This window comes from Rhipicephalus sanguineus, chromosome 8 (genome assembly GCF_013339695.2).
Source record: "Rhipicephalus sanguineus isolate Rsan-2018 chromosome 8, BIME_Rsan_1.4, whole genome shotgun sequence".
Taxonomy (NCBI): domain Eukaryota; kingdom Metazoa; phylum Arthropoda; class Arachnida; order Ixodida; family Ixodidae; genus Rhipicephalus; species Rhipicephalus sanguineus.
The window spans coordinates 24,587,677-24,731,855 of record NC_051183.1 but is presented as its reverse complement, the minus strand read 5'-3'; the positions used below and the strand labels follow the sequence as shown (position 1 = coordinate 24,731,855).

The window sequence follows — 144,179 nt, the reverse complement described above, 5'->3', positions numbered from 1 at the left end:
GCTTCTCTTATCTACAATAGAGACAAACCTACCCGATACAGTGGAAGGCACTTTCAAGGTGGGCCTACACGTTTGAGCCAAAAAAGAATCCCAACCAGGAATCTCTTCGCAGCTTTGACATTCCTATCAAGCCAGAAGATTCCAGGATTTAATACGCAGCTGATATTTTGCATCATGAAGTACAAAAAAAAAGCTCCGGTTTTGAAGACCCTCGAGCGGAGCTGTAATCATTCTATTCGACATGGGTCATTTTCCGTTGGGCTTTCAGAGGAAGAAGACTACTGCTTGAAAAGCAGTAGATATTAAGGGAAAAAGCAGATTTCGCTAGGCTTTATCTGGCTGAAGACTGGTGTTTTTCAGTCATTGCTACGAGCGAAAAACTACTAATCAAAATTCCTGTGCGCATAAACCCCATCGTTCTCTTAAGGGAACCTCCTGGAAAGAAAGGCTTAAGATTTCCTTTGGAACGCCTGCACATCTTCGTGGCAACAGAAGGAGCTCCACTCACAACTGAAGAAATTTTCATATGCTGAGTGAACGAAAGAAGGGGGAATTAAAGGGTTCGTTTTTCTCTGATGTGTCTTGTGACCCGTTGTTGAGCAAGTCAAATGCATTTTGTATTCTACATCAGGAGTGATACAGAATAAAGAAGTGATTTTGAGAGATTGTAGGCATAGTTACTATATTATGTTGCATTAACAATCGTTGTTGCCAGCGCAAAAACGCCAAACTTCGCTCTTCTGAATTTCTTCGTGCTGATCAAAGTGGACGATTGGGCCAGTAGGTGATTCATGATTGACTTTGTGCTTGCTGTAGTGCAAAGTTGAAAGAGACTGCGCCTACAGAACATGAAAGGTGAGCTTCAGGAGAACTTCCAGCCCATTAGAGTAACCTATTGGTGTATCTGCGCCAAGAGGATTCAAGACAATCACCTCCAGCATACGAGTCAGTCGACCGTGAGAAAAAAAGGAAAAAAAGAAAGAAAGAAAAAGAAGAAATGCAAATAGGATAGATAAGTGCCTTTTTTAGCGGGATAGACGGCATATCTAGAGATTATTACACAACACGTCAGTCGCATATGTTCTACTATACGTTCATTCCTAACAAAAAAACTAACAAAGTTCACATTTTGCGGTGTACAAGATCATCTTTCAACGACTGTATCATTTTTTCACACCCGCTTAGACGGCGCCAAGCTTGCGGTGGCAGCCACATTTCAATAAGAACTAAATGAAAACAAATAAAAACTATCTTTAACTTCCTTTTTTTACTATTATTCCTAGCGTTCTCAAACTTATCCAGCTCTAATTTGAGGTAACGCAATGAGCAAACGAGCATCACCCAAGTGGTACACCAATGGAAATTCGGTTTATTATGCAACCACAATATCCTGTTCGTACCCAAACATAATGGTTCCCCCTAGCTGAAAAAAGGAACTCGGAAAGCAGCATGCTGCTCCAATATCCCACCGGTACGGCCAGCGCAAGAAACTAAACAAACAAACAAACAAACAAACAAACAAACAAACAAACAAACAAACAAATAAAAGCACGATTCTCTTCATGCATCGAGGGCGCGTCTATAACCGCCAGACATTTGGCATGGCACGTCTAGAAAAACTGCCAATTCATTGCCAGCCGTCGCCGTCGAGATAACGCCGACAAACAGCGCTCTCTTTTCTGCGCACCGAGGTGAAGCGACAGTCTCGGGGCGTGTGTACTGTTTCTTTTTATTCTCTTTTATTTAGTGCCGCGTCACTGCATACGTCATGGCGGCACTTTTGAATTCTTCAAGGTCAATACGCCACGTGGTGGCGTTCACGTGAACTAGGCCGCTGGTGTCCAGAAAAGCTGCATATGTTCGCTAGCTTGATCTACCACGAAATTGGTATTGCGCGACGTGACTGTGTGACAAACATAAAAACCAGAGTTAACATGACAATCATGACACGCATGTCATGTACATCATGACTTACGTGCCACACTCATGGGGCGCTGGCGGCGGTTTCGCTAGATTTATATACACCAAAGTTGGTATCTTGTGACGTGACTGTGTAACGAACATAAATAACACGAGTTAACATGAAAATCATGACACGCATGTCATGTACAGCATGACTTACGTGTCACGCTCATGGGGCGCTGGCGGCAGTTTCGCTAGCTTGACCTACCCCTATATTGGTACTGCGTGACGTGACGTGTAAAGGACACAAATAACACGAGTTAACATGAAAATCATGACACGCATGTCATGTACAGCATGACTTACGTGCCACGCTCATGGGGCGCTGGCGGCGGTTTCGCTAGATTTATATACACCAAAATTGGTATCTTGTGACGTGACTGTGTGACGAACATAAAAACACGAGTTAACATGACAATCATGACTCGCATGTCATGCACAGCATGACTTACGTTCCACGCTCATGGGGCGCTGGCGGCCGTTTCGCTAGCTTGATATACACCAAAATTGGTATCTTGCGACGTGACCGTGTGAGGAACATAAATAACACGAGTTAACATGAAAGTCATGACACGTATGTCACGTACAGCATGGCTTGCGTGCCACGCTCATGGGGCGCTGGTGGCCGTTTCTCTAGCTTGATCGACCCAACGCCACCTAGACAAACTTCGTCAAGGCCTGGAAGCTGTTCGAGTGACGTGTCACTAGTGGGCTGACGCTCGACCTGCGTGAGCTACGGTATGCGTGCTTTAGCGGCCGTTTAGTTCATTTAATGTACACCGAAATCGGTATCGCGGAACAGGAGTGTATGACAAACAGGACTCATAGGCTGTAACATGTAAATTATGACATGCATGTCATGTAAGGCTTGATTTACATGACACACTCTTGGAGCGCTCGCTGCCGTTTCATTAAATGTATGTATACTAAAATTGGCATAGCGTTACATGGTTGTATGGCGAACATAAAAGACAGGTTGTAACGTAAAAATCATGACATTCATGCCACGTGCGGCATGACTTGCATGCCGCGCTAATGGTGGGCTCGCAACCGTTTGGCTAGCAAGATGTGTATCAAAACTGGCATGCCGTGACGTGGCTGTATGAGGAGCATAAGTGACAGGTCTTAGCATGCAAATCATGACATGTTTGTCAATTAAGGCGTGAATTATATGACATTGTCAAAGTAAACTTCCGGCTGTTTCGCTAACCGGATTTATACCAAAAGCGGTAGGACGTGAAATAAGTGCGTGACGAATATAAATGAGCAGCCATGTATTGCATACACGAGAATGTAAGTTCTATAGCATGGTATTTAACGAACTGTACATGCATGAATGCACAACAAACATTCAATAGTGAACCCATTCTTATGACCTGAAGGCCTTCATTTGCCTCACAGACAAATAATTCGATATATGCAGATCCTTGCCGACTGCTACGCATTACATCAACTCCCACAGTGCGTGACATGTGGCGACTTTTATATTCGATTGGAACCCCCGTTATTTGCGTGCCAAATGTTCTAATAATGAAAAACAACGCATGCTTCAAAGTACATAAATAAGCATACACATCTCGTTCCGCTTTTGTGCCTTGTTTATTGCAAACTTCTCGTAGAATATCGTCCGGACTGAAGTGTTTTTCGTACACCTGCAAGTGACAAGAGAGTGACAACTTTACCATTCGCGTTTCTGCAGTTCACCCTAACATACTGCGAAACGCACGCACGTGACAAAAACGAAACGTAATACCATCATACTACATGAAAGGGAATACACGAAAATCAAAAGAGAAGGTGTGTATTTACCTTTGAATGCTTTGTCGGGCTGAAATTATCCTTTGGGTTAACACGTATCCATGCCTTCCGCGTGTCTTCATCGGTTGGAAATCCAAATACGTGTGCCTTGGGCCTCGAGTCGTAGTTGCCACAACAATGTAGAACACAACACTTCCCTGGCATCACAGCCTAGTCACTCAACGACCAACACGCGCACAAACACAAGCAGCACACATCACAGCTTCGAAGGAACCGACGGCACTCAAAGCAACGCAGCATTAGCGTTTATCGCACTGCTTTCAACTTAACTCGGCATCGGATGGCAGCCAGCGCGTGAGAGATTCGATACACGTCCAGCTTCGAAAACTAGTAATGCTGAAGTGACCAAAACGCCGATGCGAACGCGCCGCCGAACGCGGGCGTAGGCGATGATCCGCCACCAAGCACAGCGCACAACGCAACCAGCGTCGCATGATGCATGGGTGCTAGCGTCCGCCGAGCAAGAGCGGCCCACTGAAAAAAGTCAGCCCACTACCTCTGACGTCACGCGACAAATGGAGTTTAGCTTCCCGGCCTTGACGAAGTTTGTCTAGGTGGCGTTGATCGACCCCGAAGTTGGTATTGCGCGACGTTACTGTGTGACGAACATAAATAATAGGAGTTAACATGAAAACCATGACACGCATTTTCCTCAATGACATACAAGACGATGTATGCAGCTCTTTGCTGGCTGCTTCGCATTACATCGATTCCCACAGTGCGTGGGATCTGCCGGCTTTTTTCTTCTCCCGAGTTTTTTTTCTTTTTTCGATTAATTCTTTGTTCTCTTGAAACAGATAACGTAAAACATTGTTTCATATAATCCAGCAGGTATCGTCTCTTTCAAGCCAAGATAGTCAAGCGACGTGGTACAGTAAGTGGGCTTGGTTAAATTAACATATTTCTTTTAACTTTTCAACCCAAACGCCTCGACGTCTTTGCAGCAATGTGAACTGGGATGCCTAAATGCAGTAGAAACTTTAATCTGGGAAACTATTTACCGGGAATACGATACGATAGATGCTCACTTGCCTTCTTATATGCGCCAGAAGATTACTTTAGATATTTAGCCGTGAAGTAGGGTAATCAGAATCCGCGCTTGCCGCATTACCAAAAATAGCTCGCTGACGAAACGGCCTTCCGAAAACGTCCAATTTAGCCTTATCTATTTGGGTATTTTTGCTTTCTTTGTTTTTACGTCGAATCTCTATTCCAGAGAACCCGTGCCCTTTTGCGAAGACAAAATTTTGAAGCTTACACGATATAGATATATATTCACTCCGCGTTGAGTAGGCAGGGGACGTAGGGGGTAAAGTGTAACATACTTCGATCGTGTCTAGCCTGAAGTGGCAAAGACAAGCTCTATGCGCGTCCCCCTGGTGGTAGCTTGCTGTCTGCGTCGGCGTTGCCTTATGTATTTTAGTGCATACGTCTGTATGTGTACGTGTATATATGCAGATGCAGAATGAAAAAAAAAATTCGGGGAGGGGAAGGGTTGAACCCCTCAAGTCCTGGCAAGGCCCCTGCACAGAATTTCTCGCGAAGACGCGCTCTTTGAGATCATGCTCACTCTCTTGACGCAATGCAATGAGATTGCTCAGGGAACTCGTAATTCACTTATGAGATAGTCAAATGCTATGTCTTTATTGTTATATTAATTTCTAATCTATGCATACCAGTAAAGACCTTTACGAGCCGTTACGGAACATTTTTTTAAACATCGAAACTGTTTAGCAAATCGTTCCTTGCGAGTCGATCGCAGAAAACTATCATCATCTCGACGGGTATATGCAACTGTGCGGCTACGTGAGAGAAAGAAAAAAAAAAGAAAGAAAGAGAGAGAGAGAGAAACAACAGACAAATGGAAAGAAAGATGTAAAGAAAGATGTAAAGAAAGAGGATGGGAAAAAATTATTGCTGAAAGAAATGCCGCACAACGCGGGATTCGTAGCCGCGTACCCCCTATCAGAAGGCGAGCGTCCTAACCACTCGGCTATCCAGGCACGCTAACAGAGCCTAGCATAGCCTTTTATAGTTTAGTGTAGCAAGGGGGTGGGAAAGGAAAGTTAGCGTGAGGAGGAGAGATGTGATGGTGAGGAGGAGGGAGAGCAGGAGAGAGAGAGTAAAGCGGAGCACAGAAAGAACGAGAAAGAGAGAAACAGAGAGAAAGAAATGCAGAAAGAGAAAGAGAGTGAAAAAAAATAGAGTGAAAGATGAAGATAAAAACGATAGAAAGATGGAAGAAGCAAGCGCGAAATAGAGAGAAAGAAAGAAAAAGAAGGATGAAAGATAGAAAGAACAGGAAAGAGAAAGAAATTGAGAGAGAGAGAGAGAAATAAGTAAATATAAATAAACAGATAAAAACGACGTCGAAAAAAACACAGAGATGAAGAAAGAAATAGAGGAGGAAAGAAAGAAAAATTTGCACAACTTAGCAGAACGGCCAAAGCCCGTGCTACATATGCACCCATCAGTTCCGCTGCCTCTTTAGCATTTCGCTGTCTCCAGTGCAGGCTATGCTATATTTTTATTTCCTGAACAGAAACGGAACGGAACGATTTTCGGTGGAACCAAACTAAAAGCGAAACGAAGAACATTTCGTTCCGACGCCCTGGTTCAAGTACAACTTCATATGTGGAAAATTTTGAACATTTTTGCCTATTCCGCAAAATATCCGCGAAATATTTTGCCCATTCGTTTTCGTTCCAAACACGCGATGTTCACCTCAACTGCGACCTTCATGGCGGTACGGACGCCTTCCCAAATACAAAAAAAAAGCCTGTCAACTTCCGCAGCAAGGGAGCTGTGATTTGAGAGGAAGCCACAAGATGCGGCGTCGCTACTGGCTTCACTTTGGCGACATTTTCGTCATTCCTAGAGTGCAATGTTTTACACGCTAGATGAAAGCTCGTGCCGACGGAATGTCTTCTTCTTTTTTTTTTGTTTTTGCAGCTTGTTTATCAAGATGAACATCCCTCCACCCCCACCCCCCCCCCCGCCTGAGAAACATGTCACGTCCATTACAGGTTTCCCACAAGCACACGAAACTTTCCCAACTGTCTCCTTCTTTATGCGCAGTTTTTCTTTCTGCCTACAGATATGACGCAATCCTTGCCGTACTCTTAGCGACCAAATGCGCACCCAGTTGGATCTTATTGCAGAGTCGTTCCGGACTCATGTTACACTAAATCTTGTGCGGCTCGCGCTGGCAATCCCCGCGTCATACGCGCTGTGCAAACGCTGCAGTCTAGTTTGTTTTTTTTTTTCTTTATTCTGGCTCAACTCAGCTTGCTCGCTGTAAACAGCTCCCATACAGCACGTCCGCCTGTATTCTGAGCGAATGTCTCAACGGGAAATGGCGATCCTAGAAGACAAAATGCGATAATATATACTGCCCCAAATTGGGAAGGCTGGAATGAAAATGCGACCTGCTCGGGCTCTTTTTTTTATTTTTTTAAAGTTCGAGTACTTAAGATTTTTCTGTTTTACTTTTTCTCGTACGTTTTCGCTGGGGTTCGCATGATTTGTAGGATTCATGCTTATGGTCACCGTTTCCGGTAGCATCCATTTTTCGTGCACCGAGGCGTGGTTTGAATTTCTAACGGCCAGCGCAATCGCGACACCCAGAAGCAGAGGTAGCATAGAGCAAGCACAGACTACCACCAACTGTTTATCGCGTGAAAGAAAGAAAAAAAAAACTAAGAAAACGCCAATAGAACGGGCGTTCGCAGTTATACCCGTGTCACACGAGAGTTTGGAAGGCCTTCCAACCGATAGTCTGTTGATTCAACGGTGAGGCACGATCGGCTACACGGGGTGTTTCGAAGGCCATCGAGTGCATAGTCTATCGAGTCAGCGGAGCACTCCACAGCTTTACCGAATCTTCGATCACCATTGAGCGATGGAAGCGGACACAGCTGTGCCCTGTAGTTCACAGTGCGCTCGTACACATGAAAACAAAAAGAAAGAGAAATTGGACCAGCACGCTTTAAAAGCAGTATGTGTGAGCGTTATGGATTCTTTGATAAAATGGTTTTGCCACTTGAAATGTGCGAACTTCACATATCATCGAGTCGATGGAGTTGTGGCGTTTCGATGGCTATTGACTGGATGGTCTTTCAACAGCGCCTGTGTGATGCATTAGGCTTCGTGATTTTCGTAAAATTCAGCACTTGGAGGTGTGTGAACACCGTCTTTGCAGATATATTATGTATCCATCGTAATAATAATAATAATAATAATAATAATAATAATAATAATAATAATAATAATAATAATAATAATAATAATAATAATAATAATAATAATAATTCTCAGCCCGTTTAAGTTAATCGCAGGACGAAAGCGTCTTCCAATGATCAGCAGTTTAGCCTATCCTATGCGAGCTCATTCCGTTTTATCCCTGCGAACTTCTTAATTTCGTCGCTCCATCTAACTATCTGCCCTCCTCGACTGCGTTTCCCATCCCTTGGTGAGCATTCCGTTGCTCTTACTGCCCACCGGTTGTCTGTCCGACGCAATACGTGGCCAGCCCAGGTCGAGCCTCTTGAGTATCGCCGATTAACAACTCGAGGGCCGGTGTGTCACGTAGTTTTCAGTGTGAACGTCCCGCAGCACGTGATTTAAAAGGGCCACCTATCGTTTGAACTGAAGACAACTGAATGCACAAAGGAGAACTACTTACATTTGAGGAATACAGAACTAAACTTGCTTTAAGTTTGTCGATGTATATGGGATAGCTGAAAATCCGTTTCGTCAGGATATGCTAGGTCGACATATTCTTAAGTGTGGTTTTAGCCAATGCTAGTATTCAGTACTCTGCAAGACGGCAGCAATGTGGTGGAATCGACGCCTTTTATTCAGCAGGGACGCCTGACCAACCCTTCGAACGAAGAAGACGCTCACAGTGATGATGATTACATACAGGTGAAGAAGATCAAGGACGGAGGCTGTGAATATTGTGCTCACAATATAAATATTATTCGCATACATCCTACATAGTTTCCAACTCATCATACCCTTATGTCGAGATACCACGAATGCTAGACACAATAGAACCCGAGAAAATTTGGACATGGTGCCGTGGTTGCTAAAGTATTCACGCTCGTGATACATTACGTCAAGCATAAAATTAGTATGAATCTCGCATCTACAAAGAATCGCTCGTACTTCAGAATACTTCAGCTGGTCCAGAGAACGCAGTATTAAGCAGTGATTCAGAGACTTAGGTAAACGAAAACTAGTGTTAGTTTGCAGGAATTCATCATGAAAGACGGCGAGTCATGCAAACGCGGACAGAATAGGACGGAACCGAGCAACACAAACACAGTGTGTTTTTTGGCAAGCTTTTTATGTTTTGCTTGAAATTCGGCAACGTTCACTGTTCTATGTCACCTCTGAGTTAGTAGTACATGTATTAGTTTCGAACTATGTACAACCTGATTGTGACAATGTTCTCCAATACCCAGCCCTCCGCTATCCAACTACATAAAGAAATGAAAAATAGGAACGCATGAGTAAAATTGATTTTGATGTTTTATTTTGCGTGGTAGGTTATCTTACCTACAATGGTATAAAAAAGGAAATTGTTCAAGGGGCTCGTTTCTTCGTTAGACACAACCAATGAAATCAAGAGACTATTCAGCCAATGAAAGCATAGGGTGTATTATTTGCTCTTTTTTTAAATGTAGGGTAACGATTATCACCTAAATTGAAAGGAATTAAAGTGGACGAAAAAGCACCCTTTACGTTGGTAGGATCCAAACCCACAACCTTTTTAATTAGGCGTCCCAGTTCAGCTATGACGGAGGGCGCTCCCTCGTCCACATTGTTGGGTTTTTATCGAGGATGCGTATTTCGAAGGTTGTGCGTTCGAATCTCACCGACGGAAAGAGTGATTCCTTGTCCACTTTAATTCCTTTCAATTTGTGTCATAATCATTACTCTACAGTTAAAAAACAACAAATAATGTTGCCTATGATTTCTTTGGATTAACTGTCTGTTGGTCTCACTCCAACAGTGGCACAAAAAAACAAAAACATGTGGAAATAAAAAGAATCAAGTGAATCATTATTCAGCGTTACTAATACAAAATATTATGAATAAGTCATTACATGAGAATGGATAATATAAGGAACGTATAATTAAGGATTGCGCTGGCTGGAACAAGAAGTTCCATAACAGGGTTTAGTACTAAAACTGCACCGGCACAGATGGTCTTTTTTTTTTTTTTTGCGACATAGACTTGCCCTTAAGGCATAATATTTGTTTTGTATATTTGTGTTAAATGTGCGCCGTTAGGCCGGTGTTGTCTATGAAGTGAAGAAGTGTCTTGTGGAATGTGTTGTCATGTATCCATCGGTCATAACTGTTTGTGTCACTGTAGCGAAGACCAGCTTGCAGGAGATGACGGTAGCGTCCGTTTCCCTCAATAATGGAACCTCCTAATCAAAGCACTAACTTCGCGTACGTTAACTTGATTGAATCCGTAATAAACTGCGCTAACTTGGACCTCATTTCGCACGGAATTAGATTGCGGAAAAGTTTTGTGTCTTTTATGTTCCGCTCGAAGCGGAATAAGAATTGTTTAGTGTTCAAGATCCCTGAACTTTGCGTAAATATCACCCGGTTTTATTTTTCTTTTACGTGAACGTAGTGCAATTTCCTGAGCACGCGGAAATCTTACATATTAATCGGGCTTAAATAGGCGTAACTTCCGGGGTAAAGTTTACCTTAACGAAGAGAAGTAATTACTTTCCATTTCGAATGAAGGCACTTTAGGATTGGCAAAGGCCGCCGGGCTCTTTTTTAACCTCATGACAGTAGTAGAAGATCTGTTGAAATTCTGAAGTCATAAATATTATGTCTTATTTAAAGAGTATGCGAAAAGGGCGAACTCACAATAGCCTGAGGAACTTACGTTCACACCGCGCTGATAGAACTCCACTAGTAGTCTACCATGCACTTCCAAATGTCGTTCAATCTCGATAATTTTTAGACGTAAGGGAAGATACAAGAAATCGTGTTCAATAACAAATGAAAAAAGGGGAATTTCAGGCCAAGGAAAGTATAGGGGACCTTATTTGTAGAAATTGTGATATAAATGCGAAGAAAATAAAGTGGGCGTAAAGACGACTCGCCGAGGGCATGGACGGGACCTGCAACCTTCGAATAACACGTCCGATGCTCTACCAACTGAGCTAAGGAGGCTTCGTGTTCAATAATAGTGATTAACCAAAGAAATCAAGCTCCCATTAGCAATTTTGGACTTGTCTGGACAAAATTTTGTTCAGAACCTGCAGACTGGCGGCCTAGCCTAGACCACTCCGGCGCTCGCGGCAAGTTTTAGCTTTTCCACCATCACCCTGGCCTACTGGATGGACCAAATTTGGTCTTCTCATTCTGAGCTAGCCAGAGCGTCGCGCCCACGCGCCTCAAGGAGTTCCGTGTTTCTGTGCTCGAAGAGCTTTGTAGTGTGTGTGCATTTCCGTGGGATGTGTTCTACGTCTGCGTATACTTGTTTACATAGTCTATAGCCAGCGTCGGGGTATTGCCTGGGGTAGATGCGGGTGAAGTGCATGGGGGTTTGAAGATTTCTCGCTAGTAGACTGAAAATAAAAGCAGAGCGCAAACAAGACGCGAAACAATTTCAGACAATGCACCTACTCTCCCACCAACGCATTCTTTTCGCTTGTAGACATCTCCAGGGGTAGACCAGTCTACTCCTTCTGAACTATCTACCTCATCGCACTGTGCAAATTGTATTTCTTAACGTCCAACACCACCCGCAACTGCTTCTGAGGAGGCACGTTTCACTCTCGTGTTACGAACAATTCCTATGAAAGAGGAATCAACCATGTATAATTTTAGTGGCACGGGCAGGGAGCGACATTTTTGTTTCTCTTGTAACCCTTAGAAAAATGAATTTAGAGAGTCTATAGACTGTCTATATAAAATTTTCTAAGGGATGTACTTCCATGAATGTAGCGTGTATTAGCGCGGTACATAAAAGAAAGGGACACTACACATATGTAGAGATAGGTAGGCGCTAACTCCAACTCGCCCGGTTCTGCAGCCCTTCTGAAGTACTTCCCTTCTCACACTTCCGGTTTCCCGAATATGCAGAAAATGTCATGTAAAAAATAAAATTGCTACAAAGTCGATGGTTCTGGTTCCGGTTAAAGGGCCCCTAACCAGCCTCTAAAAATACAAAAAAAACAAGCGCGTTATTCTCTACTGGCGCTTCTCGTATTTCTGGCGCACTTCGTGACGCAAGAACAGTAATTCATGTGACGTCATTAAGGTACATACTCTCGACCGGCCCATATACGCGAAATATCTGTTGTGAATTGTCTCCTGCAATGCTTTCCCATGCAGCCGCCCACCCGCTCTTCCTTGCCTCGCACGACTATCGCGCGTGATCAACTGATTTCGATGCATTTTGTGCATTTTCGACTGCGCAGCGGAGATAACAGCATGTGGCCGATAAGCGCGAAATCCCGATAGGCTCCATGCTTAATGCTGCCATTGTACACATGCTTTTAAGAGATAAGTGGCGAGGAGAAGATGTCACCTGTAGGAAGGGTAGTGAAGGCGAGGAACAAACCACTTCCACGTCTTTGAACTCAAGGTGGTGAGGGCCCTTTAAAGGCCCCTTAAGGGCCCTCAGCCTTTGAGGGTCCTCTCCGCCTTGAACTAAAGGGCCCTTTAACGGCCCTCACCACTTTAAGGGCCCTCACATACACATGATATCGGAGCATAAGTTTACTGAAGATAAGGATAAATTAACTGTCAGGATAATTAATGAAAATTAACTGAATGAGTTCATTGAAAGAGCATAAGGTTTTCTTGTAAGCTCTGGGATCGTCGCGGTGCCTGGCGGAGCAGATCTCAACCATGTGCCTCTTTCTACGCGGCCTCTGGGATCCGCTTTGGCAGTGCGAAGAAACGCAAGGCTAAACCAACGGACACACCGAACGACACGAACGCCGAAATGTGATCGCCACTACATGACAACAAAGTCGAGGATTGGAGATGCCTCCAATTTTGTCTTACTTAAAACTTACCGCACTTCACGTTGCTGTCCTGGCTGAGGCTAGACCGCGAACGAAGGACGTACAGCGCCGGCGTTGCGGGCCTCTCGGGAACCAACCCACAGGGCGGCCTCCGAGAAGACGGCGCCGTCGCGGTCGTTGTCCCGTCGGCGGGAGCCGGCGATCGCATCGACAGCGACGCCTTGGTCGGCACGCTAGATTGCTGAGGCGACTGCGTCGCTGGCCCCGGCGTCGCTGGCCCGGGCGTCGCATCAGGCCTGGTCGTCTCGGCATACACGTGAAATATGGGACTCCTCTGAGCAATCTCAGAAAACACCGTCTTGCCGGGCGGCAGCTGTATGCATCGGTAGCTCGAAGTCGACAACGGTTCGCCCAGCATTTCGGGGCAAATGAGCGGCTGACGACTGCTGCGGCGATGACGTCGTTGACGACTTCGTCTTCGACGGCGACCGCTGCCTAGACGCGGGCGCAGCGTTCGCTTCGTTGTCTCGGCTTCGTTGACTTTGGTCGCACGGTTTGGGCGGGAGCCTGGGGACGTGCGCGTCTTGCTGGAGCCCCGACTGCTCGCGGGACTCGTGGTCATAGGGCCAACCCTGGCGGCTCTTCTTTCGGCTTCGCCTTGGCTACCAGTGTCTGTAGGCGGCGACGAAGTCGTTTCTGTGGTCCTGTCGCCGGTGCTACTTGTTGAAGCCTTGCCTTCGTCGGCACGTTCAGATGGTGCTGGAGTGTTTGGTCGGCTCTGCGCAAAACATTATAAGCCGCTTTTTTTATTTTATCGGTTAGGCCTAGGCATACGGCTAATAAGATAGGGTGCCGGTTAAGAGAACAACCACAGGTGGTGGAAGCTCCGAACAGCAATCCATGCCGAGACACAAGACAGCGAGTCTGTGTAAAGAACGAAACAGTATAATTGATAGAAGAAATGATAGAGAAAAGGCGTTCGAGCCCTTGTAACACTCCAAGGAAAATAAAAGAGTCCTTTGACTCTTTTTTAGGGTTCTGGCTTGCGACGTACATAACTCTCTTTGAGGAGACACGTCAACTCTCTTTGGAGATCGTTGTACTCTCTTTGGAGAGTAATGTGACCCACAAGAGAGTTAACGTGCCTCTTTAAAGAGAATCATATTCGTGGCAAGTCAGGACTCTCAAAAAAGGAGTCCCACATACTCTTTTTATCTTAGAGTGAAGAATATCATGTGTTTGTATAGCGGGGACGTAGCCAGAAATTCTTCTCTGGGGGGTGGAGAAGGTGGGGGAAGGGTTAACCTAACTTTAAGCTACCGGTCGTGCGTGCACGTGTATGCAGGGTGCCCCAGCTATCTCTAGCCAGAGTTTTCAAATATGCCGACAAACTCAATGATGACGCAACCGAATGGAGGTGGCTGAGCGATGCCAGCAGTACGTCGCACTATTTTTTGTGTTCTTCTTAATTGCCTAATTAGCATGTTTAATGAACTAACTTCTGAAGCAAAGAAACTGGGCGAAACATTCCAATGAGAATGTTGTAGATCAGTTCGCGAAACGTCCGATTAGACAGTTTGTAACTTTCTATCTATTAAGTATTAGTGTTTTTTTTTTCTTTTTACCACAGATTCTCGCAAAATACAAAAAAAATACCACGTGACATGCCCGCTTGCGCGCCTATGCGCGCCGCGATTGCAGTGCTCCATAACGTTCCGCGTACAAACGATATAATTCCCTCGCGGCGGTTCATGACAAGGATAAGCAGACGCAACGGTTATCGCTTGTGTTGCCGATGCTAGAGTGTACTAGAACAGGGAAGTGCTCAGAACGAGCTTCGAAAAGTGAAGCTCAGAAAGAGTCAAGCCGCTTGTGGCGCTGCGATCGGTAGTCTGCAATGTTTCGTCGTTTAAGAGTTGCGCGCCGGTCAACCAAAGCGGTGCAGAGGCAGAATGCCCGCTTTCCACTCAAAAGGCCGCGGTTCCAATTGCAGCTGTAGATGGTGGGTATTGATTTTCAGTGGCACTTTTTAGAGCTGTTTCATTCTTTGTTTCTTTCTTTCTTGAAGCTAGTTACAATTGCTACGTATTGCTACAAAAAGCGACGTGAAGTGTGAAGTAAAACAGAAAAAAAATTGACAGTGAGTGCCACCGCACGGCAATAAAAGAAAACGTGAAGTATGGCCTCCGAGATTTTCTTGAACACGGTGCGGTGGCGCTGTAAATAATTACGCTTACTGTCAAAATTCTGTTATTTTAATTCAGATTTCACGTTACCTTTTGTAGCAATACGTAGCAACTGAAGCTACTCTTAAGAAACAAAGGAAAACCAATACAGCTATAATAAGTGACACTAAAAATAAAAACCCACCATTTACAGCTGCGATAAGAACCCGGGCCTTTCAAGTGGTAAGCTCGCATTCTACCCCCTCACTACTTTGGCAGAGTTGCGCGCAACAATCAAACGAGCACACATTGCAGACTACCGATCGCAGCGCCCCAAGCGGATTGACCCTGTCTGGGCTTCACTTTCTGTATATTAATGCGGTAGCGTTAAAGTGTTCGTTCCGCAGAAATTCCGGTGTCGGTGTCGGTGTCGGTGTCGTTGGTTGTGAGGGAAAAATCATCATCTTGTCCGTGACCGAAAAATCGAGAAAGTTGCAAATAAAATAAATAATAAAGAAATCTTCGGTTCGAGAGAGAATAGAACCCAGGCCGCTCGCGGGGCAAGCAGGTGTTCCACCACAGAGCCACTCCATTGCTTGGCACTGCACTGAAATTGACTTTAATGCTTCACAAACATACGCGTCCTGTGTACAGGTGTGACAGTACGAGATGTTATATCGCAGTAAAACGGGATACAAGCGTATATTGCCATCGGGCGTCACACAATGTGAACTGCATAACGAGTTGGTGGTTTAAAGCCGGCCACCCATTACAAAATGCACACGCATTACTGCGCGTGTTCCCTTAAGAACACGTAGTGGGTGCATCGCAACTTCGAAAAAGTATCACGTGCGTAATTGCTGCTGGTTTAAAGCATGCCACCCATTAAACAGGGCATACACATTAGTGCGCGCATTCTCTTGCACAAACGTAGTGGGTACACTGATGTCATAAAAGTGCTGTTGAAGAGGGCGGAAACCTTTACTTTTACTATAGGTGTGTCGAGTGTGCATGTGTGTGTGTGTGTGCGTGTGTGTGAGTGAGAGAGAGAGAGACCGGGCGACTGAACATAATGACAAGCGAAATAGAGCGCGATGAGCATGGGGCCGGATATCGCTAACGCGTTCAACTCTTAAAGGCGAAGCTTAAGCGTCCCACAATTTTTGGTGCTGCGGCCGTTCCGAGCACTCCCCCGATCTAGTACACTCTACCGATGGCAACACGTGCGTAATCGCACAGCCACCACCGTCGTCGCTGCCCTGTCGATGCAGCACACCCGGCCAAATGCTATGGTAGTTTCCACGCGGGACGTTATGGAGATCTCTAATCCAGGCGCGCATAGGCGCGTAAGCGGGCATGTCACGTGGTATTTTTTTTGTATTTCGCGGGCATCAACATCAAGCCGGAAAACACTAATACTTCAAAGAGAGCTAGAAACTCTCTAATCAGACGTTTCGTAAACGGATCTACAACCTTTTCATTGGAATTTCTTGTCCAGCTTCGTTGCCTCCAAAGTTCAGTAATTAGGCATGCCTAATTAGCGGCTAAGAAGATTAAAAAAATTGTTTGATGTACATCAGGCCATAGTCAGAAAAATGCATTTGGCCGCGTCGTCATAGAATGCGTCGGCACATTTTAAACGCTGGCTGAAGATGGCTGTGGCGCCCTGTGTATACACATGCAAAACAAATTTTCGGAGTGGTGGGAGGGTGAAACTCCCTCCCCCCCCCTTCCCCCTACGTAAGTGATGTAGAGAGAAACGATGCCGTAAAGAGGCACTTGTGTTAATGGTTTTCGAAAACAGCCTATTGATCGCTCAGAAGTACAGCAGAACTCTCAATTATTATGCTAATTCACGCGAGTTCTATTAAGCAAGGATACATACGTGATAGATATAAAGAAAAAGACAAAAAAATACGCTACCGGCTATCGTAGCCCAACGCTCAACATTCATACTGACATTCAAGTAGAGCCAGTCTTGCGTGTTCTGCGCCAGCAGTGATTGCACCTCTCTGTATTTTTCTTGTTTCCAGCTACAGCAGTTCTCTTATTTTTCCTAGCTCGAATTGGTACGCAGTATGAGTCAGCAGGTAAAGGCGAATTTTTCCGATACTGCGCGTTCAGTAATGACTGGTGTTCAGTGAGGGAAAAATTGCTGTTCGAAGCAGCACTTTCTGCTGTATTTATAGCTCAAGAAAAATGCAATGTATCAGCAAAAGGCACCATGTAAACGTATGAAGGAAGAGAATTTGGACGGTTCGTTTCTTTGTCTGATAGAAACTTAATGAAAACCAGCTGAAAATGAAAGCAAAAGAATGTATGGGTGATGTTAATTGTAGTGCTTTAAGTGTATTGTAGTAATTGATACGCATGTGAAGAAAGTAAAGTGGACAAAAACACAACGTGCCGCCGGCAGGGAGCGAACCTGCAACCTTCGCATTAGCCGCCCGATTCTCTTACCAATTGAGTTACAACGGCGGTCATCTCTTCTTCCACTTCTCGGAATTAAGGTTGCAGGTTCGGTGGCTGCCGGCGGCCCGTTGTGTTTTCGTCCACTTTACTTCCTTCACATCGATATCGCAATTACTACAATACACTTAGAACAGTACAATTAACGCCCCCTTATCTGCTGGTTTTCATTAAGGTTGTATCAAACAAAGAAACGATCTCTCCAAGTTCCCTTCCTTCATTCATTCATAGCGAGGGTCTTGTTCCGGCAGACTTGATGCCTTTAGGTAGTAGGTCGCTGTACGCGAGGGCTTATTGGTCAGCTCTCCACTCGTTAAAGATTCACGTCCTACATGACGCCATCTGGCAAAAAGAGTGTTCCACACTCACCGTCATGGCTACGAACGGCGCTGACTAACACACCCTGGTTTGCATGCACATAAATGCCCAATAAGTGTAGGAGGGGCGACCGCTGCCGTAGCTCAGTTGGTATAAGAGCATCGGGCGCGTAATACGAAGGGTGCAAGTTCGGTTCCTACCGGCGGCACGTTCTCTTTTCATCCACATTACTTTCATCACCTCTATATGCCAATTACTACAACACACTTAAAGCAGTACAATTAACGCCCGCCACTCTTTCCTTGGCTTCATTATCTGCTAGTTTCCATTAATTACGTGGGCGTGTTTCTGAGCGCTTGCCTAAATTCCGCGTGCGGTACCACGCCGCGTAGTTTTGGTTTTCAAACAAAGCTTCTTATGAGTTCCAGACTTCGGCTGCGGCGGCGGCATTGTACGCGAGAAACCCAGAGCCGGCGAGTGTACAGAAGTGAAGGCGTACAGAAAGGTAGTACTCGAAGGTGCGCCGTTCACATGCGTACATGTACGCGCCGTTCTCCAATAACTGATGCGCTCTCGATCGTGAGCTTGCCGGCAATCAGCCGTTTCTGATATGGCAATTTTATCGAGGTCAGTTGCCATTTCGCGCCGCCACATATCATTGTTGCCTGGGTACGAACGCATGACCGTGGTTCTTGCCTGTGGCAACAGAAGGCTGCTCAGCATGTGGGCGAAGGCCCAATTCCCGGCATGGAGGAAGGAAAGATTAGGATGGAGCATTGGGCAATGCGATAGAAAAGAAAGAAACAAAGAAAGAAAGAAAGAAAGAAAGAAAGAAAGAAAGAAAGAAAGAAAAGAAAGAAAGAAAGAAAGAAAGAAAGAAAGAAAGAAAGAAAGAAAGAAAGAAAGAAAGAAAGAAAGAAAGAAAGAAAGAAAGAAAGAAAGAAAGAAAGAAAGAAGAAAGAAAGAAGAAAGAAAGAAAGAAAGAAAGTTAGTATGTCAGGCACGCACACGCGAAGCTTCGCTTGCCCCCATTTTCCGGACAGGGGAAAGGCTCCTAAATGTTCATTTTAGGGGCGAAGCTCCTTAAGGCGGCACCCGTTCGTCGCTCGTAGTCTTAGTAGGGCGTAACCAGTCGTAACGCTACTACCAGATCTTGACCTCCAAGGTGGTGCCGGTGGGAGATTTTTCCTGTGCGTTGTTGAACAATAAAAAATTCGCAGCCTGCGCCTTAACTAAAAGCCGAATTCTTCTGTCTCTCATTCCCCATTAGCAGCCATTGGCATGTTCCAGTAGGAAACGTTAGTAGAAGTAGAAGTGTAAGTGTTAGCTAAAAGCCGACTTCTTCTGTCTCTCATTGCCATTAGCAGCCATTGTTTACCTCCAAGGTAGTGCCTGGTGAGATTTCTCCTGTGCGTGATTAAACAATAAAAATTTTGTTCAAAACGCCGTTGATTGATGAAATAAACCAACGGAAGACGCCAGATGTTTTGTAAAAGCAAAACGAAAGAACGCCAGATGTTTCTAAAGCAAAACGAAAAGACGCCAGCTGCTTAACGAAAGACGCCAGATGTTTTCTAAAGCAATGTTTTTCTAAACAATGGAAATTCACAGCGTACATGTAAAATTAAAGTGAGCTGCAAGTCGTCATAACTCATCGAACCTTTAGTATAAACGCGCCCGATCTCACGCCGGTGATGATGTACTGGGCAGAATTCACGGAAGATTCACGGTTTACCGATGAACCTCCGCAGCTTCGCCCACTCATCATCATTCACTCCGTGGATATGCTGTGATTTTTTTTATCTGATTTAGCGTTGCACAGCGACTTCTTGTATCACATGCACAGCGGCTTCTCGTATTTTTATGGTGTTGCTGCAGTTTGCCAAGTTGTATCTCCTAACCAATTGTTCTCAGGGGCTGGAGGCGTCAGCAAGTTACGGTCGGGGTGTCGTTTCATTCTTGGTGTTAATCAGTTTTCTTACGCCGAGCGAATTTCTTTTTTCACTCATCCGGCGGCTGCTTTTCTAGGAAACTGTAGTGCGACGAGTTTCACTATTCGAAACTTTGCAGCGGAATTGGCGTATGAAATATCCGAAGGCTTAAAGCGTAAAAGGATGCGGACAAGTAAGAAGGCACGACAAGGAATCTCGCAAGACATTCCTTTCTTTTTTTGCGCTCCTTTTCTCACGATGAGAGCCACGAATGCATTCGAATCGTCCACGTTTTCTCACCTACTGATGAAATGCATCCTTCACTCTGAGAAAAAAAAGGTGTCTTCTTTGCTGCACATGTGACTTTTCCATGTATAACTCTCTTTAGAGAGGCACGCCGACTCTGTTTAGGAGAGTCGTAGGATGTACGTCTCTCTTTAAAAAGGCACGCTAACTCTCTTTTCAAGAGTCGTGCGTCCCACGACTCTCCGAAAGAGAGTTATGGTTACTCTCTTAAGAGAGTTATACATAGGAAAGTCACAAGTGCAGCAAAGAAGAGTCAAAAGACACCTTTTTTTTTATTAGGGTGTTCGGTAATCCTAGCAATGACAATTCAGACCGGTAGGCATGAAACGTCACAATGAAGGTTAACGGGGCACGCATGTGATGGTGCTCGGAAACGAACAGTACAAATGTCTTGAAAGAAAGGAGAAGCCAAAATGGCTTCAAGAAAATGTCTTCTGTTCTTTTCCTAAGTGACGCGAGACAAAATGCAGACACGAGACATTCTGTAGCAACGTTTGAGTGAAAGATTTCTAAAAAAAGAGTGTGAGCCCTTTCACACAGAAATTATACCACGCAGTTCGAAGCAGTGAAAAGCTCAGTGTAAAAGGAAACTAGCCATCGCATGGTTTTCAGCCTTTAAGCGCATTTAATCATTTCAATAAAAAAACCAAGCGAAGTTGTGTCTTTTCCTTATTTCGAACCGCAACCCCATCGCCATTATGCATGGTGGCTGTTAGGTTCCTAAACGAGTGAACTGCTATCCTTACTTAGTGTGACGTTTCAATTTGTTGAGATCGTACTCATCCCTTCACCCTTGCGGTGAAACTGCCATTTTTTATACGCGTATTTTCTACCTGTAGATGTGTTCATTCATTTTCTCCATGTGCCAATAACAACTGCGGATGGGTGCCGTATCTATTGTATAAGGTATACCCGAATTGGAGACTTCCCAAAACTGCACAACAAAGATTTACTGTACAAATCTGCAGGTGCGTTAAAACACATTACAGTTACAAGGTACACTAGGTTATGAAAGACGCACGGCACGAGCAGGACACGACAAGTGCAAGCTATCAACTGGGGTGCTATGCAGGATGGCCCGAGCTTCTCGGGCACACGAGTTTGCTCCGAGCCCGCCCTACGACGGTCATGATAGGAAGACAGTGCGGAGCGCGCTAGAAGCGTTCATAAAAACGGCTACAAGAACGAGAATGGCGTCACAAACGCATGCGCGGCATTTGCGGCGGTTTTCAAAGGAACACCGCGTGCGAACGCGTCAGCCGCCACTCAGTCAACATTTTGACAGTGCCGCGACGTCAGCGTGATTGTCGCGCTATCCTTTTGCCAACTGATGATCGCGCCTCCCACGGGCGTGTTCGTGGGCGTTTGTCCTCTTTCGGAAAATTCTTTCGTTCCACCTAGTGCATGGAAATTTCCACTCTCGAAGGCAACAAGGGCGACTACGCAGCACTCTGGTGCAGCTCGTTTCGCTTGTCTGGAATATTACAGATAAATAAATGGACAGGTTACTGCTATACTTACATTACACGTATGAACATTTTTTTATTAGCGAATCGGTAGAAACAGCGTCTCCGCAAACAAGTAATAGTAACATTTCTCGCCGCAAATCCCACCAGGGGCACTTGCTTCAGAGCTGTGAGTGGTACGTCGTGAGAAGCGGTGAAATTGAATGCGAGGCACCGTAGCCACGTGATGATATAACCTTTAGTTCTTCGTGCGTGTGTGCATAGTCTGTGCGATTAAGCTCATAGATGAATCGTGCCGCTCGCTGGCGTTGTTGCGTGAGCACTGCTGCTCGGCAAGAGGAAACGCGGTGGGCGGACCCGCTTTTCGCCGCGGGCGTCTGTCAGTCAAATTGATTGACGCGCGAACTCTGGCACAAACTCGTTGATTCTGAAAAGGCCCCAGTTCAACTCGTGACTGTCAAGTGTTTCATGCGGTAGACGCTACTCAGCAGCTTATTTGCATATAAAATAATTTGTTAAGCTTGCACTACTTGCGCAAGGCTGGGGCCATCGGAGGAGCTTGTGATCACCTAGCTACTTCAAGCTTTTTACGTAGCTCGTCTACTCAGTCTGCTTGGTCTGCTTTGGTGTAATCACCGTGTCAGTTCGGTCTCAGTATTGATGCTGTTGCTTAGGAAGGTCTTAACTAACATGATAATGAGTGGTGTTTTTAATTGTTAATGTTTTATTGACCAAGGCACTAATTAGGTACATGTGTAATTAGCATTATATAAATTAGCACGATCCGAATTAACACGTCCTCGGTGAGTAAGGTCTTGATTATCTTTGTTTTAATTACACGTTCCAAATTATCGTCGTGTTAATTAGCATTAATTGATAATATTTTAAATACCGCGCCATTAATTACGCAGGTTTTTTTCGCAAGGTCCTGAATAGTACAGATGTAATTAGCGTAATCCTAATGAACACGATTCTAATTAGCACGTTCATAATTAGCGTCGTGTTAATTAACACTACTTAATAATGACTTAATTACAACGACATTAATTACACCGGTTTAATTTGCAAGGTTCTGAATAGTACAGAGGTAATTAGCATAATCGTAATTAGCACGATCCGAATTAACACGATCTCGGCGAGTAAGGTCCTGATTATCTTGGTTTTAATTACACGCTCCTAATTAGCGTCACGTTATTTATCATGATCTCAATTACCTTGTTCTTAGCTTTACACGACTTCATTAGCATGGTCTTAGTAAGACGTGGCTTAGTTATCTCGACCTTAGCAAGATTTGGCCTAATCAGCTTTGTCATAGCATGTCCTGACTTAGCTAGGTATACCGCCCAGCCAATTAGCTAATCAGGCGGGCGCACGTGCTCTGGGACCGAGCAGACGATGAAGAAGAGAACGACGAGGGCACGCGCCGGCCGAGCAACGCGCTAGAATATACAGGCCGACCATGGTGATTATACGCGTGGCCTCGGCGATTAGCTCTAGCGGTGGTGCTGTAAGGCGCTCGGTCGGAACTGATCTCGGAGGCCACGGTGCTGATTATTCTAAAGGATACTTGCTGCAGATATAAACGCTTGAAAATGAATTCAAACGGCCCGCGCACATAAAAAATATAGTTAGTAGAGCTTTGTGCCACTTTTCCTGCATGGGTGCACGTCTGCATTCAGTGGAACGACAAACAAATGAAAGAAGGTGCCTCTAGTTTTACGACACCACCCAACCTTCTCGACCGCCCTTGACGTGACGCCGCGTTCCATCGTAACCAATGGAACGGAGCGCGCGCTGAGGGATGGATTTCACCTTATCGTACTATTAGCTTGTTCAAAAGGGGGTGTCGCCAGAGCTCGGAAAGATACCGAGTTTCGCCTAACTCGGGCCATCCTGCATAGCACCCCTGGACTTATTAACTATTAATAAAAGCAACTAGCCCAATACCTCAACCTGCTGACAAATATGCACTTAATGCACGAGTACAGCGGACATATCAGACTGTCCTCGTTATATTAGAGACATCGGAAAGTTGCTTTGTTGTTGAGATCAAAAGAGCGACAATTGTTGACTTAGTTAAGATTGGTCTAAAATTTATTGTCGGCTACGCGCATTCCTTAGGTCTCGTTAGCTTGTGTACGACCACGAAGTACTGTACTAGCTTGTTCGAGCGTTACTCTGCAAACGCCGACGTGCAGTCGCGTGGCAACAGTACCTAATACGCTTTCTGCCGTCCTGTACATCGAAAAGCTCTAAACAGTGATTGATCGGTAGAAACGACGAAGCTTTTCGCCAAAGTTCGTGTTCGCGGATTAGGTGTCATCTCGGTTAGGATGGCGTTTATCTGAACTATTATTTGAGGCATAGCGTTCTTAAGCACAGTTCGAACGAATGATCCATGGGATGCTAGCAATGTACGCGCAACGATTAGTCCCATTTGTTCGGTGCCCTCCATCCTCGTAGTTCTCTGTCGCGCTGCTGGGAGTTGTCGAGCACGGTAACATTTTCCAGTGAAACGGTGGGCCTCAAGTAGTTCACGTCGCTGTCGTCGCCAGCCGTCTGCGTCTGCGTGGACGTCCCTTGGCTCCCGTCGGTCTCCGTGGTCGTCATCGTCGAATCGCTGCACGTCGAGGTCGTGTTAGACCACACGCTGGCGTACTCGTACGTGGAAACTGAAGGCAGGTCGTAGATGATCTTGTTCTGCTCGTGGTTCGACTCCAACGGGGCGTCCCACTGGGACTTGGCGCGCCTTACTGCCAGGGAGTTGGGCGCGATGCAGTCCTTGCCCGAAGGAGCGCTTATGGGCCGCCCGAACAGTCCCATCTTCTGCAAAGCAGCCGCCGCAGTCGAAAACGTCTCGATGCGGTCGAGGCGCATGACAGTTTTCTCGTTGTCCTTGGCGGCGGCCTCCTTGTCCGCGTCTTTGTTTTCCGGCTTCGCTGGTGGTCCGGGTTGTGCGATGGCACCCGTAGATGGAGGAACCCTCGGTGAAGCCTTGCCTGCATGACGATGCTGCCTATTCGATTCGTTCTTGTCATCCTTATTTTCCTGAAGAGCATCGTGGAACTCATTGTCAGCAGTGGGAGTAGGAAGACTTGCGGTGCCCCCTGTTCCGCGACGGTGCTTAGGACGCCGCCTAGCGGCCCTCTGTTCTTCCTCTTCAGCCCGCTGCTGCTGCTGCTGCTGCATTTGCTGCTGTCTTCGTTGAAGCAGGAGCGTCGGGAACACCGCGTCCTGGTTCGAGGAACTAGTGGTGGACGGTAAGAGACCGCCATGAAGGTCAGGCATAAACAGCGGATCCTGCGACTGCGAGTCGTCGTCTCCAGTCTCAATGATGATGAGCGTCGGCATCCTAGGAGGAAAGGGCCCCACGGGTCCGCCGAACGGCATCCCCATTGGGCCGCCGAGGTTGATGGGACCTCCGCCGAAGGGGCTTGGCCCGAAAGGTCCGCCGCCCATGCCGAAGAACTGGAAGGGACGCAACGGGTCCGGCTGGTCGTAAAGGCTCAACGGCGGGTGACTGTGCTGGAACAGGGGCATCCTCTGCCTCGGTGGCATCTGCGCGTTAGCGGTGCGGAACGGCTGTTGGAGGCCAGCATATCCCGGTGGCGGATCCTGTTGCTGGTTAGGTACGGCGCTGGTGAAGTTCGGCTGTGCCTCGCCGAACGCATCCGGCAGCGAAGGCGCTGAGGTGTCCGGCATGCTCATGACGATCGGGTTGACGGTAGAGCTCCGCGGATAGTCAACGTTGGCGAGCTCGGCCGGCGGCGCTTGATAGCGCATCTGGCGTCCCGTCTCCAGGTTGACGGGTATCCCCGTGGCGCCCGGGAAGTCTCTCATCGTTTGAGGCTGCGGCTGCGAGCCGTCGGGTGCGGGACCCACGCCGGGATAAGGAGATGGAGGCATGGCGTTCATGTTTGCCGTCTGATACGTGCCGTCTGGTTGCTGAACGACGCAGGTCGGCTGAAAGGCAAGTGATGGAAACTGCCGCTTCAGCAAGCGTAGAAGGAAAAAAAAAACGATGCAAAAATAAGTGGCATGAAAGAAGCTGTACTGTAGAGCGAATGCAGGTGCCACTTGTGGAAGCGACACTAAGCGAGCTCCTGGGTACGGCTACCTAACGGCTCAGAAAGGCTTCAGCGCTCCGTTTGGTTCAATAACCATGTCCGATAAATGCAATAGTATAAGACTTTCTTACTCTGACCAGTGTTTGCTTTCTTTAAAGCTCGTACACCGTGACCGACCAAGACTATTCCGGCAAGGTGCTTGGGATGAAGAATTCTGTGTATTGCAAAGCATGCAACCGTATAGTAATTCAAGATTTTTGCTTCGTCACGATTACTAAGTAAAACATCACAACGCTTACTTATTAGCGTCCAAATACTTTTATGTGTTCGGGCACTACCTCCTGTACTTTGCATCGTTTTTCTTTTATTTATGAAGCGGCAGTTTCCTGAAGGATTCAAACGCTACACGTTGCGGTAAACTCAAAACAGGCGTTTTATTTGACATTTTCTGGAAATATACGAGGACATTTTTTTTTGTCCCACAGAGAGACTGACAAGACGAAATCATCAGACACTATAAGCCAGACGGAGCTAGCTATAGCCTTTCTGCTGCCGACACCGAAGCTAGGGGGCCGTACACAGAAAGAGCATAACACCTTTGACATCTTAAACACCAGCACTTCAACAACCGTTATCTTTTCTGCGTTATCTGTGGAAACACATGCACTGACTGCAGGGTCTTATATAACAGTGATAGGAGCACACTCCAAAGAACGAAAAGAGTACCTGTGGGTGTTCTTGCTGAGTCCCGGCTAGCAATTTACATAACTCTCTTTAAAGAGACACGTGAACTCTCTTAGGCGAACATTACACTCTTTTGGAGAGGCGCGACTTTCTAAAGGAAAGTTAACATGTTCCTTTAAAGACTAGTTCTGTGAATGGCGAGTCATTTCTAACAAAGATGAGTAGGAGGTACTCTTTTTCCTGCACTGCAGTATGAGTATAGAAATGGTGTCATAGAGACAGATATAGCGCCCCTGTGAGCCTCGTATAAGTGTCATACGGTGCCAAATGAAATCATATTGCTCATATATGAGAACATATGACATCTGTATGAAATCATGTGAATTTTGTACACCTCGTAAGCTTTCGTTTTTCTTTCTCAGAAGGCCTTTTTATAAATCTTCATTCCGAAATCTACAGACCAACGAAGCCGCTGATTTAAAAGTACACACAGAGTTATGTTCGTAGCAAGGACGAAGAGAACACACACACACACACACACACACACACACACACACACACACACACACACACACACACACACACACACACACACACACACACACACACACACACACACACACACACACACACACACACACACACACACACACACACACACACACACACACACACACACACACACACACACACACACGCACGCACGCACGCACGCACGCACGCACACACACACACACACACACACACACACACACACACACACACACACACACACACACACACACAGAGGAAGGAGCATCACAGGCATTCGCGCTGAGCAATACAGCCTCTCATGTCGTTTTTTTTTTTGCTTGCCTTTACTTGGGAATCATGCGAAACGCGGCTACCGTGACAGCCATATCAAGAAGGAAGCACTATTTTCGCACCCACATTCTATACGACGGTTGTATGTCCACATTCTGCTTCAGAAGTACACTTAAAGGCAGTCATTCGAGCAGCCATAATCACAGCATGTTGCATGTGTGGTATACTACACATTCGTGTAGTGTAGTATATCACATGTCTATTTCTTCCATCTATTTCTTCTTCCTCCTCCTACGTATTTCTAACTGGCCACACAACCGTTTCAATGGAGCTCTCATTTTCAGCAGGTGTCGTCACACAATCTTGGACGTCACAGAACGTTGGACGTGTGGTATACTGCCCATTAGTCTAAGTTACCGCACGTGTATTTCTTACTCCTCCCCCTACATAATTCTAGCATGTCCAACAACCGCTTCAATAGCGCTCTCATTTCCAGCAGGAGATAACTGAAATTTCTGAAGAGATTTCGATCGTCTCCTGCCGTTTTCGTTTTGTCTTTGTTAATTTCCTTTTTCAGTAGCCTAGCTGTCGAAGTAAATATCAGCTCTTATAAGCTGCTTTCGAATGTCACTTCAAGATCCCGCGGCTAGTGTGCTCTCCTTCAACGCGGCGAGCAGAACATGTTACAACGCTAAGGTTCCTGTACTCTTTCTCGTATATCTCGTCTCGTTACCGGGCGCCGTAAAAAGATGACAGCGCAGATGGCGGCTCGGGATCGTCGTGTCGATTCTGTTCGCGTAAATCTCGTTTTTCACGGGTTGTCCCATCTGTCCCATTCCCCCCTCTCCGACAGTGACGACGATGGAATGCCGAAAAAGCTTAGCGAATGTATTTTCATGTGTTACTCTTTTACCCCTCCCTGTTCTGTGCTGTCACTTACGCTGTTGGCCTTGACGAACCCAAAATAAGCCGTCATGCGTAGAAATCGCACTGAGCCAACGCGCAGCCGCAAAACAGCAAATTAAATCACCTTCATCAGTGTAGATGTCGTTAGACCTTTGAAAAAATCGCACAACCATGTAGAGCTCGCTCATGGCCTGGCGTATCAAAGATATTTTGAACTATTGGTAGCGCAAATAATTTGACACACTCACAACTTTGGGTACGCATACGACAAGCGCAAACTCACGCTAAGAGACAGGGCGTGCAAAGACGGACACAAGAGAGAAGTCAAGACAAATCAAACGCCGACCAACAACAGAAGAGGCGCACAACGGCGGAAAAGATAGGTTTGCCTATTGCTTGGGCAAGCGCAGATAGGTTTTCGTGCCTTCTTTCTTTTCCACCGTTGTGCGCCTCTTCAGTTGTTAGTCAGCGTTTGTGGTGTCTCGACACCTCTCGTGCGTCCGTCTTTACACGCCCTGTCTCTTTAGTAGTACGTTCCGGCAGGCTAGTTGGTTCATTGCGATAAACTTTCTTAAACTGCGCGAGAAGACGAGGACACAAGTAAAGAAACTGGTGTTCTGGTGGTGTTCTGGCGCTCGTGGTGTTCTGGTGTTCACTCTTTGCTGTGATGCGCCCCATATGCTTCTCTCCTTTGGTATTGTCGCTTTCGGCTGCCCGTAATTTTGTTATTTATGCGAAAGCCTTAGATGCCTCATCAAACACGAAATTTGACCGTCGGCGTCCCGAGGCGTCGGGGACGAGTGATGCCAAAAATCATCACATGATGACGCCACCATATGACGTCAGGATGACGTCACAGATCATCAGAACTTGTGACGACATTGTGGCGTCATCATGGCGTCGCTGTGACGTCGCGTGACGTAACGTCATCACACTGCACTGTCGCTTGGTCAAATGTGGTCCGATCACGAAGGCAATGCAAAACCAAGTGAGGTGCCTCCTATCTTGGAAGCAGTGTTAAACAATGCTGGGTGCAGAAAGCTTTCGAAGGGTGGCGGGCAGGATCAATACATCGACTGTGAGGAAAAAGAAGACGGCTTTCGCCTACCAGTAGTCTTAAGTAAATGTACAAGGGACCCTGTGAGTTCCTTTGTTCTTGTTATCCGGGTGAAGGGGCCAGTCAAGCTGCGAAAGACAGTTTTTGTTCCTTCACACCTAACCACATCTATGTGTACCCTTATGTTCCCGTCATGTGGTTCAATATACTAAACTCAACCCTACTCAACGATGACAGAGGCGAAGACACAACACAGGCGCTGACTTCTGAAGTCGGCGCTTTTGCTGTGTACTCTCCTCTGTCCTCGCTCCATTCGCGATGTGCCAACATGTGTCGGTGTCATGGGTCAATGATACACATTTACCGACGGCTAATTCGACTTCAATTTACGCATTCTGCAGTTAATCGCGTGCGACTATCACTCACCGGCTGCTGCAGCTGAGAGTCCGACGAATTGGCCGCAGCCCTGCGGACCAGCATTGGTACAATCAAACAAAGGTTTATGGCCACGATTCCGGCTCCTAGGAACAGAAGGTAGCCCCAATCGTGCCACACGGTCCTTGCGAAGGCTGCGAAGCAGATGCACGTGACATTTATCTTTTAGATACAGCCTAAGAAGAAAATAGCCGTTTGATTCTCTTTAACAGCGAAGCACTTAAAGGGACACTAAAGGCAAACATTAAGTCGACGTTGATTGTTGCAATAACGTTGCAGAAACCTCGTAGCGCTTGTTTCGTGCCAAGGAAATGCCTATTTTGAAAGAAAATCACGTTTTAGTGGTATGCACGGCGTTAGCGCACTTCAAATCACCCGCCTGAACGGGTCTTCTGGCGTAGCAGTTGCCATGCCCAACGTTGCCCGCCTTTACTGCCTGGCTGCCGAAGCTACGGTTTCTTGCGCAACAGTGGCCATCAACCTTGCCAAGACGCAGCCACGGGCCACTCCGAAACTGTATATTTCACTGTAACGGAGCTTAGCTTGGCCAGCAGCAGCAGAAGTAGAGTATCGACAGGGCGAAAATAGCGAGATCCAAGCACACACAGCAGTACGCGATACCGAAACTACCACTGAGACGCGCAGCTCGGCGAAAACAGAACTTTTGAACCATTCGCGCCGTTCACCATGGTAGCGTCAAGAGGTTCTTTTTTCCATGAATCAAACAAAAACGAACAAGCAGCATTTATTACGTCTTGTGATGCATGGAAGGTTCTTTTTTTATTGAAACTAGTTTGATTAGTAGTGGTTAATTGTATTCGGGACACTTTGACGTCATCGGGATCATTTCCAAAATGTCCCACTCGTGGCGCACATCGTGTCCTACATTTACCTTAATTTCTCGATTACTAGAGCACTGCTGTTCATACTAGTGACGTTTTAGACGTTCTCACACATTGACCTTTCGCTCTGACATAAATTGTTATTTGCCTTTAGTGTCCCTTTCAAGGGACACTAAAGAGCAAAACGATTTTTCTCGCATTAGTAAAGTAGTCTTCCACGATACCAAAAACACCACGCTTGCTGCGAGAAGACGCTTAATAAGCGAGAAAACGCGCAAAAAGAAAATACAGGTGGCGACGCCACCTTGGAATTCCCGCACCATTTGCCGTGACGTCACATATTTTTGACGGCGCCTGCTTGGCCCTACGTAGTTCCTAATCGGTTAAATCGAAGTACATTGTCCTCTGATGGGGCCAGAGAAAAAAACCAACGTGGTTTCATCCAGTCTGTTTAATTTGTGTCCTCGTTGCTTTGCTATCTTGTTTACGTTCCACAATTAGCTTTTCTAGGGCGAGTTGGCACTTACTGAAGGACATGGTGTTGTAAAGGGGCAAAACTCGAATATAAAGAGTAAGAGGCCGACTCCCCTACTTCTTTTTGCCTCTTGGTGTTTCTTTTTCGAGTTTATCGCAACACTGTCATGTCCTGCTTTCGCTCCAAGATAATATATTTGAAATAAAAGACATATGAAATAGATATATTGGGCACGGATGTATTCTTTGCCGAAGAATAGGTTATCCGAACCGGCATGATATAAAACGAGCTCAGAAGAAGAAGAAGAGCTGGAGCACTTTTCAAGGCCTCCGATAGATGCCAAGAACAAAAAAACGCTGCCGACACCGCAGAATAGTGCGCCTTTTGCCAGGAAGGACCACTCGCTCTCCAAGTCTAGTCATCGCCATTACGCCCATGCGACGAAGGATGGCACCGACGGAAGCAAAATGATGATGTTAATTTTATCGCAAAATATTGCTATACCGTAGATTTGAATTTTTTTAGACTTCTTTTACGAGCTAATTCAAGCCGAAATAAACTGTTTCAATATATAATAGACAAACACAAAGTTTACTTCTGAATACCGACGATAGCGGGCTGTATAGGTTTTAGCCGCAGTATAGATTTGAGGTATTTAGGGGACGAGAACACACTGGCAAAAAATTGTTGGAGCAGGCCCGCCCATATTGTCAGTAGCAAAAAAGTGCGTTTTTCTCAGTTTCAGTTAAAGTGCGCTTGGCTCTTTTTCAAAAAAAAAAAAAGAACGCCAAATACCGAAATATTTCAATATCATACAGAACGGTTCCGTAGGTATACCCAATTTCTGTGGCACACAACCTTTTCAGGCAAAAACTTGCGCCATTTAGTGATTTTTAATAATTTTATAATCATTCCTCTCAATTACGTTACTCAATTTTTAACTGAACTTATGCTGTGATGTCATATCTATCATCAACATTGATTAGAACTGTTGACTTTGTACACATTCCATTGCGAATCATTTATTTTTAATTTCGAAAGATTTCTTTTTAATTTCGCGCAGACCGGAAGTAGGTGGCAGACCGCAAGTCACTGCTTAAAGGGGTCATGAACCACTTTTCCAAGTAATGATCTAATGGCCTCAATATCGGAGTGTACTGCCTCCCGAATCGATTGCCGCAAAAATTTCTCGAATCCATCAAGAATAAGCGGAGTTACGGGGGTTTGGCGCACGCTCCCAGCGCTTTCTCTCTTTTCTCGTGCCGACGAGCGCACTGGAAGCTAGACAGGGAGGGATGGCATGGGGGAAAGAAGCTACGCCAGCGCGCGTCATGAAACGCGATCGCTCTCGCGCTGTGATTCGCTTGCGCGAGTGCGGCTACCGTGTACTGAGGAGTGCGGCGCCGGCAAGTGGCGGCACCCCGCGGCAAGAAGCGCATCTGATCCGAACGCCGCTCTCGATTTACGTCGGCTATCGGCCAATAAGCATGCTATGTCTCTTGCGACGTACAGCGGACAGACGCCCCGCCCACCGACGAGAGTGAGAACCGGCCTCTGTTTGAAAAGAGGGTGCCTGGGGAAACGGCAACTTCGCGCTCCGCTTGTGGCCATTACGCGGCGCGCACGACTGTAATATTTGGCAGAGCAGTTCATAGCCGTGTCCGCTTTCCGCAGGATGTGTTTTTTCAATCAGCCCAAGGGGTGCTTCATGACCCCTTTAAGAAAAAAGAGTGCCAAAACTGATTCACACATGCGACTAACACCGGTAGCACGATCGTTTGCGACTGGCGACCAAAAAGCGACTCAAGGCGACTGATGTTCACACCTGCGTTGCGACCTATACCCGTCGCCACAAGGATTCCACGTCTGCTTGCGGATGGCTCACATTGCTATTGCCCCTTTAGGTAAGCTGACGTCCTGTTCCTGCGCATGTGATTTGTTCAGAGGTTTGCGACTGAAGTCGAGCGACTGAAAAATCGAACAACGAGTGACTGAGCCAAAGAAATCGCTTTGCGACCACATGCGGCACTTTGCGACTAATTCCGTCGCGAGACCGGTGCTAGTCGAAGATGTGAACGAGCCTTGACTCGCTGATCGTCAGAGTAAAATCTTTGCACTTACTGCATTTTTCGTCGCTGTTATCGCCGCAGTTGTTGTGGCCGTCGCATGCGAAGTTATCGGCGACGCAACGCTGATTGGCGCACCTGAACTCGCTGAAACCGCAGAACTTATTTCCGGCTGGGCAAAAAAAGAAAAAAAAATTAAGTTCAAAAGTCGTTCTGCCATAGGGCGCTATGGAACTGCAACATTGCAAGCAGCATAAAACGTAAACCCTACAAGCCGACTAGGGCATTCGGCACTACGGGTCTACGCGATTCGATATGCAACGGCATGTCCCGAATATTTCATCAGTTCCGGACTATTCTGTTATGCGTTATCTTGCGTTCACTTTCTCAAGGACGCGAGTTAGTCGTCACGCGTACGAGTTTCAACTTGCCTGCATCGTACCTCAGGAAGCACGTTATAGAGAAAAAGAAACTGATGTACCGAAAATTATATTCAGTGAATCTGTACCGCGAGTCCTAAACTAATTCGGAATCATAAAGGTTTGTTTGTCTAAGATGGGGTTCTCAAACACGCGGCCCGCGGGCCGCATGCGACTTGCGGACCTGTCGCTAGCCGCCCGGCCCGCACATGACTGTCTTCGCCCTACATTTGTTTTTTTCTTCTTGAGTATATTCATGAGCTGCAGAGACGTGAAAGATCTCAAGCATTTTTTTTTTCGTGATGCGCCCCGTGTGGTCACCACATTAAAGTGTGCCCGTGGAACAAAAACTATATTTCAGAATGAGTGCCCAGACTTCAGTCACCCTGGAAATCACTATTGCTATTTTCCTCGAAACATGACGTCAAATTCTCTTCAGAAAATACCCGTATATGAGATACGGGAAAGGCCTTCTTTCAAGTAGCAACGTTAGCTGATATTTTGTTCAAACTTCACGCTACGCCCCCCCTCCCCCTCATCCCCCGCCTCCCACTCAAGCCTTCTTCGCTGTCCCGGCCCCTGCGGGAGACAATTTCGGGAATGCGGCCCGCCAGCTGAAGTGAGATTGAGACCCCTGGTCTAACAGTAAAAAAGACACGAAAAAGCGAGATATGGATCGTATGTACATAAATTCAAGAAAACCAAAGAGGGCAAAACGTTGGGGAAAGGTGGCGGCTCGAAGTGATGAAAACTCACTGGATGCAATAATAATAATAATAATAATAATAATAATAATAATAATAATAATAATAATAATAATAATAATAATAATAATAATAATAATAATAATAATAATAATAATAATAATAATAATAATAATAATACTTTATTGTACACATCCATAATAAGTACAAAGAAACGGTCCTGTCGAAGTCTCCGAAGGCTTGTGTAACTAGGCCCGGCAGAGCCGGTTACAGCGATGTGGTTAAAAGGTCATAAAATAACTTTTTTGTTTTTGTTTTTTGCCAACGAAGAAACGGATAATAGACACCAGTGCTTGTTTACTGGCAGTAGTAAAAAATAGAACAAAGAGGAGACAAGAGCACGTATTACATAGAAGTAGACCATACCCAATGTAATTTCACATCTCAGAGAATAATTTCTTCGACTGCTTTTTTGAAACTCCATAACAATTTATGGAGTTTAACGCCCCAAAACCACGATATGATTACGAGGGACGCCGTAGTAGAGGGCTCCGGAAATCTCGACCACCTGGGGTTGTTTAACGTGCACCATATAAATGTACACGCTCCTCAAGCGTTTTCGCCTCCACCGAAAACGCGGCCGCCGCGGCCGGGATTCGATCGCGTGACCATCGGGTCAGCAATAAATCGCCGCACAGAAAGTGCAGATGGAGCAAACGCCCCCACAAGATGACTTGTCCTGGTCAAAGCTCTCGAGAAGTCGAGTCTTCACTCGTCGAAACGCTGCATCCAATTCCTGTACACTCTGAGAAAAACAAAAAGGGAGTACGTGTGATTCCTTTCATTGACCCTTATATGACTCTTTCTAAAGAGGCACGTTAACTCTTTTGTGGGTCACACGACTCGCCGAAGAGAGTATAATGATTTCCAAAGAGAGTTCACGTGTCTCCTTAAAGAGTCATATGCGTGGCAAGCCAGAACTCTCAAAAAGGAGTCAAAGGACTCTTTTGTTTTGTTCTTCTTAGAGTGTTGGAGTGCACCTAACTCGGCTCGTTGGTACATGTTTAAAACGGTAACAAACACCGTTATACACGGGACGGTAAAAAAAAAACGATAGACTTATGTGTCTTGCGCTGCTTGTTCCTGCATCAATCAGTTTCCTATCCAACGTTTCCTGTCCAACGATTTCTCCTCCCCTATGAGTAATAAAAGGCACACAGCACCGCAAATAAGCCAGTGCGCGCCAGATTCTTCCTAACCCTATTGATACCACGTCACTTTTTTCTTTCTTATTTAAGGTCAAAGCCTTATATGGCTCACGATTAAAGAAAATCCGGCGCCCAGCGTTGAGAACACTAATGGTACGTCAAGTGCGGCGCATAGCCTTCGTCGGCTCACAGTTAAATTTAGTTAAAGATAACTCCCGGGCCGTACTCGGCTTCGTCGGTTCACAATTAGAGTTAGTTAAAGATAAATCAAATACGAATTAAAGTGAATCAAAGTAGCAGGTATGTGGCAAGTGATTAGAAACGATTATTAAGTGCGCAAGGTGTAAAGCTACTTAGTTAGTTAGCCAGTTAGTTGGTTAGTTTGTCCGTCTGTCTGTCTGTATATATGTTTTATTGCGATAGCAATTATATGGACACTCACGGCTGATTTTTGCCGTCGCCGTCTGTCGACGCCGTCATGTCCCGGATATGTATATATATAAAAAAGGCACAAAGAAAAATAAAGCAGAAGAAAAAACTACTGAAGTACCCAACCGCGGATTTGAACGAGCAACCCCACGCTCCCCAACGCGCTGCGTTAGACAACTCAGCTACACGCCATGTATGCGTCGGCGAAATAACGGCGAGCTATTTATATACACCATGTACCGCTGGTGGTAAGCAAATCTCGGAGGAGCGTGAGCGCGTTTTCTATAACGCAATGCTCCCAATTTTCTTTCAATTTGAAAACTGCCCTTGAGTCGCGCACGACAAAGTGGCCCTTTTCTGTATCCACTCGTGATGTGGAAGAAAAAAAAAGAAAGAACACCGCGGACACCTTGCATGAGACGCCCCCGTGTGGCTGGAGACGCATGGGGTAACTCCACGCGCCACAGTTTAAAAGAAATAAAAATATCTAAGAGCGTCTGATTCTCTATTGTCAACACTTGCAGACGCAGCGCTCCTAATTTTCTTTCATTTCGAATACTGCCCTTGAGACGCGCACGACAAAGTGGCCATTTTCTGTACCCACTCGGGATGTGGAAGGAAAAAAAAAGACAAAGAACACCGGGCACACCTCGCATCAGACGCCTCCTGTGGTAGGAGACGCAAAGGGTCACTACACGCGCCGCAGTTTAAAAGAAGAAGAAATATCTAAGAGCGTCTAAATTGTAAATTTCCCCACTTGTATTAACCGCCGGTTTCATGGCCAATTCCCCGTAGTGGGTAAGAGCCAAGAATTAAGGGCCAAGCAAGCAAGCAGGCGTCTGATTCTCCATTGTCGACACTTGCAGCGTGTTGCTCAAGCACATAGGCGTAACAACTGGGACAGTTGTTAGTTCACGCTTGCCCTGTGCATGCCTGTGCGTTCATTTAGGGCGTCCTTCTTTGTGCTTCAGCGGCACGCTGCAAGTATCGGGCTGCTTCTGGTTCTTCGTGTGACATTTCGATTTCTTGCTATCGCATTCATTTCTTCGCCCTTGGGGCGAAGCTGTGACTTTTTTTGTTTGTTTGTTAGAGTTTATTGGCGCAAAAGCGACTTGGTTTATGCTGCATGCGCTAAAAGCAATGTGCAGAAAAGAAATCAAAGTTGAATTAATACACGCGAAATAAAAATAACACGTGACTACGCTCACACGCGCTACCTCCCAGTGATCCTCTTTGAGGGCGCTGCTTCCTGATGCGTGTTGCAGTCTGATCACGTGTCATTTTTCAAATTTCGCAGGCCTTCTTTATTAGGCAAAAAAAAAAGCGAGCACGCAATTAGTATGCTGTTAAAAATAGCGCAATTATATGTCATTTGCACACGCCTACATATGCCTCATTGGCATTTTAATGATTAGGTGAGTACTTGTCGAGTTAGAAGCATAATTTGGATCAATTAACTAAATCTCATTCTAGAAAAAAAGAATAGTGGCTACTACAGTATACTGGGGGCAATAAGAACTAGGTGTGCTTCGCGTAACGACGTCCCTCTTTTTTTTTTTTATTCTTGCAGCGCGATATTAGGGACACCCTGTATATTTGCTCAAATGACTCAGCAAGCTGTAGTTCGACCCCGCAAGCATACAACAACGAATTCTGCCTATGATGCGCATATCAGCACAGCATAGGGTGAACTTCGTTTCGATAAAACTGACGTCTGTACTTTAGCGTTTGTGCCGACGCTACGTCGGAGCATAAGCGATCCCTTCAGGCGCCAATGCAATCGACATGCGTGGTAAGCCCACGACATACACACATATCAGTATACACAGACTCGTTCATCCCCCTCGTAACGCTTGGCTCCGAGCCAAAAAAAAATAATACTGCATAGACAGCACCTCGCTGACTGCTTTGCATGCAATCGATCCCCGCAATGCGTGGGATCTGCCGGAATATTTTTCGTCGCTTTGGCTTTGCCAGTGCAAGATGAACCGATTCGACTCCCGCGGATCTAAACGGCTGCCGCGAAACCGGAGTTGATTTAATAATAACATCTGCCGTTTATCGTCCCAAAACCACGATATGATTATGAGAGACGCAGTAGTGGAGGGCTCCAGAAATTTCGACCACCTGGGGTTCTTTAACCTGCCCCTAAATCTAAGCACACGGACCTCAAACATTTTCACCTCCATCGAAAATGCAGCCGCCGCGGCCGGGATTCGATCCCGCGGCCTTCGGCGGAATTGATTTCGCCTGGCTTGAATGGCAGCTGAGCGAGCGAGAAAACACGGAACAGCGTGTGCAGTATAAAAGAATGAACGCGCGCAGAGCGTGTGCTTATGCTTAGGCCGGGCGTGGGAAAAGACAGCCGGCATATTAAAGATCTGCCCAAAACTCGGCGGCATATTCATGGCCTTCCTGTGGCTCGGCCACCGTGCCTCCAGGCACGAGTCGGGGCTAGCGAGGAAAACGTAAGGCTAAACACGGTGTGGGTGAAAGGAAGAGCCCGCGGTATTGCTTTGAGGTCCTATTATAATCATTGTACGGCCTTTGAAAAGAAGCCTGGGGGGTAAAAGTGGAGGCGCGAAAGCGAACGCAAGCCCATGTTAGTGATGGGCAAATTCGAAGCTGCTGTTGAGCTGCGGGAAAACGTTCCACAGCTCGCACGAAGTTGATCGCGCGGTGCTTGCTTTGCTTCAGGTGGAGGTTCACGAGCTCAGAACGCCACAGCAAACTCTGCGGACTACGGGATGAATAGTACAAAGTTTATAAGGTCTTCTTGGTGTTCGTGTTTTTTACTGTTGTTCTGCCTGTGTATCTGTACAACGTGTTTATTATTCGTGCGTTTGTATTGCGATAGCAATTATATGGACAGTCTCGGCTGATTTTTGCTGTCGCCGCCGTCATGCACCGTATATATATATATATATATATATATATATATATATATATATATATATATATAGCGCCAATCGCAGCCATGGCGGTGAGTGTGGAACACTTTTTTTTGCCTGGTGGCGTCACGTAGCACGTGATCTTTTTACGAGCTGGCAGCTGACCAATAATCCCTCGCATACTACCTGAAGGCATTAAGTCTGCCAGGACGAGACCCTCGCTATGCTACGTGACGCCACCAGGCAAAAAAAGAGTGTTCCACACTCACCGCCATGGCTGCGATTGGCGCTGACCAACACTCCTACGTTTAAATCAACATATATACCCCAAAAAGTGGACGGGAGGATGACCGCCGCCGTAGCTCAGTGGTAGAGCATCGGACGCGTTATTCGAAGGTCGCAGGTTCGGTCCCTGCCGGCGGCAAGTCATCTTTTCGTCCACTTTACTTTCTTCACATTTATGTTCAAAATACTACAGATAACACCCCCTATACTTTCCTTGGCGTTATTGTCTGTTAGTTCTCATTAATATTGTGTCTAATATATATATATATATATATATATATATATATATATAAATGCCACAAAGAAAAATAATTCAGAAAAAATTACAGCATATTCACGGGTGAATGATGAAGAGCTTGGGCGAAGCTCCTGAAGCAATCATGGTCTCGGGATCGGCTTCTCGTTGAGCCCGTTTCGCAGCGGCGTCCTTGGCGCGCACCGTCACGGGATGCGCCTGGCTGCCGCCAAGCGAGCGCCCGCCGCTGCGCATCGTTCATGCTCCACCAACAATCCGACACGTACGGCGACGATCCAGGAGAAATGAGAGAGGCGCTCGCTCCCCGCGCGTCCCCGCGCAGCCCGCGCAGCAGCCAATCGGAGAGCAGCGCACTTCTAGCGCCATCTAGTGTCGATTCACACAAGCGCCATATTGCACACAATTCTATTGGACCAACGCCATCTAGGAAATGAGACGAGAAATGGTGACGACGACACAGATTGTGTACAGCGCCATCTAGAATATCGTCCCTGAACTGCAGTTTGTATGTACTTCTATGAGACAGCGCCATCTGCCGTTTACGCCACCCAGAGATACTGCCGTTTACGCCGGACAACGGAGATGTGACAAGGTTAGATAGACTAAGAAGAGCTACGCCCCTAAATCTTTCCGACGCTCGGAATCGAACGAGCGACTTCTCGCTTTCCAACACGCGGCGTTAGATGGTTACGCCACCAACAGTACGTCACGCTTTTTTTTTTCGACGCATTGACGCATGCTCCGGTGCTCGAGGCAGCAGCGTCTTTGTACTGTGTTAACACGTATACGTGCCTGCCGCGTCGATGCAAGATATGCCCCCGCAATCAGACATTCTACGAAACAAGACTGAAACTTGGGCTGCGGGTCCGTCATAAAGTCCCATGAAACGTGGACGAAGACCCCAAGAGACGAAGCGGATGGTCTTGGCGAAGGAGCTTGGCCTCTATCTATCGTGTGCAAAGCGCTTCTCAAGTCACTTTTGCCGCAGTACTCTGTTGTCATGCAGAAAAGCGCCATAAGATTAGGAAGGGGCCACTAGCGGTCACGGGGCACAATACACCTGGTTCATAATTACACACACGCGCATGAACCCTATATTTACGAGTACACGTATGATCGTTGACGTCTAAAAACTTTACTGGCAATCATTCAGAGCTGTTCATGACGTCGCTGCGACCCTGAGAAACACTAAATCAAAACGTATGGCAACTTTCTTTTGTCGCATACTAAATTTCCATGTTTTCTGGTGATACGAATTTCGGATGATACGAATATTTTTCGTAACCCCGCGAGATTCGTATCACCGAGTTTTTACTGTAGATGGCGCGATGTGCGCGCGCTGCACGCTTTAAAGATCGTCGCCCCGCTCCTGCGAACGCCGTTGCCTTCGCCTACAGGGCGTGGTCGCCTTCGTGCGCTTATCTCGAGGAAAGAAGGGGGCGGCTGGGGGGGGGGGGTGGTGTGGAGCGGGCGGTTGTATGTCTTGTGCTTTCCCCGCGATGTCCGCGCTGAAGTCACAGAGCGTGCGAAGGTCACTTCACTCGCTCCAGCGGCCGCGTTGGCGAAAGGAGCGCGCTGTTCAAAAAGAAATAAGTAACAACTGTGACAGTTAGTTCGCGCTCGTCCTGTGTGTACCTGCTCGTTCGTTTCGTGCGTCCTGCTTTATGTTTGAGCAGTGCACTTCAAGTGTCGAGCTGTGACGCATAAAAAATACACCATCTCCCGCTAAAGGGAACCATGAGGCGATGCGAAGCCGGAGCACTTGCACGACCGCGTTCCGTTGGCGTTCGTTGGGCATGCTACCGACCTCGCGTCGTGGAACGCGAAGAGGGACGCTACACGCGTCGTATCTTCCATCTAGCCTGGCCGTTAATTCTCACAGGGCGAGCGGGGAACGCGGTCGACAGGCGGGCGAGAGGGGGGCAGCGTGGGAGAGGAGAGAGAAGCGGAGGGGACGCGCATGCGCTCGAGCTCATCGCGGCGTTGCGCAGGAGAGAATTTCGGCATGTTTAGCCCGCGTTTCAAAGGAAGAGTGGAAAGGGGGAGGGGAGAGGGGAAGGGGAGAGGGAAAGTGGAGAGGGGAAGCGGAGAGGGGAAGGGGAGAGGGGAAGTGGAAAGGAGGTGTGTGGAGAGGGTATGCGCATGCGCAGTAAGGGTGGTCACGCCGCACACCACCACCACCACCACCGGATTGAGCTCCGCCTTTAAGATACTTCGCATCTAATAGTTCGCGCTCGTCCTGTGTGCGTTCTTTTCGTGCGTCCTTTGGCCTCGAGCGACGCGCTGGCAATTTCGAGCTGCTTTCCGTTCTTCGTGTTACATTCCAATTTATTGCTGTCGCATTCATTGCTCCTCCGCTGCGGCGAAGCTGTGACTTTTTTTTTCTGGCTCTCTTAGTTGAGTGATGATTTATTCACAGCAAGTAAAGCCTGTATTGTACAGGGTAATAAGCTACGAGGAAGGAGCCACTACATTTTTGTACGTTTAGACACTTCTTTGTATAATCTACATGCTGCAGCGTTACCGTACAGCTTAATAAGATGACACTTTCACACACACACACACACACACACACACACACACACACACACACACACACACACACACACATATATATATATATATATATATATATATATTCCCACGTGCGTTTCTTATTATCACTTTTCCTGTATTCGGTTTTCGCCCACAAAGACTGTCAGCAATGCTCAGCGCAAAGCGCGCCTCATTGTTCGAGATGCTTCGCGATTATTGTAGATCGTTTTGTTAAGATTGCGCGCAATACGCGAACACTCGAGCATATTCTAGAACTTGCGCGTCAACCACCGATAACGCTGGAATATTCGACGGCAGATGTATAAATGCCGACGTGCTTCACCGCTTGTCAGTTGATAGACGGTCGACGCTCTGTTTGCCGCTATCAGTGTATTGCTTTTCAGTTTCCCGGCCACAAGTTCGGCCAAATAAAGAGTTTCTTCTCTGACGTGCTGACTGCTGCCTTCGTCGACGTCATGACCACGTGACATCTGGTGGAGGTGCTGCTTCACGATCCGGACGCCACCGCGGGGAGCTGACCCAAGCCCAAGCCGCGACGAGGACGACCGCAAGAAAACCCGGATCGTCGAACAAGCCGCGGGCAGAAGGCACTGCAGCCAGAGCACGGGCTCCTTCCCGAAAAAGCCAGGCAGCCGCAGATCCGAACATCGACCACCACGACGATGACCGACCCCGTGGAGCCTGCGCCGATCCTTCTTCGGCAGCCCATGGAGCCGCCAACCTTCCGCGGATCGTCGTTCGAAGATCCGGAAAGCTGGCTCGAAGCCTACGACCGAGTCGCCCTTTTCAATGTCTGGACCAGTGAAGACAAGCTACGGCATGTCTACTTCGCCTTGGAGGACGCAGCTAGAACATGGTTCGAGAACCACGAGCGAACCCTGAAAACATGGGACGTTTTCTGCACCAGGTTCCTGGCAACATTCAACGCCGTCGTCCACAAGGATATGGCCTAGGCTCTGCTTGAAACCCGCGTGCAGCTGCCAAACGAAAACATGGAACTCTTCACAGAAGAAATGAGACTGTTCCGCCACGCAGACGCTGACATGCCCGAGGAGAAGAAAGTTCGCTTCCTCATGCGAGGAATCAAGCAGCAGCTGTTCGCAGGACCCACTCAGAAACCGAAGACCATCCAAGAATTCCTCGCGGAGGCAACAACCATCGAGAAGACGCTCGAGATGCGCACCCGGCAGTACAATCACCGCGCATTTCAAGACGGCGCAGCCGTTCATGCCCTCGGCTCCAAGGACTTGCGCGAAACGATCCGAGCCATCGTGCGAGAGGAGCTGCGAAAGCTCGCACCTTTTGCACAGCCCGAAGTGACGTCGATTGCTGAGCCATGGTCTTCTACGCGAGGAAATCCAACAGTCACTGGGTGTTCCTCAGCCGACACCACCGCAGCTGCAAGCAATGAGCTATGCTACTGCATCCCGACGCAACGCCCCCCCCCCCTCCTCGTCCACGTCAAGACGCTGCGCTGCCCCAGCAGTTCGGCCGCCAGAAGCCGCCGCCACCACCACCACCGACGCCCTGCCGTCCCCCTGTCGCCCAGCGCTATGCACCGCACTACGCGCTAAGGAAGACCGACGTTTGGCGCGCCCCTCACTACCACCCGCTCTGCTACCACTGCGGGGAGGCCGGCCACGCGTACCGCCGCTGCCAGTACCGACAGATGGGGCTACGCGGATTCGCCGTCAACGCGCCGCGCCCGCAGCAAGGCGAACGGCCTCGCGACATCGACGACTACCTCACCGGAACACAGTGGCAAGAACGACGACCTTCCCGATCGCCGTCGCCAGGCCGCCACGTCTCTCCCCAACGCCGACCATACACTGGCCCAACCCGGGGATGTTCACCTAGCCCGTATCCGGAAAACTAAGGGCAGCAACGGATGGAAGTGTGGTTGTTGTACGACGAACTACCGAAGATCCTCCGCCGACGACGTCGACGCCGCGACAAAACCTTCTGAACACGACGCGAACCAGACAGACTCCTGAGGACGAAACCTCGCGTACCGAAGATCTGACGACGCGACATGGAAGCAGCGGAACAAACCGACGCAGCCGTGGTCCGACGCCACGACCTAACCGCAACGCTAAGCGACGAACTAGTGACCTCGACGTTATGATCGACGGCCACAACGTGACCGCTCTCGTCGATACTGGAGCTGACTATTCCGTCATCAGTGGGCCGTACGCCGCAAAGTTGAAGAAAGTTAGGACTGATTGGGAAGACCCCGAAATCCTGACCGCTGGAGGCCGGTTAATAACGCCATCTGGAGTCTGCACAGCAAGAGTCACCATCAATAATCGCACTTATCCTGCGAGCTTCGTAATCTTGCAACATTGCTCCAGGGATGTCATACTTGGCATGGACTTCTTAAACCATCACGACCTAAGAACGACCTGAGTCGTTCTTAGGTCGTGATGCTTCGAACGACCTCAAACCATCACGGCCTAAGTCATCGACCTAAGAACCAAGTCGATAACTCTATCGTCTGAGAAAGCGACACCGCCGGATACGAACCAATGTCAACTTGCCCTGAACGGGCTCGAGGATCAAGTCACCATTCCGGCTAGATCCAGCGTCTTAATTCCCGTCTGCACCGTAAAGGCTGAAGACATCGAAGGTGTCATCGAGAGCGATCAGCGTTTGTTGCTGGACCGTCACATTTGCGTCGCGAGACGCATTGCACGGCTGCATGAAGGAAAAGGAAGCGTGATGGTAACGAACTGCAGCCAGGAATAGACACCTGAGCAAGGGCACGACGATTGCGTACATCGAAGAAATCTTGGCTATAAGCGATGCGTTTGCCTTTTTAGATTCTCACGAAGCTACAACGACGACCCCAATGCCTGAGCCATCCTTCGACGTAAACGCAAGCCTTCCCGCTCGCCAACAGCAACAGCTCCGATGCCTTCTGAAGGAATACAAGGATTGTTTCTCATCGTCATGGCGGGTACGGCAAACGCCCCTTGCTAAACACCGTATCATAACGGGCGAAAATGCACGACCACTCCAACAGAGTCCTTACCGGGTTTCGACGCAAGAGCAGGAGGCCGTTAAGAAACAAGTCGACGAAATGCTACACAACTACATCATCCAGCCTTCAAAGAGTCCGTGGGCGTCACCCGTTGTGTTAGTGAAGAAGGAGGATGGGACCCTACGTTTCTGCGTCGATTATCGTCGCCTGAACTAAATCACGAAAAAGGACGTGTACCCTCTCCCACGTATAGACGACGCCCTAGATCGACTCCACAACGCGAAGTACTTTTCGTAAATGGACCTCAAGACCGGCTACTGGCAAATCGAAGTCGACGACAGAGACCGAGAAAAGACTGCCTTTATAACACCGGACGGCCTGTTCGAGTTCAAGGTCATGCGCTTCGGTCTTTGCTCGGCACCTGCGACTTTCCAACGTGTTATGGACACAGGGCTGGCTGGCTTGAAGTGGCAGACGTGCCTCGTGTACTTGGACGACGTCGTTGTGTTTGGCTCAAGCTTCGACGAACACCTCCGGCGCCTTGAAGCGGTACTTCAAGCGATCAAGACCTCCGGGCTCACCTTGAAGCCCGAAAAGTGCCGCTTCGCGTACGAGGAGCTCTTGTTTTTGGGTCACGTGATCAGCAGGGATGGTGTCCGCCCAGACCCGCGGAAAACAGCTGCCATCACTGCCATCCCGCCGCCCACCGACAAGAAGGCCGTACGCCGATTTCTCGTCTTGTGCGCCTATTACAGACGCATCGTAAAGGAATTTTCACGGATCGCCGAGCCACTAACTCACCTGAAGAAGACAGACGTGGAATTCAAATGGGGAAGGGCGCAAGTAGAGGCATTTCAAGAACTGAAACGACGCCTGCAGACGCCTCCAATACTCGCGCATTTCGACGAATACGCCGATACGGAAATCCACACCAACGCAAGCAGCGTAGGACTCGGCGCCGTCCTTGTGCAGAGGACTGACGGACTGGAAAGGGTTATCAGCTATGCTAGCCGGTCCCTGTCCAAGGCGGAAGCCAACTATTCCACAACAGAAAAGGAGTGCCTTGCCATCATCTGGGCTGCATCCAAGTTTCGCCCCTACATCTACGGCAGACCCTTCAAAGTTGTAAGCGACCACCACGCCTTGTGTTGGCTAGCTAACTTGAGAGACCCTTCAGGTCGCCTCGCACGGTGGAGCCTAAGACTCCAAGAATTCGACATAACCGTCGTTTAGAAGTCCGGAAGAAAACACTCCGACGCTGACTGCCTGTCTCGCGCCCCCGTCGACCCACCGCCGCAGGACGACCTGGAGGGTGACTGTTTCTTGGGAACCATAAGTGCCGACGACATTGCCGAACGACAGCGAGCGGACCCAGACCTCAGGGGTCTTGTGGAATACTTCGAGGGCTGGACCGCCGTTGTTCCGAAGGTATTCAAGAACAGGACTGGCACCGTTTCTCTTGCGAGATGGCGTTCTTCTGAAGAACTTCTCGCCACTTCGAGCCAACTATCTTCTCGTGGTGCCCTCAGCATTACGACCAAAGTCCTCCAGGATGATCCTGGATGATCCGACGGCTGGACACCTCGGTGTTTCCCGCACGCTCGCAAGAATACAAGAAAGGTATTATTGGCTGCACCTTGCCGCCGACGTCGCTCGCTACGTAAGGACATGCCGAGGCTGTCAGCGACGCAAGACAACGCCGACAAGACTAGCAGGCTTTCATCAGCTAATCGAACCTCCTCGCCGACCATTATCACAGATGCAGATGAAGATACGCAGGTTTAACAAACAAAAACGACTGATAACTTATCAGTTGTAACTAGCGTTAGTTCACAAATTATCATATATATATATATATATATATATATATATATATATATATATATATATATATATATATATATATATATATATATATATATATATATATATATATATATATATAGTTGAAAAAAATCAAGCACGTAGGAAATCACTCCGACGAAGGCCGGTCCCGCGGCCGAAACGTCAGTCCTTTACTGAACAATTTTTCCTACGTGCTTGATTTTTTTCAACTTTTACTTCCGGGTCCTTTGTTAGCACTTTATTGTTTATATATATATATATATATATACATACATACACTGGGTGCAAGCCTTCGCAATTATAGGCACCTTACACTGGCCATATTATGAATATGGTACGCCGCTTTCGATTGCCCCGCCGACTCACCGCACTCTAGGCATCAGTAATGATAGTAATAAACAGCGCGAGAAACTACTGACAATAGGGAAGAACAACACGCAGTCAGCGTTTGTCCCGTGTTATTCTTCCCTTTTGTCTACAGTTTTTCGCGCTGTTTATTACTATGGATACATACCAACTAGCTCAGCTTACCACTCTCTTGATCAATAATCATTGCTTCAAGCTTCATGCGTTGTGTTTGACGTTCATGTTTGCCATCTGCGAGATTCCTGTTACGAATGCACGCCAGCCTCCAAGTCCCAATCCAATCAACGTTGCCTCTGACGTGGAGTTTCGTCACTGCGCTGCGTACTGTATGTCAGGGTTTGTCTATTGATCATTATTGAGAATGAAGCCGCTGACACCGTCTGGTCTCGGTCGCAAGGATTCCCAGACATGCGGGCCGTGCGTAATTAGATACACGCTTGCCTAGTAACAAGCCGCTGCACGCGTCACAATGGAGGTGAGTATGCCGTACATCTTCGCCGTACATTTCCGCCCGGGCACCCTTTCGCAACCGCTCAAATGGCCGGCGGATTGGGATCGACTCCAGGAAACGATTCTTCCGAGCTGTCGTTTGTATTTTTAACGCAACGTGATGCATTTCAGCGAATGCGGAAGTCCGCATGATAGCTAAGGGCAACTCATCCTTTTGTAGCGTTAGCTACACTTGCCTAGCCGGAGCCGGTTTCTCGTGGTACCTCATGAGCCGTGCTGCGCATGCGCGGGGATCAGTGCGGAGCGGGCATCTCACGCGTTCTCCGCCACCGCCGCGCGCGGCTCGCCGCTGCTGGTGGCGGAGAGCGGGAGGAGTGGCCTCGTAGCCGGGCAGACAGACTGGCGCCGACGCGCGCGACTCGCCGCTGCTGCTCTGCCCATTCGAGAGGGGTGACGTCGTAGCCATGGCGCGCGCAGCTATTCGCCTTCGCTGTGCAGTCGCCGTCTGACAATGCGCTGATGCCGCTTGATAGCGCCTCTGACTGGCGTTTGCAAGTGGGTAACGCCATGGAAAAGGAGAGCGCAAATGCTGCTCAACGGCACAGAAGAGCCGAGAAGCTTATGTCATTGGATCCCGAAGTAGTTGCCTGGCAATTAGCGGTTCAGCGTGCGAAGAATGAAGAAGCAACCTGACGTTAAGAAAAAATAAATATGCAGTACCACATAATACGCATAACGTGTGTGTGTTATTGGAGCGGCAGTAAGCATGACAATCAAGCTAATCCTAGACAATCTGGAAAGCTCAGAATAATCAGCTGAACCTTTGCTAACGCAACGTATATCCTGGCATAGCCGAGCTACAGTGCAATTTTTTTCTTACCCTCAATACACCCTTTTCCAAATCCACAAGTGCGCTTCCCTGCGCGGCACATTCGCCCAAATAATGGCAACACCAGCTGTGCTTAAAGTGGATACGAGGTCTTAGTTGCACTGGCTGGGGCTCGTCTATTGTACGTCTTTATGCAAAAGAGACCTGAGTCTACATTTTCCGCGTCATTGCGCAAGGAACTGCGCTTGAACACGCTATTTGCAGAAGAGACTAGCCGCCATTATTTGGGCCAACTGCATTGCAGGAAAGCTAGCTTGACGCTTACAAGAGGGCCTATTGGGGCGTACCGGGCATTACTGTCGTCTATACCATTGTACGGACATATACACCCACAACCCCGTCTTCCTAGTTCCTTTTCTTAGTTCTATTTTCTAGTTCTATTTGCAGCGAAGCTATAGACATTGTACGGTATAATGATACCCTCTATGAACCATAATTTAGTATTACAAGTGGGAAGTGCGCTCCTTCCTAGCTCAACACTTGGCGTACCCACGAATCGTCACTCTCATGTGTTAAGTTACGGCAGCCCTATGACAGTTTCCTGTGCTTTCAGAGTGTAAGTGGCCCTTTTTTTAGTTTTTTAATAAAGCGAGCGACAACCAATTTCTACGGTACCTGTTTTCTTTAGCGCAACAAAAAGCTGATCGGTCCGAATTTCTAATCATGGAATAGTATACCGCGTACGACGCTGTCAAACATTTAGAATCAAAATTTTTCGAAGCACAACACATGCTGCAAACAGTGGGAGGTGAGTGCAAGAGCGGCTTCAGTTTGTGCGCAGTGGCCTTGTGCGCATGCGCGCACTGCGAGCCCATGCGAAGTGGCTCGACATGTTCCACTAGTTGTCGCGAAGGCAGCTCCGCTTCTCAGCGTGCAACTTCTTTTGCCCGTAAGCAGCACAGGATAGAGCGGGGATGGATACTAATATACATACCCTAATTTTGAGCACTAACAGTGGTGCGCGTGACAGACTGCGTACAGCGAAGTGAAGGACACCATAATCAACCTCCAAGGCTCTTCCGCCAGGCTGCGCGATAGCTTTTTATTACTTTTAAACGCGGTCTAAAAACATAAACCTGTAGTCAGATCGCTAAAAGGGTGCTTGAATGTGTCACTATAATTTACTGGTCTTTTCATTTCCATCAGCGTTTAGTCACACGTTCTGGCCCGTCGTCGGCGCCTTTAAACGAAGCTCTTATAACTCGCAGATATATCGGCGTTGTACGCCAAAAAAGAAAGAAAGAAAAGCCGGCGCCGGCGAGCGCGAAGAAATGCGATGCTTGAAAGTGAGTCGGTCCCATCCGTAATTGTATCGCCGTTTACCGATAACTCACGGCGATCAGCCGTTTCTGATATGGCAATCCGATCTGTTATTGAGGTGACTTGTCACTTCACGTTGCCGCAATTCATTATTGCCTGGATATGACTGTCGTTGTTGCCCGTAGCAAGTGAAGTGTTGTGCTGGTACGCACGTGGTGAAGGTCCGATTTTCGGCATAGAGAAAGAGTTGATAGTTGTTGGGGTTTTATGTCCCGAAGCCGCGATATGATTATGAGGGACGCCGTAGTGGAAGGCTCTGGAAATTCGACCACGTCGGGTGTTTTAACGCGCACCTAAATTTAGGTACACTGGCATCCAGCCTTTCGCCTCATCCAAACGTGGCCGCCGCGGCCGAGATTCGATTCCCACGACCTTCGTTCGGGTCAGCAGTCGAGCACCACAACCGCTAGGCCACCGTGGTGGGTCGCAAGAAATAGGTTGGAGCATTGCGCAATGCGATAGAAAGAAAGAAAGAAAGAAGAAAGAAAGAAAGAAAGAAAGAAAGAAAGAAAGAAAGAAAGAAAGAAAGAAAGAAAGAAAGAAAGAAAGAAAGAAAGAAAGCTTCGTACTAGCCGAGCCAAGCCTAAAGGAAGTACGGAGCTGGGCGGCCTTTGCTTCTCTTCGGTTTTCGCTTTCTTTCCTACTCTCTTTCTTTTTTCTCTTTTTCCATTTTTTCGCTCTTTATTTCTATTTACTTATTCATCTCTCTTTTTATACTTCTGGCTTGCTTCCTCTTTTTTTCTATTTATACGTGGTTTTGCCTACGTTACGCCAAGCTACGACAGCATACGATGCCAGCATACGACAGCATACGACAGGCAGGGCCTCTAAAAAGTGCTCCGCACTTAAAAGGTGGTATGTCGGGCACGCATACGCCAGGCTTTTCTTACTCCACTTTCTCGATAGGGCAAGGCTCTTCACTTTGCTTCACTCAACTTCATCCTCGTTAACATATCTGTCCTATACCACCATTAAATAGAACAATTGCTATCTTTTATAAGCTTTTTTTTTCTTATTTATCACACTTTCGTTACCCCTCTTAAGGCACTGTCTTGGTATCACGAGGGGTCAACCTCATCACTGAAGCCTTATGTGGCGTATCGCTCGCGCCTTAAAAGTGAAGAAGGGAAACACAGGGACGCGCTTCGTCACAAGCCAAGAATGATCGTCACAGACGGGAGTCCGGCCCAGTTATTGTTAAGATACCCAGCCTATAGTGAGCCTAGGCCCTATAGTTGATGCACGGCCACTCGGAATCAAGAAATAATTAAACACACATGTCCGGGGGGAGATTAATTTCCGGAACCTTGCTTACCAGCACACGTGGCGATGGCCAACGGAGTAACAACATTTCGAGCAGAACTCGAAGGTTGCTCGCCGTCCCAGTTGACGGCTTAATACCGACGCATTTTATTCTCGTTTCACTGCTGTCGGGACGGAGACAGGTCGTAGCGCCGACTAAGGTATCTGTCGATTAATGTTGCGTAGCCCAAAGAAAAAGCTCACTTCGTTTGATCTATAGAAGCCGCTGGCGCATATAGGGTACCGACAATCCCCTTGGCAACGAAGCGATCCAATATCTCAGTCACGCAAGAAGATTAATCCCGAGATGAGAAACGTAATGGCGCCGAAGCAACACAAAGGACAAGAAGGGGCGCATACAAGAGCTAACTTTTAACTAAGCCTTATTGTGAAACGAAAGGTATATATATGTGCAGGCAGTGGATCAAATGACAAACAGAAAGAGTAAGGGCAGTCACATGTCAAGCAAGCATCAGCAGAATGAATAGCGCGTGTACGAATATGACAAGTGCAGAAAAGCAAAAGGTCAATAACCCCCCAAAAACCCGAAAATACCAGACACCACCAGAGTTATTTTCGGGTTTTGGGGGGTTTCTTGGTCTTTTCCTTTTCAGTACTTGTCATGTTCGTACACGCGCTATTCATTCTGCTGATGCTTGGTTGACATGTGACTGCCTTTACTCTTTCTGTTTTGTCATTTGACCCACTGCCTGCATATATATATATATATATATATATATATATATATATATATATATATATATATATATATATATATATATATATACCTTTCGTTTCACAATAAAGCTCAGTTGAAAGTTAGCGCTTGTATGCGTCCCTTCTTGTCCTTTGTGTTGCTCCCGCGCTATTAAGTTTCTGATCTTCGAGCACCAACTAGCCAAATCTCCCACCCTTCTCATTTAATCCCAAGTCTAGACTTTCTGCGCAAGCAGAAAGAAGGAAAAAGGAAGAAGGGACAGAGCGCTCTATCCTGTCTCCCGTATGCCTTCTTTGTGCTTGCGCAGCAAGTCTAGACTTCAGTATGAATCAATTTGTCCGCAAAAAACTATTGCTGTAGTCCCAAATGTCCGTTCGGAGTAGTGGTGCTATAGCTTTCTTAACTTGGTCGTGTCGTCAGGCACCGCTAGTTCAATGAGGCGATAATTAATGGTATTAGAGAAGCGAGTTCGGCTAGTTATCGCGCACTGACTACAGACAACTAATTAGCGCACAAAAGCAACGGACGAGATGAAGAAAACAGACAGGAAGCGCGGCGCTAAACTTCAACTCGCGAAAAAAAAAATTCACAAGCTCCGCAGGAGGCTGCGAAACACAGAAAAGTTTACTAAAAAAACGTCCCCCCCCCCCTTGTAAGCAACACTAACCTTTTTTTCTTTCTTGCAAGTCTTCACATGCCTACGCAACCAACACGGGCCACACCTAAACAAACGGTTCCATGCACAGATTTTTTTCAAAGTATGCGCATTCTTTACTGCTGAGAGCCAGCGACGAAGCACTCACACACCCATCACCCGCAAAAAATTCCCGGTCTGATTGCCTCCGTACCCGCCTGAGCACACGAGTGCAGCGGAACAGCGCTGTGCACGTCCACCTTCGGCAATGGTCAGCGGGATGGTCAGCAGTCGCAACAGCACTGGCAGCTGCCCCGTGTATATCAAACGATCGTTTGAACAACGACCCGTTTGATCAATGTAGCACTTTCCTCACGACAATAGAATAAAGTAGCCTACTGCAACATAGCATTCCACGAAACGCCTGACACGCTTTTTGTCACAGGCTCGTGCACGATGGGGCACATCCCGGAGGGTTTTTTCGGCGCAGTGAAAACTACTGAAACATCGCACGGCCTTCATGAGGCGATGCGTCACCATGTGCATGTAAAGATTTGCAAGAAAGGACAAAAAAAGAAAAAGAATTGTTACTGTTCTTCACTGTGTGTGTGTGTGAGGGGGGGGGGGGTCTTAAAATTTTTTTTTAGTAGCCTTGTGTTGCGAAGCCTCCTGCGCAGCTTGTGAATTTGCCTTTTTTTTTTCCTGCGAGTAAATGCTAATCTGAAGTTTAGCGATATTTCCTGTCTGGTGTTTTCACCTTGTTCGTTGTTTTTTGCGCTAATTGGCTATGTCTGTAGTCTATACACACCAACTAGCCCAACTCACTTCTCTCATACTGCTACATTATAGTACATTGGACCATGTTTTTCCATCTGCTAATTGTGTTGATCGGTCGGTAACCCCTAGTAAGCCTCACTGCCATTAATACGTGTTGTGCGCGGGTTCTCTCTTTCGCGCTCCACAACCGTCTCGTGCCATAGGAAGTTCGTGCTCTCTTCAGCCCACGTGCCTCTTCAACTAGCCATGCCAGAATAATTACGAAGATTTTGCGATCAGAACTTTGGGGTCAAGTCCGCCACTTACAGCTTTGCCTCCGTGTGTTCAATGAGTCTCATTCGAATGAACACAATAACTGGGAAGCCGTGTTCCGGAGGAGAATCTGTGAGGCTACGAACGTTTGCCAATTTTCTTAGGGAGAAGTGCCTTCCGTCACTGAATGTTGGGAAAAAGTTCAACAGGAAAGCTGCTGCAGCTTCTACGCCTGTGACGACTTTTGAGTGCTCGGTTCCTACAATAATTCATGATGTGTTAAAATGTAGGCCAATATATAGCCATGAGCCTAATGTCCCACCTGCAGCTTTGATTTTGATTGGCATTGTAAGGAACATTGCTTGTCATGCAGTGGACGATCAACAGAATAGATGTTTATCTGAGGGTGTGAATTGCTTGCCTCGAAAATGCCGCTATGATGGGGCCCCTGAAAGAGCGTTGAATTCGGTTCAATACCTAAGAGCAGATGACCTTGCCCTGATCGTTTCGGATAGGGAAGGCAGGATTGTAGCGTAACCCAATTTAGTGTATCGTGAAAAAGCAAGAGTAGGAGCAGATCAAAACTTCGTCCACTCCAAGTGCCCTTCAGCACAGCTGAAGAAGAAAGCCTTAGCGTTTTGCAAGGTCATGAACAAGAGAGTTGGGAAGCGCCTAGTTAAGCTTGTTGTTCTCTGCCAAGACTTGCAAAGAAGGGATGCCACTGAGATCGATTGTAACGGAAAAGGACTGTTGGCAGGGTGAGCTTTCGAAGTTCCTTCAAAAGCAGCTCAATGTTTTGACTACTGATGAGCCCTTTATCTTGGTTGAAGCAGCGCTCACGAAACGACGACGAAGTATACGAAAACACAGGACAGGCGCTCTCGCGAATAGAGTTGATTAGGAGAAACACGCATATATATAGGTGATGAGGAACATAAACAAAACAACAACTAAAAACACCAAGAGTGAAAAAACCAGACATGTCTCAGGCAAGTAAAATTTAAAAGCAAAAAAAGAACAAAAAAGAAAAAAGCAGGTATCATACTCTGCAGGTGCTGCAAAGGTTCTTTTTGTAAAGGTACGTTCTGCTTTTACTTGCCTGGGACTTGTTTGGTTTTTTTCCCTTTTGGTGTTTTTAATTGTTGTTTTGTTTATGTTGCTCATCACCTATATATATATATATATATATATATATATATATATATATATATATATATATATATATATATGTGTGTGTGTGTGTGTATACGTGTTTTTTCTAATAAACTTTAGTTGCGACTCAGCTCCTGTCCTGTGTTTTCTTATACTTCGTCGCCGTTTCGTGAGCGCTGTTTCAACCAAAATGAACGCATACCAACTCGCTCAAGCTTCCATTCTTATGACCCCTTTCTTGCACCTAACTCGAATTCGGTCATTCAGTACATATCAGAGCATCAAAAGACTGGAGAGTGTTTTTTTTTTTTTTCACTTTTTCGGCAGACGTATTGATCTCTTATACTCTATTCCGCAGGATCAACCATTGAATGCGGTTAGGGATCCCATATAGCAGGGGTCACCAACCTGCGGCCCGCGAGGCAGTACTAAGCGGTCTCCGGCACAACGTCAGAACACCCATCCCCTTGTATCTTCCTATCTGAAGGCCGACACAGCATCTTTGACCTCAAATAGGGTTAGACAGGAACGAAGAAAGATTGCCTGTGCCCCATCGTAACACTTAGCCAGAATCTAGGCAAAATTTAGGGGTTATTGTGTGGTATTGTCAGTTCGCGGAATGTTTTCTCTTAGTCTGCAATGTCCCCCCCTCCCCCTCCCTCCCCCCGGTTTCATGAAACTTGGCCCTCCGCCTCAAAAAAGGGTGCCGAACCCTGGCATAGAGAATATCGGTCCTGTTGCCTTTCAGAAATATGGGGATCTCTATTGACAATTTTCTGGAAATGCTTAGATTTTACATTTCATCTACTCTCGTTAATTTTAACTGCGATGCCTCTGTTCATAGAGATCGTGTTTGTATTGGCCCATGCACCGCGCCAGTTTTAAATGATTTGTTTTTATCCAACTTTGACAAGAAATTGGAGCCGTGTGTTGACAAAACTTTCGTTGCAAAAGTTTTTAGATACGTCGGTGATTTTCTCATTTTAATGAAAGGCGTGACCAATGATTGTAAAGGATGTTGTCGTGAATAGTGTTCTGGAAGCTTTCAAAGCTGGTACCTGCGGGCTAAGCTTCACCCATGAAATGCCAGTAGATGGGTGTTTACAATTGTCTGATCTACGCATTAGCTTTAATGAATGTAAATATGCTGGACATATTGCCCCCGAAGTAATAAACCCATCCTCAACAATAATTCGGCTCACTCAAAGACAGTCAAAAGGGGAATTCCCGTGAATAGCCTGCGAGCCGCCTTGCAGAAATCCTGTTAGCACCCGGTGGCCTGTAGTGTTAAGCACCAGGTCAATAAACAGCGAAGCGCCGGGTTCCCTGATGGCACTCTAGTGTTTGCAGCATAGAGCCTCATTTCGGAGGTGAAGCATGCACGGCCAATCACTGGGATCAGTGATTGGCCGTGCATTTGTGTGTTTGTTTCAACGATTGGTCGGGGCTTGGCATTCCCATCATGGGATAAGTGAGCAGCGCATTCAGGTGCGCTCTGTACTGGCGCCGTACATGCACAAAGTGTCGCACCGACTCAAGAAGGCAGCACTAAAGTGCGGCGTTTCAGTAGTGTTTACTGCGCCGAAAAACTTCGCCAGGATGTGCCGCACGGTGAATGCCGCGGAGGGTGCTCGAGCTTGTGACAATAAGCATGTCACGCGTTTCGTAGAATGCTGTGTTGCAGTGCTATACTTTGTTCCATTGCCGTGCGGAAAGTTCTACATTGGTCAAACGGGTCGTTGATTATACGACCGTTTGAGGGAACATAGGGCAGCTGTCAGTGCTGCTGCGGCAGCTGGCCATCTCGGTGACCATTGCCGAAGGTGCACAGCGCAGTTTCACTGCACTCGTTTGCTCAGGCGGTTACGGGGGCAATCAGACCAGGAAATTTTTTAGGCCTTTGTATAAGAAAAGCGGGTGATCGGTGTGTGTGAGTGCTCCGTCGCTGGCTCTCAGCAATAAAGAATGCGCATACCCTGAAAGAAATCTGCGCATGGAACCGTTTGGTTAGGTGTGGCACGAATAGGTTGCGTAGACATGTAAAGAGCTGCAAGAAAGAAAAAAAAATAGTGTTGTTCATAGGGGGGCATTTTTCTAGTTTTTTTAGTAATCTTTTCCGTGTTGCGTAGCCTCCTGCGCAGCTTGTAAATTTCTTTTTTTTCTGCAAGTAAATCTTCAGTTGAAGTTTAGCGCCGCTTCCTGTCTGTTGTCTTCATCTTCTCCGTTGTTTTTTTCTGCGCTAATTAGTTATATTCGTAGTCGATAATTAATGCTAACCACCAAGCACTTCTGCCTAGGATGCCGGGTCTTCCCCCCTCCGCACAGTAAACTAAATAGAGCTTATCCGGTGTTCTCTACTCCTACAACATGCGATAAGTGCAATGACACCATAGATCTCAGCCAGCTCCTCTTGAGTTGAGCCACGTTACACAGCGAGAAGGACAACACTGAAGAGCGGTGGGACGCTGCTCTACGCAGTCCGACATTAGAGGGACAGTTATGGCCCGGTCCAACGGGCCCACGAAGCGGCCGAAAGGCTAGGTTTTTCGGTCCCAACGTGGGAGTGACCCGATTCGGGCTAGGAAACTAGCGCGACCTATTAGACCTTAATAAAGTTTTTTTTCATCCATCAACGATTGCGTAAGGCCATAGGAATGGAGGTCACCCCTTCACTAGATTGTTAGATAGTATCTATGGGGTCCCAGGAAAACGTCCACGTGAGCTTAATGGACTGCCATTTCAATAGATCTATCACACGGGTGTTCATTCAATCATGGTATCAGCAAGGGTCGCCAGCGACTCGATGGCGCCTACCACCACGAAGAGCAACTGGAACTAGACTCCTAAATATATATATTGACGTGGTGACCCAGTGACGCCTTGCTTTCAGTGCGCCGTCTTGCGACACTTCAATGCTTTTTTCGCTGGCGCCTTTGAAAGGTGCTGAAAAGGGTTTGGATGCGAGCTGGCTGGTATAAACCCATCATGAAGAAAGACAGCGCTGCTTGAAAACACGGGCAAGAAAACCCGTCCTCGTGCGCACTTTTTCTCCGTGTTTTCAGGCAGCGCTGTTTTTATTTTTTTATTTTTTTCGTGGAGGGCGCTGTTCTGCCTGAGCGGCTGATGCACCGTGGCCATAGGAAGTCAAGAAAAAAAGCTGCCAGTGTCGAGGCACGTTGCCAGCCTTGATCTGTGGCGTAGCTCAACACTGACGCACCAAGGCCACGCACTCGAGTTCACGAAGTGAATGCGCTATCGACACGGAAAGAATAAAGAAAAACGGGTGCTCGCACGTGGTGTCTAAAAGAGTGATTTGATGTAACTTTTAGAATAGACGCAGCAACCTTCAAAATCGAAATTTATTCGAAACACAATCAATACCATTCACGCCCTTGAGTGTATCGGCAATTCTAGACTAAAAAAAATTAAGGAAGAAAAGTTGCAGTGTGTTACACTCTTTCAACACAAAAAGGCGAAAGCATGGCTGCATTTTATTAAGACAAATGAGCCGCATCGAGCAAGTGCGTATGTTCTGCATTAAATCCACGCTTTGAACGCCTCACGCGAGCAGTTTTGTCTTTTTATGTATTTTTCAAAGGCGTGCAGGCTTTTGCGAAGCACCCACTACGTGCCTGTCCAAACGAGCACCTACGTAGCTGCACAATTTATTGGTGCTGTGGATAAAAAATCACACCATCTCCCGCTAAAGGGGACCATGAGGCCTTTCAGAACATTTCGGGGATCTCTATTGACAATTTTCTGGAAATGCTTAGATTTTACCTTTCATCTACTCTCGTTGATATTAACGGCGATGCCTCTGTTCATAGAGATCGTGTTTGTATTGGCCCATGCACCGCGCCAGTTTTAAATGATTTGTTTTTATCCAACTTTGACAAGAAATTGGAGCCGTGTGTTGACAAAACTTTCGTTGCAAAAGTTTTTAGATACGTCGGTGATTTTCTCATTTTAATGAAAGGCGTGACCAATGATTGTAAAGGATGTTGTCGTGAATAGTGTTCTCGAAGCTTTCAAAGCTGGTACCTGCGGGCTAAGCTTCACCCATGAAATGCCAGTAGATGGGTGTTTACAATTGTCTGATCTATGCATTAGCTTTAATGAATGTAAATATGCTGGACATATTGCCCCCGAAGTAATAAACCCATCCTCAACATTTTTTTATTTTTTTCGTGGAGGGCGCTGTTCTGCCTGAGCGGCTGATGCACCGTGGCCATAGGAAGTCAAGAAAAAAAAGCTGCCAGTGTCGAGGCACGTTGCCAGCCTTGATCTGTGGCGTAGCTCAACACTGACGCACCAAGGCCACGCACTCGAGTTCACGAAGTGAATGCGCTATCGACACGGAAAGAATAAAGAAAAACGGGTGCTCGCACGTGGTGTCTAAAAGAGTGATTTGATGTAACTTTTAGAATAGACGCAGCAACCTTCAAAATCGAAATTTATTCGAAACACAATCAATACCATTCACGCCCTTGAGTGTATCGGCAATTCTAGACTAAAAAAAATTAAGGAAGAAAAGTTGCAGTGTGTTACACTCTTTCAACACAAAAAGGCGAAAGCATGGCTGCATTTTATTAAGACAAATGAGCCGCATCGAGCAAGTGCGTATGTTCTGCATTAAATCCACGCTTTGAACGCCTCACGCGAGCAGTTTTGTCTTTTTATGTATTTTTCAAAGGCGTGCAGGCTTTTGCGAAGCACCCACTACGTGCCTGTCCAAACGAGCACCTACGTAGCTGCACAATTTATTGGTGCTGTGGATAAAAAATCACACCATCTCCCGCTAAAGGGGACCATGAGGCCTTTCAGAACATTTCGGGGATCTCTATTGACAATTTTCTGGAAATGCTTAGATTTTACCTTTCATCTACTCTCGTTGATATTAACGGCGATGCCTCTGTTCATAGAGATCGTGTTTGTATTGGCCCATGCACCGCGCCAGTTTTAAATGATTTGTTTTTATCCAACTTTGACAAGAAATTGGAGCCGTGTGTTGACAAAACTTTCGTTGCAAAAGTTTTTAGATACGTCGGTGATTTTCTCATTTTAATGAAAGGCGTGACCAATGATTGTAAAGGATGTTGTCGTGAATAGTGTTCTCGAAGCTTTCAAAGCTGGTACCTGCGGGCTAAGCTTCACCCATGAAATGCCAGTAGATGGGTGTTTACAATTGTCTGATCTATGCATTAGCTTTAATGAATGTAAATATGCTGGACATATTGCCCCCGAAGTAATAAACCCATCCTCAACATTTTTTTATTTTTTTCGTGGAGGGCGCTGTTCTGCCTGAGCGGCTGATGCACCGTGGCCATAGGAAGTCAAGAAAAAAAAGCTGCCAGTGTCGAGGCACGTTGCCAGCCTTGATCTGTGGCGTAGCTCAACACTGACGCACCAAGGCCACGCACTCGAGTTCACGAAGTGAATGCGCTATCGACACGGAAAGAATAAAGAAAAACGGGTGCTCGCACGTGGTGTCTAAAAGAGTGATTTGATGTAACTTTTAGAATAGACGCAGCAACCTTCAAAATCGAAATTTATGCGAAACACAATCAATACCATTCACGCCCTTGAGTGTATCGGCAATTCTAGACTAAAAAAAATTAAGGAAGAAAAGTTGCAGTGTGTTACACTCTTTCAACACAAAAAGGCGAAAGCATGGCTGCATTTTATTAAGACAAATGAGCCGCATCGAGCAAGTACGTATGTTCTGCATTAAATCCACGCTTTGAACGCCTCACGCGAGCAGTTTTGTCTTTTTATGTATTTTTCAAAGGCGTGCAGGCTTTTGCGAAGCACCCACTACGTGCCTGTCCAAACGAGCACCTACGTAGCTGCACAATTTATTGGCGCTGTGGATAAAAAATCACACCATCTCCCGCTAAAGGGGACCATGAGGCGATGCGAAGCAGTCTTTCGGCATGTACAGCCCGCGTTTCAGAGGTGGAGTGGTGAGGGGGAAAGGGGAGAGGGGAAGTGGACAGGGGAAAAAGGGAGGGGAAGGGGAGAGGTTATGTGGAGAGGGAGAAAGGGGGGAGAGGGAGGGGAGAGGGGGACGGGGAGAGGGAGAGATGGAGGGGAGAGGCGGAGTGGATAGGGGAAGTGGGGAGGGGGAAGGGAAAGGGAAATTAGAGGGGTAAAGGGAAGGGGAGAGATGATGTGGAGAGGGAAAGGAGATAGAGGAGTGGAGAGGGGAAGTGGAGGAGGTTTGCGCATGCGCAGTAAGGGTGGTCACGCCACACACCACCACCACCACCACCACCACCGGATTAAACTCCGCTATAAGATGCTTCACATCTAATAATGATTATCATGATGACCGCGAAGTGTGGGTAAGTCCAACTTAATGACTCGGCAGCTTTCAGCCACCCCATGCGCTGCGCAATTCACACGGTGTGACACCTGGATAGTTATGCTGGGACTGTGTATTTATAGTACATACGGGTGGCTTTTCCAGAGCACTCAGCAACTTCTGATAAATTGACGTAAATGGGCAACTAAGCATAGCTACTAAAGTAAGCGGGCCCGTGCACGATACAGAAGAAGGAACATGACTTGCATATTTTTCCTCGTTGTAGAGCTGTTGAATTCACCGCCTAAAATCCGAGTCAGAGCGCTTTCAAACAACCACCCGAATACGCCATTACTGAACCGCCCATTTCGGCCGCCGTTGATTGGCTGCAGCCTGACGAGCAGCGCGCCCCCTGCTTACGGTTCTTCTTTAGCATCGTCATTTTGACGTGGAGGAGCTTCGACAACTCTCGACATAGGGTGCCTTGATGCGCGTTTTGTTGCGCGTTTTGTCCAGGGGGGCGCGTAAGGGGGGCGCACACATCGAGGCACACTATCTCGACACAAATTAGAGTAAGGGAATGCGGCTTCACTACGGTGAACGCAGCCTCCTGATCTCAGCTCTTGGCCGGACGAATCTCGGAGGCCGTACATTAACTCTGATTCCGTGACCGCGCCAACTCTCGAATTAGGTTTAACGCGGCCTCCCGTTTGACACACCGGCGCGATTACGTCATGGCTTGCTGCTTTTTGCAGAAACGGAACGCGCTTTCATGACGCAGACCGAGGCCGACATGTTCGTTACAAGGAATCTTCCAAAATAGCTTCCAAGGCGCGACTACACGCTTCTGTCACGCAATATTACGCCTGCTAACGAGACTCCTCGCCCGACATGGCGCCTGCGTAGGGTGTTCTTTCAGAGAAGTTTGAGGAACTGGCGTGGCTCTGTGGTACAACACTTGAGTGCCACGCAGAATGCCTCGGTTTGATTCCTGTTCTTAGGGAAATTACGGACGACAACCAGGCGCTAACTTTATCTGACCAATCATTACCACCGGACTTGTTCGGCAATAAAGAAAGTTAGGTGCATGCTACGCTTCAGCGTTAAATGTGTTAGATGTGCGCTCCAAGATCAGCGACGCATTTCCAACTGCCATCTGTTAAGTCTCGCATAGAGCCGACCAATCGGATTCCGTGCCCAAGACGAAGGGAATCATGACGTCATTTAACGAAACTCAATCGTGAACTCCGGCTGACTAAACATCGAGAGAAGTTAATACACACCCCAGCCTGCGCAGACCCGAGGTTTGGGCCCGTATTCACAAAGCAACCTTATCATCATATCTAGTCTTCCTTATCGCCTTCGATCCCTTAATGCACATTAATTGTATAAAAGCAGTAAGCAGTTCAAGAGATAACTGAAGATGGTTTATGAATACTGACTTCACATTTGCTTATGAAGCACGTTAAGGGCACCAAAACGATGAGCAAAATGAGAGATAAGGATAAGGCTTATAGCGCATGGAAAGATGAGGACCAAGAAGGACATGACACACACAGGCGCTATGTTCTTGGTCGTCTATAGTCTGTCCATGCGCTATAAGCCTCGTGATGTCCTACCAACAAACTCAAAACACTACATAACGATAAGCTTTGCGAATACGGACTTTAGATAAAGCAGTTTATCCGGGATTTTATGAAACAGATCCCAGATTTGAAATGCAAGAAATGACAACAACGAGACCGACAGGGCAAACGCCGTGCTTTGATGTCTTCTGCACGCCCATACACAAATGACAGATGCTTAGTGAGGCTGCATGTCTTAGAAAGCATACAATCTAGCTGCGTCAGCTGCACCTACACACTCTTCGTAGAGAAACACTGTGCGTCATTTTGTACATTCCTAGCACATTCACAGGGCTAGTACTCCCCACTCCACCCCAAAAGTAAAAATCCTCTTGCATATTTAGCACGTAAACTTTCTACGTACATGAAAACCAGGCATCCCCCTGCACATCTATACAAATGGTTATTGAGTTATGCACGTATGAAGGGAATCATTGTGATACGTAGTGTGAGCAGCGGCAACGTATTTCACCTCCCCTACCTCCCCCCTCCAATCCACTTGACAGAGACCCCCCCCCCCCCCCTGCCTGCGCTTCTGCAGCAAAGCTCCAGAGCCGCATTCATGACACTTTTCTATTCGTAAGTCTTACGCCATTGGTCCTGCGCCTTCGCTGATGTTGTTCAGCATTCAAATTGTCGAGAATTTCCAGTTACGAACAATCCTGGCGGAACAAGTCGCGTATCACATTGCTTTGTTCTATCTAAACTGACGGTGTAAAACCGTCAGTTGATATAGATACCCGTGACGAAATATTCCACGTGCATGAATTCTCTCATCTCTTGGGACGTCTTCACATTTCAAGAATATTTTTTGACGCGTTTCATAACACACGTACCCTAGTAGCCTATACCTCAGTGTCTTGCATTCTTGGTATAGCTCAAAAAAAAAATCCAACGTTTGATGTCGTACTAATGCTTACGTTTGTAAGCCGTTACGACTGCTTCGAAGCCATCAGTGCCAGACGCCGGAGCTCCGCCCCCGGTGCTCCAGGTGACGTTCATGACATTGCCCTTGCTGATCACTTCCTTGACTGCCGAAGAGCATATTGGCCCAGCGGGGTCTTCAACGTTCGACAGCTGTGGTGACACAAGCATAAATATGCATATTTAAAAATCTGATCGTTTATTTCTCACTCTCTTATTCTATCTCAACCTCTCGTTTCTTCTTTTTCGGAACGAGCATGTTTTATTATTATTATATGATACCATGGCTAGCAAGCTAGTTCATGGTATCATATCATGCCCTGTACTTCTCAATTGTGTTAATTTTCGAATTCCGCGTAAGTTAACCAGAGAGGATAGACCCTTTCATGTACCCGCCTGCTTGTTCCAACACTCTACCGTTCACAGAATACAAAGTCTCTATAATGTTAATTTTCTTGATCTTCACGTTTTTCATAGTCCACAGTCATTGTCTATATCGGAGCTTTTCACTGACTTGACGTAGTATGGCAAAATGTAGTCTTCCCTTCTCCGTCTTTCCGCAGAGTTGTATATAAATGCAATATTACTTTTCATTCCCCTTCAATATTTCTCGTGTTCTCTTATTTTACTCCTCCCCTTTTGTGTTCAGACCTCTTTGTCTACGCGTTTTTGCTCTTGTCATTTCTGAAGACTCTTATTGTATTGTTTATTTTTATTGTTTTATTTTTGCGTGCGCCTGCACAAGGACCTTGCGGTTTTTCCTGGGCACGTTAAATAACTTATTATTATTATTATTATTATTATTATTATTATTATTATTATTATTATTATTATTATTATTATTATTATTATTATTATTATTATTATTATTGTGGTTGTTGTTGTACGCCCACACAACCATTTCGTACTATATCTTCACAAAATCATTGGCTGAACGTGTCGGATACGTTGCAAAGGAAACGCTGCCGAATACCGAATCTTTTCTTCTGCAAAACATACTTAAGAGAAATCAGTTAAAGTTCCAAACTTTTATTAAGTGGCGTTCCAGTTAACTGTATTTAACCTATTTGATTATGGTTAGACAGATCGTATATTTGAATCACCCAGTAATCTCACACAATTTTTTTTTCAGTAGACGCAGAGTACAGATGATTTAACACCTTATCGCCTTGAGTGCCGCACATTCTTACATCAATACTGTCGCTGTAGCTCCTTTAATGACGTCCAAAATTTTTTTTCTTTATTTGAAAGACTCTTCTCTGGATCAGATATGCGAAGCCGAGAGCAAAATTTCTGAAACAGTTGGCGCCACGGCAATTCTTTCCTAGCGCCTTCCCGTCGCAATAGAAATCTTCGCGATGTTCTCAGACCATATTAAGTTCTCAGCTAAGAGTATCAGACTCACATCAGCTAGCGGGCAGCAGTCACGAATGTTAGTCCAACAAGGGCCACGACAGTGAAAAAGGTGAGAGCGGAGGCAAGGGCGGGTGGGGGCTGCGGAGGTTGAAGAAGATGTCAGCTAACGTTGTCATTTCAAAGAAGGCCTTTCCCATACCTCATGTATGGGTTACGTTTAAAGGAGGAGATTTCGCGTCACGATTAGAGAAACGTATTAATACCGATCTCCTGAACAACTAAATATCTGGACGCCAATTCGAAACGCAGAGCTTTTCTTCCACGGTTGGATTTTAACACATGGTGACAGCATAGGGTGACTCATGAAAGAAACGCTTGAGAGCAGTCACTTCTTTTAGGGATGTGCGAACGTTACAGCGCAATCAGCGAGTCTAACAAGAACACCTACCTCGTTTTAACCACACCCCTTACATCATCCACCATTAAGGTGAACAGCCTTCCATCATAACGGCGGGTTATGGCGATGGATAATGGAAAAGTTTTCAACGGGGACTCTTCGATTCATATCCGACTCATTCTCGAAAATCCCTATTCGCACGTCTTCACGAAAACCGTGCAACGATTTGAACGAAGACGAGCGTTGACGTCACCAGCAAAGAGTCGGAGCAGTTCCCATCGGTCCCCGGGAACTGGAGCGTCTCGAAGACGACCGCTATGCGGTAGTCGTTTGACGTCTTGACGATGAAGTTGCACGTGAGGCCCGACTTGTAGTGCGCCCCCTGGTGGGAACGCATGATGATGGCCGATCCGGGACCGGTAGGCGGAAGCTGGATCGTGCGTGGCAGGCCGTCGCAGGCATCTTCCATGATATCTGTCGAACAGAAGTACTTAGTATTTTTAGCAAAATATTTACCATATAAAGATTTGGTGTGGATGGTTTCGCGACTGCGATAGTAGCAGCAAGCGTTCTACCCCAAGAAACGTCCGGTCACTTCATTTATCATTCCCTATCCCCGACGTGGAAACCGCGTTTTTAAGTCGTCTCAGAGTAAGCAGAGTTTTTTGTACATTTTAGGATAAAAGGAAAGCGCATACAATTCAAGAGTACCCCTTACAATCTTGTGTATAGCTCAGACGAATATCTATTCGAGATATTTTGCTAAACACATAGAGAAAAATGTTGGAAGTCTGGGGGCTACTCGCCAAGGCTTTTTCTTCCCAGCCAACACTGGTATGCTACGTCGGTGGACAAAACCGGCATGTGTTTGTAAACACCAACAATTTTTTTTTGTAGAGTTAGCTATGCTGGCCGAGCTGGAGCAGTTTCGCGTGGCAGTCCATGAGCCGTGCTGCGCATGCGCGAGAAGCAATGACGTCGCATGGCGCACAGCTCGCGCACAGGAGCCGCGCCGCCGCACGCGCCTCGTCGATCTGCGCATTCCAGAGGAGTGACGTCATAGACGTGGCAGACATACTGGCGCCGGCGCGCGCCCAGCTGTGCGCCTCCGTTGCGCAGTGGCCATCTGACGCTGCGCCGGGCGTTGAGGCCATAGAGACCGCAGCGTGTTACTACACTGACCACCGAGCCGTCTTTGTGGCAATAGAGAAATGGCGTTGAGCAAAAAATATACATGTGTCACATAATGCGTATACCATGTGTGTGTGTGTCATTGAAGCAGCAGTAAGTACGATAATCAAGCTAATCCTAAACAACCAGGAGAGCCAAGAATAATCAGCTGAACCTTAGCTCACGCTACGTATATCCTGGCATAGCCGAGCTAAGCCACTACAATTTTTCTAACCTCCTTGGTAAACACTGAAACCGCCTATGCAACTCTAGCGCTCGACAGCCAACCATTATCATTGTTCGTATGGGCTCCGGGTGAAAGGTAATTTATTATCCTATGAAAATATGGGAAGCAAGAAGGCATTGCAACCTTGCACATTTCTATGAAGCCGTAAATGATGAAAAGAAAACGCGAAACGACGAGAAAGAACACACATATGCGACGCGTGTACGTACGTATTTACAAAATACCTGATACAATGATAAAAAAGAGGCCATACAATATTTAAAGCAATTAGATTATTTGTCCTCGTCAGGGCAGCAACCTGACGAGGACAAGATTTTCGTCTTCGACATTTCCTGTTCAATGAATGCTTACCACTACTTGGGAGTTGTCATGTAGAGGGGGGGGGGGGGCATCCTTAGTAGTCAATAATAGGGATTATACGTATTTGTTTGCACCCAACGATGTAAACTCCGATACGAGAGAGCAAACCCGGCTTTTTTTTTTCATTTCTCCATGCCGGGAATAGGACCTTCACCCACGTGCTTAGCCGTGGAACACTTCAGTTGATACATGGAACAACGACGGTCATGCGCTCATATCCAGGCAACAATGAAATGTAGCAACGTGAAATGACAACTCACCTCGATAAACGACCGTACTGCAATATCAAAAACGGCTGATCACCGGCAAGCCCACGATCGAGAGAGCATCAGTCATTGGAAAACGGCGCCTACACATACGCAAGTGACCGGCGCATTTTCGAGGGCCACATTTCTTTTCTGTACGATCGCCGGCGCCGGAGCTTTCGGGTTTTTGGCGCCGGGTTTTCCCCTGCAGGTACAAAAAATTGAACGACACTTTTTGCAAATTCCGAAGTGTGTTCGGCGGAAGCCTATGGCCATTCCACTGACTAGGCCATGGTATCGGGGGAATCCACATTCCTGGGGCGCTTCTCCGACCCGCTTGCCGTGGAATCGTCACCGGGCCGCTTGTGAGCCATCCGACTAACTCGACTGCTGCAACAAGACGTCTGACGATGGAGCTTTGCACAACAGATGAGCAACGCGCGTTGCAAGGAGCAACGCGCAGCTGTTGCTATGCGTCGCTGTGCGATCACGTGATTGCTGAGAGAGTGTGAGGGGGAGAGGCCAGAGCTGGCACCATGCCAGGGAACGGACTACCGCCGCGAGTATGAGACATTAAAGGTTCTCGCCTTAAAATCGGTACTAGTGGGGTCCATCTGTAGTTAGAGAAATTGAAACGCGTCGAGCGCCTCGGCGTTCTTTGGTCGCCCCAGTTCTGGAGTGGACGCTCTCACATTGCCTTTCCGGCATACGTGATGATGAATTTTCAATTTGAGGTGACCAAAATGCTGAAAATGAAAGTGTCCGCGTATTCGGTGCGCTTCAGACCAAAAACTATCAGTGTCCCTTTTGCATTAGCGGAAGGTGACAACCATCTTCTTTTTCTTCTAAGTCGATGCAGTGATCCTCCCGAACGGCTGTGCGCGTAACATTGACCTTTCAAAGTATGCTAGAATGCCTAGGGCAAGTACAGCTCTTAAGTGCCCATTACGCCATAATGATTCCGTTTTCGAATCAGCGAACGGCCCACTACGCGTCCCTAAGGCAACACGCGATCCTACGCAGCTGTTCACTTTGTTGATGCGTTTGATAATGATGATAGTTAAATATGTTTTAGCGCTTTGTAATGGGTGTGGCTTTAAAAAACACCACTCGTTCCGCAATTCACATGTTCTGACGCATGGCGCGATTCTTCGCTTCTGTTACGCAGTGTTACATGCGTTAAGGAAACTCCTTACACTACATGACATTCATATAGCGTTTTTTTTTTCGAAGCAGTTTCAAGAAATAGCATGGCTCCGTTGTCAACACCTGCTTGCCACAAACGCAGCCTGATACGCCAAGTGTTTCTCACTCGATGCAGTGTTTTTATTTCCATAAATAGATTATGCGTGCTTTATAGGGAAAAACACGTCTGTGTTTTCAAGTGTTGTTAAAAATAATTCTTTATCTGGTGACGCCCAATCTGGAACAGCATTGCAGAGCAATGCATACCCAGGGGGTCGAATTTGTCCATGCATCAATCTCAGGGTAACCGCAAACTGTCTGCAGTAAGTGTTACATACGGAAGAATAACGGAAATTTAAATTCAGAATAACTTCATATAATCTTGTTTAAAGCGCGAACCTCAAGAACGAAATATATCGGAAGCAAATCCGAAGCCTGTACAGTCGCGCCAATACGACTTGCAACACTGGAGCGCGTGGCCTCACAAACCTTAGCATCGCCTATAGCTTCCACTATCCCTTATTTCCAAACTAAAGGTTGTTTATCTAACTTGGGGATGATCCCAATGAAGAATATGTACCTTATTTTTAGAAACTGAGGCAAAATGTAGCCGTGCGCCTTCTTTGAACTCGTGAGTCCACGCGCTCCCGTGTTGCAAGTCATATTAAGCGCGATTGTACTTCCCGTCTATCCAATGGTGGTTGAAGCGCCTGTACAGCGCCACTATAGCGCCACTCTATATGCTGTGTTCCTTGAGCCCCGCGCAGACACTAGCGCCAGATAGCCAGCCCCCTAGGTTTCATAGTATGAAACTCTGAGGCCTTAATAAATCATAATGTACTTTTACCAAATAGCCCAACTCGCCATCCTGTGGCAGAGTTGATGCCAGCGCTTGCCTTTACTTTATCTCGGAAACATGGTCTTTTCCAGGGTGATGCCCACCTGCGAGTCACTTTTTTTCTGTTTAAACGCTAGGTTAATTACAAAACAAGGCATCGTTGTTCCCGACAGAAGTATCGTATGTGCGCAGAACGCGGACGCGAGATTTCGCTGCGAAACCGTCACGCGTAGGCCCACAACAGAGAGAATCCCTCCTTACGTTCCTGGACCCAGCAGGTGGACGAAACTAGAAGCTAGAAAAAGCGAGGCACATCCTTTATTGAAGGAAATGAACATTGTGTTGCGCGTATTTTTAAAAGTGAGGATATTCAGGCGCTCCTTGTAGATTTACTATGCAGTTAAGCAGAGCAGAGAGTCAGCAACTAGCGCCCCTGCAGAGGTAGTTATATCCTAAAAGAACAACCGGGTTTCTTCAATTGTGAAAAGCGTTACAGTGCGTAACATCAAGAACAAGATGTAACACTGAGTGTGCTTTGAATCGTCCAACAGTTCTTTTAAACACGATCCCGTAGTCTGATTCGTTCACCAGTTCTGAACGAGGGAGTTATTCTGGAGCTGTTCATCTAATGGACATGTCCATTTCGGCGGAGCGCATTCAGTTATTCGACAAAGGGGCAACACATGGACGCGGCACAGGCAGTAGCGTAGGCAGAAATGTTTTTCGAGGGGGGGAGGGGGTTCGACTATAGTTTATGCGTGTTCGTGCATGTGTTTGTATGTGTGATAATATATATATATATATATATATATATATATATATATATATATATATATATATATATATATATATATATATATGTGTGTGTGTGTGTGTGTGTGTGTGTGTGTGTGTGTGTGTGTGTAAAATTGAAAAAATTCGGGGAAGGGGGGGAGGGAGGGCTACATCCCCACCCCCTGGCTAAGCCAGTGTGCACATAGTACAGAGCTGGTTCTGTTATGCCGATTGGCTTCCCTGAAGAGGTAAAGCAGGGGCAGAGTTACTGAACACGAGTCTAAAAGGGAACCATATGCAGTTACTAATGCGTGGGTGGCCACCGCCACCCACGCATTACACGCAGGACAACGTACTGCCACCAGGAACATTTGTGCCACGTGACGCTAAACGCATTTTAAGACTGCAACTGAATCTGGTTATTCATTACTTTCTTGACCCTTTGCGACACGGCGTCCTCCTATAGAGACGCGACTGTTGCCATTTCTGTGCACTATTGAGACCGCACTGAGCTAATGGTAAATTAGGCATTCTTGTTGCCTAAAAGTATTTCGTATCACTTGTAAATGCAATATATTGCTAAGCACTATCGCTTTGGTGAAGGCAGCACCGTGTTTTACGGGACGTTGGAGGTGGAAATTTTGGCAGAAATGCAAAATACATTTTTTTACCTTCTTATGAATGCTCGCTGCCAGCAGATAGCTATCGCATCTATATTCAGAGGGCCGTTGAATTTGGTCTATGAGGAAATATAACATGACTGACTGTACAATAATGAGGTATTTACGTTTTAATAAGTAGAAATGCTAACACTTCCACTTGCTTTATGCTTGGTCTCCAGAACGTTGGCATCAGATCACTTAAATTTCACGCATCTATAGACAGTCAGTCATAATGTGTGCAGCAACGGGCTCAAGCACTACGGACGTGAAGTCCATGCGACGTGGGCCATCACGGTGTATAAACAATTAATGTATTCTGAGGATATTGTTTACGATAAGCAATTCCGGTCGTATGCATGGTGGTATGTACGCTTGTCGTACTATTGTTTCCCGTGGAGGTATGAAGGTAAACGGACTCACAGGGGACGTATATCACCGATGACACCAGGGGCACGCATGCCGTGACCACTGCCGCCACCAACAGGAATCCCAATGCCATGGAGATTGCATCGGTCCTGTAAGAAGAGTGAGATCCACGTGCATTGCGTGTGGCTATCCCCATATCGGATAATAGAAAAATTAGACCAGAAGCTTTTGACTTGGAAATTTTGCCAAACAATGCGCCATTCTTATTTCCAACTCGGCCATTTCACCCACATAAGACAAAACCGTCAGACGTTATCGAACGATTGTGAACTCTGAACGACTTTAACAATTTAGACAAAACTAGACTACAACAGCCTACAGTTGGCTAACACTAGCTGACATTAGCTGGCAGTGTTCGAGTAAATGTGGCAAGCCAGGTGCTAGTGGTGCGCGAGGTAGTGTGGTAGTCCAGGGTGCCAGTCTTGTGGCAAGCGCGTTCTTTCTGCGCCGACTGTGCCTTGTTTCTGTTGCATCCCAACACTCGCTTCTTGCCGGAGACGTAGCGAAAGAGCGCTACCGCATTAGAAGACTGTTCCTAATCCCGCCAGACCTTGTCCTCGCCAGGCGCTGAGCGAGTGCATCTCCTGCTACAACTCTCTGGTGAGCCATGAACTCAGGCTTCATGGTTCCAAAACGGGAACAAGGTATTAAACTTCGCTAGACATCGACCCTAATCTAATCCTGCCACATGACCCCTGCGCCCCTTAGTAGTGCGTAGTCTTCTGATGCACTCCTATTGAAAACAGTGGAGCAAAATGTTTAATGCACCAGCGCCGAGCAATGCTTCAATGAGTGAATATTAATAACGGGCTGGATTGAAAGCTTCCTGCAGTACGTTCAAGCAAACACGCCAAACCAGCGACTTCCAGTAGGCCACCTGCCCAAAGCATCTCCCAGGTTGCTGATATTTCGTTATCTATTTCTATTTCTGTTACTTATGACACACAGAGGCTTCCAGACTGTTGGAAGAACTTTCACCGGAACTGATATTCATGGGAACCATAAGGCCCTGCGGAGCTTCATCTTGATTTTCTAGCGAACACGCCGTTAAAACGCAAAGCGTAGTTGAGGGCTTTTTGAAAGCATTTTTTGACCTCGATACAAAGGGTACATGTAGAAGAAGGATGACTGCACATGACTTCACATAGCTGTCGGGCAGATTTCATGTTGAAATGCACATTCCGGTATTCCAGAACGTTACTCATCACACTGTCAAGTTGCCGCATTCTTGAATCAAAGGTGCAAGAATGCGAACGACAGGAATGTTAAACTTCAGCTACGCTAGTCTGAGCTCGACCCGAGCGCGTCGAGTCAGAAGATCAAGAAACCAAACTCGACCCGACTGAATTTTCGCACATCTTGTCAAGCGAATTGCGTTGTTAATTCCGCCTTCTGCTACCCGTGTCGATACAACTTTTCTCAGGCAACACGCTCACGTGGACCCCGCCAGCAATTTTTTTTCTCGAGATACTGCAGCGCAAGAAATAGACAAGGGCGAAACAAGACGACAAGGACGAGCACTGAACAAGGACTAGCGCTGGGACCAGGACGAGCGCCTTGTCTGTTTACTGCGCTGCAGTATTTTGAAAAGATGTACCCAGACGTCCAACTCGCCGTTTTAACCCGCCAGCCATTACTTGAACACGATGGTAGGATCTTGCTCGGACAAAAGCGAATCAACCAGTCCTTATCGCGCCTGCGTAAACATAGCGACACAGCGACTGCTCCTCTGGACTAGGATTCCATAGGAGCAGTCGAGGAGCCTCTCGGTGACTTACACTTATCCTAGTAGCTCACTGAGCGGCAGCACGTATAAAAACAAATCAATCCTACCTAGCTTTCCGCTGAGCACGGCCGCTTGGACTTGAGCATTGGCCCCCTTGAAGGATGCCCCGCGTCGACGGACTAACGCGCCTTTACCCACGTTTTCCTCGTCGTCTTCGCCTCTACACCACGACTCCCCGCTAGCGGAGATTCGTGCCCTACGGAAGTGATTGAGCATACAAGTGAGAGTGATTTCGACATGCCGCCTGTGCCTCAATATTCGAAAGCCCTACAAACATTTCGCGTTTGTTAACACTAATGTGTGCACTTTAGGACATGGGTGTCCGCATACAGTTTCTCACAATAATACAACTGTAAGAAACTCTATGGGTATCCTGTCATTGCCCCAAAACAAGGCACATACCCACAAGATGGACTGATATGTAGAGGGGGGGGGGACGGAGCGGGGAGTCGCACCGCGAATTTTCGTAGGTCTGTTTGCCTGAAAATGCTTTTTTCGGGACTCTATGTCAGTATTGGTATGTGTTTCCCGTATGAAAATGGTGATGTCCGGGAAATGTCCTTTCTGTTTCCCATTGACGTCCTACATGACCTTTATGGTTCCTCTTCCTTTTTGTGACCTGCAGGACGCTACTTTATGTTTACGAAACCCTCTCTCGTCCTATCGAAGGATTCCTTCTTGTCTCCTGTAGGATGTGTCCTTTATGTTTACGGCAGGATGTTACCTGACAGCGAACTATATGTTACCTGCAGGAGCACCCGAGTTCATGAGTGGGTAGCATGTGGTAGTACAAAAACATTTTTTGTCAGTGCCGTAGCCAGAGGGGGGTTTGGGGGTTCTGAAGCCCACCCCGAAAATTTTTGCATTATATAACACACACACGCACACACACACACACACACACACACACACACACACACACACACACATAAGTATATATATATATATATATATATTTCAGGGGGGGGCGAAATTTTGATGGTTGGAGGGGGTATATATATATAAACACCCCCTGCAACAAAATTTCAGGGGGGGGCCTAGACCCCCCGAAAATATTCCTGGCTATGGAAAAAACTTACACACACACACATACATATATATGTATATATATATCAGGCCCGTAGCCAGGAATTTGTTTCGCGGGGGGGGGGGGGGGGCACTTGATGAAAACCTTGCCGTTTTCAGAAAAACACCTACTTCACCAAAATTACGGGGGCGGGGACCCCCCATGGCTATGGACCTGATTATATATATATATATATATATATATATATATATATATATATATATATATATATATATATATATATATATATATATATATATATATATATATATATTTGTTTATTTACTTTGTCGTCGCACTGGATAAAAGTTAGTTGTATTTGATACTTTTTTAGTTTAACATAAGGGCAATCAATCATTGCATGAAAATCTCGCGTGTAGACATCTGCACTAATTGTATAACATTAATTCACGACACACGAACGTTTTGGGGCGATTAATAGCATCGTTGTTCATGTATTCAAAATTTTTTTCAAATTTCGCGCCCGTAGGTTTCGACTTATTTTTTTTTCCGAGGTCAAGACATTGTACGCCTCAACTATTTATGTATATTATATTTACATAATTTTTCTTAAATATTTCCAAGCGTAAATTCAGGTTTTTAGTTAGAAAGCGCGATGCGCAAATGCGATTTACGTCTGCGGGGCTGATACCACGTGGTACCACTTTTTCTTGTTTTGCGTTTGTCGCCTCGCCGCGTCGCGAAGGCGCGAAGGGCCGCGTTTGAGTGAATTTTTCTCTTGTGTGAAGTGTGCTTGCGCGTTGTGCTCGTCCTGTGTGTTCTGCCGGTGCTGCTTATTACGAGGATGCGCTATATTCAAGCGAAGACTGGCTGCTTCATATCGGGGAGCACTCACCAGGTATGTACCACGTTGCTGCTGTCAGCGCTTGGTTAACACCGAGAGCGCGATAATAACGCCGTTAACTAAGTTTTTCTTAACCAGTAGACGATAAATGAGCTTTTATTAACGTAGCGAGCCTGTTTGTGTCTACCATTTCACCAGGATCAAGGCAAGTTTGTGTGATTTTAAGCGCGGGCGAGCTTTTTCTTTTGTTTGACGCGTAAAGGAGAGTGCGCATGCGCGGCTGTGATACGGCGGGGGATTTGAACAGAGTTGTGGCTGTGCGCTCCTCTGTCGGCAGTAGTGTTGAAGGGTGGTCCCGCTCACGGTAAACTACTATTTTGGCTTAGTAGATGGGCGAAGACGGCGTTTGTTAGCTGTAAGCGTCGATCGTGCCTAAGGCGCGTATGCTTGGACCTGTTAGTAATTCATGTTCACTTTTTTAGTGCACTGAACACTTTCACGGCAGTTCCATATGCTGCGCGTACTCTTTTCAATAGCTTCAGGATCGTTATAATAGCAATGTTTTGACTACTATCAGAGAGATGTGTTTTCTTCCTTGCGGGTGGTCAAACGTGTGCATGTGTATGCATCCGCGCTGGCACGTATCTTTAAACTGCCGTGATACTCGGGTTGATGCGTGTGCGTGATCTTGAAATGGCATGTTGCTTCGTCTTAGGTACGGCTCGCGAAGCTTGAACTTACGCTTAGGTGTTCATACAGCCCGTTTCGTCAAATTCGGCCGATGTTTTCACCCGCAACATAGGTTGCCTGATGCGGCTGGCACCCGCGCCTGTTAAGCCGTACGTTAAACTGGGGCAGAATTGTTGCACCTAAACAGTGCAAGCGCTAATTCGAGCATCAGTCCACGCATTCGAGCACAACTTTTTTATTCTGCTTGTTTCTGTCGTGTTTGGCTTTTGTTATTTGTATGCGCCTCGCCCCACCTTGGCGTTTTTTAAAACTTCGCTAAACACTTACTTGTACGGGTACGAACATTATAAACAGCTTGTACCACCACCTCCAGTGACATTTTCTGATAGATGAAAAGCTTAACGGCCTATCGGATAAAGTAAATTCTCTAGTCATGCGCTACAGATGTTAAAAGGATCCGTGGTATGTGCAACATATGAATATCTTATTTATTGCTCATAACTCGCAATAATGTTATACATACTTCACAGTATGCATGCATAAGTCATGCATGTGTTGCTGTTAAAATGTAAAATTAGACAGTGTATTGTATCTGAGAACACAACAAATCTAGACTGTGTTTTTTCACGCTGTTGGCATTGAAACAATTATACAACTTCAGAAATAAGTTTCATCTAATGTTTATTGTGTATTTGCTAAATTGTGGTCAATAGCTTCCAAGATTCTGGTTGCCAGAGATTGTTGCAGAAGCCTGCATGCTTTATTGGGATGGCATGTGGTTCAAGATTGGTGCCTTGTAAGTCTTAGATTTCCACCTTTTTCGCCACATGGCCATTAGACAGCCTGTGATGCATTAGTGAGGAGTATCGTTTTTTTAGCCAACCAGAATCATTGAAACTAATGACCGCAATTTAGCAGCACACAATAGTACAGTGAAACCAATTTCTGACATTATATAATCATCCCAATGTGAGCAGCCTGAAGAAAGCTACGTTAGTTGTGTTTGCAAGCAGACATAATTTAATTTTACATGTTACCTGCAATGGATACATGATGAATGTGCATACTGTCATGTATGTGCAGTGCTATTGTGCTTTTGTGCAATAAATAAAATATTCATATGATGCATATTGCATTGCATTCCCTTTAAGGAACACGTCGTATAAGTATCATAATATAGCTACAGGAATACAAATGTGCCTGTGTGAATGCATACTCACACAGGTTTGGCTAGCTGCAAGAACAGAATTTACCGATAGCAGCCAGTGACATTACTCGCACACAGAACTTTCAATTACACGTGGTTGACACATACAGCAAACAGGGGGCATCTTTTCCTAAGAGCTGTACCTTTGCGTTAGTATGTGAGCAAGCTAAAATGGTAAGGTTAGATCCTCGACATAAAAAGTTCATCCACAACACGCTTTTTATTGCATTTATTTCGCAGCATTCCCTTTATGTATTTCTCACTGAGTGGAGTCAGGTGCCACTGAATATGGTGGCCGTGCACTGCATCTATACCCACACAGAACTGAGAACACCATTCCAGCATGATGGGAACATACTGTACGTTACGCTCTTGTGAAACATTTCGTGACTACTCCTTCTGTCTTTATTTTAGGCTTCAGGGTACGAATGTACTGTAGCGAAAGCACACCCTAGCGCACCCTGCATTATGCAGGAACAATATTCAAGCATATCTTTTACGCATCTGCGATGTGGAAATTCCATATTCTTTCATAAGGTTGCGACTGTGTTCACCAAGAATGCATCAAACAAGTTTTTCTTGTAACTTCTCTAGTTTGTGTACGTCCTGCTTGTTTTAAACTTATCTAAAACATATTGTTCCAGATAAGTTAAAAAAGAACGTATGAGGAATTCAGCTTTGCTAACAGACACATGTGTCACTAAATTGTTATTTTGTTGTTTCCATTGCAGCCTATACGTGCTCCTTGTACAAAGCGAGTGTGAAAGCCGGACAAGCCTGTCATCAATGCTGGCTCATGGACAAGTTCGTTGCTGATGTACAGCAGCTGCGCATGGCTTCTGTTTCCTGTACAAGGGGAACTGCACTGAGAACAATGGAGTGGGCACTTCAGCCACCTGTTTGCTGTGTTCAAGTAGCTCACATGTAGAGGGTGTTCAAAATTAAGCTTTTTGTTTTTCTTATAAAAAAGTCCGCCCTGTAAAACACGTCAAAGCCACCTTTGCAGATAAGTTATTATCCAGGGGGACACAAAGTGGGACAATAATTATCGCTGTCAGCCGTGCAATTAACTAAGATTTAATAATGAACTTTTTTAGTGACTGCAGCAAGTGGGCATGTATGTATTAAGAAGTTTGAGCCAGGTGCATTTCTACATGATTCCACTTGGAAGAATTCTTCTAGCATGTCTGGGCTCAGATATCTTGCTGCAAAGTTTAATTCCGGCTTGCATCATTACACATGCAGGACCTTGAGCACTGGCACAAAGCTCCTTCCTGATGTGCCACGTTTAATGTTACAGCGGGTCGAAGGCATAGGCAAACATGATAATGGTTACCCTTTTCCTGCCGGCTGGTGATAGCAAGCAGTGATTGCTCGTCACACCAGGGAGTAATATTTTGCTGATCCTCACCGCCTTGCATCATGCAAACCACAATTAAACTTTGCCGCGGGATATCTCGCAGCACAGACATGCTAGAAGAATTCTTCCAAGTGGAACTGTATAGAAACACGACTGCCTCCAACTTTTCAATACAAAGATGCCCGCTTGCTGTAGTCACTAAAAATTTCATTATTTAATCTTAGTTAATTGGGCGGCTGACAGCAGTAATGTCTTACTTTGTGTCCCCATGGACACTTAACTTACCTGCAAAGTTGGTTTTCATGTTTTTCCCAGGGCTGAATTTTAATGCAACCATAAAGCACAATCCTGAATGTGTCAATGCTGCTTCCTTAGCTTTGTATTTTGTCTTTTCAAAATCTATTGAGTGAGCGGCTCTCTTGACTCATGTGTAATGTTTTAATTCACATCTTATGTGCAGTTATCATTTTTAAAATTGAACTTTCAATTTTGTGATAAGGCAGTGGTGCATCAATTCACTATTTTATTTTCACTTTAATATTCACCGTACATTTTGTTGTAATATGCTTTTCTAATCATACATATTTCATTGTCTTCCAGAAATTTATTTCCTTAGTGCAATCATGTGATGTCCTGCTGTGATGCCTAATCATATTTAACTTTGTTAATGGTGACTTACAGAAGGCATTCTGAACTATTGAAATGTAAGTCTCGGCATTGGGAGATGAATGGTGGCGACATTTTTTAAACTACACAGTTTTATCTGCTTGCTTTAGTTGTGTGAAGTATAATAATAATAAGTGTTTGGATTTAACCACAATATGATTATGAGGGACGTCGTAGTGGAGGGCTCCTGAAATTTCGACCACCTGGGTTCTATAAGGTGCACCTAAATCTAAGTAGATGGGCCTCAAGCATTTCTTCCTCTATCGAAATTGTGGCCACCACGGCCGGGATTTGATTGCGTGACCTTCGGTTCAGCAGTCAATGGTGACTTACAGTGTACTGCTTTTGTGTGGGCTATAGTTTCTTGCTTCAATTTATGCATGCTAAGTATGGCATTTTGGTGCCAACCACGCATCTCTGGTAGTGCACTGATGTGTTTGCCACATTCCTAATTTATTGCAGCATTTAATTATTTTAGCACGCATTTATTGTGAGCAGCTCTGGGTAGCGCACTGACGTTTGTCACATTCCTCATTTATTGCAGTATTTCTTTTGTGTATTTATTCTGAGTTTGTTGTAAAGTTATGATTGTTCCACTTCTTCCACTCTAGAAGGTTTCATACATTTGTAATTAACCCATGAAGCCCAACACTTAGGTGTGCAAAGCTTATCTAAGTAAGTGTTTATAATGCCTTGGAAAGTGCCTCTTGGTCATAAATTGCTGTCATGATGAGTGTCTTAAAACATTTGTTTTTGCGTTTTCGAGAAATGAATGTACTCTTCATTATCAAAAAAGATGCAGAACAAGTTAAAACTTTTAATGATGTGTTAATGATGAGTTAATGATGTGTTCAGGAGTTATGGGGCTGATCTGTTAATCTTATTTTTCTTCAACCGCCGACATATGTACATTGCCAGTTTGAATATTGCCTATGAAGTGCTCTAAACTGTACAGTGTAAATGATAATAAATGAGTAATATTGCAGAGTTTTGTATGCATGTACATCCAAATTCTAGCAGCCGTAATATGCTGCATCATACAGGCAATGCAATGGCCTAATTTCTGGTCTGCGTCAAGGGTGGCTACTTATAGGACACATACAGGACGGACACTTGGGGGACACAGAAAGTAAGCGGCCAAATCGTGACATCTGGGAGACATAAAGGACGGTTACATATCGGATACATACAGGACGGTCACTAATGGGACACATACAGGGCGGACACTTGGGGGACACAGAAAGTAAGCGGCCAAATCGCGACATCTGGGAGACATACAGGTTGTGTCCTCATGCTGCCTCGGGGAACCATACAGTACACTTCCAGGACATCACCATTTTCATGAGGGTTGTGTCTATCGTCTTCATTATTAGCGCCTGTCAATGTCACAGTGCACCACCCTTATCTGAGTTGCCGATAAATCCTTGGCAAGTAAACAAAACATGCGTTTTTTTTTTGTTTTTGCGCGGCTTTCACAAATTTAGTGCAGGTTGTACGGGAAAAATTTAAGAGTGTACCAAGAGCCCCTTCACCAATCCGGCGCGTCATCTCCGAAGATAAAAGCTGACTTGTTTACTTATTATTTTCAAGGCATGTTTCTTTATGGCTCCTGAGTGCATGATGAGAATGATGATGGTGGTCTTGGGAAGATTGGCACCTAACCACACGGGGGGATCTGCCAAAAATGAGGCAGACGCCTGAGTGCACGGTACCTTCTGTATTTTCCTTGTTTTGTTTTGTTTCTTTTTCGTCTGATTATGGGGTTGATCATCAACCCCATAATCATCAACATCAACGGTACCCACAGAGGTAGACGCGCCAAGAATCGAATGATAGCGAGTAGCTCACAAAACATTAGCTGGCCGCAGGAACAGACAAACCAAAAAAATCACAGCATATCCACGTGGTGAATGATGATGAGTGGGGCGAAGCGAACTCGCGCTGCAGCACGGCGATGGCATTGGCGCGAGCGTGGTCGTTCTTGATGGAAGATATTGTGACTAGATTGTTTGAGAACTACAATCTGTTGCACACACCGCAACTATGGCCGAACCTGTTATCAAGGAAGTCCCGCTGGAAGCGCACGTCGGCGCCTTCGGGCAGAGCCCGCCTGATGCGTTTTGCAGCCACTTCACGTGCTCGCACAGCCTCGGGCTCTGCTTGCCGGTACGCGCGCTTTCTCGCCGCTTCACGGTCCTTCACATTTTGAAGATCCGATTCACGCCGCAGCCGTGCAGGTTCGGCCTCGCGGGCTCGAACGGCGGGGTCTTCGCGCCGCAGCCGTGCAGCTTGTCGAGCAGCTTCGGCTTCGCGGGCTCGAACGGCGGAATCTGCTTCGCGGCGTCGACGTGCAGCTTCGGCCTCGCGGGCTCTCACCTCAGGATTCTGTCTGCGAGCGCGCGCTGCCGCCGCCTTCCGTGCCCTCCGTTCCGTAGCCTTGTCTTCCATTTGGCGACTCCGAGCTAAAGAGAAAGCGTGCCAAGAGGGAGCCTCATGGCGCGTTACTTCTGAAATGTTGTCTTCGGGTGTCGTTGAAAACACGAGACGTAGTAAAGAAGAAAGAACGCCACACAGGCGAACACGCAAAAACGAGAGTGTCACTCGTCAACGTCGTCTTCTTCTTCTACTGCATACCAGAACGCGCGCAGTAAAGAAGAAAGAATGCCACACAGGCGAACACGCACGAGAGTCTCGCTCGTCAACGTCTTCTTCTTCTACTGCATACCAGAGCGCGCGCTTCTCGCGAACTAGAAGTGGCTACTACAACGCTACAAACAAGCGGAGGATGACAGACCCACGGCATAAGGAGCTTCGCCCCTAAAACAAAAATAAATAAAGAGAAAGCATAGAAGCTGCAATGCTAGAAGAGACAGCAGTTAGGATGTATGAGAAAAAATATGAAAACAGTTATTAAGATGGGAGATCATAAACATTCGAACAACAGAATACACGGGAAATCAATTCAACCGTAATGAATACCGAGTGAACAAGAGTAAACTGACAAAAAAATCAGGAGATCAATTTTTTGTTCGATTTTTAAAAACTCATACACAGTGGACTAACCGATCCCGAAGAGAATGGAATTAGTGGAATATTCAACCGTAATTTTGTCTTCCGACGTCGAGCTGAGAGTAACATTCAGACGTCTGTGATTTCAATATTGTAACGTCGTTAAGGGTAAGTTATTTATTGGGCGAAGCCGCGGGTTCCATCCCGGCCGCGGTGATCGCATTTCGATAGAGGCGAAATGAGAGAGGCCCATGTACTGTGCGATGTCAGTGCACGTTAAGAAACACCATGCGGTTGAAATTCCCGGAGCCCTCCCCTACAGCATACCTCGTAATCATATATCTGGGGTTTAACGTCCCAAAACCACGATATGATAATGAGGGACGCCGTAGTGGAGGGCTCCGGAAATTTAGACCACCCGGGGTTCTTTGACGTGCATCTAAATCTAAGTACACGGGCCTCAAATATTTTAGTCTCCATCTAAAATGCAGCCGCCGCGGCCGGGATTCAATCCCGTGACCTTTGGATCAGCAGCCGAGCGCCATAACCACTAGACCACTATTACCTCGTAAGCATATCATGGTTTTGGCGCGTAAGACGCCACAAATAATGATTATTATTTATAGGGCGAAGTTTTGCCCAGCAGGAAGAACACTGACAATATAAGCAAGCAACACTCGGGGAACAACGATATCGGAGAGCACGGTCGTCGGTAATCTGATCGCCGGTGACGCACGTCGTCTTTTATACACGTGTGATCGAAAATTCCAGCGTTGTCGTTGGTGCTCCCGTTAGTTCCACAGTAAACTCGACTACTCGCATCGTGTGCGAAACTTTACCAGAACATTACAGAACAATCGTGACGGTTCCCATACATTCCAGCGTGGCCTGGTCCGAGCGGTGTGGTAAACCGAGTGAACTGTTTTTGTGAGTGAAGTGTGGTCACATAGAAATAAAGAATCGATCGCACGCGGAAATATTTTGTCTTTATAATTTCCGGGGCTTTGCGTGCCAACACCATGATACTGTAGCGATGCTGAATAAATCAAACGTATTTACGAAGGGCGAACCTGTGCCCACAGTTTGAAATGACTGTTGTCTTCGAAGTGCGAGCCACCGGAACTCCAAAGATGCCGTTGCTGGAGAATCTGTTGCTGGACCTGTTGTTATATACTTGAAGACACGAAAAAACCAGCTTACAGACGCGTACACAGGAAGAGAAGGCGAAAGACACTCGCTAGAACTAGCAACAAGTTTAATGAAACCATCACATACCACACGTAACGCAATCACACATAACACAATTATAGCTGTTGCTCGTTCCAGCGAGTGTCTGTCGTCTTATCTTCCTGTATACGCGTCCGTAAGCTGGTTTTATTTTCGTTTCTTCACGCCGTCGTTGTTGTTGTCGTTGATGTTTTTGTGTTGTGCCCCTACATATGGCTCATACCCACACTGCGGGATTGGCCAAGAATTGTTTATATGAAGTTTTAAATATGATTAGTAATAACTAATCATTAAACACAAAAGAAACGCTAACATATCTAAGAAAGAGAGCAATAATTATTTGCACGTTCAGACCAGACTACTACTCCTGACTAGAAATTAGAATAATGACGTTAAAGTGTAACCCAACGTCTTTTAGGGGCGAAGCTCCTGTTAGTCTAACCTTGTCACGTCTCCGTTGTCCGGCGTAACCACCTTTGCAAACTGCCCGCTACTTCGTCTTTGCAAACATCCCGCTACGATCCATCACCGATCCATTACTTCACCGACCATAAAACCGTTATAATCAAGGAGGAATGGTAGCCACCTTTGCAAACTGCCCACTACTTCGTCTTTGCAAACATCCCACAACGACCCATCACCGATCCATCACTTCACCGACCATAAAGCTGTTATAATGAAGGGGGAACGGAAGCCACGTCTAGCTACCACTTACGGATAAGAAAATTTCTTGTATCAATATATACAGTGTTTGTCACGTCTTTGATGATGCACTGGGCTATCGCTTTGATTACTGCTGGGCGAAACCACTGAAGATTTTACGGTGTAACCATGATTGCTTCAGGAGCTTCGCCCAAGCTCTTCATCATTCACCCGTGGATATGCTGTGAATTTTTTTCCTTTTTTATTGACTTTGTTCAGCTCCCTTCTATCTCTTCGCGAGAAGCACCTATACCTGGCGACAACTTTCTGTGGCAGCACAGTCAAAGCTACGTGGGCGGAGCTTCTGCACATGTGTTACTACGCCAAGTAGTCCGTTCGCGGGTGATTTCGGTTTTGGTTTCGCGAGCGCATACAACATGTGCGTTCCCATACGAGTATTCATGGCTCATGATGTTATTTGGGAATTTACGCAGATAGTTTATTCACAGATATAGTCCAAATCTACCAATTGTTGCTGGAATCGTTACTGAGCTCTTCTGCAAACCAAATTATGTAACGCCAATGTGCTAGCGGTTCAAGTCCACGTGCAAAGCGAGCACCATTTAGTATTGTTTACATTTATTTTTTGGGAAAGCGATAGAATATATTGTATTGCGAAGGAACGCAGGAAACAGCTTTATTAAAGCGGTCGGTTTTACTTTTCAAAGAAAATAGAAAAGCCACGGCCCAGCAGTAACTGCGCAATTGGAAATCTTACGCAAAGGTAACAAGCCATTTTCTGAATTTCGGTGCACACAGGGTCGACATCAGGGGCGTAGGCAGAAATTTTTTTCGGGGGGGCACCTCCTTGATCTGTAGTGGACACGAGCAGGCAGATGTGGTTGAGTGTCATTTTCTGCTCTGTATGCTATGGCAAAAAAAAATTTCGGGGGGGGGGGGGGGGCACGGGCCCGGTGTGCCCTAACGTGGCTACGCCCCTGGTCGACATCGTCGTTTTCCTACATTTGGAGACGCTATAACTTTCTGGAGACGCTCACGCTATTTTGTCAGGGGACACGAAGGCATCGAAAGGCAGCAGATATCTTGGCCATGACCAGTCAGGAGCGGGCGTCTCATGTGTGCGATTATACAAACGGGTGAAACGCGTTCCTTACTCCCGTGGTCAAGAATGCTTTTTTTTTTTTGGAAATTGAAAATCACGCTGTCAGTCGCATAATATTCATGAACGCGTCCGTTGCCGAGGCAAAGCTGTGCATGGGTGATTTTGTCACCGTAAATCGCTCTCATTCAAAACGCCAAAACGCCTCCCGCCGTAGACGCCGACGGGCACGGTGTTAGACACAATCTAACACCGTGCCAGTAATAGTAGGCAACCGAAATACCGACCATGTATGCAATGCATTTTATGAAATGGGCCACTTATTTTACGTACTGTTTCCAATCGCAGTTTTGCTTTCAAGCGGCTCTTCTTGCTGAAGACTTGCAGGTCGCCGTCGTCAACGTCAAGGAAGCTATCGCGATGAGAGACCCACTTGCGATAGTGGTATCACTTGCACACTTCTTTCTCGGTGATAGTATGGGCAAATCAACAAAATAATTCACAACGCACCGCTGTCTTCGTTTCTTTCTGGTCGATGAACACAGATCACCTAACGAACACGCGCTTACGCTCACTTGCAAGCTTCGATGTGCACCTGTTGCAGCCGAGCGACGCCATCGTTGTTTAGTGGGGACGGAAAACGTGACACGGACATCAGAAAACCTGAAAACTCGAAAGAGAAAAAATCGCAAATCCTTTACGGGATTATCATTCTTACTCTCAACGCAAGCAATCTTCAACGTAATACCTATTTCTTTTCTTTTTATGTTTTCTTTTATGCTACGTATTCTACAAAACCTAGCGTTCGCGGACTACATACAGAAGCGGAGTAAAAAAGTGCGTGGTTCGGTTGCGTAGCCTTGGCTGTGCTGCCACAGAAAGTTGTCGCCAGGTATAGCGCGTGGCGCATACGAGCCGAGTCCGGCCAGGTGCTCGTGCCACGGCGGTCGCCGAGCGGCGCAGTCTGCAATATGCACGGTGATGGGCACGCTATTTAAATGCGGCCAACAGGTCGCAGCAGTATGACCATGAGGCATTCCATAGCGGAAGGCTCTGGAAATTTCGACCACCTGGGGTTCTTCAACGGGCTCCTAAATCTAAGGGCAGTGGTAATATAGTTGACGGGATAAAAAAAAGGTTTATAAATACAATTTCACCGCAACTGTCACACGGAGGCGTCGTGTAACCAGGTCCTGGTAAGTAAAAACTTAAGTGTAGGATTTGATAGCGTCATCATGTGTATGTTGAATGATATGTTGAATCATACCAGATGCATTTATTCTTTAAATTTTTTATGATATTTTTTTGTAAATAATAAACACAATTTCCTCCATGTCAAATATTCGTTACGTAAACCACATGAAGTTTTCTTTTTTTTTTTCTTAAAGAAAACCTCCCGCTTTTCCTTAAAAATATCGTGTCAATTCCACCCCATTTCTAGCTGTTCATCTGTACCGGGTGTGCGCCATATATAAAAAGTTGAAAGTAAACGCAAACCTCGCCATTGACTTCCGTGTTTCGAGCATTGCGATGAGGCATCAACGGCGCAGACACCAAGAATAGAAATTTTCTTGTCTCGACACTTCATTCCTTAAGGAAATAATTATTGCTGCCGATGAGTGTTGCACAGTCATAGTTCTCTCTCTCTCTCTGTCTCTCTCTCTCTCTCTCTCTCTCTCTATATATATATATATATATATATATATATATATATATATATATATATATATATATATATATGCTTGCAAAAATCAACAGAAGTGCTGGCAATCAGCGCCTGCACAGCAGTCGCTTATTCGTGTCCCGTTTGTGTGTGCCTTTTCTTCCAATGAAGTCATAGCTGCAAAGCCAAGTTTCAACGATTTTAGATAAAGCGTGCGTTTTTGCACTTCACTCGTAGGCAGAGGCTATGTACAGTCGTCAGCAAGCTTAATCCGAACGCTCCGCAGCGTGTCCTGAAACGGTTTCATTGACGTCAACGCCACGTAGCTTTGGGTTCTGTTGCCGAGATGTTACCAATGCATGCTGACACACTGTCCAAGCCTACCGAAGTATTATCTTGGCAGCAGCACACAGCACTTCGCGGTTGGCATCAGTCAAACCAGTTCAGGCCACGCTGCGGAGCGTTCGCGTTAAACGGGTACCGACACCATTTTTCGAAGACGAGCCTACTCTGCCGTACAAATCTGCTGTACACAGAGACGGCACTGAGCAAGTGTGAAGCTCAGCAAATGCTGATAAGATATTTTATTTTGATATTAAAGTCACTTTTTCAGGGGCGCACCTACCGACATCGACACTAGCTTGACGTCAGGCTAGAGTACTAATTCTGGTGACTTCACGCAACAGTCTGGCTAGTTGTGATGACATCAGGTACCAAAATTTACAAGATGGCCGCTTGTGCATCACCAAAACATTTAAAATGGCCGCATGTGCATCACCAATGGAGCCCCGGTGTGGAGCAGCTGTGGAAAGGTCACTACATATTGTGTGAGCGCGTGACGAAAAGCTCATACCGTGTTGTGACGTCAGTACAGTAGGAATTGAAACTAGCTTTTGAAACACATACTGTAATTACTTTTATTGCGATAGTAATTATATAGACAGTCTCGGCTGATTTTTGCCGTCCCCGTCGCCGCCGTCAGGCACCGTATAAGTGTGTGCATATATATATATATATATATATATATATATATATATATATATATATATATATATATATATATATATTTATATAAGCCACAAAGAAAAATAATTCAGAAAAACTTTCCGACGCGCGGAATCGAACGGGTGACCTCTCGTTTCACAACGCGCGGTTAGACGGTTATGCCATGAATAGCACCGCCTTTAAACCTGCTAACGGTGAGCGATTTATATACACCATGTAATTCAGCATGCTTTCTTAGTGGCCACGTAGATGGCGCGACGTGCGCGCGTGTTGCGCGCTTTAAAGATCGTCGCCCCGCATCTGCGAACGCCATTGCTGTTGGCTCTACAGGGCGTCGTCGCTTTCGTGCGCTTATCTCGAGGTAAGGAGGGGCGGCCGGTGGGGTTCTTCGCTTCGCTCGCTGCATCGGCTGCGTTTGCGAAAGGAGCGTCCCAATGGGCAACCAATAACTTTGGGACGTCTATCGGACCACTTTACTGGACATTACGTACATCCGGCGGATGCACGACAAATACCGTGGGACGTTCAACGGGACGTCCGCAGGACTATATGGCGCAAAGGAATTGAACATCCGGAGTTAATCCCACCGGGCGTCAAAACCGGATATTCGGACGAGCTTGGACGTATGCAAATTCAGTAAAAATCTTACCCGACGTCCAGAAAACGTCCGTGGAATGACCCATATGCTGGACGCAGTGAGGCTTTTGGTCATTATCACGTGCAGAGCTGGACTTAACAGTTAAATGCCTTAACAGTTATCTTCAACGTAGACCGCCACGCGTGCCGGATTGATAGGTTCGCCTGTTGCATGGGCATGCGCAGATAAGTTTTCGTGCCTTCTTTCTTTTCAGCCGTTGTGCGTCTCTTCAGTTGTTAGTCGGCGTTTGTGGTGTCCTGACTTCTTTCTTGTGTCCTTGTTTGCACGCCCTGTCTTTTTAGAATGAATACTTACCAACTAGCTCAGCTCTCTGTTATTCTGGACTTTCTGTGTATTTTTAGCACCTTCAGGATATCATATCCTGAAGGTGCCCAAAAATCCACAGAAAGTACAGCTCTGGACGTGATAATGACCAAAAGCCTCACTATATATCCAGCGGGGCACCAATGGGCTCATTGTAAATACAGCTCAAAAATCGAGACGCAGACAATAAAAGTAAGGACACAAACAAGCGCTTCTTTGTGTCCTTACTTTTCTTCTACACACCACTTATATCCAATTTCCATGTAGAATTCACATCGGTTTACTACTGAACAAATAATAAATCTGAACATGCAAAGGATGAACACGTACTTCATAAATGACGTTTAGTGTATGGCGCACAAATAATCATGCTTATCAGAAACAATAAATTATCCAATGATCTTGTAAAAGCGGCTTTATTAATGAATAAAGCGCACCAAATGTGGCACAAAATACGACAGAAGGTGCCCGCACAAGGTGAAGCTGATTGACGCAGCAGCAACATAAATTCAAGTTCTGCATGAATGCACTCCAGGTCCCGTCAAAGAAACTGCGCTGGCTTTCACACAAGCTGGCGTGGTCTCGGGCCTCATGTCTTGTACAAACAGCGGTGAAGAAAAGCTGCATACAAGAAGAAGCAAGTAAGCTAGGTATAATTTACAACAAATAATTGAGCATCAAGTCATTCTAAAGACAGATTTCCAATTACAGATGTGCACAAATGCTGTCATGTATTTATTAACGACAATCATAACTACTCACAAAGCGAGGCACCTGTTGTAGAATCGTTGCACTATTTGTCAGCGACAGGCCGGCATGGTTGTAAGAAAGCAAGCAAGCAAGCAAGCAAACACTCGCTCGCACGCATACACCCACCCACACACGAGCTGTAACCCGCAGAAGAACAAGATGACCGACCTGGAATAGGGCGAGTAAGTCTGGCTTCCGATTCGCAACGGCGCGTCCTCCGTATAGACGTCAGACTCTGGAGTTTCCAAGATGTGTGGCGCCACCTGTCGGAGAAGTATTGAGTAGTGCATAGACCGACTCTCTCGCATAGTTTGCTATGGGACCAGGTGCAACTAGCGAGTGCGAAACAACGATTGAGCTTAATATCGCGTGTGTTTGCGCATTTAGCACTCAGAACGAGAGCTGTGAATTGCTCTCCGCTAGTCGGACGCGACACCGAACCGTCGTGAAGTGCTTGCTGTATAATTCGCCTGAACGACGGCGAAAACAGCAGCAGACGAGAGCCCTCCGCACGCTACGAAGAAACTCCGCAAAAGACGCACTGTTGCGTTGTGAATTGCCACGGACGTAAAAGACTGAATAACAGCGTTCAGTTTTACCGATTTCCATAGTTGTCGTACGAAGAAGAAAGGCGAGAGCGCTGGATACGGGCCGTTGCGAGCGTGTTGGGTAAGCGAAGTACCCGCGTTCTCCACAGCCGGTGGCATGAATGTGTGGCTGTGCTGTTGTTTTGCGTAGCCCTGATGCAAAACCGTGGTAACCTTGACTATGAAGCCCAGCAGAGGCTCTGACCGCGGTGCTTGTCGTGTAACACGAAGTGAGCAGCTAGAGGCAGACTGGAGACGCGTGATACGCACACCGCGACGAGTTGGTCGTCACAACACAGCATCGCAGACGTATGTACGTTTTGAAGGCTCAGAGTTCTTGTTCTAACTAGCTAACTTTTTACTTTATTTTCTGCTTTCTTTTTTCTGTGGGGCTGTGAACTAGTCAAGCTGTCTAACACAGCTTTTTTTCACAGTCCTTTCTTTCTGTACAACAGAATGGAAAATAAACTTTGACTTAACACCACGTGCGTCATAGAAGTAAATCGCAGAATGTTGGTCGTGACACCCTTCAGGTTCGTTTCGCCCGTGTCCTCCGCGGTTGCCGTAGCTATCTCGGAGGCCACGGTTTTGCCTTTGGTTGTACCCCGCGAAAGTGGACACGCACGTATCCCCATTTGCAGTACATACAAACGGAAGACGACCATCAAGAGACCATTTGAGGATGCGTAATAAAACACTCCAATGCACAGGAAGCGAGAGATGAATTAAGGGAGAATGCAACTGAAACGGCGAAAATCGCCGGGGCCATTCGCCCCTGATGAACCGAGTTTTGTACCACTGATCGTAAGATGCATAGCTAAGTAAATTGATCGTGTATGTAGGTACTTTATCGCTGTGACATACGTATATACCCGATTTTAACGCATTTAGGCTCTAGAGAACGGATGTCGGAGGGCTTGCCTCGAACTCGGTGTCGTGTGATGCTCGCTTGTACTTGCGAGTTGCGGCTCGCGGGGATAACTAAAACTTATTTTGCATCGTACTCGCAGTTCGCTTTGATCAGCTTCCTTTGTTTCTGAAGCGTGGATTGGCGGAAGAAGCTTTCCAGGTCCTTGATTTTCAGGACACCGCGCTTCGACACCAACGAAAGAGGAGGGTTATATTGCGGCCTATGCACATTCGCTTGCGGGCGGCTCTCTTTGCACTACCCAATTAGGGCGAGGGCTACGATGAGGGCGCTGGTGGCGGTGTTTTTCGCAGCGCCGCCTGGGCAGAGTCTGACGTCTATATAGTTTCGCGTTCGACAAAGATTCAACCACCAGCAAAGAACTGTCAAAAGTTCTAGCAGTAATGACGAAAAGTCAGGCACACTTAATTTCACTTACCGAAAGAAGTAGGTTATCCGAATAGCTGCTTGCTAGCTGCAACGAAGGTGGCGAGCAATCAGGCCATTGTTGTAACGGACCGTCGGCGAAAACACACAGTAGAGCTTGTTTCACGAATCACTGATGAAAAATATGCGGCAAATGGCATGAGCACAGTTACTTCATGCCAGATAACAGCCAGTGAACCGTACAGAAAAGCTGGCACGCTACACAAAATGCGAAACGATGACAGCCGAGCTGCTGCCAACGCAAAACGACGCGACGACGCCAACGGCGTCTTCGCAGTCGCCGATGCACAGCACGATCGCGAAGGACACGTTTCAACATGAGTGCCGCCGAAGCTGATTGCACGGTGCGCCGCATGGTGCGCCGGGTGCGCTGCGTGTATTGGCCTCGAGGAGTTACGGAGTCGCCCTCTATCGGACGCGCCTCGATTGCGTGCTAGGCAGCATACCGCCGGCGCGCTCCCCATAGGTTTTGCTGTCGGCGCTCTACAAAAACACCTCGCGGAAGCCCTCCAGGGATTTCTGTCAGTACTTTCGAAATGAACTGTGTTCTTTACTGTCAAAATAATCATTTTCGACGAACTGAAAGCAAAAGATAGTGTACAGTCGCTGTCTCTTTGCAGAAAACCGAGCACCCGCTTCACGCTGTCACCGCGTTGGGGACCCCTGAACCGGCTTCTTGCGTGAAAGGTAGTCACTCGCTGAGTGCAAACTATGTGAAATATCTCGTTAGAGTAGACTGCCTGTATAACCAAACGGAGCATAACAGAAAGAAGCCTCAAGCTAGCGATCGCACGGGTTCGCGACGACTGACGGTGCCTCTGCACGTATGAGCGTCTGGATGTATGTTCGTACTGATGGTTTCGCTTTTGCTACGAGCGCGTTTTGGCACCGCGCTGTGAACTTTAGGCCACAAAATATGAGAATTTGTGAGTAAACAAACAACTACTGTTGCGCGGACGCTATCAGAGCAGTTGAAAAACAATTTCCTTACAACTGCGGCTTCGGTGCGCATGACAACTTTGTGATATGCCGTCCCGACGATTCAGTGTTTTTTTTTCTTTTTCGGTCTAAATTCGGGTACGTTTCAATGTCATTTGACAAGTTGTCTCGCACTGCGTATTGATCGGTCTTCTCAGCGGGCAAATGCCGCTGCTTCTGTTTCTTTATTCAGCGCATTCGTTTCGTTTGGTGCTCACACAAAACGTGAGCAAAGGCGACGCCTTTTTTTAATGCTCCTTAATTATCGTTCCGTTTGCATTCCAGTGAACTTGCCGCTCTCTGTCATCAACAAATTCATAGACCAAAGCTTCACCACTTCGAGATTGCTGGTGGAAGGAGAACCAGTCTACGAGACCGAGCATATATACTATAACATGCGACGCCTTGGAAAAGAAAGAAAATACAGTAACGTTTGCCGGACTTGTTCTGCAAACGTCGGCTGTGAATTAGGACACACATGAACTTGAAATAGCGGTGAATAAAATAGAAGGTATTGCAGCAACCAGCAGCCGCAAAACAGGATAGTAATTATTTGGCGAGTACCCCAGCAATTTTGGCAGCAGTGTCGTGTCTAACGCCAACAGGGTGGCATCTTTCCCACGTAAATAAATGAGGCTCCAAGAAAATACATGAGGTTGGCCGGTGGGCAGATCACGGAGGCAATGCAAAATTTATGTAGCTTATGAAGGAATGCATGCCTCATCAAATGGGAAGGTTGCCCGTCGGCGTCCCGCGTCGGTGATGCAAAAAATAATCATCACGTGATGGTGTCACCATATGACGTCATCATGACGTCACAGATCGCCAAAATATGTAGCGTCATTATGACATCACGTAATGTGACGTCACATGATGACATATTCACACGTCATGGTCGATTTGCATTGCCTCCGTGATCGGTCACGGAGGCCGTGCAAAACCGCGTTAGGTGCAGAACGCTTTTGGAGGGGGGCGCGGGAGAATCAGTACATCGACTGACAAGAAGAAGATGGCTTTCGCCTTCTAGTCATCTTTAACGAATGCATAAGGGACCCTGCGCGTTTTTTACTCAACGTATCTAAACAATGACTTGCGCATCTGCAGCCGATTTTGTGGACGCTGAGCACGGGGTCGAAGATCCAGAGGTCGCATTGTAGGGCTCTGAGATGGCATCGCACGTGGTAAAAGGTAGCGCTTTTACCATCCTGTGGCAGATAAGCATCATTTGCCGGCGGGAAGCGCGCGCGAGCCATCGTCTCAGTGCGCGCTGTCTGCTACTCACCGAACATCGCAGGCCCGACGCAGTAGCAAAAGTCTTCGTCGCGGAAGTGCTTGTTACACACAAGACTCGTAGCGGATGGCTACTTGCCGGTTCTTAGCTTTACAACCCATGCTTCACGCTGTTTCTTGTCCCACGGTTACCAGTGCAGGCTGACACTGGGCTCCTTTGCGTAAGCGCGGCACTGCGGCACCGAGCGGTAGAGCCCCATGTTCGTCGCCTTCGGAGGCAGCCACTCTATTACAATGGTTTCAATTGAGTAGAAAATGAGAGAAAACTTTCGAATTTGAACAGACCGCAGCGCATGTGGGACTTGAAACTCGTTTTCAAAGCACGCGGCAGTGCTCCACAAGCAGCCGACGCGGCCGCTGAGACCACATGATCCTGCCAAGCACGTCACGCCGACGGTGGCGCCGGCGTTTCCAGTGGTGGGCCTAGAGGCCAATACGGCTCTGCTGCGTGCGTGCCTGCGTTATGCGCGCGCACACATCGAGGCACACTAGCCTGCGTTTTGCCGGTTTTACTACTGTTATCAGTCGCGCGACTCTAACAGTTGAAACTGTTGAAAATGCTAATAAAGAGTATGCAAGTACATTTGAGGGGCGAATTAATGCTATATTTAAAAAATGAATACATTTTTGGTCTTCTCGTAAACTAAGACGTTTTTTAGAGGTTTTGTGTTTCGTGGGAAGAAATTGCAGTGACGTTTACGTATGTGCGTCACCCATTCACCTTTCTCCTAAGCACGTAAATAATCGCGAGAAATGCCACGAATGCAATGCATACATGCTCGCACAATTATCCATGAATTATTTCCTTAATCACATATTTTCCGAAAGATAAAAATTAGCGGCGGTTTCCATATGTTGCAAAATCAGTTTCACGCATTGTCAGATGAACTAGCGTGTAGCGGTTTGCATCCAAACAGCTTTGAAATGTCCGCACGGCCATCTCCTGTCGACGTCCTCTTGATATCCACGCCTGGATTATTGAAAACGTCCACGTGCTATATATTCTTGGACGTCTGTCGGAAGACCTTTTTTGGACATCCAAAACGCGACGTCCGCTGCACGCCCCGTGAACCGCCGTTCTGGGACGCGGACGTTAGGCTCTTCTTCGGACGTCGTCAGGATATTCGTTGTCCATTGGGGTGCTGTTCAAACAGAAATGAGTAACAACTGTGACAGTTCGCGCTCGTCCTGTGTGTTCCTGTTCGTTCGTTTCGTGCATCCTGCTTTATGTTTGAGCAGTGCGCTTCAAGTGCCGAGCTGTGACGCATGATAGTTCACGCTCGTCATGTGTGCGTTCGTTTTTGCGTCCTTTGGGCTCGAGCGACGCGCTGCCGCTTTCGAGCTGATTCAGCTCTTCGCGTTACATTCAAATTTATTGCTATCGCATTCATTGCTTCGCCGTTGCGGCAAAACTGACTTTTTTCAAGGTGCACTCGCGCTTAGCACTACTTTATCTATACCCTTGAGGGCTTGGCCTTTCATTTGACGCAAAAAACGACAACTGAAAATTTTCGTCTCAGTACCCCTTTAAGCTTGCTGACGACTGTACATCAAGAAATTTGGAGACCGATGTATCAGCGTTCCCTCATTGTCTCTTTTTGAAAATCGGTCTGCTTTTCTAGCTGATAGGGTGTAATGAGGCGTGGTTCACATCTTGTAAGCTCTTTTGTTGTATTGTGCGCATGCTTAAGGGATTACGAAGCGAAGCATCGGGGAAAAAAATTCAGCTGCGACTGTACGCTTGTCCGTGTTTTTTTCCTTCGTCCGTGTTGCTATATTGCGAACAAGAATTCCCTTCCTATCTCAGCAAAATGTTTCGATTATGAAACTTCCTTAAAGGAGTCCTGACACAAAAATTTTCGCCCCGCGTTTTTTTGCTGCAATGTGTTTCTGGGGGCCTGTTAGTCATAACATGGCACATCGTTTGCTGCAGCGCGCTACAGATAATTAATTACAAGCTCCTCATTACCGACACAGCCTCAGTTTCGGTTTGACAGAGCAAGCCGCCGGGTGCAACTATCACCACCTAGCGAGTGAAACGCTCGGTCACGTGAGCACACAGAACTGTGACGCATTTCCGCGCGGTCTGTCGTCGTCGGGCTCATCGTCGTCTGATGGCGACGATTTTCTTGCGGCGGGGATCGAAGGAATTTTCGACGTGGCGAATCACTTCAGGTTTGACCCGCTGGCGAGGAGCGATTCGTCGGGAAGCGCGTCAAAACAGAAATGGCGGCTACGACGTCATCGTAACTTGTACCGGCTGCAACGGTTACGTAGGGGAAGTAGGGGGGTCACCTCGGGTCACCTCCGAGGGTGTCAATGCACTAGGTGCGGTCTAATGCTGGATCGCGCTCGCGAACTTCAAAATTCATATAAAATACCTTCCAAGCTTTATTCGCTGTCGATATTTTGCAGATGGTACGCGCACATACACGGGAATCAATCCAGCAGGTTATCTCGGCCGCGAAATTTTGTGCCAGTACCCCTTTAACAAATGGTGGCTCACACAGCAAAGATCCTATCAAACGTCAATATGCCTCCAGGTTCTGTCGCAGTTTCACTTATGGAAGTAGAAAGCGAATTAAATTTTAATTCTTTCCGTTCGTAAAGCACATATCCAAAGTGTTCATATTACGTCGCTCATCTTAAGCTCCTCCAAGGAACTGCTAGCGAAACAGCAATAGTGTGCGCTTCGCCGCACTTTATGAGTCAATCTCAGATAAAAGGCGTGCGGTGTGCTGCGAGAGTTTGCGCCGTCTCTGATCAATGCGTCGTCGGCAGCTGCACAGTGTGGCAAGTCTTCTGCCAAAATTTACCGCGATAATCAACGATACATACAATTGTCGCCATGGATAACGACGCTGGTCTTGATAGGCAGGAACGTGGTGCAGCTGGAACAATGTGCGGCCACAGAATCACTGAGAGCGATGATGTAATTGACATTGCTGGAATCTATGTATCATACTGTTCCGAAAGTTATTAAACCTCGAAGGATCATTACGTTATAGTCGTTAATTTCGAATCAGCCGACACTAAAACAGCTACACATGGAACAAGTTATATAACTGCAGAATTTCGCACTGACGTCGTTACCGCTGGAAATATTGAACGGGAAAAACTAGCAGCCCCTACGCACTACTGATGTGAGGAGGAAAGCGGTGTGAAGGTGGAATTGTGCTCCGTTGAAGCAGCTTTCCTCGCCTTCGTGAACATCGTCAGTATATTCTAAAATACACGTTTCGATATCCACTAGTAATCCCCGTGAAAACGTATTCGAACAAGGTTACTTGAATTTTCTCACGCTGAGAACTACGGCTGTTAAGTGCATGCAACTAATACTCCCGTTTCTTTCTTGCCCCCTTTTTGTCAGATGTCTCTGTCACGTTTTTGAGCGTTGTCGAGCGCCGTAACGTCCTCCAGCGCAACAGTGGGTCTCAAGTAGTTAAGATTGCTGTCCTCGCAAAACTTCTGCACCTGCGTGGTCGTCCCCTGGCACACTTCAGCAGTCTCCGTGGTCGTGGTCGCCGTCGTCGTCGTGACCGTCGTCGTCGTCGTCTCACTGTCCGAGGTCGACGAGCTTGACCTCACGCTGTCGGAATCGTAAGTCGACACCGATGGCAGCTGGTCGCGGTCGACCTTGTTCTGCTCGTGGTTAGACTGGAGTGGAGTGTCCCACTGAGACTTGGTACGCCTCATGACCAGAGGGTCAGGCGCAACGCATTCTTTGCCCAACGGATCGCTTATGTGACGCCCGAACATTCCCACCTTTTGCAGAGCTGCCGCAGCTGTCGTTAGCGTCTCTATGTGGTCGATGCGCATGACCATCTTCTCGGCAGCTGGGGCCGCGGCGTCCTCATCGACGTCCTTCTTGTTTTCAGGCTTCGGTGGCGGTGTGGGCTGTGCGATGGCCCCCGTCGCTGCAGGATCTCTCAGCGAATCCTTCCCTTCCTGGTGTTCCTGTTTTTCGGCTTCCTTTTGTTCCTCCTTGCTTTCCTGGATGACATCTTGAGACCCGCTGTCGCCAACGACTGTCGAAAGGCTCGCGTTACCAGCGGTCCTTCTGTGACGACGGTGCTTGGAACGCCGCCTGCCACCTCGGCGTTCTTCTTCCTCTGCTCGCCGCTGCCGCTGCTGCTCCCTTTCCTGCTGTCTTTGCTGAAGCAGGAGTGTCGGAAACACCGGGTCCTGGTTCAAAGAACTTGCGCTAGATGGTGGGAGGCCGCCGCGCGTGTCAGGCATGAACAACGAATCCTGCAACTGCGAGTCGTCGTCGTCGTCCCCAGTCTCGATTATGATGAACGTCGGCATCCGAGGAGGAAAAGGTCCAACAGGTCCGCCGAACGGCATTCCCATTGGCCCACCGAGGTTGATAGGACCTCCACCGAATGGGCTTAGCCCGAAAGGTCCCCCACCCATGCCGAAGACACCGAAAGGGCGCAACGGATCCGGCTGGTCGTACAGGCTGAGCGGCGGGTGGCTGTGCTGGAACAGGGGCATCCTCTGCCTCGGAGGCATCTGCGCGTTAGCGGCGTGGAACGGCTGTTGAAGACCGGCGAATCCCGGTGGCGGAGTCTGTCGCTCGTTGGGTACGGCGCTGATGAAGTTCGGCTGTGCCTCGCCGAAGGCGTCGGGTAGCGAAGGCGCGGAGGTGTTCGGCATGCTCATGACTATCGGGTTGACGGGGGCGCTGCGAGGATAGTCTACGTTGGCGAGCTCGGCCGGTGGCGCCTGATAGCGCACCTGGCGGCCAGTCTCCAGGTTGACGGGTATCCCCGTGACACCCGGGAAGTCCCTCATCGTTTGAGGCTGCGGCTGCGAGCCGTCGGGTGCGGGGCCAGCGGCGGGGTAAGGAGTGGGAGGCATGGCGTTCGCGTTCCTCAATGTGCCGTCGGGTTGCTGAACGACGCAGATCGGCTGAAAAGCAAACGATAGAAACTACCTGTGTTAGAAAAGGCAGAAGAAGGAAACGGGGCGAAAAAGTCCCAATCAGGAACCTCGGCCCCTATAAACACAAAAATGGATTTTATGAATATTCTTTAAGGACAATTTCAGCTAATCCTGGTTCCAGACGTATCATTTGCGAAGACAGCTGGCCAATCATACAGCGCGCTTACGATGAAAATGTCTGTCGATTTGGAACCTGTGCTGCAAGTGGTACAGGTTCCACTCTAGGACGCTTTACTTGATCGAGCTTTCGACCGGCTCAGGGAGTCTACAACGCTGCGGTTGCCTTGATGATTACGTTCGCAATTTAATATACCGCAATATATTCTGATATTTATCTATTATTCCAGGCTTATATCCGCGCGCACGGTAAGACTGCGCAACAGTGCTGGCACCTCTCCGGGATGCTCGGCCGGAACGTGTTGTTTCTCAAGAGATAAAGAAGAAAATGCACAGGACAGCATGTGTCTTCTTCCACTACACTTTCCTCCTAAAGGAAAGAGGGAGAGAAGGAAAAGGAGAAAATAAATAATACAGAAATGTCGGCGATGCCAGTGTCAAAAGTGAACGGCAAATCAGATGTTGTTTCATGACCATGCCGCATCCGGTCAGAGGGTCAGAATTCAACAAATACGTTATATTCCCGCCCAAGTGGACTGGTCAGTCGAGGGTGGCGCGTTGTCCTGTTGTGTTCCTTGTGTCAGTTATTTTTTCTTGCTTGAACGATGTTATGGACGTAAATGTCAATGTAGAGCAGACCTTCTATGCGTCACCAAAAAAGTAATCGATTGTAATTCCAATTACTTCATTGGAAATCTAATTGATTATAGTTACCAATTACCGCATCCCGCAAGTAACTAATGAATTACAAAAACTGTAATCGAAAAATTTCGCGCTCCTTTCTTTCCAATTTCATGTGCCAAGAATATCTTCGCTTAGTCACAATAAAAGAGTTGTTCGCAACATTTAAAAAATGCCCGAAAAATCTTATTGTTTACAAGTAATCGATTATGTACATGCCTAGTGTGAAGTAGCGAACTGCAAAGTATTTTGAGGTATTTTGATCATACCCACCGAGCAAAATTTATCCACGCTCGCTACAGGTTGGCCGACGTTTCGCCAGACTGTCTGAGCCACTTGATTACATCTACAGAGCCTTATGTCTCGAGCCATGAGCTCCAACCTCTACTTTGGCTTTCAACATGGACATTCTGAGTTAATCATGCACATAGCATTAGAACGGAGTTGGGCGAGTTGGCGTGCTTACATCGTGAACGAAATAAACAGCGCGAAATACGGGGACGAGAAAGGTACGACAAACCCTTGCGCAGGCACTCTGATTAGCGCAGAAGAGAAATAATGGAAATTTTTTAATGTCTCTCAAAGGTGACATGCGCCTCAGTCAACCTTCGCTGGCCTTATCACAGGCAGAAGTATCATATCTGAAGGATGGTTTGCGCATTGTTCATGATCAATCAATCAATCAATCAATCAATCAATCAATCAATCAATCAATCAATCAATCAATCACTCAATCAATCAGTCAATCAGTTTCGATGGAGGCGAAAATGTTTGAGGCCTGTGCACTTAGATTTAGGTGCACGTTAAAGACCCCCAGGAGGTCGAAATTTCCGGAGCCCTCCACTACGGCGTCTCTCATAATCATATCGTGGTTTTGGGACGTTAAACCCCAGATATTATTATTAATGAATGAATCAATCAATCACTCAATCAATCAATCAGTCAACCGATCAATCAATCAATCAATCAATCAGTCAATCAGTCAATCAATCAATCAATCAATCAATCTTTATTACGTCAAAAAGGTGATACATTGCAGATAACTATGCAGCCACTTCTTTTGTTATTGCCTGTTTTTGTTACCTTGTGCAAGCGAGATGGTTTTATGTTATCCTGCTTTCTCAGTTTCTATTTATTCTGTTGCGATAAAATAAAATTTTAGTAGACAGTCAGCGCCTGCGTTTGTCGTTCCCTGTTCGTCCTCGTCTTTAGCGCTGTTTATTTCGTTCAGGTTTAATCCCGTAATACGATCACTTACTGGTTGCTCTGGCTCCGTCGGATGCGACGACCTTCTGGCATGCAGCAGCACCCCAATCGCACACACGTTCAACGCCAGAACGACGACACCTAGGACCACTGTAGAGCCCCAGTCGTGCCAGAAGCTTCTCCCGAAGTCTGCAAGCACAGCACAAAGCAAGCAGGTGCGTCAGACTGCTTGAAACTTGTTCATTATACTTTCCTGAACTGGTGCTTTTCACTTGCATGCATATATCGAAGTATTTCCTAACGTACATAGTTTTTTTACTATTTTTCTTCGTGACCTAATCGGCAAGGAACAGTAGCAGCAGCAGCAGCAATCACGATCAGTATCAATACAATTGACCGAGAAGAAAAACAAGAATAAGATGGCTTGCGCTTTGAGTCGTCTTATGTGTGGGGTCTGATAGATATCGCCGCTCTCGGAACACACGGATACAGTTAACGCGGTCGTGCAACAACACGCGTACGTTCAATAACACTTCCTTTACATACGACGAGCTCGCCTGCCGAATCTGACACACAGGTAGGAACACGCTCAGTCCCCTTATACAATACGCGGAAAACATTGCACACACACAAGACAACATAAGACATACAATACCCATACATACAATGATCGACTCACTACGAGGGGCCCGCGGGGAACGAGCCGCAGTATCGTCTCCCACGGACCCACCGCAGGAGGCGTCCATCCACGGCGCTACCGAAACCCCAAAGAATCTCGCTGCTGTTTTCTGTCCGCCGACCTAGCTTCTCCCGCAGGCGGCGCTGCCGGCGCCACCGCGCTAAGTCTACATCGCTAGAGTCACTGGAAAATTTTTCCAGTGACTCTATACATCGCGCGAGCACAGCGCCACTCTCGCCCGGCGGCCTTGAAACTCAACTGCGGCCAATACGCGAGATGCGCGTGCGCCATGCGGCGCGAACGACTTTACAGGGGGTGATAGCACCCCCACATATGAGAATGCATAAGGGACCCTGTGAGTTTTTAGTGCAGCCTGTTAGAGTACCTTAATGCGCGCGCCACCTTTCCATCATAGAGAAGGAGCGCCTCCTTTCTGCACAACTATATGGTAGCACAAAGGCTGACGTCGCTGCCTCGGCGGCGCACTTTTTGGGGGTCACGAATATTTACAACAGCCCGGAGAGGCAATATGGCAGCACCTAAGGAACACTTGTTGGAAATATGCATACAATGAGTGCTTCTACAGCGTCATCTCTTACTTCTTACGTCAGGCGCCTCCGAGAAGAACAGTGTCTGATCTCAGTGCCCCTATTCTACTAGGCTACAACTCACAGGGGGGCTACGTCCGCTCGCTGCAAATGTAATCAACAATTCCACCCAATGATTACAGCGCTATATATATACTGATTGTTCCGTTCATGGTAACGTTTGGTGGAACCTGCTGATAAGACGACCAAAGGTGACTGCCGGCTGTTTCCTATCTATCAAGCATTTGTCCTACACTAATCTTTCCGATTGCCTATCACTTAAGGGTCGATTTGTCCATTATTTCACATACGATTAGACTCCCAAAATGTCAGATGAGGTTCCTCATGCTTTGTTTTGTTTTTTTTTTCTTATTATACGCCCGAAACACCTTTCCAACTTACTGCAATTTTCGTCGCTGTTATCGCCGCAATTGTTGTGGCCGTCGCACGCGAAGTTGTCGGCGACGCAGCGCTGGTTGGCACATTTGAACTGGCTGAAAGTGCAGAACGCAGTTCCGGCTGTGCAAGGAAGTAAAAAAAGAAAACATAATTGGCGTATGGCAAGAAAATGTCATAGGCGGCAAAGTAATCATGCAGTAACAGGCTCGCTTTAAAGCCACTCTTCCGTCTACGTTCGGTACGTGAAAACGAGAGCACGGAACTGCGCTAATGGGTGCGCGTGTGCTCCTGATGAGTCACGTTCGCAATAAGCTTGCCAGATTTCTTGCGTTCCCTTGCACAGTCTCAACGGAAAAATATCAACACAAGTACCCGGTGGCCGGAGCCGCGAAATCGCGACACACGGCGCCGTTGCTCACGAGCACGCCGATAGCGAGATTGCCAAGCACATTCCATTTTCCGAAGCAGCTGTTGGCCCATTCGAAAGCCCATATATTAAGGAACGCTTGTTCATTGCTTATCGGCAGATGTGGCCATGCACACTTTTTTTTCGTTTTTTTTTTTTTCGCTGGAGTTGCGAGCAACCATTATTGCGGTTGCCCTGAAAAAGTTGTTTGATGGAATGCTTTCCGCCGGCCACCCCTGCTTTGGAAAATGGAATGTGCTTGGCACTCTCGATATCGGCGTGCTGTGGAAAAGGAGCGCAGCGTGTCGCAATCTTGCCGCTTCGGCAACCCGTCATTTGTGCCTAATCTTTTCCCCTTGAGAGTATACCTGTTTTCAGCTTCTGTGATCCATTTTTATTGCCATCAGCACCTGTTAGCCGTGTTGTTCAGGGTTCTTTTACAGCGGAGTACTGTATGGCTAGGACAATCCGAGGAGGCTTTTGACAAACCCTTGAAGTGGAAGCTCTCGTAATGCCTTACCGGCAAAAGTGAAGCCAGCACCGTGGCCGCTCAATAAAAAAGAAAACGGCCGCTCGAAAAAAAAAAAAAACGGCGGCCTGCTGCGTGCCCCGAAAGCGGCGAGAGCCGCCTAGTTGAGCCTGTTGCCGCTGTGGCGCCACAAGACGGGTCGCACTAGAGTTACAGTGAACTAGAATATCTTTGTAGTGGCAAAAGCGAGGAGCTTCTCGTGAGGCTCAAAAAGCTGCCGCCGCCGGTGGCGCAGCAGTAGCTACCGCGAGGTGCTGCTGCGGGGAAACGAGTATTGCGTGGTACAACGCCGCAAACTTTTCTTTTTTCTACTGATGCATCGCTTGTGAAAACCATTTAGTTTCCGGGTGACAGTTTCAGCACTGCCGAAGGCTTTTTATTTTGTTCTTCTCAGCAAAGTGAACTACAGGAGTAATTTACCGATCATTTGTGGTGGTTGGTTGCAAAACTTTATTGAGGTCCTGCAAGGCGCGCGTCAGCGTGGTTCACTTTAAAACTTGAAAACAATATATTCACATGATTTTTTCCCCGTTACTTGCGCAAAAGAAACCATGTACAAATCACGCACTTTATTTATGAAGGAAATAGTACTTATGAAAGAACACGCTGTTGCGAATAGCCACAAAGTGTGTGATGATTTGACAAATCAAATAACTTTAACGCAGTAGCGTTAAAGAGCTCGTTTCGCAGAAATTCCGATGTCAGCGGCGGCGACTTTGGCCGCGTGAGCAAAAATTCAAGGCAGATGAAAATAAAGAAAAGAGCCAGAGGGCGTTCGCGCTTTGGCTTTCCTTGCGGCACAGTTTAGGTCTCTTTAGCGTGCGTTTCATTTTTTTCATTCAGGTTGTGAGCAATGTCTTCATAAGTGTCTCTACTCATTGCACCTGCACAAAGCATACAATGCAAATTCTATTACTTGAAAAATATTTCTTGCTTCAAGAAGGAAATTTTTCCGTACTTCTCAGTACCATTAAAATAGCAGCTTGCCACAACGTCAATCTGCTGATCTAAGGTGAAGCTCATCGCTTTCTCATGAAAAATACCAAAAGGCTCCTTTCTTGTGCGTGTCGTGGCAAACACCAGGACATCTAGGTTTGGTGTGATAAGCATCGTCCACAGCCTTGGAACATATGGTGAGTGGGCCAGGGCCTGCAGATCACCTGGTACGAGAGAATTCACTTCGTCGTTTTCGAAGGCCCTCGCGTTCGGCTCGAAATTTTGGTCTTCGACCAAGCTCGCTTCCTGCTCATCGCGGCGAGACAACCGTACTTTCTCGGCCGATTCAGACGAGGGAACACCGCGATGGTTTCTCTACGGTCTTGGCTTCACAAGTACTTTTGAAAGGTATGCAGGTAGGTCGGGTAAGAGCGTTGGCACCGCACCTGCTGCAAGAGCACGCCCGCCTGGGGGATTCGCACTTCGTTACCGCTGATAACATGTACGTAATCGCGAATAACAAAATGGGCAGCAAAGTTCTTTTCGCGCACCGCAGATGTCTCGGCTAGAGGTTTGTCCTTCCGTTTGAGGTTGCGCTCCCAATCCTTCCAGCGGTCTTCCTATTTTGGCACCGAAAACAACGAAATGGTTCGTCCGTTTTCTACGCGATGGCCGGGGTAGCCTGTACGGCAACCCGGAGTGAAGCAATGCGTGTCCGGCTTTCTTTTACTTATCCAATAGTATAAAGGGAGCCTCATTGACTCCGAGTGCACAAAATATGATTAAAAAAAAAAAGAATCACCGCAACGCAAATATGCACTACAGCGGCCACTCGCGGGTCGAGCTGCGCCAAGCAGACCTTTGCACGTGTTGCGTCTCGTTTTCTCCTCGGGCTAGCGACAGCAGCGCCACACGCGGACAGCAGCTTTTTTGATCACAGCGGCTCCCACGGGTGCCCGCTTCGCTCTTGCCACTACAAACCTTCTAGAACACTGTACTAGAGTTACTGTATATCCCATCTTTAGGTAGCAGAGTTGCGCATCTGCCTTCCAAAAGCCGCGAGCAACCATGCGTTGTGGAGAAGCTGACGCTCGGGTCAATTTTTGCATTTTTTGACGCCGCCGCCGCAGCGAACTGTATTGACACTAGTCATCGACGGTAAAGTTAATCACCGGTCTTCGACACGCCAAGCATGTCGATCGGCGACACGGTGGGAATGTCGCCTGCAAAAAGAGAGTGCAGCTTCGCCGCATAGCTGTGGTTGCTAGCCAGACCTATGCGCAACTCTGCTACCTAAAGGTAGCATATACAGTGACTCTAGGTCACACCATCGTTTTTTTAAAGAAAACGCGAGCGTCCTTGTTTTGCGCGTTTCCTTGAGGAGCCTCGAACCCACGGAAAATATTGTTGGTGATCAGGTCACCAACACTCATCTATGCATTACTTTCTTCGAAAACAAAGATCGCTTATTTCATCATTTGGAATTTTAATACCATTCAGTGCCATACGAAAATTTGTTGTAGCCGACGTTTACATCCTGTCCAATCGTTAAAAGTTACCACGAAAAGCAGCGGCTCCTCTGTATGCTCATTTACGGCAGGATACAGCGTCACGCGCGCGCCACAACCCAACTATCCTTTTTTCTCTTTTTTTTAGATGCGAAGCATCTCTCACTCGGGTGTATGTCCCGCGGTGTTGGCGTCCGCACTCACACTTCCTGCCCAAGCTACCTGTCTACAGAAAGCTCTAGAAGAGAGGACCCAGAGAGCAAGTGAATGCGCTTAGAGGCCGCTTATCTTGAGAAAGTGCTCGCCGAGTCAATTCTCACAGCCATAAAATAGGACGAAGCAGATAAGCTTTGCGATTTGAAAGATGTCGCAAACTTCGTTCGAGGCAAGAAGCTGACATTTTGGCATGTCATCGAATGCAATGACCACGTCATTTTAGCTCACATTTTAACGATGACGCTCCTTGGTTTGAGTACTCTGTTGTCGTAAAAACCGACCTAACTCTTGCAGTAAACGTCGCAAAAGGATCAGTGAAGCGGCTCGGGTCCAAAATGGTAGTTCCGTCCACGATCGACAGCAAACGACGGCTACTGGAGTTGCTGGAAGGAGTCGAGGGGTTCGACAGTGCCCAGAGGTCAAGCTCTGAAAACTCAACCACAGACATCTTCGAGACTGTCGCCTCTCTTCTGATCGAACTATCCACAGCACAAGAAAACGATAACACCCCGACCATTCAACTGCTCGCTGAGGAAGTGAAGTTAATGTCAACAAAAAAAGAACGGCGGCGCTACTCCGTAGAATTTATGGTGTACTGCTGCATACTATTTCTATATCGCCTCACGCGTACAAGTACATGCGCAGTCACGGAAGCATCATCGTGCCACACCCAAGAACCATTCGGTCAATATGTTCGTCTTTCGGAATGAACCCACAACTAGAGCATCAAGACAATACATCCCTCCGCTACATGGCCAAGAATATATCCGAGTTGAATGAGCAGCAACGCTACGTGACTGTGATGGTAGACGAAATTCATCTAAAGCCATTTTTTTACTATAAGGGAGGCAACATCGCTGGTATCGCGTTGAACAACGCAGAAGCAGCAAATAGTGCATTTGTATTTCACAGCCTCATGTGCAAGTTTAAGGAGGTAGCGCACATTGTTCCCGTTCAAAAGGCTAATGGAGAACTTCTGCACAACATTTTAGGAGATGTCATTCGCGGCTTAGAAAAAATTGGATAAAAAGTGATGTGTGTAGTGACCGACACCAACGCCGTGAATCGAAGCGCAATGGTGCCGTTTAAGTACTTGGTGAGCAAGGCCCCTCAAGCCGTTTAAAAAAAATCACTGGCAAATGATTTCGGCTTTCCGCACCCATCAGATCCCCACAGGCCATTGTTCTTTGTCATCGACCCAATGCATTTACTGAAGTGCGTGCGACACAACTGGTTAAAACAAAATGACCAGTGTTTCTGGTTCCCTCAGTTCGAACCAAGCACAGCGGGGCAGCGGCGCATGCAGTATGCGTATTTCTAGACAGTGAAAGACGCATATAATTTAGAGAGTGAGCAGTTACTCCGGTACGGCTATACTTTGTCAAGAAAAGCTGTTTCTCCAACAGACATCGAAAAACAGAATGTTAAACCTGCTTTGCAGGTATTCAGCGAGTCCGGACCGAATGCACTTCGAGTCATTGGAGCCCAGCACAGCCTGAAGCACTACGAAGAAACCGCCAGTTTCACTGATGTAATAGTGAGATGGTGGAAAGTTGTCAACGTAAAGACTCCTTCAAAGGACTGAGACTAAGGGATGACTTGCAAAAGCCCGTCTACCCTTCTCCATTCGACCCCAAGGTTTCCTTCTTGAACGATTTTTTGGACTGGTTGGAGGAGTGGAAGGAAAGGAGAGCGGATGCCTGTAAGTTGTCTAATGAGACACCTGTGGCTCTTATTCATACGACTGGGGTGTTCATTGAAATATGTGCATATTGCTTTGAGGAGCTCAAGATGTCCTTTGTGCTTCTTGGGAAGTTCCAAACAGACCTTCTGGAAGACCGTTTTGGTTGTTACCGACCACTGGCTGGCTCGCAGTATCATTTGTCCGTAAGACAGATTTACGAGTGCGAGAACAAGTTACGACTGCAAAGCACACTACCACAAATCAGCACGGCGTCCGCAATCGACAACGACCAAAATCAAAATTGGGAAGAGCTCCAAACGCAGGCAGCAGTGCCAAGTGGAAAATTCAACGTTGTTGTGACCCAGGAGGCGCTATCAAAACTGAAGGATGTCATTCCAGTGGTTACCTATGTTGCTGGTTACTCGGTGCACATCGCTGTGAAGAGGTTAAAATGCGACAAATGCACAGAGCTCCTCAAAATTGACAAGACTGTCGCAGTTTCTCCCGAAAATCACATGTACAGTCTTGTCAAAAAATTGACAGGGGAGGGCTCGTTTACCCAGCAATGCCAGCTGTGAATGCGGTGGCTCATAATTACGTTGTTGTGGAAAAGCTTTCCAATTGTGCCGAATTTCTTAAAGTTCAAAACCAACGTCAAGTGGCCACGGATCTAACACTGCAACTGCTCAGCGACGAGGAGCCTTCAGATTTCTACGTCTGTGAAAAGGGACACGCAAGTGAAGTGGTGCTCAAATATATATTGTAGTCCAGCACGAACATTCAGCTCAAGAAATTTTGCCGCGGATTAAACAACAAAGTGTCGGACCCGGACAACAAGACTAAGAAGCAGAAGCTGCAAACTCTAACAAATAAATGAATAAAACGCCGATGGGTGTAAATATGAGTGGTCTCTTTTGTCTTTTCCTTCCTAATTTTATTCAGTATATTACACGTGTAGCCGCAAAAAACGTCAGCCAAGCGCACAACTATTGCCCTCCGTAATGCTCTCCGGGGCCCTAAGAGTGTCTGAATAAATTATATAGGGACTTCTGTTGAAGCGTTCCCACGCTTCCGTCGGCCCCATCCCGGCTACGTCACAGAGGCAGCCCCCTGGCCTTGAGTCTCGGTGGCGTTGCCGCGTTCCCCGCTCGCCCTGTGAGAATTAACGACCAGGCTAGAGGGAACACACGACGCGCGTAGTGTTCCTGTTCGCGTTTCACGACGCGAGGTCGGTAGCATGCCCAACGAACGCCAACGGAACGCGATCGTGCAAGTGCTCCGGTTTCGCATCGCCTCATGGTCCTCTTTAGAGGGAGATGGTGTAATTTTTTTGTTCTAAAGGCGCACGGCTGTAGATCTACTAGCGCCAACATAGACGAAATTGTAAACACAGCCTTCCCACTTGTGCCCACGTGTTTCAGCGCGACGCAACAAACAGGCCACACTTTTTTTAGGGGCGAAGCTCCTTTTAGTCTAACCTTATGACGCGTCCGGCGTCAGGCGTAACAGTATAAGAGATGGCGCTGTCTCATAGAAGTACAAACAGCAGTTGCGTGATGATATTGTAGATGGCGCGGTACACAGTCCTTGTCGTCATCACCATTTCTCGTCTCATTTCCTCGATGGCGTTGATCCAATAGAAGTGTGTGCAATAGTGAGCTTGTGTGAATCGCCACTAGATGGCATATATATATATATATATATATATATATATATATATATATATATATATATATATATATATATATATATATATATATATATATATATATATAGTGTTTGTCACGTCTTTGATGATGTACTCGGCTATCGCTTGGATTACTGCTGGGCGAAACCACTGAAGATTTCACGGTGTAACCATGATTGCTTCAGGAGCTTCGCCCAAGCTCTTCATCATTCACCCGTGGATATGCTGTGATTTTTTAATATAGTGGCCATGCCAACACTTGCTCACCCTTTCTCTTGAAAACGCGCTCTTTCTAGATGGTGCTCGCTTAGAGATCAAGTTGTTTTGCTCTGTTAATGTAAACGCTAGGTTAATTTTCAATTGACAGATCGTTGTACCTGACAACAGCAAGAGATCGAGATGAGTATTGATGACTTGATCGTCTAAAAATTTCGACCCGCCACGGTGTAGTGGTTATCATGCTCGACTGCTGACCCGAAGTTCGCGGGATCGAATTCCGGCTGCGGCGGCCGCATTTTCGATGGATGCGAAAGTGCTTGAGGCCGGTGCACTTAAATTTAGGTACATGCTACAGAACTCCAGGTGGTCGAAATTTCCGCAGCCCTTCACTACGGTCTCCTTCATAATCATATCGTCGTTTGTGGAGGTTAAACTCCGACAGTTATTTTAAAAATTGCCAAGAATTCCAGGTTTCTTGTACCACCCAGTAATACAATGACACACATTGAGCTGTATCTGTTCGGGAAAATTTGTCATATTAAACTCGTAGGGCGTGAGAGGCAAACGCTCCCCTTCTTTCGCTGAAATACTGTTTTATTCTGCCCCTACTAAGATGGCAGCCGCGGCCACCATCTTAGGGTGGGTACGGCTTCACTTGTGTGAAACGTAATTTCCCATCCAGCTGTTCTTTTTAAAGCTGTTGGGGGCAATCCGTTTGTGCACGAGCGAAAGACGTATGTGCCACAGGAAGTGGATCAGCCCCATTACCCACCCGTGGTCCTCTGAGGTGTCGCGAAACGGAGACACTAGGTCGCATGCTGCTTAAATGGCTCCACTAATATCGCGCACGAAACACCGAGCACATGCGGCAAGCCAGAAAAGATTACTCATGTCGCGCCAAAAAGACGGCTGCTGCTCAAGTGTAAAGCTCTAATGAAACGAGCATAGGATAAATTCAAAAGGAAGTTTCTGTACATTTCGGGAAAGCTCTGTGCATTTCTGTACGTTCAGTCAAAATTCAGTGTCACCACTCTGTGACAGTGGATGAGTCACTCACTGTGACCTCTCCGTGTCTCCTCTCTGTATTACTTTTAATCAAAATGCAGTCTCACTTCTCTGTAAGAGCAGATGAACCATTCGGTGTGAATGCTCTGTGTCACCTCTCCGTGTCACCTCTCTGTAATACCTTTCATCATAATTCTGTCTCACCTATCTGTGAAGGTGGACGAACAGTTTCGAATCAGGCGCAGCTGCTAAGCGAAACTGATTAAAAAAGTCACAGTTTCGCCGCAAGGGCGAAGCAATGAATGTGATAGCAAGAAACTAATGCTATACGAAGTCAGGCTCGCCAATGGATACTCTCAGTTTGAACAGCGCTCCTGTTGCAAAGGCGGCCGAAGAAGCGAAGGAAACTAGCGTGCTTCAAGCGTCGAGCTGTGACACTTGATAGTTCGCACTCATCTTCTGTTTGTTCGTTTAGCGGCATCCTTTGAGCTCCAGTTACTTTCGTACGCTCCGTAACATGAGCGCGGACATCACGGTGAAAGCTCGAAACATCCATTCTAAAAAGACAGGGCGTGCAAACACGGACACAAGAAAGAAGTCAGGACACCACAAGTCAGGACACCACTTCTTGTGTCCGTGTTTGCACGCCCTGTCTTTTTAGAATGAATACTTACCAACTAGCTCAGATCTCTGGTATTCTAAGCTCGAAACATCCCTCTTTCCCTCACCACGAGAAAACCGCGCGAGCAGAGAGCGGAAGGGCAAGGTTCTCCCTGCGCAAATATAAGAAGAAGCGAGCGAGCTCGCCGACGACTTTTAAAAGCGCCCGTCGCGCTCCTAGCGCCATCTCGCTGGTAATGAAGAAACGCTTACAAGCACCTCCCGTCTCTGAGTCCGTCCAGCGGTAAAGGGTGTGTATATAACGCTCGCCGGTAGCTACGTGGAGGATCTGCTTTTCATGGCGTAGTGGTTCGCGCCACTCGCTGCGGAGCGAGAGGTCCCTGGTTCGATTCCGCACTTCGGAAGCATTTTTCTGAATTACTTTTCTTTGGGGCTTTTATATATATATATATATATATATATATATATATATATATATATATATATATATATATATACATACTTATACATATACGGTGCATGGCGACGGCAAAATCCAGCCGAGACTGTCCATATAATTTCTATCGCAATAAAAGCTGATCATCCACCTTGACAGAGTAGAATGGCTCATGAACATTTCGAAATCAGTTTCGCTTCGTAGGTTTAATGGATTGGAGCTCCCACGAATTCAAGCGGCTGCCGAGGGATGGAACAAGACGCCTTTGATTTCATTGACCTTTAATAGCAAGTACGCCAGAAGGAGAGCACAGAATAGGAAGCTCAGTGTAAGACAATGGCGGTGGTGAGTGCGGATTGAAAAGAGCGTGTGCGGTGTCTTGACGTGGAACGTGGGAGGCAGAGCCCGGATGAACAGCATATTAAAAATTTCTCCATAACTGACCCCCCATTCTGGGCATGCCACTAGATCAGCAGATGCTGGGGTCGCGAATATTCTGGAGCTGAAAGTGAAAGAGAGAGACAGAATGGAAAGAGCCAAGGCGTTTTTATATAGCTCCTATATTAATGCCCATTCTCTACGTGGACTTCGTGGTGTTCCGCGAGTGATATTAAAGGCCCTTAAGAAGGAAGGTGCCGTTGTAGTACGACCGCAAACCCCTGTCAGTTGGGGACAATAGTCGACGCTGTCGTTGAGAAGTTGTGAACATTACTGAGCTCCAGGAAAGTTGAGCAGAGTGTCCCCAATGTTGACCGCAATGTTGACCACAATCTTCACTACAACGGTCAGCACAACGTTGACCACAATGTTTACAATGATGACGGTAACGCTGACCACGACGTTTACCGCAATGTTAAAAATGTTGACCATACTGTTGACCACAATGTTGACCACAGTGTTCACAAATTGACCATAACTTGACCACAATTTTCCGGTGCGTTATGCCGCTTGATAGGAGCACGCGGTTCTGCAAACAAAAGCCTGAAAACGAAAGTGGCTTTCCTAGAGTGTAAAGCACTGTCTACGGAAGAAATGGATATCCGAAAATCGGGAAGTTTGTCCGCCTTCCATTTGTCCAACAGATTGCATATAACCGCCGATAAATCCCCCAAACAAAAATCCAAGCACGAGCGCACAAAACTCCCATCAAGACTGTCAGATTTACGCTCTCTTTAAAGTAATGTTTGCAGAGCGTTTTCTAACCAGTATGTGAACAGCCGATAGGCCGACAGGGAATAGATTTCAAAGTATGTTAGCATTGAGAGATTGTCCTCTTTTTTAGGGTTGTTTATTATACCGGATGTTTGGAAAATCCGTGAGGGAGACTAAAACGAAGTGCGGCAAATACCGTATATACTCGTGTAACGGCAGCACCCATGTAGTAGCAGCACCTAGAACTTTCTTAATGAATCTCTCGGAAAAAAAAATACAATTAAAGATTACTCGGGAATTACCTGCACCCTTGATTTTTGAGAATCTTAGTGCTAACGAGCGTTTTGTCCTTGTGGTGCGAGAATTCCGATGCTTTCTTTTTTTTTTACGGGGGCAACACAAGGCAGCTGTGCCTAGTTTTCGGCGTTTCCAGGTAGCAAAAGCAAAGCCTCCGAGACTTCGCGGCTGCCTCCGGGGCACTTCCGTACACCAAGCCATAGAGTTTCCTAAAATGACCTAGAGGGAACTCTGGCGCTGCGATCGTTCAGCCACCATGGGAATGATGGGTAGTACACGGATTTTCCTAGTCTTCGTGCTTGTAGGCTTCGAACGCACTTGTGGCTTTGTTTATTGCTATGTTTTGGTTTTCTTTCGGATAAAAGAATGGATCGTTGTGAACTTCGTGACCAGATTTGAATCGGTGAGCCTAAAGAAGTTAAAGTGGTGAAGTGAAACTGCTGATTTTTGCTGAACTTCGTTTTGCGACAAAGCGGATGCAGGCGGCGCGGAGCCAAACGGAGCCGAAAGAACGAAGTTTAGACAAATCCGTGTACTACCCATGATTCCCATGCTGGCTGAAGCGCGATGCATTGCAGCTCCCATAGACACTAGCGCCAGAGTTCCCTCTAGTAAGTATTGTAGGAAACTCTATGCACCAAGCACCGACTGGACGGCTGAAGAGGGCATCCATTGTGGACGTATGTCACTGGATTTTTCGAAGCGTACACGTGCTGTTTCCCTCAAAACGGTGGAGAGAAAGTTCAAGTTCACGGGAATCTCGAACAATTTCGATGGAACCGAGGACGACCCCTTCCGGGACGGAGGCGAGATCGACGATGCGACGAAGTAGAGAGGAGGAATACGGGGGCGAGGAATATTATTCGTGCAACTGCGCGAAAGCGACAAAGGTTGTTTTTCGCTTCTTCCAGTACAAGCGAGTACTGCCATTGAATAAAGGCAAGTATCACTTAAACATCTACAAAAGAGAGAGAGGGAGAGAACTCGGACAACTACGCACTAGTCGTGCAACGACTGACAAAGCAGAGGAGCTAGTGGCGTTAATTGCCCTCCTCCTTTCTATCCTCCTTTCCAACCTCCTCCCTCTCACTCCACTTCCCCACCCCTTGCTATACTGCAATATACATGGCTATGCTTGTTATTTTTTTTAGTTTCTTTCTATGCGTTCCTCTCTCTCTTTATTCCTCTTTCTACGACTTTCTCTCTTTTTCTTTCTAACTCTCTCTCTCTCTCTGTGTGTAGTCCTTCTCTCGCCTGTAATTTTTTTCTCTCTATTTCTTTCTTTCTCTTTCTTTCTATCTCTTTACTCTCTCTCTCTCTCTGTACTCTTTCTCTCGCCCATCGTTGCCGCACCCCACGCCGGACGAATCGGCGCACATGTTCTGGGAGCGAAGCAGAAGATGAAGAAGAGGACGAAGAGAGGGCGTGCCGGTTCATGATGATGATAGTTTTCAGGTCATGCCTCGCGGCATAACGAAAAGCTTCACAGCTCCGCCGTAAAATGTTCTGTATTTTTCTCAGTGTATTGGCCGCAGCCGTGACTTTTCACCACAAATCTTGAAAAAAAGAAAAAAAAAGCTGTGGCCGGCCATTACGCGTGTCTATACGGTAACCGCGAAGGAAACGAGAATGCATGTTCGCGCGTAATCTTCGGCTACTCTACAAGAGTGCCGTTTCGAGAAAGCCGTTTACGCACATGAGGCTGAAATATCGCGACGCGAGGTAGAGAGGATTTGGGGCGAAATGAAATCTCCGCTTTCGAAAATGCGGTAATGTGGGCGCCCGTTCGCTCGAGCGAAAATTCTGAAAGCTGCGCAGTTTCGCGGAAAACGCTGACGCGTGTTGTACTGAAAGCAGCGCGCATTGGCTTAATCGTTCAATTTTATTCCGTTTATCCGATTCATGCGTGCAATTACGCCATTTCTAGCACTTACGATTCTACAGTACTCGTGAATTGCATATTTATTTTTTTTTAATTTTACTATGGCCACTACTACGAGCAGTCGCACATTAAACCCGCATCACGTCGCTTCAAATGTTGCCGCTAAAAGTACCGTTGGCTCAGACGTAAATGTTCGAGTTAAAACTACGCCAATATAACATAAACTGCAGATGCTGGAAACGAAAGTACGAGCATTACTCAGCCCTAAATTTTCGCGTTTCAACCCGTGAGTTCTGTATATTCTGCTCAGACTTCGAGAGAGTTTTTGGAGAAGCAATTGCACTTCAATCAGTAGATACGTACTGGCAAACGTGTTGCAAACGTGAACAACTACTTCTTTTTTTATTTTCTCATGCTCGATGTCGGAAGCAGTATATCTATGAACATCGACAACGTAAACATCTCGCACTTTATGCTTGTTTCCATTGCGTACACAAAAAACTTACAGGGTCGCTTATGCACTCACGTAAGGCGGCTCGCAGGCGAAAGCCATCTCAGTGGACGTTTTGACCCTGCCACGCCACCCTCATAACGCTTTCGGCATGTAACGTGGTTTTGCTATGCCTCCAGGATCGGAGGCACCTCACCTGGTTTTGCACTGCCTCCGTGGTCGGCCCACCTTTGACCAAGCGGGGATGTCACCTGATGATGTCAACATGTGGCGTCACGTCACGTTACAGTAACGTCATGATGACGTCACACATTTTGTGGATCTGTGACGTCATCGCGGGATTATCTTTTGCCTCACATGTGTCGACGCCGCCGACCGGGGACGCCGACGCGGGACGTCGGTCAGTTTTTGCATTTGATGAGGCATCTAAGGCTTTCGCCTTAATAGTAGCCAAAACCACGGCATGGTTATGAGGCACGTCGTAGTGGAGGATTTCGGATTAATTTCGACCACCTGGGGTTCTTTAACGAGCACTTAAATGTAAGTACACGAATGTTCTTTGCACTTCACATACAGAAGAAGCGGGACGAATGCGTCAGTATCCCTTTGATCTCTTTGTACAAGAATGAATGCCTACGTTTAGATAATACTGTGCGATAGGTTTTTGTATTGTGCTATGGGACAGTCGCTTGTGTTGCCGCCCTCTCTTTGTGCGCATACCTGGAAGCATATATATTTCGATGATGTGCGGAAAATAAACTAGTTGAAAGTCTGGCGCCCTATCCTGTCTCCTCTTGTTTTCTTGCTTGTCTCAGTTGCGCCAGAAATATTCTATTAAGCTATGCACCAACTGGCCCAACGTCACACTCTGCTAAAGCACTTCAACCCCGTCGAAATGCGGCTGCCGTGGCCGGTAATTGAGTTCACGCCTTCGTGTCTAGCAGCGCGATACCTTCCTCTGCGAGCGCACGGAGATATAGTTTAAACGCCGTGAAGTCGGTTGCGAAGTGCAGGCTGACCCTGAAGGCACGTGAAGAAACTATTCATTGTTGCTTGCGATATATTACAATGGCCTTTACCCAACGATACTCGATTTCCCCGAAATACGCCAATGAAAATAAAATGAACTATACTTTCAACCATAATCACATTTTTTACGGGATGGAGGGGTTACGTGAACACATCGTAGTAAATTCTGGCGATGGAGTGTTGTGCAGTGTTGTGAAGGTCGGGGTGGGGGGGGGGGGGGGAGGTTCTTTAACGGGAACCTATATCTAAGTTGGAAAAAAAAAACGTTTGTTTAAATTTACGCGCGCGTTACAAAACTCCAACTATTCGATTCATCCGATGTATGCCATTGCGGAGCATCTTGTAATCATATCGTAGTTTTTTGGTAATGGATGTTCCGGGAATTATTATTGGGGTGTTTTATCATTGACGTTTTACCGTATACCGTACTTACCGTACACTGTAGGAGAAGAAAAAAAAAAGAATAGCTGTAACTGTTTTTGGGGAGTCCTGACTAGCCACATATTTAACTCTCCTTTAAAGATACAGGATAACTCTCTTCGGAGGGTCGCGCCTCCCACGACACTCTTCAAAGAGAGTGCAATGGATCTCCAAGAGAGTGTAACGCGTATATTTTAATATATATATATATATATATATATATATATATATATATATATATATATATATATATATATATATATATATATATATATATATATATATATATAGCTCTCTTAAGATATACGCGTTACACTCTCTTGGAGATCCATTGCACTCTCTTTGAAGAGTCGTGGGAGGCGAAAGAGTAAAACGCCGCTATTTTCTTAAAGTGTTGGGTACGTACGAATATACCGTACCGTCGCGGCGGACAAGCGGCTGTCTTAGCTCTCAAGACTTGTATCAGCTACTGTGATAGTCCCACCACGTTATCGTACGAATGGAACAACTAGCACAGCCAAAAACTTTTCGGATCGTCGTACATTTAGCACGAACATCCCCCCCCCCCCTCCCCAGGAATTTTTCACTTTTGCATGTGTGTATATAGCACGCACGCAAGCAAAAGCACACACGAACATACAAATATACAAAAAGGGTTACTGAACCTCTCCCACACACCTGAAACAACGTTGTGTGTACGCCCCTGGCTGTGGATCTTCATAATTATACAAGGAACCTGTGTTTCTATCCACCTGTCGTTCTAGTGGGAATGGCAACGAAAGTTGGGCAATTTCCGCTTTCACTTCCCGTTGTTTATCAGGAAATTAAGCGCAGCCCGCCTTTGACAGTATACCTAGACACATGTCCCCGCTGACCTTTCTCGCCAAGGACGGAATACCGAGGAATCATTGTCCTTTGTGACGTCACGCCGGCGTTGGGGTTCTGTGCTAAAGGTTTTAAAAAAGATGTAATTTCGGCCTTCATCTTCTCTTAAAAATCAAACTGTAATCATATAGCTAACGAGAGTGAAGTTATCAGAAAACAATCCGCAAGTTTTTAAAAACTGCTTTAATTTATCAGTTCGTCGTCTTTTCAAAACAGCCGACAAAATCGCGACGTCTGTGTCAAACGGTATTGGATAAACATCAAGACGCTAACCTCCTCTTCATTCTTTCCCACTTGCGTTATAAATAAGGTTTCGCGGGCAACCATTCAACTAAGGCGCAGTGAAGGCAGTGCGGAATTTCTTTACTCTTTGGTGTGGCAGCTGTCGAGTTGTATTTCTCATTCATGCATACATTCCAAAAGAAGAGATCCGGACACCGACCAGATTGATTTTGAAAGCGATTTTAATAACGTTCCGTTTCCACGACGGGAACCTTAATGCTCAATGTGAAAAACACATGAATGCATTTGTTTTAAAATCATTTTGGTGTGTACCCGGATCTCTTCATTTACAGGGACTGTCTACCGTCCTTCATCGGTTTTCTGTTTTGTACCGTCTGAAGTGTCCAACCTTGCAGCGGTTTCTCTGGAAAGTGAGTAGAAAATTTTAAAACAGAATTTTTCGATCTGCGTTCGGTCTTCTTTCATCGGCGTGAAACATGCCCACAACACTGGTTGGGGGACGCGATTACGATTGTAGTGCCGGTAAATATTAAAACCGAAAGCGCATGAGGTTTCTGTAGGATTACTTTATTTTCGCTGAACACTGTTGTAATGAATGTAACAGTCGTTTTCAGCGCGCTAGCGATTAAATGATGCCTTATTATACGATTAGAGAACACTTGTTTTTCTGTAATCGCAGTCTATGCGTTTACTTTAGCACTGCTGCCGCAATCCAAGCCAAGTCGATTCATCAAAAAGAGACAATATATGCGCGCCTTCACAGCGCAGCACATGTGAGACACCCTAACAACAATACAGCGGCACAGTACGACCAGCGCGGAGAGCCGCATGGCATAGCGCATGAGTTGAAGCAGAAGAAATTGAAGACGGCGCCACAAGCAACGCCACCGGGTGCCTTTTTGGATGCGTGAGAAAAAAAAGGCAAAAATTACTCTCAGACGCAACCGAAAGGTGCCTCAAATGCGTAAAATACAATTTCAAGTTGTACATGTTTGTTTTTAAGCAAATGTGAGTCTACTTTCGAGAATTTCTTGTCATACCAGTGGATTGAACCACATCGCCGTTGGGTGACGCTAGCGGTCATTCTTTCACGATTTTCAACATCGAATTAAAAATATAATTCCTTTTCTAAGGGGCAAAAGCATGCTCGTTGCCGTTGATGTGACGAACGATCTTCTCATTTTCACCATAATCAGAAAAATTTTTTTCCGAGCGGTAGACAGTCCCTTTCATATGTTTCATCCCCGTCCCGACAGGCTTCCGTCATGCACTCGACTTCGCGAACAATATTTCCTTAGCTTTTAAAGTTTCATATACTTTAAACATAAAATTTGCATTGTTCTTACTTGCTATCTATTGTTCGTTTTTATTTTGTTACACATTATTTATTCAAACAAGACGAAAGATCAGGGGTACAAGGAGTTTCGAAGTGATGAAAAAAAAAATTGGCTGCCATCCCGCTTTGCGAACGTGAATATCCAGCGAAGCTGTGTCAAACACCAAACGTGATGATAGGAGGGTCTGTTTTATTATTACTTTAGCGAAACGGTAGCACCACGCGCATTCATGTAACCGACCCGTTGCACGTATAACCACTGCCTTGCGCGCACCGCGCCGGAATGTCGAACATTCCCAATTGTATTGAATTGTTCTGATAAGCTCGAGCGCGGAACGCGAACAGTAGAGATTATTCTGGAACTGACACGGTCCCCAATGATAAGCCTGGAATCTTCGATGCCGCCTGTATAAGTGCCGACGCACCTTACCGCTGATAAATTCACTTGACGGCCGACACTGTTCTCGCCGCTATCAGTGCACCGCGTGAATTGCTTGTACTTTGCTCCTTTCATTTTACGGGCACAGGTTCACCCAATTAACGAATTTCGCCTTAAACACGCCGACTGCTGCCTTCGTCAACGTCACGACCCCGTGACAGTAGTGATAATCGCTTTGTGGTCGCTGCGGTAGACCGTGATTGATTCCGTGACCATTTTCAGCAAAACGAACTTGTTGCTTTGGTCAAGCATTCTATTCACGCTGTTCTTCTGGTGTCTTTAACTTCCATGGTCTACCCATGGCAGTCTTAGAACGAACTGAATTAGTTGCTAGACAGGTCTGCCTTTTACATGTGAAAGCGGGAAACACGCGTGGAGAAGGAAAGGCCATTTGACGTCATTCGAAGCCCTCGTGTGAAGTGCAAAGCAGCTGCAACCTAATCTTTACCGGGAACGCGTGGGAGGATGTTCCCATCGTACATAGGTGCCTTATCATCCATCATGCGGTTTGGATGCTTGTTTTGTGGTTTTCTTTATAGAAACGAATACTATCTCTGCTGCATGTATGATTGCAAAGAAAGATATGCCGTTTGTCTTCGATTGCTAAAGGGACCCTAAACCACCCAGGGGCTGAAATTTCGTTGTGGCGTTGCAGTTGTGCACGAGTCTACAGCGAGCGCGTTCATCGGCTCGTCTGTCCACCTCTCCGAATGCCCTTCCTTAGCATCCGAGGTGAAAATGCAGGAGGCGCGCGCATCTGCTAGCAGAGGAGCACCCGAGCGTCTGTTGGCGGTCTAGGGACCTCGATTTTTGTGTTTACGCCACGTAGGCCACGTGGTTTCTGCCCACGCGTTCTTCTGCCCCCGGAGACGAAACCGTTGGGGGGTACAGTATACAATCTCGCTGTAAAATCGATCAGAGAACGGCGCTGAAGCCCACGTTTCGATAAGGTGACTTGCCTTCATCGGGGCAGTTGATTACAATGCCCTGCCGACGAAGCAGCACTTCGTCGGCAGGACAAAGCAGTATCCTGGCGAAGACCAGCGCACTTGCTGCAACGAGGTCTCTAGCTGTGTTCCCTGTTTAACGAACTTTTCATCACTTATTTCTTTACTACGCTTTGTTTGTATACGTTTGTTTGCTTTTGCGAAGTTTTGCTTTTCTTGATGTTTAATTCGGGCATCGCTCCTCCATCATGCACGTTACGGAATCAGGGTGAAAGCTAACCAGAAAGACATTGTCCTAAAATAAACGCGTGTTTCTATAGGCAACATTACCATAGTCGGTTATAACCTCAGAATAAAGGCAGGCTCCGCCCACCACCCGTCACAAATCGCCAAAGTTTGTGGAGTCATCCTCACGTCACTATGACGTCACATACCGTGACGTCAAATGACGTCATAACATGACACCATCGCTTGGTCACAGATGGGCCGATCACGGAGGCATTGCCAAACCACGTGAGGTGCAGAGAGCTTGCAATGTCTCCGATCCTGGAGGCAGTGAAAAATCCCGTTGGGTGCAGATTACTGTCGGAGGGGCGTGGGCAGAATGAATAGACGCTTTCAGCTGGGCGTCGCTTAGTTACGCTCTGCCCCGTGCAGATGTAGAGCCCCGAGTGAGTCAAGGGAACTGCATAGATTTCGCGTTTTTGACGAGCGCGTCTTGCCGAGACGCGGTCAGCTTGGATGCAAAACGACGGCGAAAGCGCGTGGACGCACCTTCACGCTCCGTTCAGTTGACTTCATAAGCCGAGCGAGAGATGCGTTCTACGTTCCGCTGCTCGCACTATCGTTCTGCGCACGTGCACTGCAGTTCCTTCTAGGCGTCTGTGTGTAAATCGCTAGCGTCGGCAGGTCTGACGGGAGCGGATCGTAAACGCTCATACATAGACGGAGAAGAAAAAAGAGGAAGATAGCTTTCGCCTTTCAGTCGTCTTGAGGCGAATGCATAAAGGACCCTGCGAGGTATTTCTAAGCCATGCCGCAGCTTACGCTTGTACGCAGTCACGATCGCTTTGAAGCCGTCGTTGCTGGACGCCGGCGCCCCATTTCCGGTTTTCCAGGTGACAATCATGACGCTGCCGTTGCTGATCACTTCCTTCACGGCCGAGTTGCATATCGGTCCGGTGTGGTCTTCAGCGTTGGACAACTGTTGCGAGAAACAAGATCAATGTTTTATCAGCGATGCGACTAGAATTATGCCGACACTAGCGGCGAGTTCCCGCGATGTCTGCCTCGTTCATCGAGACCCCGCTTTCGTGCCACTTCTGATTTCATGCTGTCGTAGTCAGCAGGCTTATGTGACCAACCCGCTCTGTTGCACTCAATACCACCAGAGCAACATTAGAGCAAATTAGGTTCAAAGACAGGCTAAAGAATATAAAAGGCAGTAAATGGGCAAAGAAAGTATTCCGATATTTTTATAAGATGAACGTCAACTCACAGCGGAGAAGGAGAACGAGAAGGCTCACCAGCAAGTGTACCGTAACAAATTGTAGCGCAGTTCACACGGATACAAAAGAAGATACCAGACGATGAACAAGCTCTCTCGTGTCTTTTGTATCCTCGTTAACTGCGCTACAATTTGTTACTTATGCAGTACCAATGGGCCCAAATAGCTACTATAAGCAAGTGTGCGGCTAGCAGTGTAAGCGACATGGCAAAAAAGCTCGTTAAGCGCAATATCAGAGGTGAACGAGATTTATTGGATAGCAGCTATGGAAAATAAAAAAAGACCCTGAGTAAGTACTGCAAGGGTAAAGAGGAAATCGGGAGGAATTATTTCACAAAATTTCAAATAAAGTAGGTTTACCCTTCGAAGCGAGTTAAAAGCGAGATACCGCAAATAAGAAGGCGCATGTACTTCTTGTGGGAAAGCTAGGCAAACAACGAAGTACGTTTTATTTGAGTTCTGAAGATATCGACATAGGTGTTCGTTTGGGCATTGGCCGACATGAAGCACTCGTTTTTAGGTAAAATGAAGAATATGTGAACAAGTCCACCAAAGGCATTAGTGAATTGCAGTTGGAAGATTGGCGACGGAATTGTAGGGAGGCAGAACAAAAACAAAGTATCATAAGAAAACCAATTATTGAGTTCTGAACTACTTAGATAAATGCCTTTGCTTAATACCTAAACCAAACTTGGTATTGAAACATGAAACGATACCCTCAGAATAATTTTTTTTTTTGAAAAACCACACTCAGACGACATTCTGCGAAATTCAGAAGGCTCCCACGTGACCAAACTTTTTTTTCCGTCCGAAATATTCCAGCAATTCGCTGTTTTACATGCAAGAAATCGGCACAATTTTTTTCGAGTACACTTGAGATGGTCGCCTAAATGGCTGGGACGTTTGGCGTGGAATGGCCCTGTATCATCGTCATAAGGTTACGCTCATAGCTCATAGCGTCCAAGCATCCCACGGATGGATTGACGGTACATGAGAGTCCCCTTTGAAACGGGATGGTGCGCACGCATGCCTCGTGCCTATACCCTCTGAAGCGGTGTGGTTACGCAAGCCATGTTTTGCAGAAGACGCTCATAGTATCCAGTCATCCATCCAATGCGGAAGTAACGGTGGTTACACGGGCATCAACGAGGGCGCTTGGGCAACGGCGTAAACATGTACTGTCGCACTCTTGACGCATGCGCACTCGGCAGCAGCATTTCCTGTAATTTGTTCGCAGCACTTGCAGGTGCGACATACAAACAAGTGCCTGTAAATGCATCAAATTCAGGCAGCAATATTTCAAGGCACTCGTTATTCTGTTGCAACAAAAATGGTTTATAATGCGTTCACTTATGTGTTTTAATTAATAATTAAAATGTAATTAAATACCTCTTTCGTTTGAAGTCATACATGTTCGGGTTTTTTTTTGCATAGATAGAACCAAATCTAGGGTAGAAATATCTTGCAATTTGGTTTTCTATTATATTCATTCCAAGCAACGAAAAATTATACTTTTGACGCGGCTTGCTGAAAGCCGCACGTCGAACGACTCGTCGAAATTTGTAATGCCTTCAGCAAAGCGGTCATGCGCAATGTAGGCTGCAATATGAAATTAAATGAAGACACATTTATTACGTGGGAGGCTCAATTCGTCCAGACATCAAGGTATCTTGTTCTTAACCGCTAATCGACGCAAACAGCAAAAGCAATTAGCGAACACAATTCTGTACAAAGCACCTCAAATGGCTAGAATGCGTTTCTGTACCTGGAATGCGCAAGAGATGATGCGCCTTGATAAGTGTTTCCTTGGTGATTAGAGATGCGCAATTTGGTTTTTGTAAGCGCGATTCGGCAATTCCGTTTTCGTTCATGTGGGGGCACTTAACCCTTTACTGCACAGTTTTTTTTTTGTTTCGTCGTAATACTATTATTAAGTTGCACGGAAGCATAACAATAGCTGTACCATTATCGTAAATAAATTTCGTTGATTTTTACAGTTTTTATAAGCGGACAAAAGGTAGAACTTTGTAAACTTGCAACAACGAGCAAGTAAAGAACAAGTTGAAGGGGAAGAATAGTCCAATTCGAACTCAAATATTTATTTGCTCATGACAATGAGTGGTGCACTCATGTCGCAGTGTGGTACAAAAGAAAGCAATTGCTCTTGCTTGCTCAACAAAGCTCGTTTTCACACTTCTAGCAGTACGTCATGGAGGTTTCCGTTCAGCCAGGAAACTCACAAAGCCTTTCCACATCAGGTTGAACATTTGTAGGAGAGAAAGTAAAATATCTTAATTATAATATTGGAATTGAGCAAGGAGCATGGTAGGAACCTCTAGTCCGGGGTCCCTAGGATGATTCCGGCGATGTGCTGCGCCTGTTGTATTAGGTTCGGAGGACCTCGGGAAGCGGAAACAGATCGTAACATAGAAAGGTAGCAGATCGGGCTGGTTGGCGCTCCATGACCAGAAACGTAATAGCGAGGAAGCAACAAAAAAGACAAGAAGGGACGCAGTCTGCGCCCCTTCTTGTCCTTTGTGTTGCTTCCGTGCTATTACGTTTCAGATCGTAACAAAGCGAATAAAGCTTGTGGCAAAATAGAGCTAACCGCAGCCGCAGCTGAAGAGAAAGCCCGTGTAATTTGAGAGTAGGTGGAACTACTTTTATTACACCTTCCGGTTTCACGAACGAAGAGGAAGAGGATCGCAAGGGCACGAGAGGCGGTGAGGCTCGCAACTGAGGGCAGAACGGAACGCGTAATAAATCACCACCACACTGCACAATGTTTTAGCGGTATGGTCCGCTAAAACAAACAATTTAGAAGTTAGAAGTAGACGCATAAGGGTACACCCCGGAAGAAGCGGCACAGTATCGCGCGAATACACCGGACTCTTACGAGAAAATTTGGACATACGACCCAAAAACATGCGGCACACATGTTGAATCAAAATGGATCTAAACTCGCGGTGGTGATCAGTCCCGGAAGGTCGCTGTCATCACTATCAGAAGGCATTACCGTGCCATAAAAGCATTTATGGACCATTTCCATTTCTGAGGACAACAAACGTCATGTACAGCCGCCCGATTTTTTAACCTGAGTGCGCGAGCGTCGACCGCTGAGTCGATAAGCGCCGTATTACCGAGCGCAGCGACGAAATGAACGAGAATACGGGCATACGCGCGGTGAGCAGGCCGGTGCAACTTTCGTCTGCCTGGCTTTTATGCGAAACGGACCCAACCCCACTTGGTTTTTTGGTCCTTGCTTTTTTGTTTCGTTTTCGGCTTGCAGTGGCAGATATTCTTTTTGTCTCGGGAAAGTGCTGCGTGAACCACAGGAAAAAGAAGGGAAAAAAGTCACAGTTTCACCGTAAGGGCGAAGCAATGAATGCGATAGCAACAAATTGTAATGTCTTACGAAGTCATGCTGGCAGCTGATTCTTTTGGATCCGATCTCACGCAACAGTTGTAATGTCATACGATGTCATGCTGGCAGCTGATTCTTTTGGATCCGATCTCACGCAACTCCACAAAACGCTGGTGTTAGAGAATACGGCCACTCCAGGGAGATATGCTCTTTCTGCACAGTCTCTACGCGTTGAAAGCGCAGCACGTACTCGCTGATGGATGCCGAGAAAACGCGCGCGCCAGCGACCGCGCCCTTGGAATCAAAGTTCAAGGTTGCTGCTCGAGCGACAACTCTTTCCCGCTGCCCTCTGTTATACGGCGCTTGTCGACTTGGCGGTCGACGCTCGCGCGTTCAGGTTAAAAAATTGGGCGGCTGCACACATTGCTGTATTTGCGTAACATAGCAATGTTCCGTCGCCAGGAACAAAATATTACGAGATGACAATGTTTTTTTAACACGAAAGTGTTTTATGCCGGGGTCCACCACGGCTCCACTGACGCATTTCCGTCACGGATATGACGTTGTAAAATATAAAGACTAACATATGGCAAAGAAAAAACGATAAGTAAAAGATCCGTCACCGGGAGTCGAACTTACGACCTCTCGATCACCAGCGCGCAGTGCAAAACGACTCCGCCACAGACGGCATGTTCTCTGCTATGCTAACGGCGAGCTATTTATGTACACCATTTGCCGGTGGCGATACTCAGAGATCGGCGGCACAGCGTGTTTTCGTTATCACTGGCGAGATGCCGCGAAGGGCTCGAAGAGCGCGTTTTAAAAGTCGTCCCCCGCGCGCATTGGCCTGGTGTGCGACCGATGGCGGCGCTGCGAACGGCGCCTGTATGACGTCAGAGCGGGGATTCGCGCGCATTCGTCTGCTACGTAGGCCCAGCGCTGTGTTGAAACCACCGTTGTGGTAAATCTCAAGAAAAAGGCAGTTCAATTGGTTATCTTGCATATGGTGGCTACTGACGCTGTTCGAACAACTGTGGGTCTGCTTTTAACGTTGGTTTAGAAGTACAACTCTTTGTTTTTTAGAACTGCGGCTGCTTGTTGCCGCGGCGAGTGCTGCGCAATGGTGAAGTACTGCTCTGTGCCTCAGTGTACTTCGTCCGCTCGTGAAAAGGCGTTAGCTTAGACAACTACCTTAAGGACCCAAAGCTGAAGAAGTGCATCGCAAGCTCAAAATGGGAAAGCGCCCCACGCCTTCATCGACCGTGTGCAGCAAGCACTTCGCGGACAGTGACTTCTGCTACCCACCGTACGCGCGACTCATAGGTAGGCTTGTGACCGTGTTTAAGCGCCTCGCCAATACTTAAGGCGTTTATTGCACGCAGGCTATAAGCATAGGCGACTTACACCAGGTGCGCTGCCGTCCCACAACCTGCCGCGAAGGCCCCTAGACAAGGAGCCGACGACGCGGCCTCCGAATCGCCTCGCAGGAAAGCGAGCCTCGTGAGTTCAGCTGAGCGGCGCAGGATATCCAAGACTACGGCTGCATTTGGATGGCGTGCATACCTATTTTACTTATGAAGGCATGCGCGCGCCTAGCGCACTCCTTATCATAAAGTCATAAGCGAAACCCGTTGCCGCTGTTTAGTGCACATTCTCTAAACGTTTTCACCTGAGGCAGTGCAGACGCTTTTTTAAAAGCGGAGCTCTTTAAGCTTTTCGTTAGGCTGCGTGGCGTGAAACTGCACCCAGCTTGCATTTGCCACTTTAATCTCTGTGGCCCTGTGCGTGGTATAATCAGCGATTAACTATTTGTTATATTCTAATACCGATGCGACGGCCCTGTGCGGTATTAATAGGAACTACGACGTAATATCGTTCTCACTGAACCAACATTACGGGACAAACTGCGATCATCGGCATCGGCAGTGGGCTGTGCAACAAGGCGGCACTTGTGCACTTGTTTGCAGGACGAAAGCAGCGGCGGTGATGCGATCTCTGTTAACGGCCTCGACCGCGCATTCAGCAACGTATCCTCTGTCGTACACCGCCTCGCCCTCGATGAGGCACCGCTACCTTTCACAAGCTTTATCTACATACTTGTAGATGCTGGAGAACGGCACGCTTACTGAAATATCGAAAGCACCACCCAAACTAATAAGCATCGTACGGCGGAAACAAGATAACGAGCGAGAACACTCGCACATAGTTTCACATTCTTACCAGCAATGGCATCGGCGCACTCGTCGACCATCCGGGGGATTTCCTGGCCCTGTCGATTGGGCCGCAACTAAAACAAGTTCAAGATTACACTCGAAAACATTCGTTGCAGGCGTTAGTTGACCGCCGCGAGGCTGTTCGTGCGACAAGATTCCCGCCTGAAGCAGACGATCCGCATACAGGAGCAGCGGCTGCTGCAGCGCGGTTGAGAGCGGAGTCCCCGCTCTGACGTTACACGCGAGAGGGCGCCACTACAAGATCGCGAGGCCAATAAGCGCGCCTCGACAGGGCGTGGTCGCTCGTGCGGTCGCTTATCTCGTGATCTCGGTGGTTTGTACGTCTTGCGCTCTGCCTGCAAGTTTCCGTTGAGAGCATGAAGGTCACCTCGCTCACTGCAACGGCCGCTTTTGCGAAAGGAGCACGCTGCTCACACAGAAATCGCGCTCATCCTGTGTATGTTCTTTCCGCGCGTCCTGTCTGCTTGAGCAGCGCATTGCGAGTTTCGAGCGGCTTGCCGTTCTTCGCGTAACATTACAATTTGATGCTGTAGCATTCATTCCTTCGCGCTTGGGGCGAATGAATGCACAACAAACGCTCAACTACGTCTGTGAAGACACGTTTCACTTTCGTGTTATACCGATTCCTATGACAGAGGGATCAGCCATGTTTTTTTTTTTTTTTTAGAATCTACACAATCAGGAGGATGCGCAGCAGAGCTTAAGAAATTTTCCCGCGCTTTATCGCGCTCAGCAACGCACCTATAATTGGCAAAACTCACCTGCATCACGGCACGCTGGCGCACGAAACGTCTGCCGTGGATGTTTGCAGAATAGTTGCACGGGATGAGCACTGATGGCAACACAACACGTTGCCCTCTTCGAGGTAAGGTCGCGGAAATGCAACTACGAGTACAGGCGGCTTCAAACAGGCTTGTCTTTTGTTTTAATTGCCATTCTTGGAATGTTGCGTAAACGCAACAATGTACAGTAAGGGGTTAAATATGTTTGTTACGAAAATGTTTGCTTTTCTCCATGTGCTGCGTTTGTTGCGTTTGCTTTAATTATGCGAGCATATGAGTTCGCTCAGCGTTTCACCGTATGAAAACAAAAAAAAAGTTAAATGGTTCTTCATGCATTTACCTAAGGGGACTGGAAGTCAAAACCCATCTTGTTTTTCTTCTCAATCGAGTGTATTCATCCCGAAAGCTCTCTGCACCATAGTTTAAAGCAACGCAAAATACGGAAGGACAAGACGAAGAAAACCACAGGACAAGCGCCTTGTCCTGTAGTCTTCTTCGTATTGTGCTTTTGAGCTGCTTCAAACTATGAATCTGAACAAACTCGCCCATTCTTCCATCCTTTTGCAGTTGTTTTCCGCACCCAACGGGGTTTTGCACTGCCTCTGGGAGCAGAGGCATTGATAGCTTTCTGCGCCTTACGTGGTTTTGCAGTGCCTCCGAGATCGGCCCACCTATAAATAAACACTGATGTCATGTGGCAACGTCATTATTTGGTCACTTTATGTGATGTCATAGTGATGGCATGATGCCGTCACAGAGTTTGGTGTCCTGTGACGTCATTATGACGTAATATGGTGACTTGATCACATAACGATTTCTTGCATCACTCGTGTTCACGCCACCGCCGCCGGCAAGGCCTTGTATTGTCAGGTCTCGCGAAATCGCAGCAGGCCTCGTGAACTGTTGTCAAATCTCGCCAGATCTCAAAAACTTCTCGACTCGTGAGACATGTAAGGTTTTCGCCTTAGTAAACTTTAGATTGCAGTCAGCGCATTTCGTGAGTTATTCTTTTCCGCATCTTCACAGCTTACGAACTGTGCTCTTCACCATAAGATACCACCTATCCAGGTTCTACCCCATGCTTCTATAACGTGTTCTCGTGATGCCTTCGGGCGGTAATAAACTTCAACCATGCAACTATACTGCGCTAACGGTAATCGTGCACGTCACCAGCAAGGAGTCGGCGCAGTTGCCCCTGGTCGCCGAGAACTGGAGCGTCTCGAAGACTACCGCTATGCGGTAGTCGTTCGACGTCTTGACGACGAAGTTGCACGTTACACCCGACTTGTAGTGCGCCCCCTGGTGGGAACGGATGACGATGGCCGAGGTGGGACCGGTAGGCGGAAGCTGGATCGTGCGCGGCTCGCCACCGCAGGCATCTTCCATGATATCTATTGAAGACAAATACCCAATAGTATCAGCGGAACCGTGGTTGTGTTCTTATAAGATTATATTTATTTATTTATTTATTTATTTATTTATTTATTTATTTATTTATTTATTTATTTATTTATTTATTTATTTATTTATTTCTATATTCTGGACACAAATGCACTACAAAGAGGAACGGCAGTGGTTAGACGCAGTTCCATTGAAATTTGTGTCATCGGGTATGGCCACGGGGGCAGAAAAGCGGTTCCGCTTGTTAGCTGTTCATGGAACGAACGAATTCACCTAAGGATTGATCCGACGTGGTAGAGGGCGAACTTTGAGCAAACGATCTGTGCGAGATGGCACGCAAGATTAGCTAAGTAACAATAGTTACAGTAACAACTGGTCTCTGAGAACGGGATTCAAGTTACTGACTTCGTGTATCAAGCAGGAAGCGGTCACCTTCGCGGCGGCTAACCCAAGTCCGGTAAGTCGGTTAGTCTAATCACTGGCATGCTAGGGTAATGTGAAAGGTTAAGACAGAGTAAACGGACTGATATGTTTGCTAGAGCAGATTCCAGCCAATCGTAGGAGGGGCAATGTGGCGCTATGACACGCCGTCGCTAGACGCTGCGCTTCGGGCACGGAGATTTCCGTGGTTTCGGGTCGAAGAAGCAACGTGGTTCCGTGCTGGTTCCCAGGAGGGTTGCCGATGGTGGCTACTTGGAGCCAAACTGGCTACTTTCTGACGCTGTCTGGCGACAAAAAAACTTCAGATTGGCGCCATGGCTACTTTCTGGCTACTTCGAGCTTCTGTTTTGGCGCATTTACTGGACCATTCCTCCGTCATTCCTAGAATTTGGGGACATTTGTGCGGGGTGCCATTTCTCGGCGGCGGCAATGGCGCCCTGCCATAACTGAATGTAAGCTTGGGAAAAAAATCCTATCTCTTGAAAATAGCTACTTACCAAAAACGAGTCCATGTTCTATACAGCAAAGACCTATTGGAACATTTTGGTAGAATTGCAACATCGCACTACAAAGCATGTGGCTTCCCATGGCAATTGAACACCTCCCATTAGAAACACATGGGGCCCCATTGTAAAATATTAAACACTTTGGGAAGCCACGCGGTTTGTAGTGCGCCGTTCTAATTTTAACAGAATATTCACATAAGCCTCTGCTGTGTAGAATTGGGAGTCGTTACTGATAACTAGCTGTCTTGTCACATATTACTTTTTCGCCTATTTTCCATTCAGTTATGGCAAGCCACCGCTCTCAGCGACGGCCGATGCCGCTATGTGCACACGTCCCCAAATCCTGGTCATGATTATTTGAAGATAAAACAGCAAGAAAGTTTAAAGAACAACCACTGTTTGCGAGCCTTTCTGTCGTGTTGGCCTATGCGGACACATGTCCTTCCCCTGCCAGCGGGCTGGTACACATCGAGGCACCCAACGAGCGCCGCTCCGACTGAAAAGACGGAGAGACGCACGCGTATTTAGAAACGAGTGTCTATATACCACACTGGTGACGCCAGATTTTAATGTTGAAACACAGCGCGTCAAAGAGATATCCGCAACAAAATGAAGATGGACCCTTCATCTTCGATCAGATTTTGTTACTTGAAGCTGGACTCGTATAATTGTTACTTCGTACCAATTGCAGTCTACGGCATCAAGAAAAAAACAGCTTCAACGTTTAATGTTCTTTCTGAGTTGTTGACCCCAAATTACTTTTGCAAGAACTCTATTGTAGACAAACTGTGCGCAGGGTTATTGAGAGTATAATAATTTATTAATTTATTTTCAACATACCTGCGGCTTAGAGACCAAGCAAAGGGGAAAATATTGTGCTCGTTATGTTTCGCTCTTCCTTATTCAAAATCAAATTAGTTACTGTTGAATACTAACAACTCTGTACGTAATATCGCTTTTTTTTTTGTTTGGCTACAAACTTGGCGCCAAAATTAAATGGCATGGCTGCTTTGGCTACTTTTAGCTTGAGTTTTGGCTCCTTTTCAAATCTACCCAACGGCAACCCTGCCGGTTCCTGCGCACCGGTTGGCTTCGGTAGGGAGCAAGGTAGGGCAGCACCACACATTGCACAGGGAGAAACACGGTGCCACAAATAAAGATATCTTAAAGGGCACTATGGGCTTCCAGTATTAATTAAATCATTAAAGGTCGTAGGCTCATGGTCAGGCAATATGTAGCATCAGAATGAAACGGACAACATACAGTAAGCAAAGCTGTATAAAATACAACTTGAGGAAATTATTGGAAATAAGTATCTCCAATGGTATATTGCACGCTCGTTGTACTCTTATATCAAGCGTCAGTATGAAACGATAAAGCAATAGCTCAGTCTTTATACACGAACAGAGGAGGCCAGATAACACTTGTACTGTCTTGCCTCCATTGTTCATGTCTAAACTTTGCGCTATCCGTTCTGTCGTTATGTACGAAAGACCCTAAGCTGTTCTCGCGTCGGTAGGAGGTCGTGCAAGAAAATTGCAGGACACTTTGTATATTCCAAAGTGCGTTCGGCGAAAGGCTGTGGTCATCAACTCCTCCGACGGGCGCCGCCGCCGCGTTGCACAACAGTTGCGCAAGGCGTGTTGGAAGGAGCAACGCGCAACTGTTGCTCGGCGACGCTGTGCCATCACGCGATTGCTGAGAGAGTGTGAGGGGGAGAGAGGCCACAGCTGGCACCGTGCCAGGGCACGGACGGACGCAGTCGGACACTGCGAGTATGAGACATTAAAGGCTTTCGCCTTAATACTCACACGGGGCGTATATTGCGGTCGACACCAGTGGCACGCATTTGGTGACCACCACCGCCGCCACCAGCAGGAATCCCAATGCCATGGAGATCGCATCGGCCCTGGAAAGAGAGCCATATCCTAGTGCATTGTTTCTCATTGGCCAAAGGCGTGGTAAGAGAAAAGGTTGCCGGTACTACGGCTCACAGTTCACAGTGAGACCTTATCCGCCTTCAATTCACGAAAATAACCGTAGTGCTTCTAACAGCCTCCAACAATACGCGTTTTCTTACCACGTTATGCATGCTTAAATTAACAAATCGGGACACCTTTCACAGAAATGTTTAAGCCACCATAGACCACCATTCGAAATACAAAGAATTAGTTTATGGCAGTTATATGCCTCCTATAGGTGCACGATGCACTATATGTTTAAAGAAAGGCCTATGTAATTGTTCAAAAATCCGTCTTGCAGGTAGTGTTTAGTTGACGGCCTTCAGCTGCAAGAATAAACACAAATAAACCGCAGTTACACTGTAAAACTCGTCAAATTTCTTCGCGAAGCCACGCAGCGCACCTCTTAAATAGCTGCATCCTGCACTTCTCTGCGCAACAAAGTGGCTGATACCAATGTTGCTATTGCAATGGCAACTACATGAACACTCAGGCGCATTTATGCCATCGCCGTCATGTTCCGTATAAAGTCCAAATTGGTCATCTCGTCCTGTCGTGCAAGTGAGAGCGCATGAGCGCTGCCGACGAACGCTGATCAAGCAGAGGTGAAGTGAGCCGCGGAAGCCGCATGAAAGGATGCTGGAGTGAAGATGGAGCTGCTTGGCTCCGCCAGGAAATACGTACTTAAGCCAGCCGGCCGTGGTCGCCCGCGGTCGCACGCGTCGTATCTTTACAGGGAATCAGCCGAAGGCTCATACTTTTGTATGTGTTGTGGGCTCATCGCAATATTTTGTTGAAGCCGTGGACAGCAAGAAGGTCGCTTCGCTCGCTGCAGCGGCGGCGCTTCCTCACGCCAGGGTTTTGTTTGAGTTACGCCAGGTGTCATGATAAGGAAGTGAGCTGCGAGCCTTGCTTCGAATAAGATTCCGATCTGCTGCGATCGCATTCATTGCTTCGCCCTTGCTGCGAATCAGCGAGTTCTTCTTTTGTAAGCAGACGGTTATCTTTAAATTCAGCGCTACGGTTAGCCATTTTCATTGATAGTTGCAACATAAAAAGATGCGTTGCGTTTCCATGCGGAGTTTTCATTGTACTTGCGACATACGAAAACATGCTGCCTCTCTATTTCGAGTGTTCATAACTATAGAGGGCATACAACTTTAGAAGTCCGCGGCATTTCCTCCTCGAAGTCAGATTGGCGCACAAGCGTGCCCCAATGGGCGCGCACTCCTCACTGACGTCATGAACCGGACTGGCGGTGGTCCTGCCTTCAGAGAGTATTGCCGAGTGCATGAGCGGGACTATTTCTTTAGTCGCGGAGGCGATCCGTTGCCGCACTTGGGTCATCTGGGCGGGGCCTCTATGGACTTCTTATGTAGTTTCTGACTTTAGACGGAGCATAAATATATGCAGCATATCGAGTCAGAAAATCCACAGACGATAGGGTTGAGGTGATTAAAACTTTTGACGGGCTGCGCAAAGCAGTAAGACAGAACAGGAACTCAAAAAAGAGTGCGGTGTGTTCCTGTTCTTTCTTACTGCTTCCACCGCACGTCAAAAGTTCAAGTGTGAACCAACTATAGTCGGTTAGAACCTAAGAACCGAATTCTCAAGTGTTTCTCCGGCGAGTGTTTATCGCATTTTTTCGGATATATCCGAAAACACGGAGCCCAACGCATAAGGTACTTGACGTCACCGAAATGAGCAAATGCGATTGGGTGGGGCATCTATGCAAATTTTCTCTGTGTGGGGCAGCGACGGCCGTGGGCAGAGCTTACATCTACTCTTTGACCGTAACCGACTACAGGCTCCATGGAAGACTTGTTGTTCTAGCCAGCTCGCCCAGCCGTGTTGACAGGTGTCACCAAGCGACATACGCTCAGTTCACCTGCGTGTTCATGCGCCCTACGACCGAGTTTCCGGCCCGACACAGTGAGCTAAACCGTCTGTGCGGATTTCGTGAAAATGGAGCTAAATGCTTTCGCTGGCTACGAGCGCACGGAAGCAGGCGTACAGTTTCGTGCAGACTGAGGCTTAATTCATTAACTGACAGAGAGGCTGCACCAACACAACTACTCATCCTTACCTAGCATTCCGCTGAGCACGGCCTCTCAGACTTGTACATTGGCCCTCTCGAAGGCTGTCCCGCGTCCACGGCCATGATGGTAGTAATGATGATGATGATGATGATCATAGTGAAGATCATGGTTCTGGTGGCGGTCATACACATACCCTCAACGGGGAATTGGCTAGGAAGCGGGTGTTACATTGGATAACCTAAGAATAATAAAAGTTCACTAAATGAAAGAAGACAACAAAGTAGTTAAAGACAGAAAAGGGGAAGGGTTTACATTATATATGTTTCTTCGAGAATAAACAGGACAAAAGTAATTAAATAACAGCGTGAATTTCATGCGTTCAATTTATTGAAAGAACAAAAAGGAGGACGCTGTCCATTTACTGTGGCAATCTCTGTGTCCCGAATAAAATTAGAGACTAAGTCTACCAGATTTGAGGTACCGAAGGAAGAAATAACTGGTGAAGACATCATACGGATCATAATGATGGTGATAATGGCCCTTTCGTTATGGTGCGTACCCAGTGGGAGGGATGGGTGAAGAATCGAGTAGAAGGAGGTATGCGACAAGGATTAATTAAGTAAATGGGAACAGAAGACCTAAAATTAAACATCTTATGACAAAAAATTCCAAAAGAGCAAGCGGCCAGACTAACAGGTGGAAAGTACGCAAGGAATAATGACCCATAGGGGGCTAAACAGATGGAAATAAAGACATATATTTAATCAAATCCGCTTGATAAATCAAGAACAAAATAAAGGGCGAAGTAAAAATATAAGCTGACGCAGGAAACTTCATAGTTGCATTTATTTAGTCTGGCATGCTGACACACCTAGGATTCCTTGTCCCACCTTCGTTGTCTGCCAAGCAGGCAATTCGGTGTAAGAAAAATGAAAGCAGCCGACACAAAACTCATTAAGGGAACGTACACAAAAACACGCGTTAGGCTTGTCATTATACTTATTTTCTCGGATATGTGTTTTACCTGTCTAGCGATACTATAGCATACCAGGCTTCATCCAATTACATCTTAGTTTATATAAGAGGGTTTGTCTAAAGCAAAATAAATATGGGTGTAGCTAACATTGTTTAACTAAGAAATATTAACTTGTTCTTTTAAACGTTTTGCTATCGAGTAATGCAGGAAAAATGAGCTAACATTATGTGTGCAGGAATTCATATCATGTTACCTTGTTCCTTCACATTAGTACTTGCAGTCCTATCCGCAAATCATGGCCTAACTACATTTATTGTGATAGAAATTATATGGACAGTCTCGGCTGGAAAATGTCCGTCCCCGTCGCCGTCATTCACCGTATATGTATAAGTATGTATATATATAGAAAGGCCACAAAGAAAAATAATTAAGAAATTCTTTCCGACGCGCGGAATCGAACGGGCGACCTCTCGCTTTGCAGCCCGCCGCGTTAGGCGTTAGGCCACGACAGCACCGTCTCTCAGCCTGCTAACGGCGAGCTATTTATATATACCATGTAATTCAGCATGCTTTCTTGGTGGCCACATAGATGGCGCGACGTGCGCGCGTTTTGCGCGCTTTAAAGATCGTCGCCCCGCCCCTGCGAACGCCGTTGCTGTTCGCTCTACAGGGCGTCGTTGCTTTCGTGCGCTTATCTCAAGAAAAGAAGGGGCGGCCGGTGGGGTGATTCGCTTCGCTCGCTGCAGCGGCCGCGTTTGCGAAAGAAGCGCGCTGTTCAAACAGAAATAAGTAACAACTGTGACAATTAGTTCGCGCTCGTCTTGTGTGTACCTGTCCGTTTGTTTCGTGCGTCCTGCTTTATGTTTGAGCAGTGCGCTTCAAGTGTCGAGCTGTGACGCATTAGTTCGCGCTCGTCCTGTGTGCGTTCTTTTCGTGCGTCCTTTCGGCTCGAGCGATGCGCTGGCAATTTCGAGCTGCTTTCCGTTCTTCGCGTTACATTACAATTTATTGCTATCACAATCATTGCTTCGCCGTTGCGGCGAAACTGTGAATTTTTTTAAGTATTGATATTACTAGGGTGTTGTTTTATTACGCTACTGTATTACTCTCTTACTGTAGGCTATTACTACCCAATTGTTGTACAATTTCCCGTCTTTCCCGTCTTGTTGTACCACTCCCCTCTGTAATGCCCTCAGGTCCCGAGGGTACAATAAATCAATGAAATAAATAAAGAAATAAATAAATTACATCTTCCTCTCGCTTGAGCTACCGCCATTGTCATCTTCATGTTCGATGGCTTGGATGAGTCGCGAGCGAAATACTGCACCATCTTATGTCACCTACAAAGTGGTCTTCACACTAAACTGTTCACATCACATCGAAAAGTCCAGTTGATGACTCCAACAAGCCCTTCCCTGCATTCCTCGCCAGTAATAGCGTAGTGCCATTGAAAGTGTCTTCAGCTGCGAATTCCTCGTTATAATATCCTTGTTTCCTGCATAGAAGAAAAAAAATTAAGACAGCTACGCAGTAGTAATGCCAAGATTCAAGGAACAGCGGAACTGGGAGGCTTTCCTTGTTTCTGTTTATCTTCCTCTTTCCTTCTTCCTCTCTTTCTCTCTCCCTCTCTGTTTTTTTTCTATTTCTTTCTTTCTCTGTGTTTCTTTCTCTCTCTATCTTTCTCTCCGTCTCTCTCTTTCTCGTTTCCTCTTTCTTTCTCTTTATTTCTCTCTTTGATTCTGTCTCTTTATTTCTTTCTGTCTTTATCCATTTCTTTCTATTTCTCTCTTCTTTTTTATGATATGCTTTACTCTGTCCACTCCTCCTTTCCCTCCTGCTCACCCTTACATCTGTCATCCTTACCTTCACTTCATTTTCCCTACCCGCTTGCTACACCGCTCTATACAAGGCTATGTTATGATCTGCTAGCGTGCCTGGATAACCGAGTGGTTACGATGCTCGCCTTTGATCGTGAGTACGCGGGTTCGAATTCCGCCTCGTCAAGAAAGTTTTTCTGCCACAATTTCTCTCTTTCTCTTTCATTCTATCTCTTTCTGTCTGTGTCTCTCTACCCCTCTTTCTTTATCTCTCTCTCTCTCTCTCTCTCTCTCTCTCTATGTTCTCGTTCACTCACCCATCAGAGATATCAGAATCGTGCGCCGATTGTTCTGTGAACGATTAAGAAGAGTACGAACATAGCGCGTGCCGGATCATGATGATGACAGTTTTCTGGGGCCGGATTACAACTAGTGGATGGCATAAATAGATCCTTTATTAAAATACATCCAATAAGGACCCTTTCGCTGAATTATTAACTTATGTGGTTTTACCCACAGAGAAAGAAGTATTTGAGGAGGAGAATCTCTCGACCGCGGCAGCGCGCGAGGGCGGCGCGATAGCGTCACGGCGGAATGCGGTTTACGCCGAAGCACGACAGATGACGCTTTCGGCCTGTTGCCATCTTTTACATGCTCTTATATGGACGCGACGCATAAAAGTCGTGATAGCGCCTTGTACATTGTAAAATTTCTAAGATTTATGTCTGTAACATCAGTCGGTAGATATGACAGATATTTTAGCTGCAGTTACTAATCGATACTGCCAGAATTAGGGGCCGTACAGCGCTTCAAACGAACTGCTAGTAGTGGCCCCTGAGCAGACGACGTCTGCCGCCGCATGCACGCGCCCCTCGCTCCTCGCTCGCATGTTGTGCACGCGCATGCGTAGGTGGCCTTGGGAGGGAAAGTTCCCTTCGCGATTTGCTGGTTTCTTTCTCTTTAGCGCTCTCAATGGCTTGGCGCTTAGCCGTGTCGCCTATAGGCAGACAGATATTAGCGCCCTCTTCCTTCTCAAGAACCACTTGATCAACTCAGTGGCTTCCGCGCGTTGCGCCGGCGGCGCCAACTCCTCAATGTTTGCGCGCGCTTTTCACGACGCGACAAAGGAGAGTGCAGATTCCGACCAGTACTTCTTAGGATGGGGCGGAAGTGTGTCGTGCCGAACTGCAGCAGTGAATACGCGTCCTGCAAGGAAAAGGTAATTACCTTCAAAGTTCCTAGTGACCCAGTGAGGTTGGAAGCGTAGTCTCGCGCCATACCAAGAAATGACCGACAGCTGACGCCTCGTGACTATTTTTGCGAGAAGCACTTTTCGGACAGTGACATAGACAGGCGGCGCTATTATGGCGAGCTTGGTGGCGAAGTTCTCCTTGACAAACCGAAACAGCTAGTGTTGTTACGAGGCGCCGTGCCTTCAATCTTTCCGCGCACTGTCCCAGCTACTTGTCTGCTGTTCTCAAAAAAAAAAAAGACAACGTGAAACTTCGACCACCTGGGGTTTTGTAACGTGCACCTAAATGTAAGCACACGGGACTTTAGCATTTCGCCTCCATCTAAATGCGGCCGCCACAACAACCTAAATCTGAATTGATGGCATATAGGGTAAGTCAAATCATTCGTTGAAATAAATTATACCTAATCATTGAGTTCACGTTATCAAAAATTATATATTTCGCGTTGCACAAAATGTATCACGCTGGTAAGTTTCCTGTATGTGACACCATTTTTCTCGTTAATTTACCGAAAAAACTTGGAGTGCGCTTGAGCTTCGCCTTCAAGAGTAGAACGCGATAGCGTAATCGGGCCCCGTGCTCATCGCCTTCTCAATTGATAGCCTCACCGACACCGACACCGGTATTTCTGCGAAACGAGCTCTTTAACGCTGTCGCGTTAAAATATCGAGCCGCCGAGGGCGCACAAAAACACATACATTCGGGAGTGAAGCGCGAACGGCGAATCGGCGACGAATGGCCTTGAACCGACGAGCTTCGTTAGAGAGCGCGGTGAGAGGGAAGCGGGCATTTTTCCTTCTCCGCTAGCAGACTCTCACGACAGAGGACGCGCGAGCGCTGTGCGCGATTCCGTGACTTTATTAGGACGCCCGAGCTAGCGCAGTTTAGCCTCCTCAAGAATTCTTGCTCCGTGGTTTTATCGGCCAAATCCACGATATAATTATGAAATTTAGCCATCTGGCTTTCTTTAACGTAGACTGATATCGAACAATACACGAGTCTGAACCATCTCGCCTCCATCGGAATGAAACTGCAGCGGCCCGGATCGCACCCGCGACCTTCGGGTCATCAGCCGAGCCCCGTAGCCACCGTACCACCGAGGCCCACTCTTCGTTGTATTAGCTCCATTCTTTTCCTCTTCGGCATTCTTTGTACGCGAGCCACCCTCTATGAAGGCTTTGTTTTTGATTACTTGCTTCACTGTGATCCTCGTCAGTAATATCGTAGCGTTATTGGCAGTTTCATAAGCTGCGCATACCTCAAGTTATCATCTCCCTGTATCCCGTTAGAAGAAACAGTACATTTATTAAGGACCCCATTTTTGTATAGCACTGCATTCTTTTCCTCTGTGGCATTATTAGTCCGCGAGCCAGAACCCTCCACCAAAGCAATGTTTATGACGACACTCAGACAATGGTTTCACTGTCATGTTCGCCAGCAAGAGCGCAACGTCGTTGCCAGTTTCATAAGCGGTGCATATCTCATCATCCTCCTGTATCCTGTATGCAAGAAAAGAATACATTTAATAAGGACCCCTTCGTTGTATTACACTACATTCTTTTCCTCCGTTGCATTACTTGTCTGCGAGCTTCAACCCTCGACCAAAGCATTCTTGTTGATGACTAAAACAATGGCTTGACTGCGATCCTCGCCAGTAATAGCGCAGCATTATTGTCAATATCATAAGCTGCGCGTACCTCGGGTTATAAGCTTCCGGTATGTCATATAAGAAAAAAAAATATATGCGCATAATAAGCAGCCCCTTGCAGCATAAGACGGCATTCTTTTCATGTATGGCATTATTTGTCCGCGAGATCCCACCCTCGACTGTTATTGTTGATTATTCGCAAACAATGGCGTCACTGTGATCCTCGCCAATAATAGCACAGTGCCATTGTCAGTACCCTGATTGGCGAACTTCTCATGTTACCGCAATGTTGCTTGTATATAAGAAAAAAAAACGTTTATTATGGACATACGAATCGCAATAAACTGAATTTGTGTTCCTCCGTAGCGCTCTTTGTCTATGAGCGTCCACCCTATGCCAAAGCATTATTGTTTATTACTCTCAAACAATGAATTCACTGTGATCCTAGCCAGAAATAGCGCTGTGCCATTGTCACTATCATGAACGGCGGGCTTCTCAAGTTGTTATCTTCCTGTTTTCCGTATATAAGAAAAATATACATTTATTACAGACACCATAGTCGTATTAGACTGCGTTTTTTGCTTGCTGTGCGGCGTTCTTTTTCTATGAGCCTCCGTGATCGGCCACAGCGTTACGGTCGATGACTCTCGAACATTGACTTCATTGAATTCCTCGCCTGCAAAAGCGCTGTGCCAGTGTCAGTACTACAAGCTGACGATCGCATATGCGATGGCTGCTGCTTACGACTCGAACGCGACCTCGCTTTTTTTTAAATTTATTTTGTTTATTTAACAATACTGCCGATCTCACAAGGAGATCATTGCAGGCAGGGCACACATATGAAACTGAAAGGAAACACGAAGCACTTATTTCTAGCACGCAAAACAATAAGTAATCAATACATGAGAATCAGTAGTAGCAATAAGCAAGGTGAGGGTACAAATCACTGCAAAACTATGAATTACAACTATAATGACAAGGTGCACAATGTTGCAATCACGTTATCGGTTTACAGAGCCTGGACACGAATTACAAGAGGACGAAAGAAAGTAAAAAGAATAACAGAGTCCACAGAAACTGCTCAGCGTGTACCTTTGCTTCTACCTTATCTAAGAACACATTCAAAGATGAAGTGTTGGTAACCGAAGGACTAAGTTGGTTCCACTCTCTTACGATTTGAGGGAAATATGAAAATTTAAAGCTGTTTGGATGAAAATTATGCGTGCAAAAATACCCAAAGACACATATGAAAATATGGGAAGATCAAGCTTACAACTGCCACTTAGAGGGGCACAACGCCTGCCTGCTCTTTCAAAAGGAAGGAGGAGACAGAAGAAAGGAAGATAGCAGGAGAAAAGAAGAAAGACAGCAAGATAAAGAAGGAAATGACGGAGACATGAACCAAACTGAGTGAATGAACGCGCGTAGAACACATAGGTTTCTTTTGTCATGGTCATGCTCCCTCCCTTGCCAAACAGATCTTGGAAATCTCATGTCACGGATGTCACCTGGAGCTAACGGTTCCAGATGTACTTGCCTCTGTAGCTTCGATTATCGTATTCAGCTGCAGCCTTTGACCAAGCGTCCATTAGCTCATCATTGATCACGAGTGAATAAGGTGGTAATGTGACATATTTTATTTTTTCCCCATTTTTTATGCTTTTTTGCGCATTTACCTTGTTTATACTCATTTTCTGCGTGTAACATACAACTAATTCATTCCCGCCATTTCACAAATGCAATTTATTGTTATTTCCCAGTTTAATTGAACACATAGTCTTACGTTACTCTTGGCCGCGTTCCTGCGCTGACGTCCACTTGACGTCATCGTACAGCAGTCATTACATTATGAGATACCGATGTGGTCTTTATATCTTCGTCATTGTATAGTACTGTTTCCCATATCTTTGTAAACGTAGATCAAGTACTCAAAACTCGTATAATCGGATAATTGAAAATAACAATTTATGTAAATTATCATGATGATGTTATTAGCATACCTCTTGCAACAAGGAAGCTTTTTATATTTTTCCTATATCATGGCAACTTCCTCACACAAACATATTGGAGCGCCAGATTTTTATGTGAAGATATATATTCTTAGATCTGCTGGTCCACACCTAGACAGAGAGATTGGAGAATAGTAGACAAGTTCTAAACAAAATAAGGCCCAAACGAATAACCCTTTAGAGAATATGTCGCCTAGGATAATAGTATTAGACGAAAAAAAAATAATAATAACGTTCATCCAGGCAATTCCTCGTGAAAATGCATGCATTTGTACTACGCTTAGGAATGTTCGTGAAAAACTGAGACAAGAAATCTGCGTAAATCTCAACAAAGGGTGCGCGAGCCCTATTATTTTTTATACCTGCATGTTGTGATTGAAGCAAAAATATTTTTTTAAGTAGCCCTTATTTGTTTATACTTTGTCTTATTCTCATCTAGACCATTATTGACCATTCTTTTAGAGTCGGTGTACGCTTATATATGCACTTGCGCATTTTGTTGTTGTACTTGAATACTGACCGTCATATTCTTATCAAAACAATGACCGAAATGTCATAATTATTCATTCATTCATTCGTGGCGTTTCAGGTGCTTAAGCTACGATATGATGGTGGGGCACGTATGGGGAACACAGGATTAATTTAAAACGCCTTGCCTTTCTTTAACGCGCACCAAAATATAAGTACACAGGTGTTATTACGTTTCGCTCCGATCGAAATGCGGCTGCCATCGCCGGGCATAGGAACCGTGAGCCCGAGCCTAGCAGCGCCACCCGCCAGCCTGCTAAGCTACGACAAAATCTAAGAGCGTTGGGTACCGCAGCGGGCCTCCTAAGTCTCATAGTGGGTATGGCCCATGATAAGACTCTCATAGCGTCAAGCCGTACTGTTCCTAACCGTGATGCCGCTAGGGTGAAGAACGAAGACCTGGACAGCAAGGGCGCCCTTCGCAGGCCGTGACCCAGGAGGCGAAGCAAGCGCCACGACCGCCATGTGCGGAGCCCGACAAGACATGGTAGCTTTCCTATGTCCTACCGAGGCCCGGCCCACCGCCTCCTGAGAGGTATCCTCCTGGCAGCCTCCCTGCTCAGCCAGTGGCCAAGGCTAACGCACGCAGAAACGTCACTGGGCATCTCAAGTGAGGATAACTCCTAACTGCACGTAGAAAAACAGCGTTAAAGGCAGGAAGAAGAAAAGACACCGACCATGGCGCTGAATAACTACCAAATGTGTTTATTCTTCCAGTCAGCGCATATATACTCCACCACTATAGCAATGAAACAACATAAAAATAGAAAAAAAAAGTCAGGACTCAGCCTTTGCAGAGGCAATAACATCATCAATGGGACAGGAATGCTATTTACTTCTGAAGGAGGGAAATCGAGGGGAGGCTGACACATACATCGCCACTATTGCGGATATTATAAGCTTCAGAAATGAGACACACGCGTTCGTCGTGGTGACAGGAATGTCAAATATTTTAAAAGATGGCTGGCAACAGCAATGTAGAGATAATTGAGTATCTCTAGCTTGTTTTTTACCATGTTCGAATGCTCGCGCGTGCGGTATTTTTAGCACTGTTTTCTTTTTTGAAGGCGATAGTCTTTCTTGGGGAACTTAAACGCAGAAATTTTGGTCTGTCTGTCTGTCTTTCTGTTTGTCTGTCTGTCACCCGATTCAGCGACCTGGCCAAAGTTGAACCACTTGCTTACCGCCCACCCATCTTGAACTGGTACGGCTGTTCGTACTTGTGAACGTTGTCGATTAAAAAGTAAGTATTACGCATATCTGAGGCGCAGCATTACTAGGTAAGTATTAGGTGGTGTGTTCCTTTAATAGAAAATACATAGATACACAATTTTAAAGACCCTAGTTTCTTAAGCTGCGGTTGCGCTGAAAATGCGGCTGTGCTGAAAATGCCAGGCTATGCGCGCCGACGAACGCCCTCTGCCACGGAGGAAGGAAACCCTCTGCACAAGCCCATGTTTCCCGATGTATTGCCAGATGGCGTCCATATCTCACGCAGCGTAGGCGCAGCGCCTCCTCTATCGTCTTTACACGGCATTTGCAGCGGAACACGCAGATACGCGGCCAATTTTTTCTTGTAATCATGAACGAACTAGCCCAAGAAAAGACAGACGAAATGAAAGAGCGAGAGGAAGCCCGGTCTTTCTTTTCGCCTGTCTTTTCTTGGTAGTTTGCGTCTTATAATTTCTTGAAGCATGCATTAACTAGCCCAACAAGAAGTTTTGCTGAAGGACTGAACTAGACAACATGCGCACCCTACTCCATAATGCACTCGTAGGCGTGCGTAATGTTTTCAACCGGGAAGGGAGGGGCGGTGGAATAAGTTTCATCTCAGCGGCCCCACCCCCGCCCCATTCAACCCCTCCCCCTTGC

General features: G+C 46.7%; 2 protein-coding genes and 1 long non-coding RNA gene across 3 annotated transcripts in view; 1 reads left to right on the top strand and 2 right to left on the bottom strand.

The window, feature by feature from the left end:
- Positions 1 to 13,570, bottom strand: part of LOC119401566 (putative uncharacterized protein ENSP00000383309) — a 29,280-nt gene extending 15,710 nt beyond the window's left edge. The window contains exon 1 of the mRNA XM_037668466.2: positions 12,846 to 13,570. Within this exon, the coding sequence (XP_037524394.1) occupies positions 12,846 to 13,416 (571 nt within the window). The 5' untranslated portion in view covers positions 13,417 to 13,570. The remainder of the gene's footprint in view (positions 1 to 12,845) is intronic.
- Positions 13,571 to 23,540: 9,970 nt separating this feature from the next.
- On the bottom strand, positions 23,541 to 101,528 carry LOC119401565 (uncharacterized). The gene is made up of 8 exons (XM_037668465.2): positions 101,517 to 101,528; positions 99,901 to 100,037; positions 70,726 to 70,820; positions 65,078 to 65,298; positions 63,068 to 63,224; positions 32,841 to 32,957; positions 29,394 to 29,536; positions 23,541 to 25,412 (listed from the first exon to the last, which is right to left on the bottom strand). Exons 2-8 carry the CDS (start codon positions 99,939 to 99,941, stop codon positions 23,877 to 23,879), a joined length of 2,310 nt encoding a protein of 769 aa, XP_037524393.1. The 5' UTR covers positions 99,942 to 100,037; positions 101,517 to 101,528; the 3' UTR covers positions 23,541 to 23,876.
- Positions 101,529 to 105,108: 3,580 nt separating this feature from the next.
- LOC125759717 (uncharacterized) lies at positions 105,109 to 107,694 on the top strand. The gene is made up of 2 exons (XR_007417351.1): positions 105,109 to 107,375; positions 107,452 to 107,694. It is a non-coding gene; the product is annotated as an uncharacterized LOC125759717 (long non-coding RNA).
- Positions 107,695 to 144,179: the final 36,485 nt, after the last annotated feature.

Excerpts from the sequence above, each read along its gene's own strand:
- LOC119401565 (XM_037668465.2), bottom strand. The coding sequence starts at position 99,941 with ATGCCAGAAGGTCGTCGCATCCGACGGAGCCAGAGCAACCA. Across the intron at positions 65,299-70,725 it reads ATCGGTGATATACGTCCCCT|ATATCATGGAAGATGCCTGC; the intron begins GTGAGTCCGTTT and ends TCTGTTCGACAG. Across the intron at positions 63,225-65,077 it reads ACTGCTCCGACTCTTTGCTG|CTGTCGAACGTTGAAGACCC; the intron begins GTGACGTCAACG and ends GTGTCACCACAG.